The sequence below is a fragment of the Cryptomeria japonica genome, chromosome 1, assembly GCF_030272615.1.
Source record: "Cryptomeria japonica chromosome 1, Sugi_1.0, whole genome shotgun sequence".
NCBI lineage: Eukaryota > Viridiplantae > Streptophyta > Pinopsida > Cupressales > Cupressaceae > Cryptomeria > Cryptomeria japonica.
Window position 1 is genome coordinate 17,835,196 of NC_081405.1, and position 131,034 is coordinate 17,966,229.

Sequence of the window (131,034 nt, forward strand, 5' to 3'; positions counted from 1 at the left end):
TTTTATGGCTTCAACTTGCCTACTTAGGGCTCTAAAATCATCCATACAAACAACATTTGGAGGGTTTATTCCCCTATTTCTCACTCCATGTCTACCCCAACCATGTGGGACTCCTCTTGCATACATCCTTCACAATACCCACAAGCTCGATCCTGGTGCAAGTTGTCTCCCTCTGATGAATATGCATGCACACTCAAAATCTTTTGGCTTTGACACCACTAATACAGCAACACACCTACAAAAACCATTATCCAAACCACCTGCAACACACTATAGTACTTATGCAAATATGGTTCCTAAATCATAAAGATAAATTTGAATCAACGCCAAACAAACTGAGTAAAACTAGTGAATTTATTACTGCAATATGAAGTAATTTTATATGACAAAGGGACTAGATTAATGGCTTCCCATATCAACATTCAAATCAAATCTCTCTTAGACCTACAACAACAATACCAAATTCCCACTCTTATAATCCCCCCCAAAAAAAAAATTAAATAAATAAATAATCTCCAGCCTCTCATCTTTTTTCCCAAAAACTGAAAACTCTCTTCTCTAAAACCCCACCCCAAAAACAGAGAACCCGCACACCTAATACTACCTCCTTTCAAATTCCTAAAAAACTGCTCTAAATGCTTCACAGCCTCTCTAGCAACACCCAACCCCAAAATTGAAAAGTATTGAAGCCCAACAATAATTCCCTTACGTTACTTTTCACCCAAGCTAAAATTAGCTAAAATTAGCTAAAATTAGGTCCTCATGGGAGGACTCCACTACTCTGCCCAACACAAAAGAAATTAAAATTTGGAAGAGATTATCTCCCATGTGGAGGATGCTCTATATCAAGGGAGGAGGACTGGGCTTTGGATGTTGGTTTCTTTGACTTTGCACTAGTAAAAAATATGCATGCAGAGAGGACTATCAAATGGGAATTGTAGCCATTGTCCTTGCAAACACAAATAAAATTTGATCAAATGTGTCTCTGCTAATGTTTTTTTGTTTGTATAGTCGCATTTGTGAACATAATATGGCAAGAAAATTTTTGAAATACAATTAAAAAATATCCAATTCTGGGTTTTAGAACATCACTAAACTAAAAGCCCGCTAAAATTTTAATTTATTTGTTGTATATTGGTTGTATTTGCAATTTCAAAATTCTACAAACAAAAAATTATTAGGTACGTACATTAAAAATTAATCTCTAATGAGTAAAAGATAAAATATATGCCAGGGTGACCCACAATTAAAACACTTGCTTGGTGAAACAACCACCAACGTTCAAATCTTTGTCGACCAGTTATGCTTGTAGGCTTTGTGCTTTTGCTAGGCTAAGAAGAAAATGTGCTTATTCATTTTTTTGGGGTAAATCTTACAACTAGTACATCTATCTAAAACTAACCACGTATTAGTTTTGATTTATTATATGTTTTTTGTGAAAAAGAGGTAAAGATTTATTCAAATAAACTCAAAGGTACACCAGGCCCACCAAAAAAGCAACAACAACTAAAAGGTTCCCAAAAGAAACCACCATCACCGCCACTGCATAATCTTGTCCTCCAACATTAACCTCACTAAAGTCTCAAGATAATCAGGAGGTAAACCATCCCTCCCACCAATATCCCATCCATCCACATGCTCTAAAGCCCACTTGGCCAAGCAATCAGCCACTCTATTCCACTCTCTGGGATATGGCAAAAGGAAACCGATTCCAAAGAGCAGCTCAAACTCAAAATCTATCGAACCATAGAGGCTAATTGCCAACTAACATCATCCAAATTTTGATTGTTCAACATATCCACAATAATCTAAGAGTCATACTCACATATAATCATCCTCCAACCTAAAGAAATACCTTTCTCAACTGCAATCTTAATAGCAAGAGCCTCCATCAAATTATTAGAGTGTCGTCCAATGTAGATAGAGAAGAAAAAAACAGCAGCTCCATCATTACCCCTACCAATACCACCAATACCAGCATGCCCTGAGTTCCCATGAGAGGATCCATTAGTATTAATCTTCAAGACACCGCCTGAAGGAGGCATCCACCTCCCCTCTCTACAAACCCTCTTCTTAACATGACGTGATCTTATGCTAGCAAAACATCCCCATCTACTATCTCCCAAACCCAAATTCCTCACAATAGCATAGTCACTAGGATCCACATTTTCAGACATATCACACTTTGCATAAATAGACTCTTGGAGCCTGCTAACGATCTTCTGCCACAATTGAGGACTCCCTAGTTTGGAATCGCAGAAAATCCTATGGTTCCTTTCTAGCCAAAGATTCTAGATGATGAGAGCAAGCCCAACAACCCAAGCTACCTACAAGAAAGATGTCTTCGTTGGAGGTTTGCCCATACTTTACCAAAATTCAACAAAAGAGGTAGCATGAATATAGGCATGTTTCTATGCCCCCCACCACTTATTCCATATCTCACGAGAGAACGGGTATTGAAAAAACAAATGAGAGATACATTCTTCACTACTCGCGCAAAGAGCACAGATAGAAGGGCCTTGAAACCCACGCTTCTGAAGGTTATCCCAAGCAAGGCATTTCCTTTGCACAACTAGCCATAAGAAGAAGTTACACTTAGGCCAAGAGAAACTATTCCAAACCTTCTTCCACCATTGCTCATCAGCCAGACCATGCCTTTGGACATCCAACAATGCATATAGTATATTTACCTTTTGGGTTGGGACCCCAAGCAAGAATTTATCTTTCTTTAAGGGAATTGCATAACCTTCTCTCCAAGAGTTTAGCCATCTCAATATGATTCTCAGGTGAACCACCCATGGGCCACTCATGTGGCTCTTTCCAACAAGTAATCTCAAATAGACCATACTTCTTAATGGTTTTAAAATTCTCCACCTTGACCCAGCCAACATTAGTAAAAATATCACAAAGAGAATGAAGATGAGGAGAGCTAAAAAGAATAGGAGGGTGACCATCCCAAGAGTCTTGCCAAAAAAGAGCATCAAAACCCTTATTACAAATCCAAAAGAGGCCATCCTTAATGAGTTGTGCCCCTTTTTAAAGAGTATCCCAAATACAAGATCATTTTCCTGTCAAAACAAGTCGAGGCACCTCATGGCTATCTGTACCTGGAAAATACTTGTGGGCAAGAATATTAGCCCATTCTTGGTCTTGACATGTACACCACCTCCAATACAACTTGGGTGCTAGGGCTTGGCCAACCAGACCCACAGACCGAAGACCAAGGCCCCCAGCATGCTTCGGTCTACAAACAAAATCCCATTTGAGTAAGCTCCACTTAGAAGAAAGAAGATTACCAGACCATAAAAATTGTTAGGATAGACCATCAAACTCCCTAACAAAGTTAGAAGGAGGAACGTACACAAAGCATCTGTAAATAGGGAGATCTTGCACCACAGTCGTAAGGAGAATCACTCTCCCAGCAGAAGAGAGCCATCTAAAAGTCCAGTAACCAACCATACTTCGAAACTTATCCAAAATCCCTTGCCAGAAATCTCTACATTGAGATCCCAAGGCCAAAGGAATCCCTAGGTACATCAGAGGGAGAGAACCAATATGGAATCTGATAATCCTAGCAATCTTGCTTTGAATAAACCGAGGAGTGTTTAAGAAATAAATAGAAGATTTGGCTTCATTGATTCTCTGAGCAAAGGATTTCAAGTAGATATCCAGGGATCTCCTGAAATTCACAGCCTCATTGATTCTAGCCATACCCATCAAAGTTGTATCATCTACAAATCGGAGATGAGAGTAAGGAGGCAAATTTCTATTCCAACTCCAGACCTGAATAAAACCATGTCACACCTAGGATTTGATAAATCTGCCGAGTCCCTCTGCCATGATGATGAATAAGTAGGGGGATAAAGGATCCCCTTGTTGAAGCCCCCGAGAACCATTAAACAACTTTGAAGGTTCCCCATTTATAAGAACATAAAAGGAGGTAGAAGTAACACATATGAGAACCCAATTGACCCAATCCTCTCCCAAACCAAAGGCCAAGAGGAGTCTCTGTAAGAAATCCCAGCTCACTCGATCATAAGCTTTAGCCATATCAAGTTTAATAAACATGGCCTTTTCCTTAGAAATTGCCATTGAATGGACAACCTCCATCACTATCACCACCCATCCAAAATCTGTCTTCCACCAACAAAACCACCTTGCTCCACCGAAATCAAAGCACAAAGAAGTGGCTTAAGCCTTTCAACAATCAGTTTAGTAATAATCTTGTAGATCACATTACACAAATAAATAGGCCTGAAATGATCCAAACTATTATCCCCATCCTTCTTAGGAATAAGAGCCAAAAAAGTAGAGTTCATAGACTTATGCATTTGTTTATTCCTATGAGATTCCTAAACCACTTCTAGAAGATCAAATTTTACAATCTCCCAGAATTCCTGAAAAAATTCAACCAGAAACCCATCTAGGCCAGGAGCCTCACCTTTCTTCATATGAAACATAACATCCTCCAATTCTGACAGCATAATGGGTCGCATAAGAGCATCATTTATCTCTCTGGAGACCAGTGGGGGAATATAGTTTAAAATGGCCTCCACCTCCTCCCCAGAAATAGGATCATCCTTGGTGAACAACTTTGAGTAATAACTAACAACTTCCCTATAAATCTCCACCCTTGAAGAAAGTTGAGCCCTTCCGAAGATATAAGAGAAGAAATGGAGTTGTCAAACCTCTAGGCCTTAACAAAATTATGGAAAAAAGTTGTGTTTCTATCTCCTTCCTGAAGCAAATCAACGGGAGACTTCTGCTTCCAGAAGATCTCCTCCCACAACTCCCACTCTTCTAACTCCTTAAGGGCCAAGGACTCATCCCTACCAAGATCAGAAGTCATCCCCTGATCTCGAATTTGGTGAGTAACATTATCCAGCTTAAATTGTGCAACCATCCTCTGAGAGCGCAAATTACCAAAACATTGTTTGTTCCACCTCTTGAGTTTGTATTTCACATGCTGGAGCCTTTTCCCAAACATACACATGGCCCTACCATGAGCAGGCCTCCCTTCATACCACCAGAAACTCATAAGATCCTATAGAGACTAGTCCCGCAACCACATCAATTGAATTTTAAAAGAGGGATTTTTGGACATATTATATGAGATAGCAGAGAACTTGAGAGGCCAATGATTTGATCCTCTCCAATTGAGAATTTCTAAACTAGTAGACCACATGTCACTCACCCGATAGAAAGAAACCAGAAATCTATCAAGTCTTTCAGAAATAGCCTCAACACCACTTCTCCTATTATTCCTTGTGAAAATACCATTAGAAGATTTCACATCAATCAGGTTCAAAAGGTCAATATTATCTCTAAGCAAATTTGAGGAAGGGTCCAGTCTAGCTAACCCACCTCATTTTTCCTCCAAACTAGTAATAGAATTAAAATCACCAGCAACAATCCAAGGGAGGAAAGGACCCAGGGAGCGAACAAAATTAATGTGGGCTGAAAGATGTGACTTACCTAGAAGATCGGTGGGGGCGTAAACATTAGAGAAGAGGCACAAATCTCCTGTCTCAAAGCTAGAAGCAACCGTAGATATGGAATAGCGGATAGAAATCCACCATAATGGGGCAACCTTTTTAGGGTTCCGGCAAGAAGCAACCCCTCTTGAACTACCATGAGAACCCACACCTTGCCAGTAGCCAAGGGGCTAGACAAGAGGAGCCCTACTAAATAACCCATCCACTGTCAGCTTGGTTTCCTAAATAAAAACTATGTCAAGAGAATGAGAATCAATTAATCAACGAATAGCTTTTTGTCTAGGGATGTTATTCATACCCCTCACATTCCAGGAGATGACTATCATTTATGAGACTGGGAAAAGTGAGATTCAATGGTTTTCACTGACCCAAATTCCACCAAAGTATCCTTAATTAATTTTACCTTCTTATGATCTGTCTTACGACCTATCCTCAACGGTTTCTCCTATGATCCTTTCTTTATAGCTTTTTTTTGTAGACCCAAAACTTGATTAGCCTTACTACTCTTCCCAAAGTCTACAACCCCTTTAGTTGAAGAAGTCACCTACGAATCCAACACCACCCCAACAATGGGCTCCACCATCCCACCGATGCGAGGTACTTCAGGGCTTTGGGGATTCAACTATGTGTCCATTAGTCCTTCTTGCTGGTCTTGCGATACAAAACTTCGATTATTAATCTCCTCATCCTCAGGGTCAACCCTACCCAAAGTCATTGCCCCTGAGGTTAGGTCCATAGGAATTCCCTCTTCCTGATTAATATCATCCAGGACCTCAAACCTTTTAAAACTCATATCACTTTGTCTATCTAACCATGTTTTCTTTTGCCCTATACCCTTATTTAGAGGCTTAACCGGAATGAACCCCTCCTTATCTACATTAACATCTGTCAACAGAGTTTTGCCCTTATCAACCTTAGAGTCAGATCTGGAAGGAGCATTAGTTGTTGTTGAAGACAAAATAAACCAGGGACATTTTCTCTACAGATTCCCATATTCTTAATAGATTCTACATCTGAAGGGGATGGTTTCATAGTCCACTTGTTGAATCCATGAAGAGGAACCTAAAAATAACTCTATAGAGTCTGGCAAGGGTTTACTCAAATCAATTTCTACACATATACGGGCAAAAGAGATTACCTTCTTGTCTTGGGTTTGAGAACAAGATCCAACCGGCTTGGCAAGCAATAGTGCAATCGAGTGAAGAATATCTTACTTCCAGAATTCTAAAGGTAGCCTTGGGAGGCGAACCCAAACAGGAACCTTGGATGGAAGTTCTTCAGTAGAATTGAAACCCATGTGCCAAGGCTTAATGAAAAGTCCAACTTGATTAAAGAAATAAGGGCCTCCCTCAAAAGCTTTATTTCTATCTGTCATGTAGGAGAACACCACAAAAAAACAATTATTTGCAACAACTAAAATCCCCATCTCCTCCTCTGGATTCCAAGTCTGTCGGGCCTAGGATTCCAAAACCGACAGAGAAAGTCTCAAACCCATAAACTTGCAAATGAGGGCATGATTGATCCAATATGTCACATCATCATAGATCGAATCAGGTTGGATAATCAAAACTGGATGATCCTGGCTCCTCTCCAAACAACCGTTAACTTTCTTGAGACCAACAGGGCGTCTCGAGGGTACATATCCACCACCCTACATGCATGTATCCCCCGACTCCATGGCCTTTGCATGCAGCGTAGAAAAAGGAATCGAGCCTTCTATTATGCTTGCCATCATCCGATCTGAAATAAAACCACCTCCCAAAAGAGGGGAACCCCAAAGGGGAGAGAAGAAAAAGACACGGGCCTTCAAACCTCAACACCCTTGAACTCCCAAGAGTGGCATGCAGAATCGATCCTGAAAGAAAAGAAAAAACCAGCAATACTACTGGAATCCGCCACAGCCAAAGACAGAGAAGAAAGGGAAGGGCAGCGACCAACACAAACCCTTGTCATCCCCATGCCCCACTCGGCACCCCACAACCCCCGACAACCACCCCACAGCAAAACCCCCCACACCGTCGCTGAACACCTACCACCACGCACAGAGCAAGAACATGAAGAAGCATGACTAGGGTTTCGCCTAGCTCGTGCCGTGAAGTTGCTCGCCAATTTTGATTTATTCTATTTATTTAAAAGTTGTTTTATTTTATTTTAAAATAATTTGAGTTTATTTACATTGTTTATTTTATTTTTATTTGAAGAACTATTTTTATTTAATTAAAAAAGTTATTTTATTTATTTAAGAATTATTTTTGTTTATTTATATTGTTTTGACTTTTATTTGAAGAGTTGTCTTATTTTATTTTATTTGTGTAATAGTTATTTATAGTTTTGTTTTTTTAAATGTATACCAGTTGTGTTTTAGTTTTTGTCAACTCACTCACCCATTACACCTGGCCGTGGATATGGACATAAATATAATGATTAAAAAAATTAATGCAATTTGTAAATCTAGGTTTTGAAGTTATGATTCCATTTCCATTAACAATGTCTTTCATAAAAGGTTTGTCTCCTAAAAGATTTGGTTCAATTTTAAATTTATTATTCCAATACCATTGACAATGTCTTCCATAGAAGATTTGGACCTCCTCTTTGAAATACACGCTTTCTATTTTCATGATCTTTCTAACAAAATAGTTGACAAATAAAATAACCATTTGCATCCAAAAATATCCAACTTAAGCACGTTTTTACTTTATCCAAAAGAAAGCAATAATAAGTTTTGAACTTCTAATAGCTCAAACTAACCAATATAGATTCAATGATACAATGTATAGCAAAGTACATAATTGTTTCAAAGTATGTTATTGTCCCAAACCCATCAAACAAAACCAATAAAATCATATATATGGCATCAAACAAAACCAATAAAATCATTAAAAAGTTAGAAATGAAAATATTATTAATGTTCATAAATATCCATAAACGACAATAGGGTTGAAGATAACTTACAATGTTATTAGATCAAGAAAATGCCTAAAATGTCTCCACATGAAATTTAAGAAATAAAACAAAATAAAGATTATGTACAATAAACAATGCCACTTACAAAATCATTGCCAAGATTATTGTTGAATGCTTGAAGAAAATTTTAACTATTCTTATATCCCCCGAACAAGGTGGTTTAAGGGTCATCAGATTTTGGATGGTATTGTCGTGGTAGCTAAATTCGTTCACTTTATGACTACTTTGAAGGAAAAAGCTATGTTCATCAAACTAGATATGTCAAAGGCTTATGATAGGGTAGTCAACATTTTATAGACATATGGCTTTTTTGCATGGTTGGTTGAGTGGGTTATGAGTTGTGTGACACTAGCATCTTTTGTTGTGTTAAATAAATGGTATACCCTCTTCCCCTTTTTAACTTCCAAAGGCCTTAGACAAGGAAACCCCCTTTATCCATGTTTGTTCACTTTAATGATTGAAGGTTCATACAAGTTGCTAAGGAGCTTGAAGATAAAAGGATTTATTCAAAGTTGGTCTCGGGCAAAGAAGTCTATTTTGAAGTCTCATCTTTAGTTCATTGATGATACAACTTTGATGGGGTAACTAGAGTTGAAGAGGCTATTGATTTGAAGAAGGCTTAAGATATTTACTTGGCTATTTTTGGTCATTTGATCAATGAGGATAAGTGTATAAATTAATTTTCTTCAATACAAATGCAAGTACTCAATGCAAGATAGCATATTTTTTTCATTTTCAAATTGGGTCTCTTTCAATGAAGTATCGAAGGATTCCTATTTCAATAAGTTCTTAATTTTGGAAACTCCTAATAATTTTCTCTAAGAATTGGATTTTCTCTTCATGAAAATTTATGGGTCAAGAACTTGGATAGACATGAATGGAGTCTTATGAATTGGAACATTGTAGTCCTTAAGAGGTTAGAGGCTTTGGATTGCAACAATCAAAATTCAATTGTTAAGCTTTCACTATCAAATTATATTGGAGGTGGTGCAAAAATCATGTTCATCCTTGAATTAAAATCCTTGGTTCTAAGTATCTCAAATGGGTACTTGAGGAGGACATTCCGAGAATGGATTCAATCAAGAAAGGATCCATAATTTGGAACACCATAAAAAAAGGTGTCATTTGTATTAAAAAAAATGGATTCAATCAAGAAAGGATCCATAATTTGGAACACCATCAAAAAAGGTGTCGTTTGTATTAAAAAGAATGGATTCAATCAAGAAAGGATCCATAATTTGGAACACCATCAAAAAAGGTGTCATTTGTATTAAAAAGATTCTCCCTTGGATAATAAATGAAGGTAATAATGCTTTATTTGGGGAAGATTCTTGGGATAATCACCCCCCTATCCTCTCATCTTTCACCCAACTCTAACCTCTTTGTAATATTTACATTTTTTTTTAATTGTTTTTTGAAGAACTATCTTTATTTACTTAAAAGAGTATTTTATTTATTCAAGCTTTTTTTTAAGAACATGTAAGAATTGTTTTAATTTATTTCTATTGTTTGAACTTTTAATTTGAAGAATTGTCTTATTTTATTTTATATATGTAATAGTTCTTTTATAGTTGAGTTGTGTTTTAGTTCTTGTCAACTCACTCACTTGTTATACTCCACAACTTTCTATGAGTCTATCGACATAAATATAACGATTAAGAAAATTAATGAACTTTTTAAATCTAAGTTTAAAGGTTGTAGTTACATAACCATCAAAAATGTTTTACATGAAAGATTTGGTTCAAATTTGAAATTTATGATTCCATTACCATTGACAATGTCTTCCATAGAAGATTTGGACCTCCTCTTTGATGCATACACTTTTTATTTTGGTGATCTTTCCAACAAAATAGCTAAAAAATATAATAACCATTTACATCTAGAAAGATCCAACTTAAATACATTTGTATTTTATCAAAAAGAAAGTAATAATAATTTTTGAAATCCTAATAGCATAGATTGACCAAATATTGATTCAATGATACAATGTATCAGGTGGTGTACAACAACAAAGTATATACTTATTTCAAAGTTTTTATTATCCCAAACCCATTAATGTTTGTTGAGTTGAATTCAATGATTTCAATAAGAAAAAATTACTATAAAAAAATGCATTAGGCGCCACACAAAACTAATAACGTACTTAAAAAAGAAAACCAATAACATCATTAAAAAAAATAAAAAAAAAATTGAAAATATTATTAATTTCCGCAAATACGTACAAAGGGATAATAGGATTGAAGATACGTATAATACAATAGGTCAAGAAAGAGCTTAAAATGTCTCTACGCAAAATTTAAGAAATAAAATAAAATAAAGAGAATGTACAATAAATGCTTGAAGGAGATTTTAAGTATTATATATCCCTTGAACAAGGTGGATTAAGGGTCATTAGATGCTTGATGGTATTGTTGTGGTGGCTAAAGTCATTCACTCTATGACTAATTTGAAGTAAAAAGTTATGTTCATGAAGCTACATATGTCAAAGGCTTATGACATGGTTAATTGGCGTTTCCTATAGAAAATTTTATAGGCATTAGGTTTTTCTACATAGTGGGTTGAGTGGGTTATGAGTTGTGTGACATCAACATCTTTTGTTGTGTTAATCAATGGTATACCTTCTTCTCTTTTTTATCTTGCAAAGGCCTCAGACAAGGAAACCCTCTTTGATGGCAATCTTGCATCAACCAAAAATATTTTTCCTTTATTGTTTTGCTTCCTATTTACAGTTTCAGTATTTCTTTCTATGTACCGGTTTTGGCTCACTGGAACCTATGGAGTTGGATTCTACTCGAAGATTGATCATCTTTCTCTCTTCAAAACCGCATCGCATTTGGATCACTTTCCGGCAAGATATCGCTACCGGTTCCCATGACAGTTTCTTGCTACCGGTTGCTCCTTTGTTACCAGTTGCCTAAGACCTATTCTGGTGATCTACCAGAACCCATTCTGAAGCTTGTGGAGCCTTGGATGTTGATCTCAATGTTTCTTAGCCTGTGTCCGACCTTCCATGTTTCAACCTTTGGATTTTCTGAAAGTCTCTTGGCTGAGGCTGACCTTGATTGGTTGTATATGTTAGGTTTTGTTCTTCGGGCTTTAATCCTTTGGGCCGACCTATTTTCCTTGGATTGTATATATATATCAATGTAATTGAGCAATAGGAAGACAACAAATAGCGAATAGTAGAAGATAGGAGATAGAACTTAGAAGATAAATCTCTTGATTCAAGGTCCCGGTTGTGACCTATTTTGTATGTCCTTGCAGGCCTGTCTGCCAATCTATGTAACCCGGATAATTATCGGTTGATTGTATTAACAATTCATGATATAATTCCATTAGTTATGCATTGCCTCCATCATATCTCTATGTTTTTATGTTGTGTTTACTCTTGTTGACCGGTAGGACAGATCTCTTTGAGGTTTCTCCTTGTCGGTGGCTGCATCAAGTGGTATCAGAGCAAAGTTTCATTCCGAAGGTTGCGTGTCCTGAATTTTGTTGTAGGGTGGTGGATTGTGGATCCGACCTACAATTGCAGAGGACTAGCATGAATCAATGGCGCAAAGAGGAACTAGGAATGGTGGAGCGTGTGGGAATGCAGACCCAACAGTGATGGAGATGTTGCGAGGTATAGCAGCTCGGTTGGAATCCGTGGAGACAACACAAAGAAGAGGTCAACATATTGAGGATCTAAGTGAAGATGAGGCAGAAGAAGCCCCAGTGGAACAAGCAAACCCACCAGTGGTTGATCTGGATGAGGAAAGGTTTCTGAGGGTTTTGAGTAGGGCTAATACTAAACCCCATTTTACCCCACCGGAATATGATGGAAAGCTGGATTCTAATTAATTGATGGATTGGATCTCATAAATGGAGAAGTATTTTAATTTTTAAAACACTGTAGAGGAAAGGAAGGTAAAATATGCCTCTACCTGATTGAAAGGTCATGCATCTCTTTGTTGGGAGCATTTGCAAGTTGATAGATAGAGGAGAGGTAAAGAAAAAATTAAGACTTGGGATCGAATGGTTGCGAAGTTGAAATCAAAATTTATGTCAGTTGATTATCAAGTAAACCTGTTCCGAAATATGTAGAATTTGAGAAAGAAGGAATCTAGTGTGAAGGAGTACACCAAAACCTTTTATAAGTTGAATATCAGATCCGAACATGTAGATGATGAAGTTGAAAAAGTTGCTAGATATTTGAATGGATTGCGGATGTCTATACAAGATGAAATTAGTTTGATCAAATTGGAGAGTGTTGAAGAAGCTTACCAGTATGCCTTAAAAGCAGAAGAGAAGTTAAATAAGAGACATGAGCAGAGGCAGAGAGGTAGAGGTGGAAGGTTTACCGAAAGTAGATTTCAAGGAGGATGAGGATGTACTGGAGGAAGAGGTACTTGTATAGATTAGAGCAAGGATAAAGAAGTAAGCAGGGAAGGTAATTCATACCGGAAGGATGGTTCGTATCGGAAGGATGATAGAAATTTATACCAGAGAAGAGAACCGGATGGCTACCAGAATGAGAATTTTGGAAAAGATGACATAAGACAAGATAAGAGAGCATTTAGAGGATCTTGTTTTAAGTGTGGAAGAGAAGGACATAGTGCATTTGAATGTAAGAAGATGGAGAGTACCAGAAAAGCAACAGTGGTGGAAGAAGGCCCCACCGGATCAGCTAAAAAACTGAAAGATGGAGAACTGTTGATGATGAGGAGAGTTTTGTGTCATACCGAAGAAGAAGAGGAACCCTTGTAGAGGAGAAATTTGTTCAAGACCAGATGTAAGGTATCTAGTAAGTGTTGTAAAGTTATTATTGATAGTGGTAGTTCAGACAATCTTGTTTCAGAAGAGATTGTGAATAGGTTGAATTTGGAAAGATTGAAACACCCTAAGCCTTATTAGATAGCATGGATTGAGGATGAACACAAGTTGTTGGTAAGTGAGAAATGTTTGGTGAAATTGAAAATTGGGAATTATCATGATGAAGTCTTGTGTGATATTATGCCTATGGATATTTGTCACCTTTTGTTGGGTAGACCTTAGTAGTTTGATAGACAAGAAATACATGATGGAAGGAAGAACATATACACCATTGTGGAAAATGGGATGAAGCAAACCTTTTTACCTTTGGAGGAACCTTTGAAAAGTGAAGTTTGTACGAATGCTAGGATTTGTTTGGTGGATGGAAGGAATTTCCTAGATGGAATGAGACATGAGAATGTGTGTTTCGCCATGATTCCTAGGAAGACTGAGAGACTGAAACCAGAAGAAGAACAATCGGAGGAGATAAAACATTTGTTGACAGAGTACGAAGACATCATTTCAGATAATGTTCCTGATGGATTACCACTGGTAAGAAGTATCAGTCATTCCATGGATTTGATTCCTGGAGCTAGTTTTCTTAACCAAGTTGCACACCAGTTGACACCAGCAAAGAATGAGGAGTTGAACCAACAAGTGCAAGAACTCTTGAAGAAAGGTTTGATCAAAGAAAGTTTGAGTCCCTGTGCAATACTAGTAGTATTGGCACCTAAGAAGAATGGAGAATGGAGAATGTGTATTTATTCCAGAGCAATAAACAAGATCACAGTGAAATACCGGTTTCCCTTACCTAGAATGGATGACATAATGGAATGTTTGAGTGGAGCAAGATACTTTACAAAGATAGATTTGAAGAGTGGATATCATCAGATTAGGATCAGAGAAGGAGATGAGTGGAAGCCAACATTCAAGACAAATGAAGGACTGTATGAATGGTTGGTGATGCCTTTTGGGTTGACTAATGCACCTAGTACTTTCATGAGCTATTGAAGGAATTCTTGGGTAAGTTTGTTATTGTTTACTTGGATGACATTATGATTTTCAGTTAGACAAAAGATGAACATTTGTTGCATTTGAGACAAGTTTTGTAGAGGTTGATAGAAGAAAAGTTGTTGATAAACCTTAAGAAGTGTACTTTCATGAAGGAAGAGTTAGTCTATTTGGGATTTGTGATATCTGTCGATGGATTGAAGATGGACCCTAAGAAAGTGAAAGAAATCATCGAGTGGCCTACACCAGAAAGCATTGGAGAGGTAAGATCATTTCATGGATTGGCTAGTTTCTACAGGAAGTTCATTAGAAATTTCAGTTCAGTTTTAACCCTATGACTGAGACCATGAGAGGAGACAAGAAGGAATTCAGATGGACCAAGAGAGCAAACAAAAGTTTTGAGTTATTGAAGCAGAAAGTGATAGAGCAGCCTGTGTTGGTTTTATCAGATTTCAACAAAGTATTTCAAGTTGATTGTGATGCAAGTGGAACAACAATAGGAGCAGTTTTGAGTCGAGAAGGGAGAGCAATATCATATTTCAGTGAGAAATTGAATGATGCCCAGAAGAGATATTCAGTATATGATCAAGAATTTTATACCATAATTCAAGCCTTGAAGAAGTGGAGACATTACCTATTGCCTAAGGAGTTTGTGTTGTATACAGATCATCAAGCTTTGTAGTATTTGAACAGTTAGAGTAAGTTGAATCAGAGACATATGAGATGGGTATAATTTTTGCAAAGTTACACCTTTGTGTTGAAGCATAGAAGTGGGAAATCTAACAAAGTTGTTGATGCATTAAGTAGGAGAAGGGATTTGCTGACAAAGATGAGAGTGACAGTACTAGGTGTAGATGTATAAAAATGACCATATTCCTAAATGAATATTTAATGTTCATTTTATTTTCATTCCTCTATTTAATTAAATAAATTATTCAATTTATTTAATTAAATTCACTTAAACCCTTTTTGTCATTTAATTGAATAAATCATTTAATTTAATTAAAACCCTTCTCTCTACTTTTTAATTAAATTCACATTTAATTAAATAGTTTACCCCAATTAAATAAATCTAATTTATTTAAAATCCCCAACTTGCAACCAAATTGAAATAAAGCAATTTATTTTAATTAATTCTGTTTTCCCTCACCCACTTGCATTTTCCTACATCTCCCACTTGCATCCTAAACCCTATTCCTAATTTCTTCTAGAATCCATCTAATCCTAATCAATTAGCCTAAACCCATCCATTATCCCCTTTCCCTAAAATTGAGGAGGTCACTTCTCAATTTTGGAGTAAAGTCTTCGAAATGCATTAAATCCTTTATCCATTCAACAAGCTTGTTGAATGCCCCCAATTTTGGAAGGACTCTTACAAATTTGTCCCCAAAGTCTTCAAACCATTAATGGTTAACTAACCCTTAGTAGCATGGCTAGAGACTTTTTGCCTAACTCAACCTCCATCTAACCCAAGGGTCTCATCAAGCATTTATTGCTTTGACCATAGTTATTCCTTTAACCTTTGCACGAGAGTTTACCCCTTGGATAAAAGATTTATCCAATGGATAACCCTAACCTAACCTTAACCCTTACCTCCTAGGGTAACCATGAGGTATTCTCAAGCATTTAATGCTTCTTACATCTCCTATCAACCAGCCTTATGTTGACAATTGTCACCATTTCATTGGTGAAAATTTAAAACATGGATTGACAACTTTCAAACTTGACCCTTGATTAACTCTTTCAATCCTGACCATCCATTGCCCTATTTTCACTATAAATAGAGCTCTCATTCTTCCATTTTAAGGATCCATGCAAGCTTTAGTATCTCATTTATGATCAATTTTATTAACACGTCTAGCTTCTCTTTGTTATAAGAATACATTTAATAAGCATTTTAGACTATTTCCTTTATCATTAGCTTAACTCATAAACTAGCATATCATGTTAGGATAGTATTGCTACTAATATTGTCATCTTATAATCTAGTTTATTGCATTTGTAGAATCATGCATAGATAAGATGCATTTTCATGACTAAATCAATCATAAGCATCCCTCGTTCTTGCATTTGTCATCCCTAAGCCACTTTGCTCAGTGATCTGAGAGCAAAGGCATTGGCTTGAGGGACCTTGTGAGATAGAGAACCGTGGAACCATCCTTGGGAAGTTGACTCATTCTTCATGACTCCATAACTTGCACCAAGAAGTCATGTGGGTGTGTGGACAAGCCTCTTGGAGCTTCAATTTTCACACTTTAAGTTTTATCAACCCGCTTTTCTCGTTTACATTTCTGGCGCCCATCGTGTGGCTCTACCCCATTAATCAAATCGATTTTAAAAAATAAAAACTTTTGCAGGTACGCGGGAAACAAGACTTAGCGCGTAGGGAACATCCCTTAGCGCATTTGGTGGATTTTTTAGCGCATCCAGTGCACTTTTTAGTGCGTGGGGTCTATTCTCTAGCGCGTGTGGTCTTTACCTTAGCGCATCATCCCCACTAATACTTTCCTGTAGGTCTCAGCGCGGGAGAAAAATAGAGTAGTGCATTTGAAACACAGTTCAGGGTGTTTTCGATAGCGCATCCGGATTACCTTGTAGCGCGTACAGTTTGTTCTGTAGCACATCACAAACTGAAGCAAAAACTAGAAATTGTAACCGAATGTGAAAAATTTAGACTTGTTGAAGTCCACATATTGTCTACCAATTTCACTTGTTATTTTGCAGGGTTCTAACAAATTTCTTGCAGATAGGAGCTCAATTTAGGACCATTAAGATAGTTTAAAGTTTTTACTAACTTAGTTAAGTTAGTTAAAATTTGAGCTTCTTTTAGTTCTTCTTAAAACTGAACTCACTTTTATTTTGGGCTTTAAAAAGAACCAAAAAACAAATTTTTCCTTGCTTTTCTAGGAGAGAATTTTTTTACATTGGGTTGTAAAAGGAACAAATTAATTCTGTTTTTCAAAGTTTTGCAAACAAATGGATTAAAAAGAACTTCACCATCCTTTGGTGTATAAAAGGATTCATCTTAGGTTTTAACAAAGTAAAGAATCACACCAAGTCTCAAAAGTCTTTTATTTTGCAACTAAAGAGGGAAAATCTTCCCCTTTTGCTCGATTTCTTTTGTTGACGAAACATCGTGTTCATTTTGTTGACCAAGTTCTTCTTTTCAGATTAGAAAATCATTGCCTTGAAAAGTTAAAAAGAACACCATGTTTTCGTGGAGCAACATCTCCATTTAGGATTAACAAATCATTGCTTTGAAGGGTTAAAAAGAACTTGTGTGCTTTGTCTCGAAAGTGGAAGGTATATGCTTTCCCCTTAATTGGGTGATCAAAAAGCCAAACCACTCTTAAAGCTTTCTTTAATTCAAGCAATAAATCCTTTAACAGGCCTACCTTCCTGAGGGATTGAAAATCTCTTAAAGCCATTTTTGGTCGGTGTGAAGGGAACGACCTAAGTGGGAAACAACTTTGAAGCCAAGTGTTCAAACCCACTATAATCAAAAGTGGAAAGTGACGAAAGTCCTTTTCAACGGTTGCGCGCAGCGATTAGCCTTCCCCCAGTATCCTTGAGATACGTAAAGCCTTTGTTCTAAAGGTTGGGAAGCCTCCTGAGGGAGTTTATCGCTGACGGCCGAATAGGAAGCTTGATTACAAACCTTAGCATAGAAACTTTGAGCTGAGTCAGTAACCTGACATTTGCAATATCATAGTGCAAGGGTGGGGAAGAATCCGCCCCCAAGATAACTACTCAACTGTGAAGTAATTCACTTTGGGTTAATTTATGGCAAAAGGCAAAAAAACAAGGCGCCCCCTAGGGGGTGACACAGCTGTTTGAGCTGATGGAGTATCGAGACTAGTGGGCTATGATATTGCTTATGACCCTTGAATAAAGAGTCTGATTGAAGTGCATGTTGTATCTAAACCTGTTGAAACATTGGGGATTTGAACACATCCTCGCAGAACATACACTTATTGTTTAGATTAAGAAAAATGTTTGTCTCTTTGGTGTCGTGCTTTCATTCGTTATTTCAGAAAATCATCTATCAGCACTAAAAACTCAAGGCAAAATTCCAAAATTGTAGAAAAACAACCAAGTCAATATATTTCAGGGCAGTTTAATGCGTAAGAGCAACTTCTTAGTGCATAGGAACCATCTTTTAGCGCATTAAACCTTCTCTTTAGCACGTCAAGTCTTAACAGTAGCACTTCACCCAGATCTAAAAACAAGCAGTGATAGTTAGCGCGTCTGAAAAATAGTTTAGCGCGTTGAAGCATCAGCTTAACGCGTGGAAATCAAACTTTAGCGCGTAGGGTTTAACCGTTAGCGCATAAAAGGCCCATATTAGTGCATGACCTTTTAAACCAAGGTTGAACCAAAACTGAACAAAATTAACCAGTTAGTGTGTATCATGGGGCAGCGTAGCGCATAGTCTTTTCTCCAGCGCATAGAGAAGTTTTCATAGCGCATTGTGTCTCTGTTTCAGCGCGTAGTTTTTTCAGAAAACCAGGGGGCAAAATAGAGGTCAATTTGGAAAATTTTGAGAACAAATTTCAGAAGCTTTCCTTTATCAGCCTGAACTTCATCAATCAGAAAATCAAAAAGAGAGTATCAAAAGGTATTTCTAAAAGCAAGTTTCCATCAAGCAAAGTTGCCTGAAAATTTAAACTAGTCGCAAGATAAACATATCTATCCTATCAAAATCGGGAAACATCATCACAAGTAGCAAACAGGTCCTTTAAATCAAATGGATTTTTATCCCAAAAACACACTTGTTTAAAACTCTAAGTTATCAAATCGAGTTTCCATATCGGGAAAGCTCGTATTCCATATCATTTGACGCACTTTGTCATGAGGGGGCATCTAAACCTTCACTTTGATAAAGTAAAACTTGAGTTTCCTAAACAAGCTAAACTAAATCCAAAACAAATCAAAGGAAACCATTGATCACTTGTGCATGACTAATCCTCATATTCTGAGAAGAAAGAATATTTATCATAACACTAAGTTAAAGAAACAACAACCAAGTTCTTAGAAACTTGCCAAAAGAAATAATTTTTTATACATCAATCGTCAACTCTTCAAATCTCATCGCACATTCCTTCATCATATACGATTATATCTTCAAAACAAAACAAACGAATTTGACAAGGAACCCTTGAGGAGTAGGGTATTCTGTCAAAAATCAACATTCAGTCAACACATAAATCAAGGAGGGAAGATCAATCCGACCTTCTTTCCTGAAGAGTGCATCACTTATAACATACCCTGATTTGAACCACCAACCCCTGAGCAAAACATTAAAGAAGAGTTCATTCCCTTTGTCATAGAGAGCTTCTACGAGATGTCCGTTGTTACTCGCTCTCAACAAACCAAACAAAGCGAAATGCAATCAGAAACTAGCATGAATTGAAGATTATCAAATCCTTTCGAATGTCCAAATCTAGAGGACACCGAAATTTCTAAAGAACTTCTTCAAGAATGTCAAGAGAGTGGTTCGTTTCAAAAACTTGTGGAACGACCCATGGAAAATGACAAGGAAAAATACCTACTCATGCTCACAAGCAAAGGGGTTAAAATTCCTGAAGACTTTGACACGGACATTTTTAAAACAAGATCTCAACATTACAAATATCAAGAACAACAACAAGAGGAAGAGGCACATGATCCTGAGCAAGATATTCCTGAACAAAATCTACAAGAACAAAATATACCCGAGCAAAACATCCCCAAGCAAAACATACCGTTCCATACCCCATTTCAACCTAGAGTTAATGCGAGGGAAGAATTCTTCCCTTGGCAAAATAATGCACCTTTCATTGCTCTTACTCAATAAATGCAAATGTTACAAAGACAAATGCAAGGCATGCAACAAGGTACAACAGTACAGTACTCCTTAACTAAAATTTGTCCTTATCCATTTGACAGAAGATTAAACATGGTACCTTTTCCTCCAAACTCAGATGTTCCCAAATTTGACAAATATGATGGGAAAAGCAATCCACATGATCATGTTCAATAATTCTGCACAATGAGTCTTGAATTCGCTCATGATGATACCTATTTGATGAGGTTATTCCCAAGAAGCTTGGGAGGACAAACAATGGAATGGTTATCCAAAATCACACCTCCCGTCAGATCATTCGATGAACTAGTCAACAAATTCATAACTCAATACTCCTATAACATTCAACATGCTATCACCATGTTAGATGTTTGTAACACCAAACAGAAAAACAATGAAATATTCATGGTTTTCCTTCAACAATGGCGGCGTATGGTTTCAAGATATCCTCATGATGTACCCGAAAAAGAAAAGATGGGAATTTTCATCGACAACTTGAATAGTGAGATGAGTTACAGACTCAAACTCCAATGCATACCATCTTTTGCTAAATTGATTGAGAATGGCATCCAAGTAGAAGAGGCATGTGTCAAAAAGGGAACATTGAAATTTTTCAAAGAAGGAACAAGTTCATCCAATTACAACAACCAAAACAACAACAACTTGGACAAATCCAGATTCTAGACCAGAAACAAAAACAATGGAAATGAAGGAGGAACTAAATCAAATGATCCAAAATCAAAATAGCCCATACTCGCATTATCAGGTAACCCTCGAGCTACAAAGAATCCCAAAGGTGCTAACCTAGGCACTAACGCTTATGCACCAAATACCAATCAAGATCAACTCAACACAAACAACACCAACAATACCCAAAACAATAACACCGATAGAGGACCTAATCCAAACTCACTGGGTAACACAAACAAATTTCTAAAACACATTTATACACCACTAGGGCAATCACTGAAGTCAACATTTAGAGAACTCCTGGCAAACAAAATTATCTCTTTACTCGCAATCAACAACTTTGAACCACAAATCAAACCACCCTGGTGGAATGACTCACACTTTTGTGATTTTCATTGCAATAAAGGTCATCAAACAAATGATTGCATGAGGCTGAAAAACATTGTTCAAGACATGATCGACAAAGGTGATTTAATGGTCGATGGTCTCAAAACAAATGGTGACCATGGAGCTTTCAAAAATCCTCTTCCAAACTACAACAAGGATGGAGCTTCAACCTCAAACGATACACGCGAAGCTCGTATCAATCACATATACAATAACACCATCAATCACATATCAGCTGAAGAAAATCAAGTTAATGTTATCACAATCAAAGACAGGCGTGAACATGAATCCATCAGCGTAACAACCCGAGCTCAAAAACATGTCTTGAAGGGACATATGCCAACAACAAATACCGTACCCAAAATTCAATATGATCTCGTTAGTCAACTATGCAAAACTCCTGCTCAAATATCTATACTTGAGTTGCTGAAACTTTCACCAAAACACAAAGACATATTGGAACAAGCGTTACTCGAAACAAATGTACCTCAAGATCTGGATGCTGACAAATTCCAAGCCATGGTGGCTCATATGACAGGACCTCATAACCTCACTTTTTCTGAGCATGATAATATCTCATTGAGCCATCCACATAATACTCCACTCCATATTGAAGTCATGGTCTATAAACACCGAGTTAAGTGAGTATTAATAGATGGATGAGCTGGACTTAATATTTGTACCTTAAAACTTATCCGTGCATTAGGCTTCTCTGAGGAGTCTATTGATCCACGCAAGAAGATCACTATAAAGGCATATGATGATGAGAAAAGATCATCTAAAGGAACAATGGTGTTGCCAATTCAGGTAGGACTGATACAAAAGGATACCATGTGCCAGGTCTTAGACATAGACCTCACATACAATATCTTATTGGGTTGACCCTGGATACATGAAATGCAAGCAGTACCCTCCACATATCACTAGTGTGTCAAATTTCCCTACAATGGGCAGGAGGTTTCTATATCAGTTGATCATAATCCATTTCAGCATTGCAATGCTATAGGGGCAGCCCAAGATAGCTTGGTTCCACATAATAGAGAGAAACAAAATTCATCAGCACAAGATCTTCAACAAGAAAAGTCTAAATCATTACCTAGAGATTTCAAGCAGAAAATGAAGATCAAAGAACAAGGCATGGGAGAATACTCTTTGGAACCCATATGTTTGGCCAACTTACCAACATCACCTAGATCTCATGGATTACCTACAACATCAACACATCAAGCAACTCAACCCATCACCAAGTTTGATGGCACATTCATTCGACTCGGCACTCTAGCACATGAATCCGAGGAAAAGGATATCCTTAGTTGGCTATACAAAGATGAGGAAGAAGATAGAGAAGCTACTGTAGAAGTAGCTATACCCACACACCTGTATGGAAAAGGCTACTTAATCATGCAACAAATGGGATACAATGGCAAAGGACCTATTGGTAAGCGTCAGGAAGGCGTCACATAACCATTGGATCCTCCTTCACAATTCAGTAAAGGCAAAAAAGGATTGGGCTTTGAACTCACTCTACCACCAAAGAGGGCACCACACAAATACCAAAAACCCCAGTGGAAAGCAAAGAAGAAATACAAAGAAGACTCTTGGCATGAGGCACTGTTCGAGTCAACTGAGACAATATGTAAAGAACGTGAACATCAAGAATGAGAGCAATGTCAAAATCAGCCTATCAATCAAAAGAAGGAAGCATCTACTGCAGAAGCACAACATATTCAAGGATAAATATCCAATAAAGAAGAGTCACCTCCAAACTACATCATTCCTCCCCGAGGAGAGACAATATATGAACAAATGCAAAGAGTGGAAGCAGGATTTGACATAGAATCAAAGAAAATTATCAAACTTGTCTCAATTATCAAAGACTTGTTCTCACCCTTCAACATACCAGTTCACAACACTGCTAGAATCTGGGATAATACCTCTGATACTGATTCCAATGAATATGAATGGGGTACTTGTTCTAATGTTACTGAAGATATTTGTGCAAATGACAGTAATACACCCATCTCTCAAGAAGAACGCAACACAAAATCTATACCACTTGAATTTGGTCCACAAAATATCTATGACGCCAAGGAAAAAGAGCAGCAACATTATGCGCAAGTCTATACAGAAGATGATACCATCGAAGACCTCGATGAAATCCTTAACTTCTTTAACACTCAGCCAATCACGATGATACTTCCATCCTGACACTGACAACAATCAAACTTGATCCACCTAATGATCCCTTACCACTTGTCTTTCCTGATCTCATAGACTGGGACGAACTTGAAACTCATGATATACCAATTTTCCCAAATGACGAATCCATTATCCATTACTTATGTACCGTTGACCCAGAAACAAACTCTACCAGTGAACAAGGTAACGATGTCTGCAATCAGGGGAGTGCCAAGTCTCTCAGTCGCAAAAATGAGCCAAATAAAAGATCTACTGTTGAAAACCAGTCAATGGCAGTAATAGGTCACACAAAAGTAAAAATAAAGGACCCATCTGAGGGTGAAAACCTTTTTAAGGCACCTAAGGATGGGAGACTTGACACTCTTCTTGAACATTATCACGAGTGATCACCCATATTGATTGAACCCACTCAATCAATCAACATTGGTACTACAGAAGCAACCAAAACTATACACCTTGCAGAATCTCTGACAGAAGCAGAAAGATCAGAATTTATCAATTTTTTTAAAGAAAAGCAAATCAAATTTGCTTGGTCATATGCATATATGCCCAGGATTGATCCATAATTTATCATGCATCATTTGTCCATTGCTCCAGGAGCTAAGCCAGTCAAGCAAAAACTGCGAAAGATGAATCCACATGTGGCACTCATGGTTAAAGTTGAATTGAAGAAACTATTAGATGTCGGATTTATTCGACCCATTGACTATGCTGAATGGATTTCCAACATTGTACCAATATCAAAACCAGATGGCAGTATCAGAATCTGCACTAATTTCAGAGATGTCAACAAAGCTTGTCTAAAGGATGACTTTCCTTTACCCAGTATCGACATAATTGTAGACCTCACAGCAGGCCATGCAATGCTATCACTAATGGATGGTTTTTCAGCCTATAATCATATCAAGATAGCCCCAAAGGATCAATATAGAACAACATTTACCTGTCCATGGGGAGCGTACTGTTGGAATGTCATGCCTTTTGGCTTAAAGAATGAAAGAGCAACTTATCAACGAGCAATGACAACAATCTTTCATGACATGATGCATACCTTCATGGAAGACTATGTAGATGATTTACTAGCTAAATCCTTCACCAGAGCAGAACATCTAAGCATCCTAGAAAATAGTTTTGATGGATTGGAAAAATTCCAAGTCAGGCTCAACCCTAAGAAGTGTGTCTTCGGGGTTACATCAAGCAAATTACTAGGCTACATAGTTTTAGCAAAAGGTATTGAAGTGGATCCAGCAAAGGTACAAGCCATTATGGAAATGCCACCACCAAAGAACATCAGCCAGCTTAGATCTCTACAAGGATGACTCCAATCAATCAGGCGATTCATCGCTCAACTAGTAGATAAAAGTCTCCCATTTAATCATTTGCTACATAAGAATGTACCGTTCAGATGGGAAACCAAATGTGCATAATCCTTCTATCAAATCAAGCAATATCTGATGAACTCACCAGTTCTAGTACCACCAATAGCAGGGAAGCCACTCATTCTCTACATTTCAACAACATACATATCATTGGGAGCATTGTTAGCACAAGAAGATCAACAGGGCAAAGAGCAAGCTATCTATTATATCAGCATGACATTGAACGGATATGAACTCAACTATACATTCATTGAGAAAGCTTGTCTAACAACGGTATTTGCCTCTCAAAAATTCTGACACTACATGCTAGCTCACACAATTAAGTTGGTTGCAAAAATTGATCCTCTCAAATATTTACTTAGCAAAGCAGCTCTTACAGGAAGATTGACTAAGTGGGTCATGATCCTCAATGAATTTGATATCCACTACATAGAACGACGAGCTATCAAAGGACAAGCAATTGCAGATCAACTAGCAGAAGCACCACTACTTGGAAAACAAACTGTGGAGATTGAATTTCCAGATATAGACGTTCTTGCTATCTCCACCAAACAATGGAACTTATATTTTGATGGATCCTACACACAACATGGCTCGGGTGCTAGAATTATGTTCATCACTCCTGAAGGACACACTATACCAAGATCATATAGGCTTATGTTTCCATGCACCAATAACATTGTTGAATATGAGGCATTGGTTATAGGCATCAAAATGGCTATAGAATGGTGGATCACCGAATTAAAAGTCTACGGAGATTCACAACTCATCATCAATCAAATCAACAATGACTATCAGACAAAGGACGACAAGCTGCTACCCTACAAGCGAATGGTGGATGATTTCAAACAATATTTTGTACACATCATCTTCGAGCAAATACCAAGGTTGGATAATAGAGCAGTTGATGCCATGGCTACTATCGTTTCACTACTACAAATTCCAGAGCAACAGAATCATTACGAGTTTCTGGTAGAGCAACTGTTCTCCCCAGCCTATGACCATTCAGAATCCCATGTTATCTATACCTTGACTGGTTCCGACTCTCCATTATATGGGCCCATCTATGACTATCTTAAAAACAATATCCTACCCATTGACCTGTCCTGAAACCAGAAACGCAACATTATCCGACAAGCCCCCCTTTATACTCTTACTATTGATACTTTGTACCGTCGAGGTCTAGATGGTACTCATCTTCGTTGTCTTGATCGTAATGAATTTGACTCCGCTTTATACGAGCTTCACGAAGGTATCTGTGGCACACATTCAAGTGGTACTACTCTTGCTAAAAAGCTTCTAAGAATGGGATATTATTGGCCAACAATGGAAAAAGACTCTTATCACTTTGCAAAAAAGTGTCCTAAATGCCAAATCCATGGCAATCTTATACATGCACCAGCACAGGAACTACAACCATTCATAACATCCTGGCCCTTCTGTCAGTGGGGACTAGACTTGGTCGGCAAAATTCATCCTTCATCTTCAAATGGACACAAGTTCATTATAACTGCAACGAAATACTTTACTAAATGGATAGAAGTAGTCCCCATGACCACAGTGACTGGGAAACAAGTTGCTTCTTTTATCCTTAATTATCTGATCTGCAGATATGGCATTCCAAGCTCCATCATCACAGATAATGGACGACCTTTCAAAAACCAAGATGTACGAGAACTATGTGAAAAATTCAAAATCCAACATTGTTTCTCTACAACTTACTACCCACAAGGGAATGGTCAAGCGTAAGCATCCAACAGAACAGTATTGAAAATCCTAAAGAAAACAGTGAATGATGCAAGCAAAGATTGGCATATACAACTCAATCCAGCACTTTGGGCCTACAGAACAAGCATTCGCACACCTACAGGAGCTACACCCTATTCATTGGTATATGGATCATAAGCAATTTTACCCTTAGAGGTAGAAATTCCATCTCTCAGAGTCTCTTTGAAAGGCTTAATCCCAGATGAAGAGTATCGAGTTAACCGACTGCAAGAGCTCGAGCTTCTAGATGAAAGACGTCAACATGCCTACACTCATCTCAAAGCATATCAACAACGTATGTGCAGGAGCTAAAACCACAAGGTCATTCCCCGAATTTTTAAAATTGGTGACCTAGTACTCAAAGAAAATCCTAGGAATCAACAGGATCGAGAAAGAAAGGGAAATTTGAACCTAATTCATTAGGTCCCTATGTTATCATCTCAGCCTATGGATCAGGCGCCTATCAGCTAACAACTTCAGAAGGAGATGTGCTCGACAAACCAACTAACAACATTCATCTAAAGAAATACTACACTTAAGTAATCTAATGCACAGAAAAAGTTGAAAAAATAAAAAAAATCAAAAAATCAAGAAAAAGGTACAATAAAAGCAACTGGTGAAAACCTGGCAATAGGCGCTATTGTGAGAAGACAACTCCTCTATCTATATCCATACCATTATACCCATAGTAAAGCACTATCGGCCATCGCCCGACATTTTTATCACAATATCCATCTAGGCCATACTTAGCGTAGTCACTATCCTGGTTTATCTGCATATCCTTTCACCGCATCTCACCATGGTTTGGTAATCACTGTACATATCCACATTAAGAAGTACACTAGACTAGGGGTAGTAATCAAAACTTGCAACACGTTCAAAACGTCAAAACTTGTCGCAAACTCATAACTTCATATCCAGCAAAACAACACTCACAACATATCATTATCATACATCTCATTTTCAAGATACATCTCACAGCATATCATTATCATATATCTCATTTTCAAGATACATCTCATTTTCAAGATACATCTCAAACATCCTGTATTATCACATCATATTCATCACATATCACATCACATACATCTATCTAAGCATTGCATCATCATAGACTAAAGCATATAGAAAGCATAATCCATAACGCATCACATGAGGATCAAAGAAAATGGTGTCATATATATATATATATATATATATATATATATATATATCTCAAAAATGATCAATGTACAAAATATGTCATGTTTGTGCCAATACAACAAAATGATCAAAATACAATAGAGACAACGTCTCTAAGGTATGACTATCTCCTGAGGGAGACGGTCTCGCTGCAGATGTCCCAACACCTGGATCTCCAGGTGGATCCTGTCTAGGAGAACCTGTCACGCCTCTACTCTCCATCCTCGACCCAGTCTCTCGAGATCGACTAGATCTCAACTGTGTAAAACTCTACACTCGACGCTTAATGTCTCTTGTAGTACTCCGCCTCCTTGGCTCTCAAAGCCAACTCTCTCAAGGTGTCTCTCATCGAATCACCTGTTGCAACTCTCTGCAAACTCGCTGCGATCTCCTCTGCTCGACCCCGTCGCTCTATCTCAGTATCACGCTCTATGGTCAACCGAGTAATCTAACACTGATGCACCAGCAACTGTGTCTGCAAGTGCTACACTGACAATTGCGGCGATCTAATATGCGCATCCTCCACATGCGTCAGAATCCGTATCTGCAAGGGTACCTGTGAAGGGGTACCCCCTGTCCCTCTAATTGTCCTCGGTGCAGGCAGAGGTAAAACATTTGACCTCCTCCTCTGGGTCGGTCGTCTGAAATCATCATACCCTCCCACCACCGCTAACACCTCGCCAACCCGCTCCTCCTCTCCAGCTCTGATAGCCAAACCTCCTCTCCCCCTATCCATCGCCACCTGCCGCCCTACCCTCTCACCCTGTATCCCTCTGGCACCACCATCTCCACCTCTCCCTCCTCTCCTCCCCCGATCCAATCTCCCTCTATCTCCTCACCGACCTCGGCCACCTCCTCTGCCATCTCCTCCTCCATCACCACCCCCCTCATCTACCTCCTCATTGTCATCAAAAGCCGGAATCATCTCCGCTGGATCTGATATCCGGGCCACTGCACGCACTGCAAAGAGTGTTGCAAACTCGTCAGTCATCCCTGCATCCACTATCTCAGGGGCATAATCCCAAATCTGGCTGGTTGCATGAAAGAACTCCTCTATTGTCGCCATGCTATCAATCTAGGTCCCCAATCCGGAATATCTTGTCTCCGTCGAGCATAAAAACATGCTCCCTATGTAATCCCCTACTGTCGACCATACTGCCGCAACACCCGGCTATGCAGAAAACTCTCAATAACAAAGGGCGTCCACCCTATCAAATATCTGGTCATGTAGACATAGGGCATCTCCATCGCATCCTCGGCCCATATCTTGCAACCTGTATATGGTCGCCAGGTGACCGTATCAATATCATCCAACACTCTCCTCCAGTGCTCTAGTTTTCCAAGCTTACGCTGGACAACTATCCCTCTATATCCATATGCATAGGCACACCCAACAGGCCTATCTCTATCCGCCAATGGCCTAGCTGCGGGAATATGCTCCCATGCCCATACCTGTAGCAGTGTCACTCCAACTGATAAACTGTCATAACCTAGGTATACCACCTGATGTAAATCCCTGTATAAGTGAGCCAGCATAGCCGACCCCCACGACCCTGCGTCACCATATCCTCCATAACCAATCACCACCCCACTGCTAGTCCCTTCGACCTACGGTCGGGACATAAGAAACCACCTATGAAGCTTGCCAGAACTGATGGTAGAGGCGCGTAATCCAAATCTAAAAACTCCTGCCAGGGGATCTCATACCTGCACACAGTATCATCCTGAAAGACCCGGCGAAGTGCCTCAGTCCCACCCTCCTCGGTCTACTCATAGGGAGGCAATGCACCTACCACATGAATCTGCAGAATCCGGTAACAATCCTCAGGCATCACTGTAATCTCGCCTGTCGCCAAATGGAAGGTGTTCGTGTTACTGTGCCACCTCTCCACCAATGCAGTTAATAAACCCCGATTCACGATAAACTGAGGCATATCTAACAACGAGGTCAGGCCACACCTCTCAATAATATCTCTATCTGCCTGTGTCAATCGTGGTATCAAGGACCACGGTCTTGGAAATCGCTCACGTGACTGAACCACTCCTAGTTGCTCCTGTCAAAAAGCAAAACATGTCCAATATCAGTTTCCTCCTCGCAACATAGATACCAAAATCAAAATCATATAAAAACTTGAAACTTTGAAAATCTAAATCAAGTTCCACATCATATCATCCATTTTTCATATCTAATCATAACAGCTTGTAACACAACTCAAGTTTCACATCCATATCAACTTGTAAAACAACTCAAGTTCCACGAACAAATCAACTTGTAACACAACTCAAGTTTCACATCCATATCAACTTGTAAAACAACTCAAGTTCCACAGTCATATTAGCTTGTAAAACAACTCAAGCTCCACATTGATATCCAAAACCACATCATATCAAATTTACATCAAATCTATATCAACTTGAAAATCGCAAATCAAATCAAGTTATATCAAAACTCATATTGGAAAAACTTATCAAAACAATGACAGCAGACACGCAGACTGACAATTTGCACCTATCCCGGCAAAACTGGCAAAAACTTACCTATCTTTCTTCATCCAAAATCCTACTTTACCCAAATTTTTCTGCTTATGCGCTATACTGTTTTATCTATGCGCTAAACTACTTATCATGCGCTACCCTGTCCTTGACAAGCACTACCCAACCTACCCTATGCGCTAGCCGAAACCTATGCGTTACCCTTTTCTTCCAAAGCGCCACCTAACCTACCCTATGTGCTAAACGTACCCTATGCGCTATTCTATCCTGCTCTTGTGTTGCATATCTATCCCTATGCACTAGCTCATACCTATGCGCTATCAAGACCTACCCATGTGACCCCCTAGAAACCCTATGCGCTAGGTATCTCCGATGCGCTACCCGTTTTACCCTCTACACTACCTTGTGACCCCGGTGCGCTAAACTAATCCTACACGCTATCCCAACCTAGCGATGCGCTACACAAAACCTTTCAAACGCTACCCTAATTCTTTAAAACCTACGCGCTACGAAATTTATCTTATGCACTACGCTTTGACCCCGACGCACTAAAACGTAAAATCCGCGTGACAAAATAAAAAACATGATAAAAAATGACAAAATAAAAAATCCAAAAGGGGTCAAAAAGGTTGACTTACTGGTGATCCATATGCGGTAGGCCTCCGATACCTTTGAACGCGCTCAAATCGATGAGAAGAATACGAAACCGGCATATTGACTTCTCTCCAAGTGTCACTTTCTCCAAAGTCAACAAGCACAAATGAGACAAAAGAAATCACTTTTTCCCTTTATATAGGGTAAATCAAAATTAGGGTTACATGGAGAGATGCGTAAAATTGCTCGTGGTATCTCCTACAACCCTACCAAATGGCAATATCGGGAGATGAATCAAATTACCACATTCAACATAGACGAAATTGTACAATGCAATGGAATTTATCAAATTTATCTAAATCAAATCAAATTTTCAAAAAAATTGATTCATCTCCCTAGGGGGCATTATCAACATCGTTTATCAAATCTGGGGCACGACGTGAAAATCTCAAAACGACATAAAAATTGATCACAAACAAATCATAATGACACATCATTTTCTTTGAATCAACATGTGCACACACGTCACTTCAAAGAGGGGCAAAATGTAGACGTATAAAAATGACCATATTCCTAAATGAATATTTAATGTTCATTTTATTCTCATTCCTCTATTTAATTAAATAAATTATTCTATTTATTTAGTTAAATTCACTTAAACCCTTTTTGTCATTTAATTGAATAAATCATTTTATTTAATTAAAACCCTTCTCTCTACTTTTTAATTAAATTCACATCTAATTAAATAGTTTACCCCAATTAAATAAATCTACTTTATTTAAAATCCCCAACTTGCAACCAAATTGAAATAAAACAATTTATTTTAATTAATTCTATTTTCCCTCACCCACTTGCATTTTCCGACATCTCCCACTTGCATCCTAAACCCTATTCCTAATTTCTTCTAGAATCCATCTAATCCTAATCAATTAGCGTAAACCCATCCATTATCCCCTTTCCCTAAAATTGAGGAGGTCACTTCTCAATTTTGGAGTAAAGTCTTCAAAATGCATTAAAGCCTTTATCCATTCAACAAGCTAACTAGTTGAATGCCCCCAAATTTGGAAGGACTCTTACAAGTTTGTCCCCAAAGTCTTCAAACCATTAATGGTTAACTAACCCTTAGTAGCATGGTTAGAGACTTTTTGCCTAACTCAACCTCCATCTAACCCAAAGGTCTCATCAAGCATTTATTGCTTTGACCATAGTTATTCCTTAACCTTGCACAAGAGTTTACCCCTTGGATAAAAGCTTTATCCAATGGATAACCCTAACCTAACCTTAACCCTTGCCTCCTAGGGTAACCATGAGGTCTTCTCAAGCATTTAATGCTTCTTACATCTCCTCTCAACCAACCTTATGTTGATAATTGTCACCATTTCATTGGTGAAAATTGAAAACATGGATTGACAACTTTCAAACTTGACCCTTGATTAACTCTTTCAATCCTGACCATCCATTACCCTATTTTCACTATAAATAGAGCTCTCATTCCTCCATTTTAAGGATCCATGCAAGCTTTAGTATCTCATTTATGCTCAATTTTATTAACACATCTAGCTTCTCTTTGTTATAGGAATAAATTTAATAAGCATTTTAGACTATTTCCTTTATCATTAGCTTAACTCATAAACTAGCATATCATGTTAGGATAGTATTGCTACTAATCTTGTCATCTTATAATCTAGTTTATTGCATTTGTAGAATCATGCATAGATAAGATGCATTTTCATGACTAAATCAATCATAAGCATCCCTCGTTCTTGCATTTGTCATCCCTAAGCCACTTTGCTCAGTGATCTGAGAGCAAAGGCATTAGCTTGAGGGACCTTGTGAGATAGAGAACCATGGAACCATCCTTGGGAAGTTGAGTCATTCTTCATGACTCCATAACTTGCACCAAGAAGTCATGTGGGTGTGTGGACAAGCCTCTTGGAGCTTCATTTTTCACACTTTAAGTTTCATTGACTCGCTTTTCCCGCATACACTAGATTTTGAAGAACTGAAGACCTTGTATGATGATGACCCAGATTTTGGAGAACCTTGGAAAGCATGTAGAGAACCGGTTATGGCGGAGTAAGTGGTTGGACTATTTCATGCAGGATGGAATGTTGTTCAAAGGAGTTCAATTGTGCGTACCTAAGAGTTCTATGAGGGAGAATCCGATTAAGGAGAAACATAGTGGAGGTTTAGCTGGACACTTTGGTATTGACAAAATAGTAGCCTTGGTAAGTGAGCAGTACTTTTGGCCCCAGATTCATAAGGATGTTAAGAGATATGTGCAGAGTTGTAGAGTTTGTCAAGTTGCAAAAGGTAGTAGTCAGAATGTGGGATTGTATAAACCTTTGACATTACCGGTTGGACCTTGGGAGGATATAAGCATGGATTTCATACTAGTATTGCCTAAGACACAACGAGGGAATGATTCAATATTTGTGGTGGTGGATAGATTTTCTAAGATGGCTCATTTCATACCTTGTAAGAAGACATTAGATGCAATTCACGTAGCAGACCTATTTTTCAAGGAAGTGGTGAGATTGCATGGATTACCTAAAAGCATAGTTTCAAATAGAGACACTAAAATTGTTGGCTATTTTTTGAGGACACTTTGGAAGAAGATGAAGACGGATTTGAAATTCAGTTCCACTTTTCACCCACAGACTGATGGACAGACATAAGTAGTTTACCCGAGTTTGGGAAACTTGTTGAGATGATTAGTGGGAGATAAAACCGGAAGTTGGGATTTAATCCTTGTACAAGCAAAGTTTGCCTATAATAATTCAGTGAGTAGGAGTACTGAAAAAACACCTTTTGAGATAGTTACCGGAATGCATCCTAGAGGTATATCAGAATTAAGGGATATTAGCAGTGATGACCAGAGAAGTTCAGAAGCAAAGGATTTCGCATATCACATGGCAACATTTCACATTCAAGTTAAATAACATTTGGAAGACATGAATAGAAAATACAAGGAGAAGACAAATGAGAAGAGGAGACATAAGGAATTTGAAGTTGGCAATGAAGTAATGGTCTATTTGAGAAAAGAGAGATTCCTAGTTGGAACTTATAATAAGTTGCAGATGAAGAAGTTTGGACCCTGTAAGATCTTGACAAAGTTCAGTTATGGAAATGCATATGAAGTGGAGCTAGCAGATAGTTTCAATATTTCACCTATGTTCAACATTGCAGATCTTCATGAGTACCATGAACCAGAATTCAATAAGGATAGTATTGCAGACTTGGAGAAACAATTTCCCCAGAAGGAACTAGATCAGATTGAAGACATTTTGGATAGTAGGATTGGGCGCAGTACCCAGAGCAGTCAGTATCAAGAGTACTTGGTAAAGTGGAAAGGCAAACCAGTTGAAGACTCATCTTGCATTTCTTAGGAAGAGGTAGACTACCTTGGTTTTCCTCTGGCCCCAACAAAGTGAGAGACTCACTTTTTTCAACAACCTCGGATGTCTAATGCAGGAGCATCCTCGGTTCATAGCAATCTTGCATCAACCCAAAACATTTTCCTTTGTTATTTTGCTTCCTGTTTATAGTTTCAGCGTTTCTTTCTATGTACTGGTTTTGGCTCACTGGAACCTATGGAGTTGGATTCTACTCAAAGACTTGATCATCTTTCTCTCTTCCGAACCGCATCGCATTTGGATCACTTTTCGGCAAGATATCGCTACCGGTTCCCATGATTGTTTCTTACTACCGGTTGCTCCTTTGTTATCGATTGCCTAAGACCTATTACGGTGATCTACCAAAACCCATTCCGAAGCTTGCAGAGTCCTGAACGTTGATCTCGATGTTTCTTGGCATGTGGCCAACCTTCCATGTTTCATCCTTTGGATTTTTCAGAAGTCTCTTGGCGGAGGCCGACCTTGTTGGTTGTACATGTTAGGTTTTGTTCTTCGGGCTTTAATCCTTTGGGCCAACCTATTTTCCTTGGATTGTGTATATATATCAGTGTAATTGAGCATTAGGAAGACAACAAACAACAAACAACAAATAGCGAATAGTAGAAGATAGGAGATAGAACTTAGAAGATAAATCTCTTGATTCAAGGTCCCGATTGTGACCTATTTTGTATGTCCTTGCAGGCCTGTTTACCAATCTATGTAACCCAGATAATTACTGGTTGATTGTATTAACGATTCATGATATAATTACATTAGTTTTGCATTGCCTCCATCATATCTCTATGTTTTCCATTATGTTTACTCTTGCTGACCGGTAGGACAGATCTCTTTGAGGTTTCTCCTTGTCGGTGGCTGCATCACTCTTTCTCCTTATCTGTTCATTTTAATAGTTGAGGGCTTGGGAAGGTTGCTAAATATTTTTTATCTAAAAGGATTTATTCGGAGTTGGTCTTGGGTAAAGAACTCTATTTTCCAATCTCATATTTATATGGCTTTGATATGGGGTAACTAGAGTTCAAGATGCTATTGACTCTAGAAAGGCTTTTAAATATTTACTTCGTTATTTTTTATTGATTGATCAACAAGGATAAGTATAAATTCATTTTATTCAACACAAATTCTTGTATTCAATGCAATATAGAAAGTATCTATTATTTTAAAATGGGGTCTCTACCAGTGGAGCATCTAAGGATTCCTCTTCCAATTAGAAGTATATTTGGAAGAAGATCCAGGATAGATTTCATTCAAGAGTCAACCATTGGACCTTTTGGGAGGTATCTTTTTTTGGTCGATTAACTCAAGCATTTCATATTTGTAGGTTATTAATTTTGACAACTCTTAAGAGTTTTCTCAAAGAATTTGATGCTTTCCCTAAGAAAGTTTTATGGGTCAAGAAATTGGATAGACATACATAGAGTCTCTTGAACTAAAACATATTTGTAGTCGTGGAGAAGTTAAAGGCCTTGGATTGTAAAAACTGCAACTCAATTTCCAAGCTTTAACTATCTAATTATATTGGAGGTGGTACAACAATCTTGTTTAGCCTTGGGCTCATATCCTCAATTGTAAGTACCTTGAAGGGGTTTCTAAGGAGGAAATTTCAAGAATGGATTTAGTCAATAAAAGATCCATAATTTACAACACCATCAAAAGAGGTGTCATGTTTATTAAGAGGGTTCTTTTTTGGATTAATTGAAGGTAATGATGCTTTATTTTGGGAAGACTCTTGGGATAATCATCCCCCTTTCCTCTTGTATTTCACCCAACTCTGGAACTTATCAGTAATATTTTTTTGGAAGTTAGATGGTCCAAATTTCTTGACTTTAAATATTAGGTTCTCCTAGGTAGGTCCACTATCCATAGGTGTTGTGAGTCTCAGAGATAGCCTAAAGGAGGTCTCTAGAAGATATTTGGCTTCTATTATGTGAAAATTTGCCAAGATCAAGGGCATAATGAAAAGCATAAAAGAGAGACAATAGTATGACAAGAACAAACTGTATTCTCATCAATATACAAATGATCAACTGGATTAACCAATACAATGAAAATAGGCCTGCATATATAGGCAAGGCCAAATGGATATGCGAGCACACAATCAAGACATGTAGATCAATAAGAAACAAGGGTAGGTAACAAAAAGTAGGGGTAGGTAGGAGAGATAATATAATATTCCACAAGAGGTGGATGACCCACTGAATGTGGAGTGTAACAGCAAGATAAGACCACAAAAGGTGGAATTTCTCCTACAAGCATCATCCCTATGTGCACACTTCCCTAAGTGTCTCATATCCAAACTATGATGAGATGCATTATCCTAGGTTAACTCAAGTAAAGTGTAATTATATCCTATAAGAATAAATAATTACACCAACACCCCCCGCCTTCCTTAAGTGCAACTTAGGGGAATGAAGACTCAAGTCAACAATGCAAGATGGGTCCCAACTACTAGGCAATGATAGGTACCCATGTACAATATGCAAATGCAAGCAAACCTATACAATGAAATCTCTCACAAATAGAGAAAGGGAGAAAACCCAGTGGGAAAAAACTCCCCCCCAAAAGAAAGATAAATGTACAAAAGACTCTTAAAGAAGAAGGACAAAACCTCAAAGAGGAAAAAGTTTCCCCCATAAGAGAGGAAGGTGAAGTTAGCTGACCCCCCCTAACGAAACATCCCGCACCCCCAAGAGAGCTTACAACTGTTGGAACTTACTCTCGGTGAAGGTTTTGGTGAATATGTCTGCAACCTGCTCTGTTGTAGGACAATACTGCAAATCAATGACCTACTCCTAAATCATCTCTTAGATGTAGTGCATATGAATCTTGATGTGTTTAGTCCACTGATGCTAAACCGGGTTCTTCGAGATTTCAATAGCACTCTGATTGTCACAATGCAGAACTGTCGGCTGTGGAGTGGAGAACCCAAACTCTGTGAGAATATGTTGAAGCCAAATAGTCTCAGCCATTGCATTAACAACCCCTTGATACTCAGCCTCAGTTGAAGAGAGAGCAATAGCATGATGTTTCTTGCTCTGCCAACAAATGAGGCCCAAACCAAGGTGAAATTTTTAACCAGAAGTAGACTTACGATCATCAAGATTGCCAGCCCAATTGGAGTCTGTGTAGCCAACCAAGTGAAGTCCTATGCCTGCTACATAGTGAATCCCATAATGATGTGTACCCTGGATGTAGTGTAGGACGCGTTTGGTAGCTTTCTAGTGAAGCTCATGTGGTTCCTGCATGAAGCGGGAAACCATGCCAACCGCAAATGAAATGTCAGGGCATGTGTGAGTCAAGTAGATGAGACTACCCACAAGTTGATGATACAATGCAACATTAACTGGTGGAGAAGAGCACCTAGCCTCGAGCTTGACTCCTGAAAGAAAGGGAGTTGACAAAGGCTTACAATCAGCCATATGAAAGCGTGCAAGTAGATCAAGAGCATACTTGGACTGCGAAAGAGTAATCCTAGAAGATGACTGTGAAATCTCTATCCTGAGAAAGTAGTGCAAAAGACCCAAGTCTGTCATAGAAAATCTGTCATGCAAAGCAGATTTGACATTTCTAATGATGGATGTGGTGCTCCTTGTAATGAACAAATCATCAACATAGAGCACAAGTATCAAGTGTGAATCATCCTATCACAAAATGTAGTCATTCGGATCAGAATGACAACTGGTGAACCCTGTTGACAGAAGAAAGGAATCCATCTTGGCATACCAAGCCCTGGGGGCTTACTTAAGGCCATCGAGAGATTTCCTCAGTTTGCAAACCAAGGAAGAACCCTGGATGAAACCCTGTGGCTGCTCCATATATATCTTCTCATCAAGATCCCCATGAAGAAAATCACTCTTCACATCCATCTGATATATAGCCCAACCATGAGCTGCAACAATAGCAAGTGTCAAGCGAATGGAGTTCATCTTGGCTATGGGCGCAAAGGTCTCAGTATAGTCAACACCTGGAACTTGAGAGAAACCTTTTGCAACAAGTCAAACCTTATACTTATCCACACTACCATCCCCTACAAACTTGGTCCGATAGAGCCACTTACATCAAGTCATCTTTCTCCCCTTAGGGAGAGGGACTAACTCCCATGTGTTGTTCCTCACCAAGGAACTATATTCTTCCTCCATAGCTTTGTCCCACTCGGGAACCCCTGATGCTTACTAAAATGTCTGTGGATCAGAAGCGATAGCAATGTATGCATGTGGAAGGTCCCGATGCTGTGATCGAGTCCTCTGTGTATTTGAAGGATCCCCAACAAGAGAACCTACTGACTCAAGTGTTTGTCGAGCCCAACGAGGTCTAGGTGGAGATGGAGAAAAAGGATCCTCAACTGCAAGTGGACCCTACAGAGGTGTAACCCTGCGAGTCGGAGTTGAAGGAGTCTCACCATTTGAATCACTATCATCACTATCCACAATGGAGGAAGATGGAGGAGGAAGAGAGGCTAAGATAGGAGATCTTTCCTCAAAATGAACACTCCTCTCAATAAACACCTCATGTGTCTCAGGATCCATCAATCGATATGCCTTAACACCCTTGGGATATCCAACAAAAATACAAGGCCGACTCTGAGGTTCCAATGCCTTGCGTTTCTGCGAAGGAATGTGAGGCCATGTTGGACACCCAAAGACTCTGAAATGTTGCACAATCGATTTCCTACCAGCCCAAGCCTCAAAAGGAGTAATACCTGTCAAAGCTTTGTGAGGAACCCAATTTTGGATGTGTGTGGCACAACTGATAGCCTCTGCCCAAAAGGCAGGATCAAGAGAATGTGCATGAATCATACAACTAGCGATTTCTTTGAGAGTTCTATTCTTACGTTATGCAACTCCATTCTGCTATGGAGTGTAAGCAACAGAATGCTGAAGATCAATCCCCTCAAATGTACAAAAATCCTCAAGTTTTTTGTTCACATATTCCCTTCCATTATCTGTGCAAAGAATCTTGACCACTTTCCCTAATTGCTTCTCCACATGAGCCTTGAAGTCTAGAAATTTGTCAAACACTTCACTCTTATGAACAAGAAAATAGACCCAAGTGAAGCGGGAGTAGTCATCAATGAAGGTGAGGATATAGCGGGCCCTACTAAATGAAGGTGATGGAAATGGACCTGCTACATCGTTGTGAAAAAAGTTGAAGAACTTCCAAAGCTCTTCAAGCTTTCCCCTTATCAAACTTCTCCTCGTGATGCTTGCCCATGGAACATCTTGAACATACACCCTCTAAGAAACTAATTTGAGGTAGACCCGTGACCATGTCTTTAGTGCTAAGCTATTGAAGATAGCTGTAGTTGAGGTGACCAAACCACTCATGCCATAGCTTACTTTTTGAATTTGAATGAGTAAGCAAGGCCCTATAAGGATAACTTGACACAAAGTGGGAGAATGAATAAAGCCTTGAGTTGTCATTGACTTGTCCCAGTACTACTAAGGCATCATTATCAAGTTCCTTTACCACAACTGAATCAGGTGTAAACTCAACCTTTTTCCCACTCCCATAGTGAGTGATTTGGTAGATAGAGAGAAGATTGGTAGACAAGTTAGGAACACAAAGAACATTCTCAAATGTTCCATCATCCATGTCAACTGAACCTTTCCCTTCAACCTCTACTTGTGTATCATCACCTATGTAAATGTGAGGTACCTTTGATGGCTCCAATGAAGAAAATTGCTCCTTTGTAGAACCCATGTGATAAGAGGCGTCGTAGTCAAGTATCCACTGCTGTGAAGAACCTGTTTTAGCCACAAATGCTTGCCCTTTTCCCTTAGACTGTGAGATAGAAGGAGATGATTCCTTCTTGTTGTAGGCAGAAGGGAAATTAATGTTGTTCTTCTTAAGAATATTTGTCAACTCATCAACTTGCTTGGTGTGGCATCGATGCTCATCATGACCATACTTCTTGCAATAAGCATAAGTTGGTTTATCCTTCTTAGGTGGAGTCCCCTTCTTGGAAGAGGATGAAAAATTGCCTTGTGATGGAGAGGATGATTGTCCTTTTTCCTGATGTGACTTTGACTTAGATTGCTTCTTCTTCTTGTTGGAATCTTTGCCTTGACTCTCTTGACTCCCTTGATTAGCCACCAAAGCCTTGGACTTTGAAGACTTGAGAATCCCCATGTTCAACAACTTAGATTCTTCCAACATCAACATTTATGTGAAAGAATCAAATGAAGGCATAGTGTAGGAACTCTACACTGTCAAACGATGAGTTTGGAAGATAGAAACAAATGTTGTATATTCAGGTGAAAGCTTGTCCAACAAGATGAATATCAACTAAGCATCCTTTTTGTCAATTCCACAATCCTTAAGCTTTGCTCTTAGCTCATTTTCTTTGGTGACATAATCTTGGATTGTATCAAAACTCTTGGGATCCAAGTTGGTGAGCTAATTGTCAATCTTGTAACCTTTGATTTCATCAACTTCACCATATAATTTCTGAAAGATATCCCAAGCCTCTTTGATTGTAGAACACTTCTCAATGTGAAAAATGAGGTCATCTGATACATACTTATGCAAAGTTCCAAGAGCCATGAAATTTTTAGTGATTCATTCTAACTAAGGATTAGGATCAGCCCGAGGATCAGGTGGTGCTGCTATTGTTCCATCTATGTAATGCGTGAGTCCTTTTTCCATTAATTTGCTCCATGCTTTAATTTTCCAAGATGCATAATTATGTGAAGTTAAAGGTGGAAATTTATGTGGACTCATAGAAACAAAAATGAAAGAGCCGAAGGAAAGAGAGGCACAATCACACAAGACAACCCCCCCCCCAAAATTGATGATTTGACACTTTATACTTAGTGCTTGTACAATGGGCCACTTGCAAAAAATGGCAAAGTGGACTTCTAATTTCAAATTTACAACTGCCTCAAAGAGGCCAGAGGAGACTCAAACTGAAAATGCAAGAGATCTAAACTAAGATCCAAGCAATTTACAAGTACCAAATAGGCCAAAAAAGACCAATATATGAAAGTAAAATATCCACTCAAAACATCTAAAAATTGATCATATATTATGAAAGTAGACAAAAAAACATGCACTTTCGAAAAAAAAGGCACCTGAAAAGGAGGTCATACGAGCCCAAACGAAGCCTTTGAAGTTGCAAAATTGAGGATTGGATAGCTACAACTGAGAGAATCTGAAAATTCTGAAAAACCTGTGCACCAAAATCAGAAAATAACCACACCACTGCGGAGAGCACAAAAATAATCCCAAATAAAAAAAATTTGCACCCAAAAAGGAGCAAAATTGAGCAAGTTATGGGCCTCCAAAGTTGACCCAAAAAACCAAACTGCTCAATGGAGAGGGGTCTAAAATTTTCAAAAAAGGAGTTGACGTTAGCAAATCATTGTGTTAAATTTGACGGTCGTATGACCATCAAAATGGTCGTCGCACCCCATGGTTGACTGTACAGAAAAGCTGACGTGGCGACTGACCGTACTGTATGAAAATGTTGATTGTGTTTCCCACGGGCCAGTGGCCTCCTACCACGTGCCAGGCGAGGGTTCGCTAGGGAAAGGTGCCACTTGGTGGGAGGTTTCCTGTTGTCGGAGTAGCAGTGCCGGTGGCCAGCGGTCTGCTATTTCCGGTGGTCGGCGGGCTGTAGGGGTCGTTAGGGCCGGAGTTGTGGAGACCGCCAGGGCCAAAAACCGGTGGCAGGCTGTGGAGTTGTCGATGCCGGTGAAGCAAGGTGCCGACGACGACGTAGCAGCGAGAGGTATGGTCTACAGTACGCCCTGCAAGCTGAGTAGGGTACGGGGGGTGGTGACGGGAAACCCCCCCCCCCCCCCCCCCCCCCGAAACTCTTAAAATATATATATATATATATATATATATATATATATATATATATATATATATATATATATATATATATATATATATATATATATATATATATATATATATATATATATATATAATTAAAAATCTGCAATAATTTTTTCAAATAAATAAAAAAATATTTTCCAAAAATCCGTACCGTACCGCCCAAACTGGGCAAAAAATTCCTCCAACACCCAAAATTTGACTTTCACCAAAATAGGTCAAGTTTATACTCAATTTTTATGGAAACACCTCCTGGACCCAATGGTGATGTCGAAAATGCTCTAGGATGCCTCCAAAGCACAATACCTCATATCCGAAAATAGAAGCCTTCCAAGATGTCTCCCAAAACCAATCAATGAAGCCCCAATGACTCTGATACCATGTGAGATTTTGCCAAGATCAAGGGCACAATGAAAAGCATAAAAGAGAGACAATAGTATGACAGGAACAAACTATATTCTCATCAATATGCAAATGATCAACTGGATTAATCAATACAATGAATATAGGCATGCATATATAGGCAAGGAAGCACACAATCATGACATGTGGCTCAATGAGAAAAACAAGGGTAGGTAAGAAAAAGTAGGGGTAGGTAGGAGAAATAATATAATATTCCACAAGAGGTGGATGACCCATCGAATGTGGACTGTAACAGCAAGATAAGACCACAAAAGGTTGAATTTCTCCTACAAGCATCATCCCTATGTGCACACTTCCCTAAGTGTCTCATATCCAAACTACGATGAGATACATTATCCTAAGTTAAATTAAGTAAAGTGTAATTATATCCTATAAGAATAAATAATTACACCAACATATTGTGGCTAAGAGACCTTGTTGTTATCTAAAGGACTCTAACATCCTTCTTGAGCCCATGAATTAAAAGGTGGGTAAATAATTGCTCTTGGATATCAAAATTTTGATGAGTAGAGAATGGAAGAGGTTGAATTTCCAAGGTGGAGGATAAATTGGATCCAATTCAGATGGCCCAAGTGCAATTTATTTTTATGTCTCTTGAGTCAAAACAAATGCCTCACTTAGGATAACAATTGAAAAAGAGGCTTCTAGGGACCTTTTATATGCTTTCTCAATTGTAGGAGTGAGAAATGCATTTCTCATCTTTTCTTTCAATGCTTATTTTTCTAAGGAAATTTGGGATCTCTTGTGGAAGCTCTAGAAAAAAACTTGTGATTCATGTTGCTTTTATGTTTAAATTTTTGGATAGTTTGGGTCACACTCTTGCCTCAACCTCTTTTCTTCTTGTTGCTTGGGACATTGGTCCTTTCATTGTTTAATAGATTTGGTTGGAGAAAAATCATAGTTTCTTTCATAATTGCAAGTGTAGAGTCTTATATGTATGGTTTAAAGTAAATAGGACAATTAAGGACACAACTAAAGCCAAATTTGATATGTTTGATTCCCTCACTTCATCAGATTGGCAGATTGTCAAAAACTTGGAGATTTCTCTTTCATCATGTATTCAACATAGATTTAGTAATAGGAATAAAATTTCAAGGAAGGTTAATAGATTTAAAAAATGGAGTCTTTCACATTGCAAAGTTTTTTAAATTAATATTGATGGCTCGTCCAGAGGCAATCTTGGCAATGCAAGTATTCGGGAAATAGGTTGAAAGATGGTGAAGGTTTGGTCCATTTAATTTTCTCTATTTTTATGAGTTCTCATTTTAATAATCAAATGGAATCATGGGAAATTCTTAAGTCTTTGGAAAGATATTATGCTATGAGATAGAAAAGGGTCATATGAAAAACAAAATCAATTATTTTGGTGTCAGTTATGAACGGTAGAAATTTCCAAGAGGTTTCCTAGAGATTGGTTGTAGTGTTTAAATAGATCTGGTGGCTAAACAGAAATTTTGATGTAATTTCCTTTGTACATATCTCAAGATAATGGAATAGGATGGCAGACTGTCTTGCTAAGTGTGCTTCTTTAGGAATTCAAGGTTAGAATGTTGATAAATAGAGTGATTTATATCATGAGAAATCTCAATAACTTCTTAAGCTTATTCATGAGGATCATGAAAGGTAGTTTGAGTTTGGTGGGGTCTAGGTGCTAGTGGAGTCTTTATCCCTCAATGAGTATTGTTTGGTAGTTTTATAGACTTCTTTGATGGATTAATTAGTCAATAGGCTATTATTATGGAAAAACCCCATCGGGTTTGCATGATGTCTCATGTTGACAATTTTTCCGATTGTTGTGTAATGGTTTTACGCCACTGCATACTCATTGAAATTACAATAGATATTGTTTCCAAGTTAATTATTGGTTTACATTTGAAGACTTTGTTATAATTGGTTAGCAGTTGTATTTGTTGTTATCTTTATTTCCAATTTTTAACTTGATTATTTTTATAAGTTATAATTTATTTTATCAGAGTACTTTGTACACAAGTTTATGGAAAATATTGTTTGTGAGTTTTTTAGATCATCGTTTCAGATCATGCTCTATGATCCATCATCAGGATGATGGAGAGAACAAGATGCAATTAAATTTATATTATTGTTAAAAATAATTTTAATTTTACAAAATGTCATATCACTAATTGCATTTCTATTTGAATGTGATTTGTGGATGATACCTCTTTCAAATATCACCTAGCTGCTGAAAAAGCACATTGATTTCTTTGCACCCTTTCTAAATGTAAACGATTCTTGCATGGATTAGTGGAGAATAAAATAATTTTATTAATTTAGACCATGTAATCAAGCAAATTCTAGACAAGTATAGATGCCAGCATGGCATTGCCTCTTCATTCCATGTCAGAGCATTAATTTTGGTATTGATTGGAAAGTGTATAGCTTCACTTTTTCCTGTTATTTTAGTATTTTTGGTATGATAATACTATTTATTGTCATTTTTATTCGAAGATTAATCATTTTTTATAGTGTTGTAGACAATTATATTATATGAAAGGTTGTTTTTATGTTTTAAACAAATAATTTTCTTAGACATAAATTTAAGTTAATCAAATAAATATTTTTTGTGAAGTAATGTTTTTTTTCCCTTGGTAAGTGTTATCTTATGGGGATAGCTCCCTATATCAGCTTTAAAAGTAAAATTACATTTATGAGTAACATAGATTTCATGCTCAACCTGCTATAACCAAAATGGCAATGAGACCTAAACCTAATATCTCTTCATACATTAAGCCATTTACTTTGCCATTCATCTATACAAGAGCGCAAGACCATAACCCATGTCCAACAATTTGGATGCACTTGATTTGGAGATCCATTTTTTAGTCGAACCAAGTATTACTTTCAGCACAAAGAAATTAGTGTTTGTTATTCCAGCCTTGAACACTTCCCATGTCGTCTCCATAGAGTTTTCATCCCTCATTTTTTGCTTTTGGCTAGTGGATTCCGAAGTACCTTCTACATTCTCTTCATTCTCCACATCCTCTCCCACACTGATTTCTAAGAAATAGGCACATAATGGTAGATTCAACTGTTTGATCACATCCAAATCCAAAATAGCATTGGCCACAACTGACTAGTTGTAATGAGCCACAAACCTGTTACCAATCTCAAAATATTTCTCCCTTGATCCCAAAGCATCCACAAGTGGGCTAAAGATGACCTGGTAAATTTGTCCATCATGCTAATGCCAATGCTTCCCAAGACTTGCAAATATAACCATTCTTAACACTACCAGAACTTCCTCCCTATCAATGTTAAACAACCTTCGACACTGCTCTTCTAAGCTTTCCTCTTTGCACATGCAATTTAGTCCAAAAACATGTGACATGGCCTCTTATTAATCTACACAGTGTGTCCCGAAATATCTCAATACCAGATACCCAACTACACTTCTTGTCTCGATTCACCATATTTATGCTAGATTCGCCACATTCCCCAAAATAATAATAATTAAGTGTAGATAAATCTAAATATTAAATTAATTTGAAGAATTAGATAATATTAATGATGAAGAATTATACTATAAATGAAAAAAATGATTTATTGATATTACATGTTTTATAAATAATAAATCTTACAATAATTAATATTGTATTAAAAATTTAATTAACATTATTTTCAAAATACTCATCTATATTTATAATCGATGATTTATTTTATAATAATTTAATGATATAAATTAATTAAGTAATATAAATATATTAAATATCATTTTTAAAAAATGCTAAAATAAAAAGAAAAATAAAATAACTTTTTATATACAAATAGAAAAAGAAGACAATTGAAAATTTGACAAATGATTAATGAGTTCAACTACAAGAGTACTATATTTATATTATTTTTACTAGTTAATGTTATATGTGTTTTTATTTTCTTTATTCCCTCTCTATGTTTTAATTGGTATTTTTTTTTTAAAGGAATGGTCAAATAAATTTTTTTTTGCACTTGTTGGAGGTGATTGAAAATAGTTTTCTTAACATAAATTTAAGTTAAAACCAAATAAATATATTCTGTTAAGTAATAATTAAGTGTAGATCAATGTAAATATTAAAATATTTTGAAGAAATATTTAGGTAAATATCGATGATGGAGTTATAAGATAAATGAAAAAGTATGATTCATTAATATTATAGATTTTCTTTTTATAGTTTTAGATGGATATTTAAGATTTATAAATTTCAACATTCGTAGGTTAAGTTTAAAATTATGCATACAAAATTGTTAATAAATACATAATGTTGGCATACTCTGTTCTAATCAATGTCCACGGAGAGACCTGTACAAAGAAGTTATGGAAGAATCTTGGTGAGATGTATGAAGACAAATCTTTATCGAATAATATTTTTTTGAGGAAGAAATTGCATTCCTTGATATGGAAGAGGTGGACATATTACAAACCACCTAGAAGTGTTTAATATGGTGGTGACTCAATTGTCGTCTGTTGGTGTCAAGATGGAGGAGGAGGAAAAATGTCAAATCTTGCTTTGTTCTTTGTTTGATTTGTGGGATTATCTTGTTATAGTTAACATCGATACTTCTGTTGTTTTGAAATCTAAAGATGTGGTGGGTGCCTTTCTTGGTGAAGAGATGCAAATGAAGGTATCCACTAGTTTAAAAGAAGCCCTAATTGTTCATGGAAGACCGAAGGAAAAATGCAAGAAGAATGAGAAGCATGATGAAGTCAAGTCCAATGGGAGATCCAAATCTATTGGAAATTCCAAAGTTATTTGCAAGAATTACGTTAAATTTGGACATTCTGTAAGGATTGTAAAAAATAAAAGAAGAAAAATAAGAAGTTTGACTCTAATGCTTAGTATGAGAAGGAAGATGGCGATGCATTGATTGCAACTTTGACTACTCATACAAGTAATAATGCATGGTTAATTGACTCAGGTACATCTTTTCATATGAATTCCAATAGAGATTAGTTTTTTGAATGTGGATAATTTAATGGAGGTAAGGTGTACTTGGGTGATGATTCTCATTTAGATATTATTGGTCATGGTAAAGTTAGAATAAGGTTTCCCAATGGTAGAGTAAAAAGGATTAATGGTGTGTTGCATATCCATAGACTAGTGCAGAAGTTGTTATCAGTAAGCAAATTGATACATGCAGTGTGCAAGTAGTCTTTTCTAATATAGGATGTAAAATGGTGAAAGGTGCTATGGAGATTGTTAGAGGTGTCAGATTGGGCACGCTATATAAGCTAGATGCATACATTGTTAGGTGTAATAATATTTTTGTAAAAAGAAAAACTATGGATACTTCATTAGAAGATGTGAAGGTTTCACCTTCAACAAATGGTCATGGCTTTTGGGTATCTAAGGGTGCTCTTTCTTTCGAAGCAATGTTTCTTGCAAAGAAGACTATGCTATGACACCAAAGACTTGGCCACATTGGAGAAAAAGGTCTAAGGACCTTGAAAAATAATTTCCATGTTGAAAGTTTGAATGATTATAATCTTGATTTTGATTTATGTGATTAATTACATTTATGGAAAACAAAACCATGTTTAGTTTTACTCAAGTTCTCATAAATCTTGTTTGTTGGATCTTATTAATTTTGATGTGTTTGGTCTTGTAGATGTTCCTTCCTCTATAGAATCCACATATTATGTTTCATTTATTGATGATTATAGCATAAGGACATGGGTATATTTTCTAAAGAGAAAATATGAAGTTTTCAGTCGATTTAAAGAATTTAAAGAAACAGTTAATTTGTAGATTGGAAAGAAAATAAAATGCAACAACGGCGATGATTTTTTTTTAATGATTTGGTAGATTCTTGTAAAGAACGTGTCATTAATAAATAGAAGACAACTATATATTCTCTGCAATAGAATGTAGTTGTAGAAAGAATGAACACGACACTAATGGAGAAGGCTAGGAGTATATTGAGTGGTGTTAGTCTGGAACTAAAGTTTTGGGCTGAAGCTATTGCCACTGCTTGTTACCTAATTAACAGGTCTCCTATGTTGATTCTTGCTGATAAAATGCCTATGGAGCCATGGTCAAGTCATAATCCTTCAGCGAGATATCTTAGAGTTTTTGGTTGCAAGACATATGCACACGTGCCAAAGGAGAAGCAAACAAAGTTAGAGAACAAGGCTCTAAAATATATCTTCATGAGATACAATTATGGTGTGAAAGGATACAAGCTTTGGGATTTTGTTGCATAGAAGGTAATACATTTAGTAAAAGTGTTATTTTTAGAGAAACTAAGCCTCCTTATGTTACATTGCAACCAAAATAGACTAAACAAGAAGATGTGATTCAATTTCCTTCGATGCCTGAAAGAGTTGAATCAAGGTCTCTAGATAGGCAAGAAGTTGAGGAGAGCTCATCCAACTTTGAATCTTTAGAAGAGGAGGAAGAATCTCCATCTTAGCTTGTTTGAAGGTCTACAAGGCATAGACAACCACCTGAAGGGTATTCACTTGATTAGAGATGTATTTTTGTTTTTAATACTAATATGGATGAACCTAGATTTGTAGAGGAGGCATTGGGTATGAATGATGCAAAATATTAAAAAAATGCTATGGATGAAGAAGTGTTAGCTTTGAAAAAGAATGATACATGGAATCTTGTACCATTTCTCGAAGGATGAAAACCTATTGGGTGCAAATTGGTGTTCAAGAAAAAGATTAGTTTAGATAGAAGCATTGAGAAGTATAAAGCAAGGTTGGATGCAAAAGGCTACTCTTAGGTTGAGGGTGTTGATCATGGTGAGATATTTTTTCCTTTTGCAAAAATGTCATCCATTAGATTTTTGCTTTCTATTGCTACTACTTATGATTTAGAGGTTGAGAAAATGGATGTGAAAATTGATTTCCATCATGGTGATTTGGAGTTATGGATATTTATATGACGTAACCAGAGCACTACGCGATAAAATGTAAAAGTAATTTGAATTGTAAATTGAATAAATCTTTGTATGGGCTAAAACATAATCCTAGGATTTGATACCAAAAATTAGATACATATGTGTTAAGATTGGGATTTGAGCATTCTAAGTCAGACCACTGTGTTTATTATAATTATGATGGTGATCATTTCCTATACATTGCTTTATCTGTTGATGACATTTTATTCATTGGTAAAGGGAAAAGGTATGATTTTAGAATTAAAGTCCTAGATTGCTCCTAAATTTGAAATGAAAGATTTGTTGCAACTAAACACATTCTTGGGATATAAATAAGAAGAGATAGTGTGAACATAAAGATATGGCTAGGCTAGAATAAATACGTGAATTCATTTTTATAGAGTTTAAAGTACAATATTGTAGACCAAAATGTGATCCCTTTGTAGTTGGAATGAAGTTATTTGTTTCATATTGTCCTACATTCCCATCAGAGATGGAAGATATGGGCAAAGTGCCTTACCAATGTATGCTATGTTCTACACTAGACTAAACCTTTCCCAAGCACTGGGAGTACTTTCCAAATATATGTCTAATCTTGATAGAGTTCATTGGGATGCAATTCAAAGAGTCTTCAGATATTTGAAGGGTGCCTTAAAGTATTCTTTGTGTTGTCGTGATAATTTGATAGGAGAGAAGGTTTCCCTTGATATTCATGGTTATTTGGATTTAGATTGGGCAGATGATGTTGATAGCAAAAGATCCATCGATGCCTATGTGTTTACTATTTTTGGTGGTGCAATTAGTTGGACGAGTAAGCAATAGGTTGTGGTTTCTTTGTCAACTACTAAAGAAGAGTATATGGCAACTACTCATGTCCTTGTAAAGAACTTATTTGGCTGAAGAGACTACACTCAAATATTGGAATAAAACAAGGCGTAGTGATAGTTTATTCTGATAGTCAAAGTGCGATTTGCCTAGCTAAGAACCAAACATTTCACCCTCGAACCAAACACTTTGATGTTCAATATCATTTTGTCAAAGATATGGTTGAAGGTGGCAGGGTGAAGTTGGTCAAGGTAGAGACTTTGATGAATGTTGTAGATTCTTTAACTAAGTCCGTGAGCATGGAGAGTTCAAACAGTGTTCAAAGTCTATAGGCCTCATGGTCCTAATAATTAAATTAGGGTGTAGATACTCCCTTGGCTCTTGCAAGGTGTTTGACAAGTGGGAGAATGTTAAGAAAATGATGTCTCTGTTAGGTCCCAAAGACAACTAAGAGGGGGGGGGGGGGGGGGGGGGGTGAATCAGTTGTCTAATAAATTCAAACCAAAAACTTATTAACCAACTTAATGCTTAATACCGGTAAGCCAGTTAAGTATGTCGGTAGACAGTATTAACAGTAAATTGCCATACCGGTAAGAATTAATGCATGAAACATAAACACAAAGTCATCCACAACACATGACACCAATATTTGTATGTGGAAACCCTGTAAGGGGAAAAACCACGGTGGGAAACCTTACCCACAATCAGATGATACTACTGCAGATAGTAAGTGTACAAAGAGGGGTCTGCACATGTAGAAAGGCCAACAACCTAGAGCTCACTACTCAATCACAAATGGGAGTCACACTGACTACAGTTGGATGGTTAAATCCAATAAGAATGTACTATACAAAATTGCATCTTCATACGCTGAATTCAGTATCGGTGTAATGCTGATATGCTTCTACAAAAACCTAACTTCACCTTCAGATGATGTCTTCGTGTATGCCTCTGCTTGATCTCGCATATACCTTCACTCAAATCTTTTTCGCATTCCACACTTGATCTTACAAATAAGATCTTACATTTATACCATACCCTAAGACCAATTTTAGTAGGTCGGCTCTACAAGATATTACAATAAAACATTTTACAAATAATATAATATCCGATGCAATAACTGATAAAACATGTCGGCTTAATGCATTTATAACAATAATAAATCATCTCCATAGCATGCCATGCTGATCTGGAAAAGATAAACCTGCCGGTGTAACCCTAGATAACCTGTACCTATTTGCCGGTAAAGGCAAATATGCAAATAAGAATATATCAATGATTAGTACTTCAAAATAAAGTGTCCACATGATGTCTTCGACATTACCAAGTGTCTTCCATGTCATTCCAGGTACCGGTGAACATTATATCCTGCTGGTTGATCATATACTAGTAACCGTTGCACAGATTACTGCTTGCCGATGAATGTTGCTGGATCTCCAAAGTATGTGTATTTAGTAGGTGTTGACATCAATGACAAAACCATACCAAAATACCAACAGTCTCAACCTTACATTTATATAAAATTACTATTTATAGTAAGTTTTTATTTGAGCACGAATTGGTTCAAAATTTTCCCCACAACATGCCAATAAATTTTTGTTGCAAGATCATGTCTACTTTTGAAGATATTAAATTTTTATTTTTGATGCTATGAATGAAAGTTTCAAAGTCAATTTTGAAGGCCTCAGAGGCTCTGAAATGACTTGAAAGTGTTTGTAATTGGTGTAATCGATTGCAGTTAAACTAGCATATATACCTTAAATTTTAATTTAATCTATATAAAATACGCCGAGAGATATCCTTCTCAAGGCGCCTATTTGACTCTAGGGTGTAATTTCATTAAAAATAGGCGCCTCGAGAAGGATATCTCTCAGCGTATTTTATATAGATTAAATTAAAATTTAAGGTATATATGCTAGTAGCAATCGCGCGACGCGACATGGAAAACATAAAATAAATCAATATATAATTATATAGTATCTTTTTATTAAAACAATTATATTATAATATTATTATATTATTAAGTGGAGATATATGAAATTTTATATATCTATTTAGACTATTTTTAATAATATATATGTGTTGCGAGATCAAACCAAATACTAAAATGTATATTAAACTTTATTTAATGGCAAGTATTATGGCTATGGTTAGCGTTAGGGTTAAGGTTAGTGTTATGGTCGGGGATAAGTTTTACATCATGGGTCGGGTTAGGGTTATGATTAGGGTTAGGGTTTGGGTTATGATAATGGTTAGGGTTTATATCACAGTTAGGGTTAGCATCAATGTTAGGGTTTGGTTTTGATTTAGGATTATGGTTAGGGTTAGGGTTAGGGTTATGGTTATGGTTTAATAGAAGGTTAAATTTATGGTTAGGGTTTAGTGTTAGGGTTACAATTATCTTTAGAATTTACATCAAAGGTAGGGTTAGGGTAAGCATAACTACAATTAGGGTTAGGGTTATAATTATAATTGGGGGTATGGTTAGGATTAGGATTCAGTTTATGGTTATGTTTTAGATCAGAGTTAATGTTAGTATTATGGTCAAGGTTAAGGTTTACATCATGGTTAGGGTTTTGATTAGGGTTAGGGTTTAAGGTTAGGTTAGGATGATGGTTAGGGTGTAATCAAGGTTAGGGTTTTGTTTTGGTTTAGGATTATGGTTAGGGTTAGGATTTACAATTATGGTTAGGATTATGGTTAGGGTTAGGGTTTAGCGTTAAGGTTAAGTTTATAGTTAGGGTATAGTGTTAAGGTTACAATTAGGTTTAGGGTTTACATCAAAGTAATCCGAGTTAGAATCATGTTTATGGTTATGGTTCAATTACATTAAGGTTAGGATTAAATTAGTATTAAAGTTCAATTAGTATTAGGGTTTGGGCTAGATTAATATTAGGAATAGATTAGGATTAAATTTCAATTTGGGTTAGGGTTAAGTTCAGGGTAGGATTATTGTTAGGGTTGGGGTTTAGATTTTAGTTAGGTTAGCCTAATGATTAGGGTTAATTTAAGGATTATGGTTAGGGTTATGGTTAGGTTTATTGTTTACATCAGTTGGGATTAAGGTTAGGTTTAGGATTATAGTTAGGGCTATAGTTAGGATTATGGCTAGGGTTAGGGTTAAGGTTAGGATTAGGGTTAAGGTTAGGGTCATGATTAACATCATGGTTAGGCTTAGGTTTAGGCTTAGAGTTAGGATTTATATCATAATTAGGGTTAGGGTTTAAGATTGAGGCTAGGGTTAGGGTTATGGTTTGGGTTAGGGTTCAAGGTTAGGATTAGGATTATGGATAGGATTTGTAACTCTTAGGATTAGGGAAAGGTTTTGAGTTAGGGTTAGGGTTTTGGTTAGGATCATATTCTAGGGTTAGGGCCAAGGATTATTGTTAGTGTTAGGGTTAGGTTTATGTTTAGGCTTAGGGTTACAGTTATCATTAGGATTATGTCTAGGATTAGTGTTTACATTATGGTTAGAGTTAGCGTTAAGGGCTAGTTTTAGGATTAATGTTAGTTTTTATATCATGGCTATGGTTAGGGTTAGGATTTGCATCATGGTTAGGGTTAGGGTTTAGGGTTTGAGTTATAGTTAGGTTTAGGGTTATAATTATGCTTATGCTTAGGGTTAGGGTTTACAACATTCTTACGATTGGAGTTTAAATCATGGTTAGAATTATGGATAGGGTTAGGGAGTACATCATGGTTAGAATTATGAATAGGGTTAGGGTGTACATCATGGCTAGGGTTAGGTTTAGGGTTATTTTTCAGGAAACAACTATCCAACACTTAGGATGCACAAAGATATCAATACCCTTCATTTATTATCAATACATTGTAATAGATGATTGGTGGATCCTAAGGGTTGTAGAGTCATTCCCTATTTTTAGAGTTAGGATTTAGGGTTATGATCAAGTTAGGTTAAGGTTAGGGCTATGATTAGGGTAATGGTTTAGAGTTGTGGTTAGGACTATGGTTTATGGTTATGGTTACAATTATGGTTTACATTTTGGTTAGGGTTAGGGGTAAGGTTATGATTATGGTTAGGCTTAGGTTTTAGGGCTATGATTAGGATTGTTGTTAGGGTTAGGGTTAGGGTTATGGTTAGGATTTTATTTAGGATTTACATAATGGGTAGGGTTAGGTTTAGGTTTAGGGCCAGGGCTAGGGTTAGGATTTACATCATGGTTATGTTTAGTTTGAGGATTAGGGTTAGGGTTAGGATCGTGGTCAGGGTTAGGGTTAGGTTTAGGGTTTGTGTTGAAGTTAGGTATAGGGTTACATTTATGGTTATAGTTTACATTTAATGTAAAGGTTAATATTAAGGCTAGGGTTAGGGTTTAATATTAAGGTTATGGTTTACATAATGGCTAGGGTTAGGTTCAGGGTTAGTGTTAAGGTTAGGGTTCTATATACCTCATGGTTATAGTTAGGATAAGGATTGTGCTTAGGTTAATGATTTAGCATTATGATTACAATTAATTCTTAGGATTATGGTTAAGGTTTACATCATGGTTAGGGTTATGTTTGGGTTAGGAGTTTGGGTTAAGATTAAGATTATGGTTTCAGTTTACATCGTGTTTAGGGTTTGGGTTGCAATAAAGTTTAGGGTTAGAATTATGGTTAGGCTAGGGTTAGGATTTGGTTTTATTACATAAGGGTTCAAATCATGGTTAGAGATAGGGCTATGTTTAGGGTCTAAGGCTATGGATAAAATTATGGTTAGGGTTTACATCATGGTTAGGGTTAGTGTTAGGGTTTAAGATTATTGTTAGTGATATGGTTAGGATTAGGTTTACATAATGCTTAGGGTTAGTGTTAAAGGGTTTAACGTTAGGGTTAGTATTATAATTAGGGATAGGGTCTACATCATGGTTAAGGTTAGGGTTAGAGATAAATTACGGGTTATGGTTAGGGTTAGGTTTTAGGGTTAGGACTAAGGATTATTGTTAGGGTTATAGTTTAGGGTTATGGTTAAGTTAGAGATACATTTAGCGTTAATGGTTAAGGTTATAGTTAATTAGAGTTAGGGTTCAATTATGATTAGGGTTTTGGGTTATGATCAAATTTAGGGTTATAATTATGGTTAGGTTAGGGTTAGGGTTATGTTTAGGGTTTCATTTTATTTATAAGGGTTTAAATATGTTTAGGGTTGCGATTTACACCATGCTTAGGGTTAGGTTTATTGTCTAGGATTTGGATTAAATTATTGTTAGGGTTTACATCATGGTTAGGGTTAGTGTTAGTTTAAGATTTTTGTTAGTGATATATCTAGGGTTAGGTTTATATCACGCTTACAGTTAGCATTAGGGTCAAGGGTTAGGGTTAAGATTATAGTTAGGGATAGGGTCTACATCTTGGTTAATAGTTAGGGATAGGGTTTTGAGTTAAGGGTTAATGTTATAGTTAATTAGATTTAGGGTTTAATGATGATTAGGGTTTGATTATGGTGAGGGTTTAATTATGATCAGGGCTTAGGGTAGACTATGGTTAGGGTTGAAAAAGTATTAGTGCTCAATAAGTATTAAAGTTCAATTAAGGTTAGGGTTAGAGTTGATTAGGATTAGGGTTAAATCTAGGGCTAGGGTTAAATTATTGTTAGGGTATAGTTTAACTTGTATCTAGGGCTTAATTCTAGGGTTATGGCTAAGTTTAGGGTTAAGTTATGGTTAAGGTTCAATTAGGTCTAGATTAGGTATACTGTCAAAGATAGGGTTTGATTATAATAAGTGGTTAAGTATAGTTACAAATATAATATATCTTAATTAGGGTTAGAATTATGATTATGATCCGATTACTTCAGGCTTAGGGTTAAATTAGATTTATAGTTTAATTAAGGTAAGGGTTTGCGCTAGAAGTAAATTAGGATTAGGGTATAGTTAGAGTTAGGGATTGGTTTAGGGTTAGGGTTCAAGTTGTAGGCAATGTTTAATTATAGGGTTAGAGATAAGTTTTGGTTTAGGTTTCAATTATGGTGAGATTAGGTTTTTATGGTTAAAGTTATGGTACAATTGGGGTTACTATTGTAGGATTATGCATTAATAAAAATCTTCATTACGTACAATTCTTATGATTTTTTCCCTTTATTTCACTAATTTTATGAAATACATACCTTTAAAATTTGTTCTCATAAAATAAACACATTTTTCAATAGCTTAAATTTTTTTAATTAAAATTATTTTCTTTTAACCTTTTAATTTTTTTATAGATTCACTTAAAATTTTATAGAAAACTATTATAATGGAACTAATTTTTCAAATTTTCATAAAAAGAATTAAACATATACATGATAAATTAGAAACCATTTTTAATAATAATAATTTTCTATATTAAAACATATATTATTTTTAAATTTTTTGTGTATATATGCAACTTTGAGTTTTTGAATTTAGAAATATTATATTTATACAATTTAAATTATTAACATAAACATTGTTTTTCATGTTTCTAAATTAAAAATTATATGTTATTTTTTAAATTTTTGTGTAACTCAACTAACAATAAATAGAAAAATAAGATAAATTAGAAACTTTATAATAAATATATTTTTATATTAGATATTACATAGTATTTTTGAAATTGTTTAGTATATTTAGATTTTTTGAATTTAGAAACATTATATTTTTATTATATTTGTATGGTTGAAGTTTAGAAACATAAAAATTCTTTTTTTTCATTTTTTGAATATACAATGTTAAGATTTGGAAACATGAATTTTTTTATTGATCTTTCTAAATTGAAAATTAAGATATTTTCCTCTTTTTTTTTTTTTTTTTTTTTTCAAAATTTGCTTCTATTTTCATTATTCCTATTTTAACTTTTCTAAAGAAAAAATAATTAACAATAATATCCTATGTAGGCAACATTATCTTAATAAAAACCAAAAGTTATTAATATAAATTCAAAATATAGTAGACATTTTAAAATAGTTCAAACAAAATAATAGCGTAAAGGATTTCTTGTGGCAGACATGCATGCCTAATGGGGAAGCATGCATCCAGACATATGTTCATGCAAAGCTAATTATAAGATCCTCACAATACTTGAGAATACCCAAATAGATATATGATTGGCAAAACCAGAGATAAGAGAGAAAAGAAATGGACAAAGGGTAGAGACTGAAGTGATGGGACAATCATTCAAATAAGTCCATAAATGATTAATACAAGGAATAATTTTTTTTTTTGGGAATCAATAACTAACCCCAACTTTTAACAGGAAGAAGGATGGATAAGTAGAATTTTATGGATTTGTTGTGGCTCATACTGCAAGTAGCTCATATTGCAAACAACCACTTTGTCATATCCTACATGTGATCTTAATTGATATGATTCACTGTATGATGCCCAACGATGCTCAAATTATAATATTCAATATAGCACATGTATATCTTGAGTTCTCAGGATAAAGAAGCTCATAAATATGGACTACGATTTTCACGAGCTTATTTATCGTGACAGGGACGAGGGTTCTTATAGTCACTGATCTTTACAACAAAAAATGGGTGTCTTGCGATTATTCCTGATTCTGGAAATCAATGTCGTATCTATTCACTGGGAGTGGCCATCTTCAACTATGTGCTAGATATGAAAAAATATTGAAAAATAATCTTTTTGGGCTCAAAAGCCCACAATTTACCCTCTCTCTCCTATATGGCTTCCATTAAAGGGAAACATACCTTACTCTAGCTTCTCAAGTAATCTCATTATTTGCGTTCGGTTACTGCAAATCCATTGGTTGTTGTTGTTGATTGTCACTCACATTAATGGAACCCAGACCCTGCAATTAGGGCTTATGCACATTGAATTATGAAACTCCATGGGAACTGAAACTGTGGCCATCTATTACAATGTTATATGAATAACAACCAGATTATGTCAACTACCATACTAACTGATTATATAAACTTTAATACAGGTATTATTGCTAGCACTCATATGACATGCATTCACTGGAGAGGAAGACTATTTTTAGGCGTCCAAATATTGTAGCTGTTCATAACCTATGAAAGAAAAGTAAGCTCAAATAATATGAATAATGAAAGAAAACTAAATTCAAAGACAAACATACATTGTTCTTTCAGGAGTTCCAGTATAACAAAGATTGTAGCGATTGTGAGTTAAAAATAAAAAGTCTTTACTTCATTTAAATACATGATATCGAAGATGAAACTATAACGTCTGCTCTTCCACCACGTGGTAACGTTTTCTCTTCCACCTCAACAATAAAATGTAACATTCACGCCAACTAAGTGATTTTCAAATATAACATAAGTGAATTCATATTGTATTCGGTTGTTGAATGTGTGATTGTAATTGCCAGATTGTCTGTTGCGTTTGTAACTGTGAGAATGTGAATCATATAGCCAGATGATTCATTTTGTAACTGTCATTTGCACGACCACTTTGCATTTGTAGCTATCGTTAAAGAAACTACTCGGGTTGACAGCTTGGACGGTGACAACTCAGGTTAATCTTCACTTCCTCAGGAATACAAAGCACTTCTTTTTTCTTACACCGTTACTGGTGATGACCCCTATATGATGCCATTGTATGTTATGCCTCTCGACGTAATAAATAATGTCACAAGATTTTTGATGCTTCAAATTGTTTGTTAATCAGACACCCAATTCAAAAGTTATGGCCTCTGGAAGTTGGGTCTCCTAAAATAGGAAATATAAAAATGTTCGAGACCTATAAATGAGTTGTAAAGGGAGCTACACGTGTTGGTGTGTGTTTTGACACATCATAGGGTATCTAGGATTGGAGATAAGTTGGGCACCACTTTTTGGGTGGTTTTAGCTCATGATTTTGTAATACTATTTGACGGTTTCATGTATTGTATCTCCTATATATTAGGTATGTGAGATGGAAGTTGTGTAAGAGTCTTATAACTATTGAGTTGCCTTTGGATCTCTGTTGGTGATACTCCTATGAGAAGTTTGCTTTGCAAGTATATTGCAATATGTTGTTGATTTTTGACTAATAAATTGGACAACTTTTGGAGTGTGGGGTTTTTCCCTCGAAAGGGTTTTTCCCACATAAATCACTATGTTGTGGTATGCATGCTATTTATGTTTATTTTTGAAACTACTATAAAGATCTATAAAAGTTTACATTACCCTCCTCTCAAGATTAGTTTGGGAAGTTGTTCTGCTACCTTAGCTTCCTTACCGAATCAAAATAATATTAAAATTAATAAAAAATATAATTCTTTTAATAAGAAATCAAATTATCATATACAACTATCTTTAATTTCAAAATATGACATAATACAATAAATATTTTAATTATTTTCTAACCTTGCACATATTTCTTACACAATACATCTTTGTACTTTTAAATTAAACAATAACATAATTTAAACCTCCATACTACTATATGCACTTCCTATATCACTAAAACAAATATAAACTTTAACATATTTTTTTTTCAAAGTACAATAATATATAAATTTCCCCCTCTCAAAATTCACAAAAAACTATTATTCTCTTTGTTATAGGGGAAGGGGTCAATTACCATTCATTAATGTATATTGGAACATGCTAATTAAAAGCTTATTAAAAAAACATCTATTGGGTCAATAGTTACCCATTTGTATACCTAGTTGAGAAAAAAGTAACTAATTAGAAGAATTCTACAACTTTATTGATATTCATATCACATAATTATCGGATAAGTTGTGCAAATTTTGTGATGGTTAAAGTGAACGATCTAAAAGACAATAGAAAATATGTACCAGACTTTACCTCAAAATGATCACGTTTTGACCCTTAAGTACATAACAAATCCTACAACAAGAAAGAATTCAAAATAATAATAATTAGATTAAAATACATAAAAAAAAATATCATCAAAATGTAATTTAAAAACTTAAAATGTGCAAAGTTTAGAGATTATGTTGTAATAATTATGGGTTTGAAAAAATCAATCTTGCTCTAATAATTATGCTGTCGAGGTTTGTTTTCTTCTAATAAAAATTAGGAGTTTAATTGTCACAGCTCATATGCTGATTATCTGAAACGGTCTTAAGATCACTAAAACTGTTTAAATATCATTCATGGAGCGACGCCCAGTGCACTGTAAAAAAACACTTCTTCTCCAACTCAGGTAAGCCCCACTTAATCAATCGAGGCTAGGAATATTTATACATATTCGAGACCGGGACTTGGTTTTTGGTTTATTTGTTTTTCTGCTTCAATTCTCTTCTTACGCCTTGTGCTAGATTTTTGAAGGGGCCTTTTGATTTTCAGTGCTAAAGTTTTCTTCCTATAAGGTACGTCTTCAAATCTACTCTTTATAGGCACATTTGAAAGGAAAATTCTGTTGACCATAGGATTTGATACTTTGTTTGATTCCGTACATAATTTATCAGTGGACAAGTACGGATTCCATTCCACTCTTTTAGCTCAGCCCTAAATCAGTTTAAGGATCTGTATGTGTTGTAGTTCTTTGATGATGTTTCAGTAATAATAATGATACGAAGGACTACCTACGAAATTGCATTTCACTGCTGACAGAAAAAAAGACATATTGGTTAACTTTTGGTGGCAAGAACGGGTATATAGTAAAGGAAAATATTAAAGGAATGCTTGTCGCAAACATTTAATATATATCTTGCAGGAAATATGAAAAACCTTGATGTTAATGATCTCCGTTTCTGAAAATGTACATTTCTTAAAGGATCAAGCAATGAAGTCTATCACCCTGTTCAGTCACTGTGAAAGGGTTTGATGTGATGGCAAGAAAATTATTTCATTGAAGAAGGCTTGAGGTTGGTAGGATCGGTTATGAATTCATCACAGATTACCCTGGATCAAATCTTCTTGTCAAGGAAATAATAGTAGAATTGTAAACGAAAATCTGCCCATTGCCTGTTCATTGGGGGCACCCCCAAAATCGTAGGGACATGGATGAAGGAATGTAGATTAGAGGTTTAGGAACATGTATATTTGTAATTTGTAAATATGCATGATAATTTTAAAATTCATTGATGATGTATATGAATAGTAAAATGGATGAAATTGTGCAGCTGCAGTTAGGTATCGAGTTGCTCACCAAAATCATAAACTATACTGTAAGCAACTTTTGGTTAGATTTGCAGCTTTCTGTGATAAATGGCATCGCATACAAAGGTCCTAGAAACAAAGGAGATCAAGTACAAATTGGAATCACTTTATGTGTGATTCAGCTGCAATAACGTGTTTGCATAAAATCAATGCAAACTGTTTTGTTTTGTAAGGTATATATCTTCCACAATTCCCTGGAGATCTAACAGGAACACTACAACTGTTTAGTTTCATGATGCCATTAATTTTCTTACTTCAATAGCCAAGAAGAGAAAAACATCATACACAAAAAAGTGAAAACAAAATCAAGCAGAGCATATCACAGAAGATTTACACTGGAGAAAATAATTGTGGAAGAAACTTAAGAAGAGTAAGGTAGTTTGCCTCTTATTGTCTCTATTTATGTTGCAATTACAAGTTTACTGCCTTCTGGAGGCCTTCAAATACACAATCTTCCCTTCAAATGCACAATCTTTAGTGTAGCAGTAACCTAACACTCACAAAGCTTTTCAACTGGCCCTGATGCACACTTATCTTTATTGTACTCAAGTACCTATGTACAAATCTTAAGAAAACTGACTTGGAAAGAAGAATTTGTTGAAGTTTGCAGAACATGCACACCAGCAAGGTGAAAGAGCAAACAAAACACCTTCCACGAATAAGAGCTGCAAGAAAGATTTGCTATATTCCTCAAGTGCAAAGAGTATAGAATGAATTAAAAAAACAAAAGACTTGCTCTATAGAAAACACAGTGAAAACGTAATCTAAAAATAGGGAACTAAAATTATCTCCAAGAAGCCCTAAGTGAGCTTAACCTAAAAATAACATGCCTCCTAAAAATAGAATCTACCAACATCTTCTGTTAAGTGAAACTTTAAGGTGGCACGAAAAAGCTTGAAAAAGCAAAGATAGGTTCCAACAACTAGGCTTGATGAGGTACCCATGAACATAAAGGGAAATCTCTCATAACTAGAGAAAAGAAGAAAACCACATGAGACAAAACTCCTCTCCAAAAGAGAGATGCAAACATAAAGCATGAAAACAACTGAAGGAAGGAAGGCCCCATGAAGAGTTCCCAAGGACAACTTCCTTCACCCCAAGCATCAAGTGCAACAAAAGGTAATGAGGTGATGCTAAAGGTTTTGTGAAGATGTTTGCAACTTGCTCCTCTGTAGGTATGTAATCCAAGGTGAAAAAATCATCTTGAATCAACTGCTGAATGCAGTGCATGTGGATCTCCATATGCTTAGTCCTCAGATGCTCCATTGGGTTGTGAGAAAAGTGAATGGCACTTTGATTGTCACACCAAAGAATAGTGGGACTATTAGGATGGAAACCTAACTTCGTGAATAATTGATGAAGCCATTAAACCTCTTGGCTAGCTAAAACTACTGCTCGATACCCAGCCTGCATAGATGATAATGCAATAGCAGATTGCTTCTTGCAAGAATATGCAATTAGGCCAAAACCAAGGCAAAAAACAAAGCCAAAAGCAGACTTCCAATAATTAACATCACCAACCCAATATGAGTCAATTGAGCCAACGATCCGAGATTCTCTTGATGTATAATGAATACCATAATGAGAGGTGCCCTAAATATATATCAAAATACACTTGGTAGCCTTCTAGTGACTCATGTAGATCGTGAGAGAAACAAGAGACCAGACCAACTGCAAAGGATAGATCAAAACGAGAATGTGTCAAGTACAAAAGACTGCCAACCAACTACCTATATAATGTAGCGTCAACTGAAGAAGAACAGCTAGAAAGCAATACAACACTTGATTGAAATGGTGTGGGAGCAAGCTTGCAATCAAGCATGCCAAATCTTTGAAGCATGTCAAGAGCATACTTATGCTGAAAAATGGAAATCCCATCCAAAGACTAAATAACTTGTAAACCAAGAAGTAATGCAGAAGGTTGAGATTTGTCATGTCAAACTGCTCCATCAATGCTCTCTAAAAACTTTGGATCATTGAAGAAGAACTGCCTTTAAGAATCAAATCATCCATAGAAGCACAAGGTTCAAAAGATCATCCTCCTGTATTTAAGTGTACATCGTGGGATCAATATGACAACATGTGAAACTAGAGGAAAGCAGAAAAGTGTCGTCTTCTCATACCGAGTCCTAGAGGGAGACAATATAATGAAATATGAAGTCTACAAACTAGTGAATAGTCCTGCACAAAACCGTATGGCTGCTCCATATAAATCTGCTCATGAAGGTCACCATGTAGGAAGGCACTCTTCCCATCCATCTAATAGATTGACCATTCCTGTGAAGCTACAAGTGAAAGTACAAGACGAGTAGAATCCATCTTGGTAACATGAGCAAAGGTATCATAATAGTCAATGCCTTAGATTTGTGAAAACCCCTTTGCAACAAGACGAGCCTTGTACTTATCAATGGAACCATCAACAACATATTGGTGAAGAATACTCCTCTACTATGTTCCACCAAGTTTCCGGGATGCAAGGACGTGTTTCAGGCATGATATTTTTTGAGGTCATTTTTGGGGACACCAGGGGACAACAAAGGGGACAGCTATATATTTATTTTAAAAATATATGAAAATTTCAAATGTTCATATGATGACATTCAGCACATCATTTGAAGATGCAAGGTTGGGAAAAACAACAAATTTGTTGATCAAGATCCATTGTCGAAGAACAAATACCTATTGTTGAGGGGTTTTGTGTTGTTCTTGGGTCCCATAGGCTGCTTGGGGCTCTTGGACATTATTAAAATCTTTCATTCATTCATTGATATCTACATTATAGAATCCTTAAAACACAACAATAGAGTTTACATTAGAGTTGAACAAGTTAATATTTAATTGCTTCCATAATTCATCTCAATGTGCATATGGTATAAAATTGAAAAATAGTAATAATTCGTACACAAAGGTGCCGAAGGTTACAAGTTTGCACTACAAATGTTAAAATGACAAAGTCACAAATGTCAAAAATTGTAAAACATAATGATGGAAAGTATGATGGCTGCCTCTAATTGATGCTGGTTTTTCCAATAGCACCTCCAAACCTTGCCGCTTTGTCTCTCGAACTTAGTTGCATTTTTTTTTAATGTAAAAATGAATTCAAATGCTACTCATGGAGTGTTATGTTTAGTCATGTTAGGGTTAGAGGGGTGTTGGGGCCAAAAACATCATTTAAAAATGTTTATTTTTTTTAAATTTTTTTGAGCATTGGAAAAAGGGATGACTGGCTGTCCCCATCATGTTTTTGGGAAGTCCTCGCTGATTGGGGATGTTTTGCTTGCAATTTTTTTAATTTTTGGGACACCTTGGAAATGTCTCCAAAGTGGTGATAGGGGCTGAAACCTTGGTGGATGCATCCCTATGTACCCTTGGTCCTCTACCATAGCCCTATCCCATTAAGAAATACTTGCTGTATTTGAAAACTTTTGAGGATCATTCGAAATGACATGACTCAAAATGCTAACCCTAGATGTCTGTGAATGAGTACAATAGGGATTTGAAGGATTGCTTGACCACTACATCAATAGTACGACAAGTCCACTTGGGAACAAGTATATTTGGAGGTGATGGTAGAACTGGAACACCATCCTCATCCTCAAGAGATGAAGATGGAGGAATAGGAAGTGATGGAGAAGCTGGTGATGAAGAGTCCATCAGAGGATAGTGCTCATCAAACTAAACATCTTGTCTAAACAAAGACCTCTCTGGAAATAGGATCAAATAACATGTACGCCTTAACATCCTTTCAGTAGCCAACAAAAATGAATTGTTGGATTTTCCTCTTCATGGCTTTCCATTAAGCATTTGGAATAAATGCTCAAGCCTGACTACCAAAAACTCTGAATGAAAATGCACGGGCTTGACATGGGACCAAGCCTTCTTAGGAGTTAAATGTCCTAATGCCTTATGGGGCATTCAATTCTGAATTAGCATAATTCACTACCTCAACCCAAAAATAAGAATCCATATCTCGAGATTGAATAATATAGTTAGCTATCTCTTGTAAAGATCTATTCTTTGACTTAGCAATACCATTTTATTGAGAGTGTATGGAAATGTGAGCTGATGCTGAATGCCATGCTCAGTGCAAAAGTCCCTTAAAGCCTGATTAACATACTCCTTCCATTATCTATATTTATCCTCTTGATAGAAAGTCCATATTGCTTCTCCACAAATGCCTTGTAGATCCAAAAAGAATCAAAGACATCACTCTTGTACTTAAGAAAGTACATCCATGTATGTTTGGAGAAGTCATCAATGAATGTGATCACATATTCGGCCTTTGAAAAAGGAGTTGGGAATGACATGAGATCACTATGAATCAACTCTAAAGGTGCCTTTGCACATGTGGCTCTACTTGAAGGAAAAGAATCCTGGTGGTGCTTACTGTTGTGACGTTTTCACACATCGCCCCATTGCAAATGGGGATCCCTCTTTTTTCGTTGGTTAGCTTAGTGTTTTTGTTTAGTTGTCTTAGCTTGGCAACAGTCTTAGCCTTTTGCTTATGAGAGGGATAAGTCTTGTTGGTCCAGAAGAATTTTCTTGAGTTGAAATGTTGTCAAGTTAGGATGATCGTGAAATTTGCCAAGTGTTGAATTCAAATTGTGAAGAATCCAAAGTCGACCTTGGATTTTCTTTGGAAATCCAAGATCAAGGTCAAAATCCTCAATCAAGTTTGGAAGTTCTTGAATTGAACGGCAAAATCTGTTGGAACGATTCAAGAAAGGATTGTAATCCCCATCAAAATATGGATTTCTTTTTTTAATTTGCAAACGTTTGTCAAGGTCTAGATAGATATCGATTTTCCTCAATCCTAATGTGAAATAAGGAATTCCAACCCCTGAGCGAATTTGATCCAAGTGTTTCTCATTTGAAGGTGGAATTATTATTGGAATTGTGGATTTTAACTATGAAGAGTGCAAAATTTTGTGAATTGGGAAATTGGTTTTTGAGGATTCATGGATTTATTCCTTGATATTTTTATTGGATTTTACTTGAATTTATTCTTAAACTTGGAACAATTTTCCCAATTTATCCTTGAATTCATGTTGAAAATTTGTTTTCCAAATCCTTGAAGTTCAATTTTATAGGAATCCTTGTTTTTGGACAAGTAATCAACATTTCACCTTAGTTGTCCTTGAAAATCCAGATTTTGATAAGTGATTCCTTAAATTCTTGGATTTTCTTTCACAATTTCACATGGGGATCAAATTTCCATTAAGATTAGTTTCCTTGTTTTCAAATGAAAATCCATCCAAGAAAATCATCATTTTTTCAAATTCCTTATCCAAAATTGCAACTTTGTCCTTATTTTTGATCAAAAACTTGGAATTCTTGGAATAAATCACTCAAAATCCTTGTGGAGGTTGTTATTCCCTTCAAAGAGCAAATTTAATTGAGTAATCACTCAAAAATCCGCATGAGACATGGATTTCCACCCTAATATTCCTTGTTTTTTTGGGAATTTTGAATCAAAATGAGTGGAAAATCTAGATGCAAGGGGAATTTCTGCTGGGATTTTATCCCTATTTTGCCTCATAATTGGAATTTTTGGAATCAAAATCCCTTTGAAAATCGAATTTCCTATGAGGAATTGGAATCTTCAACTTGTTAATCCTTGTTTTTAGCCTAAAATTGAAATTATTGTCATCAATTATCCTGATGAAAGTAGGAATTCCTAATTTCCTTGATCAAAAATCCACATGGGAGGTGAGATTCCTCCCTCATTTATCCTTGTTTTAGGCATGAAATTGGGAATTTTGTTTCAAGAATTCCTTATCCTAATCGAAGTTCCCCTTTGGAAAATCCAGATGCAAGTCAAATTTCCCCTTGAATTGCAAGTGAAAAGGATTAAATGCTGAGCGCTCCCTTTATTAGTAGCAATTTGAAATTAAAAAAAATTGAAATGAAGGCTGGCTGACTAGACAAACCAAGGCAAATTCAAATTTTAAATTGCAAATTAAAATGTCTATGGATGTTTTAAAAGCAAGGCTGGCCTTGCTAGGAAGGGATGCGACCTTATCTTGAGGGAATATAATTGAAAGGTGGCATTAATCATTCTAACAACAATTCAAATTCAATTCACTCAGAAATAGAACAAGGAGCAGAGCTGTGAATTGAGGAAGGTTTTATCAATTTTGTCAGCAAATTTTAATAAAAAAATTGGGATTTCAAGGTGCGAATTGGAGGAGCAGAGCTACAATTCAAAAAATTCAAACATATTTCAAATCGAATTTCAGATATTTTTGAGGCAAATTTGGAGTGAACCCCAAGCAAATTACATCAGACCTGGAGTGAGTTATTAAGTGGGTATTTGAGGCAGATTTTGAAGTGATTTTTCACCACTTTGCAAGCAGAATCAGAAGTACCAATTTGACCAGACTCAAGAAGGGTGAATTTTTTAATAAAGTGGAGACGAACACCTTGATTTGGAGCGAGTTTCTTCAGCACATCAATCAATTTCCAGATCTGGAACATCAGCATTTCCAGTTTTAAGCATCATTTCCAGAATATTCTCCAAGATTGTAAAGTTTATTTCCAGATTGGGAGGGGTTTTCTAGGAGGCATGGTTTGCAAGATGTTAGTATCACTTTCACTTATTTCTTAGTGTTTTTTATGCAAAATCTCTGTGTCTTTCAGGTTTGATGCATAGGTGAAGAAAGGAATAAGGAAGAGCATGGAATGAAGGACTTTTCCACCAAATCAAGAGGACTTCATAAAGATTGCTCTACAAGGATGGCGAGGAGTAAAGATGCAAGTGCAAAAGATAATACAAACTCAAGGACTCTACAACATGTGAGATCGCTCTACGTCAAGGAAATCGAGAATTTTCAAGATCAAAGCAAAGATGAGGATTAGCTTAAACATGAAGATCAAACATATTGCAACATGAAATCAAGAACTACACCAAGGAATCCAAGTTCAAGAAAGGATTTTCAAGTTCAAGAACAAGGATGCAATATTTTTTTCAAAGTGGGACATCTCAACTATGCAAATAAAGAGGAACGTTGCAGGTGGAAGATGCAACAATCTTGAATTTCCTTTGAAAATCCAAGAATCAAGGTCAATTCAACATGAGGAATCACATTAAGGAAATCAAGGAATCAAGGTTCAAATTCGAGAGGATATAATAAAGGATTGTACACCAATTCAAAGGATTCCACATCATGAAGTTAGGAACTAAATCAAGAATTTTCAAGACCAAGGTGAAGATAAGGACATCAATGACATGCTCCATATCGGGTAATTCAGAATCAAGGATGTCCAAAGGAGTTGAATTTAATCACAAGTATAAGAATTTTCAAGTATGGAGATGAAATTGTGCAAGTGTGATCAAGGAGAGAGTGTCAAAAGAGTTAAGAAAAGTTAGAAAGTCAGCTTGATCATCTAGATGATGCAATTTGGAAATATGTCCCATCTCCATCACATTGAGCAATTGGATAATGTTGAGTATCAAGAAATATTGCTCAATTACAAACACTTTGTGATGACCTACAAGGCAAGCTGAGGTGGTATCCTATTCATCATCAACCACTCAAGTTGTGACAAGTCAGTACGTCCTGTTTCAATTTATCGTACTCATTCAATGAGGGAGCAAGTGACACATGGCACTGCATTGGTGATTGTTCTAAGTACCTAACCTTATTTCCTATTGGTGCACATTCAAAGAAGGACATGTGTCCTAAATATTGTAATTTTCTCATTGGTCGAATGGAGTTAGTTGTAACTAATCCTAATTAGGGTTTTGTCATGTAATCTTGGCCATTGATTGTGAATCATTATGAGCCATTAAATTGTAATGAGACCTCTAAATAAGGCTCAAATCTTTCATTTGTAAAGGTTAGTAGTTAATAGTCAGGAAATAGACAATTAATAGTAGTTAGAGCTAGAATTGGAGTAGGAGGAAAGGAGATTGTTGCCAAGGCTTGTTGTAATAAACATACTATTTTCATTGAAGTTATGGTGAATTTCGTGTGATATTTCAACATGTTGCATTGTCTCTACTTCTCATAGTTTAGAAGTGTTAGATGAATGGAAGATCTTATTGTTGATGAATGGTGAAACCTAATGTTCATACCACTTGGAATTTGTTGATTGCAAGTTGCAGTGTGTGGTTAGAACGAACTTGATCAAAAGCTTAACTTCAAGTGCTATATGCTCATTGTTCATAACGTTGGTGTGCATAGGTGATACGAAAATCATTCACTCATCCTTAGGAGATTGCATCATCTTTGTGTAGTTGTTCCTCATGGCGAAACAAAGCTTGGTTTGGTTGCATCAAGTCAACAATCATTTCCTACATTACTAGGATTAGATTAGATTTCTTAACCCTTTCCTTTTGCCTTTTATTTCCTCCAAGTTAAGTAAGATTCCACATTCCAGTTGTGTTCATAAACGTAAGTCCCTTGTGATTCTAGCAAATTGCATCACACTCATTGAGTCTATCCCGAGCATAAAGTCGATTGTTTGCATTGTAAACCTTGGAGTCATCCCATTTGATCATATTACTTAGCATATGAGGTTTCTTTGTTCAATAGGGGATAGAATTCCTTGGTATTTTATTTTGTCTTCAAAGTGTCCTAAAAAACACATCAACACTTACCAAGGTCACAATCTCAACAAACACTATCTGGTACAAGGAATCTTAGGTAGTCTTGTCACTAATTCTTGAGTACTCATCTACTATTGATACCTATAATCGACATGACCAAAACATGTATGCCAAAGCTTACTCATTGAATTTGCATGTGCTATGAAAGATGATCTAGAAGTTGCTGAACTCTCAAAGCCATCAGGTCCGTATAATGGAGGTACAAAATCAATACTCTCAATAGCCACAACAATTTCAATATCATGGAGGTCTTTAATAACCACATCATGTGGTGAAAGTTCAATTGTCTTGCCCAAAACAGAATGGAAAATTTGATACATTGAAAGAAGGTTGGTCGAATTATAAGGAACAACATGAACATCCTGAAGATAATCACCCTCAAGTGGGACAAGGCCTGAACCCAAAAAGGAAAGCTGAGTAGAATACCCCACTATAATCTGTGAAGTGGAGAGGTTACAAAATCCTAGGTATGTGTCATGTGGTGAGATATAATGGCCTGCCCCTTTTTCTAAATTTCTCCCAACAGACTATGAAGAGTTTCGTCAAACAGTTGCCATGAATTCAACCTGAGTGCTGGAAGTGACAGTCTGATATTTAATTGATACCTGGTGCGTTTCAATGTTTGACAGTTTCATATAAGACATGCAATATGACTGTCACAGAAAAATCTGAGACCACTAGGAATTATGACAAACGGATTGGTGCACAATAATTAAAGGCCAGTCCATATCAATTGCATACATTGTAACAGCTAGGCACAACATTTTCAATTCTTTATTAGACACAACTACAAGTTTTAATACCAATTTGCTGTTTGTAATAATGCAAGCTACAATTCAAACTTATCATTCAACATACATGTCTATGTCAACAAGAGTATCAATCATAGAGGAACCTGATTTCCTTGTTTGAGCTGCTAATACCCACGGTTTTGTTTTGACTGTGTTGCTGCAGTATAATGTGCCAGCAAACCACTACCCCCCACGTCCAGTTCTGCAAACTATGCACAGCCAAGAAGAGTTTTTATGCCCAGCTAGAAGAGTTCACGCCCACGCCCACGCCCAGCCAAGAAAAGTTTTTACGCACAGCCAAGAAGATTGTATTCGCCCAGCCAATAGGGATAATCACACCCAGCCAAGGTGATAATTTCACAGTTAGCAGATTAAGGAGTTCAATCTGCACTGGTTGTCTGCACTCTCCAGCAACAATGTGTCTCCAACTCGTGCCCTTGCTGTGTCTGTACTTTCCCCTTATTTGCATGAAGTTCCCACATTTCTTAATATTTATTAACCACGTCTATGCTGCAGTATGCACTGTGTGCTCAGAACGTTGGATCTTCTGCAGCTGGAATGGTCAACATCCAAAATCACAGTGCTAGAAATGATCTCTTACCAATTCGTCGTGCCCTGCCAATGCCAAAACAGTCCCAGCCTGAGAAAATTGAATTCTTCCTTCAATGCCAAATTGTTTATTAATGCCAAAAAGTCCTATCTCCCAGACCTGATCTTTCACAGGCGTAGGAAATGCCACTAATGAGGGATTTCGTCCTCAAAAGCCAAAGATTTCTAGTATCGAATCTAGAAAATCAAAATTCCAAGAATACACTATTTCCAAGATGTCCCAATCTGCATTTAATGCTTTCATTTATAACTCTCTTTGGGGTCATTACCCAAGACACCGTGAATGTGGGATAAATAACTTCTTTTTAAAATATCACTTCTCTCTTAAGTGAATAAAGTGACTTTATAAATAAATGTACTTTAATTTAATAGTCACTTTATTAATTTAAACTCCCTTTTTCCTCTAAAAATGACCCTTTCAATAATATAATAATATTTTGACACTTAAGGTCACTGTTTTATGCGCCCAAGATTTAAAACTTTTCGCCCCGGTTCCAACGAGCTATAACACTAAGGATGGAATTAAATATTTTAATTAAATTTAAGCAACCTTAGTAAAATAATTAAAATAACTCATTAATGCACCAAATTTGCGAAAATTTGTCAGAATACATTGGAATCAAGTTCTAATCGCACTAGAGTGATCCTGATGACGAATAATAGCAAACAAAGCTGATTGGGCTACTTACTAAAAATAGACGGCTTCTCCAAGATTCTTGGAGACCAATCTAGAGGCCAGAAATCACTTCGGAAAGTGGCATATAACTCCACTAAACCAACTGAGCTCATCGAGAACATCGGATTACTCATCTGAACAAGCTGACGTGAACCCAGAGTGTCAGCTATTAAAACTTGCTAGAGAACCTAAAAAAATGGGGACACTACAGTTCACCCTGCCCAAAGATTGCTTGTCCTCAAGCAATTCCAATACAACCCCACAATCTTTTGACTAATCCAACTGAAACTAAGAATAATCTTGGGGTCCCAAAGCAGTCTAAGAAATCTGCAGCACCATCTACTGGAAGCATTGTCTTGCATGGCCCAATCAGAGACCTCTTGAAAACCTCCAACAAGAAGAGCAAAAACATACTGTGTAAACTCATTCATCTCCTCAAAAAACTGCTCTCCCAAAGAATCAAACTACAAAACCATAGGAATAGACTCCGGAACTGACAAACCTTCATCCTCAAACTGCACTGTCATCTCTTGGTTTCCCATCAACAAATTATCATTAAAACCAATACTGAAAATCTTGAGTAAACTGAGATCTATCCCATGCAATATATCCTGCCAAGGTGCCTCAAGGAGATCCATATTTGAAACCCCATTGCCTAGCTCGTTCCTGGGCAACAGGAAATGAAATCTGCTCCACCTCAAAGGATGACCCTCAGCATCTCTCAACAGAATGTCTCAAAAGTGACACCAATCAGTACCTGACCGGAAACTAGTAATCATAGAGTCAACCTTGGAATCATACATCATGACAATGACATTCCGATCATAGACTGCGATTCCCTCACCGTCACCTAATCTCCAAGTGTCTCGGAAAGAAACTTGAGAGCACCAACTGTAGTATCCCGAATATTTTTTTTGTTTTTGAAGACCATTAATAATCATCAACCAACAGATAACCCGTTAAGGTTAGAAAGCCTAAACTCAAAGCTTGCGGAAAAATTCAACCCTTCCACTTTCTGATCACCAAGTGCCCAATGTGGGAAGGTGAGAGCGTACGGTGAATAGGGGATCGTTAGAACTCAAATCTGTTGAAAAGATAAAGTGAATACAATACTAGGTGGCAAGCCAACCCCTTCCGCTTATCCAGCGGGAAAGCAAGAAACTTGGCTGGTTGAGAAATATATGGCAGACACAAATCACTCAACCGCGATATATCAGCGGGAGGATTGAATTACAAAAGCTCAACTCAACCGCTTATGCAGCGGGAGGACCATTACAACCAACCATCACTCAACCGCTTATGCAGTAGGAGGACTGAATTACAATATAACTGATATAGGCGGCAAGCCAGCCTCTTCCACTTTTCAGCGGGATGAGAGTTTACAAGCTAGAAGGGGTTAGTAGTACTACTACTTAACCTTACAATAATAGAGAGAGTGAGAGTAGAAGAGTAATGCTGAACATCCAAAATAATAAGCATGAAATTCTGCTAACATCAAAACTACAGGCTGGAAATGCATAACCAACAGCCTATGAACCCACTAAAACACTCATAACTCTCTCAATACTCACTCAATTCACCCCAAAACAGATCTAAACCAATACTATACTAGCAACAATGAAAACAAACCCAAGGTGAGCAATCACATCACCCTCATTTATTTTGCACGCATCCCAATGCACATCCTAAACCCCACTCCTAACCAGAAAAGTTCGATTTACTCTAATAAATTCAATGCTCAATAAAACGGGCCACAAACTTACAAAATGGATCGCCAGTAGCAAGAAAGATGAATGAGCCGGTACCTAGAATGATAGAATCGCCTGGCCAAGAGGTATGAGCAAAATACAGTTTCAGCAACTCTGCGACCAGCAACCAGAGAACACTCCAATCCCACACAAAACACTCCACAATCTGCAAAACTCATTCACCAACAACACTGGAAACATCAGGACACAGCTAGGTACTATCTTCCAAGTACGAAACTGAGACTTAGTTAGGAAGCCACACTTCGAAGCTCAGATTTTTAGTCGCCAAACCGGCAGCATAACGATGCAATTTTGATAGATATCCAAAATGAGAGCCCAAGGCTCTTATTTATAACTTCTAACTCCACCAAATTCAAATGCAAATGCTCACAAATTCATCTTTCCCATTTGCATTTCATTTACCCAAGTGGACCCAAAGATGGCGCCATACTTCAAGTCAAAAATCATGCCTAGCCAGCAAGGACCACGATTTTATGACTTAGCAAATACTTTGTTGAATAAAATAACATCTCCCATTTTAATATTGGCGCCCCTTTCCAGACATAACAATTTGCCTAGCACTTAGGAGATATCATGTTATGCACAATTTCCAAAGTCATTAATCAGTAGCAAAAATAATAAAATTAATTAAATATTAAACCTTAGGATAAGGAAATAATATTTAATTAAATCACTTATGACTCCAATACTGATTATTAACAAAAAACCAGGATGAAGCTGAGCAAGGAAGACCACTGAACTGCTGCAGGATCAGGACCCTGTCCACTGCCAAAAATAGAAACACTCCATACTGCCATTTACTAAAAATAGTAAGTCATGAACTACTGCTCCGAAAAACATGATCTTCGCACCTAGTGACAAAGCATGGAAAGCTCAGTAGGTCAGTATCACCAAAACAACCAACCCCTGACTTACTAAAATAGTAAGTTCTCACCTCATCAATGTTTGAACCTAATTCTTCATTCCACATAGCCTACGGGTCTCAGGAATAGGCCAATGGACCACTGGCAGTACATCAATGAGAAGGGGACATTACACCAACCGACCCAACTCACTGCAATCAACCAATCACCATCTAGGGGCATGTATACTGACATCATGTGACGACTGTAGTGTCTAATGCTCCCACAAGTAGAGATGGAAGGTAACTGAGCTATACCCAAGAAATCCTCCACAATTGTTTGCACAGATGACTGGAAGTGCTAAAAAAAGTAAGCAAGGCCGAAACCACAAACTGCAACATCAAATAGACCAAAAGCCAAGTCCTAGCCAAAATTTCTTTCCAATCCACCTGCAATAACTGTAGCGGTCTCCTATATATACTGAAATAGGGGGTAACAACAACATTATTACTACATTCTGAGTCACCGCCACAAGGAAAAAATCCACCACGCTGACGCTGCATTACTCTGTCACCCTCTACAGTCCAATCAAACCAAATCTCAAACACCGGATTCTGTAAGCAACTAGCTGGTGAGAACAGGGTGTGAGACTTGCCAAACTTGGTCTCATCACTTGTCATCAAAAACATGTCATACCAGGATGGCCCCCAAAGCTCCATACTCAAATCACCTTTCCCTGCCATCAGTGACATAGTCAAATCCTGTATATGTGAGCTAAAGGTAAACTGGTGAACACACCTCAATATGCAGTCGAGATGAAACACTCCTATTTGCCCCAATGAAATGTCAGAGTGACCACGTGTAATTTCCTCCGTGCTGGCAACAACAGAAGTCAGCTCACCACTCAATGCAGAAAGATCTACTCCATCAACAATATCAACATGAGAACCATCCAAACCTCGAAAGATACCTGAGCTTGTGATCAAGACCATAGTGTCTGAGTCATCAACGGTCCATCTCACCCATACTGGTCTCTCGCAAATATGGATAACACCCAACCTAGGTGCATAAAAACAAATTCCAACTCCTGTCAAGCTGCTGGCATAGATCAGAACAACACCATGCAACCAATAAACCAAATCCAAAATGAAGAAACATGTATCTCTACCACCTTAGGAAGGTAAGAACTCATCATTCAGCCATCCTCTAACTCCAATTAGGCGGTTTCAATCTCTCCTATCCAATTCAATAGTCGGTGCCCTCAAAGTGTAACCTGTCCAAATTCTGATCAGCAACGTCGGATAGCCATCAATCAATGAAATAGGTGGTAAAACCCACGAGGAAGGTGCTGGGAAACTATAACCAACATGCTCCTCTCCAATCTGTAAATTGAAATCAACTGGAAAGGTGCCAAAGTCCCGTTGTGTCATTTCTTACAAATTTCCTCAATCCCCTCAATAATTTGTTTGATCTCCATTGTTCTTGCATCATACTCCTGGAACATCAAAGGGTCAGCAGTAATTTTCTCCGCTTTGTGTAAGGGAGAATGGGCCATGCTCAACTGTAGACAAAGTTCATCAATTTCTTCCTCTTTCCTTCTCAAGGCATCTGAATAGATCTCAACCAATTTGAGAAGGTGATCATGGTTTGAAAGGTGTAAATATTTTGTCTTCATTGTTCCCATACCTTCTTTGATCTTCTGCAAACTATCAAGAGAAGACTCAACTTCAATTCCCTTTTGTCTTCTCTCTAACTGAACCATCCAAAGGTAGTTTTCAACTAATTTGTGCATCTCATCACGATGGGATAAGCTGCCACAATCCCATCCTCATTCATCTTCAGCTGACTCCACAAACTGTGCGGACTGTGAGAAGCATTTGACCATGACTAAAACTCTTCTACAAAGTCCTGTATACGCATTATGCTCTGGAATTAGATCAGCACTGATTCCACCTGAATAAATTTCCTCAATGCTCAGATCACCTGAAGATGGTATGCTCTTATTATGCAGTTCTATTGGAGTAGTAGTGTGATCACAAGTAGGCTCCTCAAGGAAGTTTCTTTCTTCCACTGTTTTATCAATGAAAATCTGTACATCACCAATGAAGAATTCTGTATACCCCTCACCTGTAGTGATCGACTCTAACTCCATATACTCCTCCTCAACTATATGGCACTCATTACCCTTATTGTTATCCTCAGGCAAGGTAATAGGTGTAATCATAGCTGAAATGTTCCCATCAACATCTGGATTGTCTCTCACTTGAAGAGGAGGTGATACCTGTAAATCTCACATGACCAATTCTTCTGAAGTTAGCTGTTCCTTGAACTTCTCAATCTTCAACTAATCAAACTTCTTGCGAAGTCATAGGCTGTAGCTGAAACATGCAACTCTGTTCTCCAAATGTCTGGCAAATTAGACCGCAACTGTTCACAAACAGTATCATTCTCATCTAGGATCATGGACAAGATGTCGAACATATTTGTCTTCACCTTGTTAGGGTGACGTTTCTTGATTTCAGCAATGAAACATTGAAACATTTGTAGAATCAACTCATCACAGTGAAGGTCCAACATAAGGACAAATGATCTAGTCCTTGCCATAATGTCTAAATTTTTTGTCCTTCTATTAAAAGTGGGGGCTTTGTCATCATGCAACCCATGAAGACTCTCCACAATCAGCTGTAAGACTTCTTTCATTATATCATCTTTGTAAGGAATTTCAGGAGTTGTAATCTTATAATTTCACTTAAGCAATTAGAAACTACTAGTCTTACCTCCTTTTTCGGGTGTCTCAACAACCTATGTTCTCCCAAAGAGTTCACTGTCGGAGCTATTGCATTTTGGATCAGCTGAGAGGGTGACTATTTCACCTCTTGCAAGCACTTTGCCATTTCCTCCAATGAGCTAAGAAGATCATCTTTTGATAGAGATAAGTGTCCCAACTTTTCTCCTGCGATAGACACCCTTTTGCCTAACTCATTATCACCTTCTGAAGTAATTAGAACATCCTTCATCGTAACCTTTTTAATTTCTTCATTTTCTCCAGCTTTCTGGATTTGGACACTAAAGAAATCCTTTTCATTAGTTTCTGATTTCTTTTAAAGATGGTTCTAAACCAACCTGGATGCTCATGCAAGTACTGAATCTTCTAGTAACTTTTCGTAAGACTTCATCTTTTGATTAACCCTTCAGGATGGCAGGATACACCTGCTCTGATACCACCGTAATGGCCTGCCCCTTTTTCTAAATTTCTCCCAACAGACTATGAAGAATTTTGTCAAACAGTTACCATGAATTCAACCTGAGTGCTGGAAGTGACAGTCTGATATTTAATTGATACCTGGTGCGTTTAAATGTTTGATGGTTTCATATAAGACATGCAATATGACTGTCACAGAAAAATTTGAGACCACTAGGAATTATGACAAACGGATTGGTGCACATTAATTAAAGGCCAGTCCATATCAATTGCATACATTGTAACAGCTAGGCACAACATTTTCAATTCTTTATTAGACACAACTACAAGTTTTAATACCAATTTGCTGTTTGTAATAATGCATGGTACAATTCAAACTTATCATTCAACATACATGTCTATGTCAACGAGAGTATCAATCATAGAGGAACTTGATTTCCTTGTTTGAGCTGCTAATATCCACGGTTTTGCTGTGACTGTGTTGCTGCAGTATAATGTGCCAGCAAACCACTACCCCCCATGTCCAGTTCTGCAAACTACGCACAGCCAAGAAGAGTTTTTCCGCCCAACTAGAAGAATTCACACCCAGCCAAAAGAGTTCTCACGCCAAGCCAAAGAAGTGTATATGCCCAGCCAAGAAAAGTTTTTACGCACAACCAAGAAGATTGTATTCGCCCAGCCAATAGGGATAATCACACCCAGCCAAAGTGATAATTTCACAGTTAGCAGATTAAGGAATTCAATCTGCACTGGTTGTCTGCAATCTCTAGCAACAATGTGTCTCCAACTCGTGCCCTTGCCGTGTCTGTACTTTCCCCTTATTTGCATGAAGTTCCCACATTTCTTAATATTTATTAACCATGTCTATGCTGCAGTATGCACTGTGTGCTCAGAACGTTGGATCTTCTGCAGCTGGAACGGTCAACATCCAAAATCACAGTGCTAGAAATGATCTCTTACCAATTCGTCGTGCCCTGCCAATGCCAAAACAGTCCCAGCCTGAGAAAATCGAATTCTTCCTTCAATTCCAAATTGTTTATTAATGCCAAACAGTCCTATCTCCCAGACCTGATCTTTCACAGGTGTAGGAAATGCCACTAATGAGGGATTTCGTCCTCAAAAGCCAAAGATTTCTAGTATCGAATCCAGAAAATCAAAATTCCAAGAATACACTATTTCCAAGATGTCCCAATCTGCATTTAATGCTTTTATTTATAACTCTCTTTGGGGTCATTTCCCAAGACAAATGTGGGATAAATAACTTCTTTTTTAAAATATCACTTCTCTCTTAAGTGAATAGAGTGAACCTTTTAAAATAAAGTGACTTTATAAATAAATGTACTTTAATTTGATAGTCACTTTATTAATTTTAACTCCCTTTTTCCTCTGAAAATGACCCTTTCAATAATATAATAATATTTTGACACTTCAGGTCATTGTTTTATGCACCCAAGATTTAAAAGTTTTCGCCCCGGTTCCAATGAGCTATAACACTAAGGTTGGAGTTAAATATTTTAATTAAATTTAAGCAACCCTAGTAAAATAATTAAAATAACTCATTAATGCACCAAATTTGTGAAAACTTGTGAGAACACATCAGAATCAAGTTATGATCGCACCGGAGTAATCCTGATGACGAATAATATTAAACGAAGCTGATTGGGTGACTTACTAAAAATAGACGACTTCCCCAAGATTCTTGGAGACCAATCTAGAGGCCAGAAATCACTTCGGAAAGTGGCATATAACTCCACCAAACCAACTGAACTCATCGGGAACATCAGATTACTCATCTGAACAAGATGGCGTGAACCCAGAGTGTCAGCTACTAAAGCTTGCTAGAGAACTTGAAAAATTGTGGACATTACATGAGAAGCACTGGAATCAAATATCTAAGAAGTTGCTGAAGAAAATGACTGTGTAGAAAGAGCATGGCCTTTGTCTGTGTAAGAGGAAGCGGACTTAGAAACTGAAATATCATGCTAATGCATGGCTTCCTCTAAAGCCTCTAGTCTCTTCGAAGATTTGGTGATTGGATGTCTCTCCTTGCCACATAAGCTGCAAGGTTTATGTAATGTTCCCTTCTCATTGATGCTCTTTCAGTGGTCCATTAGCCTATTCCTGAGACCCGTAGGCTAGGTGGAATGAAGAATGAGGGTCTAGCATTGATGAAACAAGGACTTACTATTTTTAGTAAGTCAGGGAATGACCATTCTGGTGTTATTGTCCTACTAAGTTCTTCATGTTTTGCCTTTGGACGCGATGATCATGTTTTTCTGAGCATTAATTCTTGACTTACTATTTTTAGTAAGTGACTGTGTGGCACAATTCTATTTTTGGCAGTAGACAGGTTTCTGATTCTGCAGCAGTTCTGTGGTCGTCCGGGCTCAGTTTCATCCTGGTTGTGATAATAATCAGTACGGGAGTCATTTGCGACATAATTAAATATTATTTCCTTATCCTAAGGTTAATATTTAATTAATCTGTTTATTGGCTACTGGTTTATTAAATTTGGGATTAATGCCTATTTTATCCTAAGTTTTGGCCAAATTCAGATGTACTATGGGATGTAGAAATATTTTAGAAGAATATTATTTCACATTGCATCTCCATTATTTGCCTAAGTGTTTAACGTGGGTCCTCCCCCTTTTTGGGTGTGAGTTTTGACTTAGGAGAAAGTGGCGCTACATTTGGGTCCACATGTAGTGGAATGAAATTCAAATGCAAGGCGTGGAATTTGGAGGAATGGCATTTGAATTTGAAGAGTGAAGTAATAAATAAGAGGCTTGGGCTCCCATTTGCACTATCTTTTGAAAATTGCGTCGTTATGTTGCCAGTTTGGCTACTGAAAATCTGAGCTTCGAAGTTGGCTTCCTAGCTGAGTCTCAGTTTCGTACTTGCAATATAGTACCTACCTGTGCCCTTGTGTTCCCATTGCAGATTGGTTGATGAGTTGCAGATTATGGAGTGATTGATGTTGGATTTGATTGTTTTTGGTTGCTGGTTGCGGGACTGCTGAAAGTGAAATTTGCTCATATCTCTTAACCAGGGGACGCCATCCATCTGGGTACCGGCTCATCCTTCCTTCCATGCCATGGCGATACAATGCGTGAGTTTTTAGCATTTAAAACTAAGCAATGAATTTAATAGATAAAATCGAAGTTCCTAGGCTAGGCGTGGGTTTTCTGTTTTGCATTGGGATGTGTGCAAAATAAAAATGGGTTTGTTTGGGATGTGGCTTTGATTGGTTGTTATTGCATTTGCTATACAGTGGGATTGGGATTGATTTGAATCAATTCAGGTAAAAATTGAGTGAGTTATGAGTGATTTGATGTTTCCATGGGCTGCTGAAACTGTACTTTCAGCCTGCAGATCAGTGTAACAGAAAATTACAGTCTTGCTGTAGAAATCTGCAATTATTCTCCTCATCTCATCTCAATATTGTAAGGTTGTTTCAGTAGTACTGATCATCCCTTCTTTCTGTTTTCATTTGTAATTCCCACTGCATAAGTGGAAGAGGCTGGCTTGCCGCCTTCTAAGTTTTGTAATTCAGTTTTTGTATTCTGTCCTCCCGCTGAATAAGTGGTCGAGTGATAAGTTCAATACAATGGTCCTCCCGCTGAAATATGCGGTAGAGTGATAGTTTAATGTAATGGCCTCCTGCTGAAATACGCGGTTGAGTGATTGAACTTCAGTTTATTGTAATTTTCCCTTGGTCGGTTTACCGCCAAGAGCTTTGGTTTCTATCCCACTGGATAAGCAGAAGGGGCTGGCTTGCCGCCCATGCATTGTAATTTTCAGTTTGATTATTATTGCTAACGATCCCCGGAACACCGTATGCTCTCACCCTCCCAGTCTGGGCTCTCGGTGAACAAAAGGTGGAAGGGTTCCCTTTTAGTTGTTTGGTTTATTCCTCTAACCTTAACGGGTTATTTGTTGTGGATGAATTGTTATTGGTCTAAAAATAAAATAAAAATTAGTGGGATATTACAGTTTACTTGACTTCTTCTTCGTCTTGGAGGAAGACTCACCCGATTTATAAGATTTATTAGGCTTGGGAGTGGATGGGTATTTTTGTTCTAACTTTTGATTATGCTTGGAGGAACTCTCTCTACTTGATGAAGTATTTGTCTTAGGCTTCTATTTCTTCTTTTGTTTCCCTTTAGATGATTGTGCAAGAAAAACTTGGTTTTTGGAACTGGAAAGTGAATATAATTGAGTTAACTTAGCTTGTTCTTGAGTCAAACATTCACAAAACACCCATGGTAGCACGCGAAGCATCCATGGTGGGGTAAAATGTGGAAGTGATGACTTGGAAGGGCCCTCAAAGCTTAGATAGAATCAAGAAAATGCATTTTTTGTTAGCTTCATCCTTGCCACAACCCTGTGAAAGTGACTCAAGAGACTTGATTTTCACCATATAATCCTCAATGGAGAAGGAATCAGTACTAAGGAATTCTATTTTGCCTCAATATGAAGTACTCAGAACTCATTAATAGTACCAAAAAGCTCCTTGAATTTGTCCATCATAGCCCTAGGAGAAGTAGAAGAATCAAGGTGAAATAGGAGATTGTTTGAAACATGCATTGCATTAAAACCCATAGCCTCATCCGTCTTGTTATTATGCTGAAATATCTTAAATTGACAAGTCAATTTGGGTTGGACTTCATCTAAGGTGTACCAAAAACCCTTAGAGATGAGCAACCGGGTCATCTGAGCTTTCTAAGTATGATAGTTGTGTGGCATAAGAAGTTAATAAAAGAGGTATCCACCATTGGTTTTGTGTGTTTTAGAATGTGTATGGGTTGGGGTTGTATGAGGTACTCAAAGATAAACTTTTACGCCCCACGCACCCCCCCCCCCCAATTAAAAAGCCAAACCCTTGTGCAACTTTGAAGTAAAAAAAACTACAAAATAATCACTTCAAATTGAATCTCTACGTACTTGTTAAAAAAATTGGAAAATTGAGTTGTGTATCTATGTAGAGTCATAGACCATTGAAGCAACTTTCCAATGCTTATTCATTTGCAAAAAGCAAGTTATGACCCCAAAAGCTCAAACAGGTAGATTTCACTTCAATAGCCTATAGAATTCATTAGGAGCACACACAATCTGAAACAATTAGCTGCACCATTGGTTCGAGTTCAAAACCAGCTTTCCAATGGTATATGGTGCACAAAAAATGGAGATCATATGCTCAAGGTATACTTGATTCCGTAAAAGTTGCCCAATTAGCCCTCAAAATGTAATCAGGGGGCTAAAAAGACAAGCCCTTGGTCATATCAACAACCAATGGGCTTAGTGTTGGGTGCTAGTGGTCAGGAGCTAGCCCCTGGTTGCTTTGGTGACTGCGAGGAGGGGGTTGGCGCCGATAGGGCCACTAAGCTATGGCATTGCAGAGGTGACATTGCAATGGCAAATGAGCGATATTGGCTGGAGCGAATGAGAGAGAATATTTCGTAGAATATTCCTTGTAGGTGTTCTTGGCTCAAAATGGTGCCAACTGTTGGATTGTTGCATAGAATAGTTGTCAAAAAATGCAAAAGGCCATTGAAAAATTGCGCAGGCTTGCATTGACATAGGTGGGTATATCGATGTACTGTCTGTATGAATTTGTATGCTTGTATGGATTCCATATAGTTGTATAGAATGCAACTGTTAGGCGGCAATTAGGAATAAAACTCTTAAGTTATAGTCTATGTTATTTTTGCTATGTGTGGAGTCGGCTGTGTGGGTTCCCGTGTCAATTATGACGGTTAGTACCTCGGCCAATCGCTAGGTAGTATATATTGCCATGTAAGGGAACCCCGACAATATTTATCATGTACCAGTTTTTGGAATGCAATAAAAGGAAACATCTTTCTACCATATTGTTGTGACTGTTAATGTTAATTTATGTTTTGAATATAATTGAAGTTGCTGGTTATATGTTCTATGTGTATTTCTTGTTTATTCCGTGAACTTGAACAACTCATCGTAGGGAGCAAACATTTTGGCGCTGTTGCCGATTTGAATTCCGGAGACCAATATGGCAGCAGACGGTAACCACTAATGGGCTGACCATTCGAATAATAGTTGATAGTCACTGAAGGTGATACACATGAAGAAGCCATGCAGGCGGAAGTACGGGAGGATCAACTGACAGAGGATTTGGTGGAACTGTGGGACGTTTTCGTCACTTAGTACGTGCATAGGGAAGCTCGGGAGAGAGCGGTCCTTGAGGGCACGGTACGTGAGGAACTCACAGTAATTCTGCCATGTTTGATCTTCTTGGGAGCCTTCCTAGACTGCTGGCACGGAACCTCATTGAACGGCAAGAGCAGAGGGAAGAAATTAGTCGTGAGCGTCGTCGGCAACAAATCCTGCAGCAGTACGAAGAACGGAGTCGTAGGGAAGAGGAAGAGAGGGATATGAGCATACGCCATACCCCTAGCAATTAATGCCCCTACGTCCCAACAAAGACCGATGGTGTACGGGTACCAACGAAGAGGTAGGCCAGGGGTTGGTAAGGAGATCCCTACGTATCAGAGAACCAAACGAGCGGAGACGTTGGCTGAGGGAGATTGCTGCAGGCCCGGAGAGTCTTGAAAGGCAGAGCAAGAGTTGGAGCTATAGTTGGGAGAGGCAGAAACCTTGTATGTGGAACTAGTTGGTAGAGGTTGCAAGCAAACCTACCACCGCCAGACGTAGCGGAGGAAGATCTCGCCGACCAAGCTGCTCACTCGACGTAGAGTGAAGAAACTGGAACTCGATCTGAGAGCAATCCGTCTGAGCAATCCGATTGTGACGAAGAGGTTGTACGGGACCTGGAGGGTGAGGTCGCCGAACTCTTTGAAAATAATCTATATAGAATTGGGAATTTGTCTCTCGCGGAACAGTAAAAAATAGGAGGGCTAGAGCCAAAAATCCCAGGAAGGAGGGACTATAGGAGTGAGGGCGACCAAGGTGCGGAGGACAAAGGTGGACGCGTAGAAAGCTCACGTATGGAGCTGAACGGTCCAATCTGGTTGGCACACAACCAAAACACTCTAGAGAGACAAAAACTTCCAAGATTCATGGGCGACGGGTCAGAGGACCCCGTACGGCATTGCGAAACATGTGTAACCATATGGGAAGCGAATGACCAAGACAACCAAGATTACTGGTTGAAATCGTTCCTAGCCACTTTTCGATGCCCAACACAAAACAAGTTGGAATGCTTTGAAGAGGGCCCCTTCCAAGAGGAATTCAAGCTCCTGAGGGATGATAATGAGATTGTGGCCGAGATCTATAGTACTAAGCAAGGGAAAAGTTAAAGTGTCCGGGTCTATAACCGTAGGCTGAAGGAGTTGCTAAACAAGATGGAGAATCAGCCAGCGGATGGGTTGAAGAAAAGATGTTTTGTGGAGGGACTCGTACCGTCCCTTAGGAGGAAGATGAGGGTGGTCCCCCCGCCCTCATATGAGGAGGCTTACAATAGAGCAATGGATATCGAAAGTGAAAGCAAAACATCAAAAGGGAAGAGGAGGGCGAGCGACGACGACGGTATGGATGAAGATAATGATGGTGAGTCCAAGACCGTACAAGCCCTCTGTAGGGATATGATGTGGATGATGAGGGAGTTGAAGGCCGACAAGGAGAATGACAAAGAGGGTAAAGAACTCTGGTGTATTGACTGCAAGGCAGAAGGTCACACTAAGGGAACATGCCCACGTAAATCTTTTTGCGACATTTGTCAAGTGCTGGGGCATTCCATCAAGGAATGCCCGTACAATCTAAAACGCGGAGCACAGAGGTGCTCCTAACCCAATCAGAGCAAATCACTCCGCCAGCCACACCACCCAGACCAACAAACTCCGATGCTTCACCAGGGGGCTATCGCAACAATTTGCGAGGGAATAATCGGTCCAATACCAACATGCAAAGGAGTAAAATCCAGTACGATGCAAAAGGGCGACCTATGATTCAATGCCACAAATGTAATGAATGGGTTCACTTTGCTCGAGAGTGTCAAAATGAGAACAACAATGGCAGTTTGTTGTGTAAGTGGTGTGGTCCTGGAAACCATGAGGACACTGACTGCCCGAAACAAAAGGGGGTAAATATGTTGGACGTCAAAGAGCTAGACGAGGAGGTACTAGCAATTACAAGAGTACAGAGCAAAAAGGCTATGTACCCTAATCCCCGTACGGATAAAGAAAGGCTCCGGGAGGCAAAGGCTGATGTTGAACGGGCGATGGCAGAGGAACGATGAGCCTCACATAATGCTGCCAGTACCCCACTTCGGTGAGAGTCTGAAGGAACTATAATCAAACAGATGTTGCAAGTCACCGTACCTGTATGGGTATCTGACCTTCTGCAGACAATGCCACAATTGAAGATGGCCCTCACAAATGTAGTTAGTAATAACATTATCGGCTAGGAATGTAACTAGCCGGTGACAAAATCATCCAGTTTTTTTGCCATAGACCCGTTGGCAGGAAAACTACCTGGCACGTCTGTTGCGGATCCCATGTTACTTGTTGTAAGTATTGGCTGAAAGCCAACGGTAGTGGAAATGGAGATCATGGGACGAAACCTAACGAATACCATTGTCTATGGCGGCTCTAGAGTGAACGTACTACTAGAAGAGACATGGAGGGATCTCGGCAAACTAATCCTCTGGCCGCCAACATTCCACCTTGTCGGTGCCGACCAACACGACATCAAACCCCTCAGAATGCTCATGGCACAAAAGGTTGTGGTAGGCACACAACATTTCTTGATTTTGTGGTCATCCCACTAGAGAAGAACGCGTATGGCGCTCTCCTGGGGAGGGGATGGCTGATTATGGCTAAGGCAAACCATAATTGGAAGAGGAATACACTCTTCATAGAGATTGAGGGTCAGAAGTACGTGATTGATCTGCAGAACCAGGCCATAAGCAAGGAATTGGCATCTGATTCTGACTCGGATGACTCGCACAATTGGGAATGGGGTTCACAAGATGGCAAAGGAAATATGGAACCCAATGACGAAGGGGTATTGGAATTGGAGGGAAGCTCCGAGGATGAAACCAACTCCCTTGCTGGACTCTTCCATTGGCAGATGGAAGACTACGAAATGTTCCACTTGAAATGCCACATGCTGCAGATTTGTGAAATTGAGGAGTTAGGTGATGGTATGGAAAATATAGCTTTCCCTCCAGAGTACGGGGAGTATCGTGAAGGGGTAGCATGGGTGGACGATACACTTGCCCATCGGTTTGAACGTGATAAGGCCATAAAGTACGAAGAATCAAATGTGAAGGTCAACTTGGGTAAGGATAACGATCCAAAGGTGATACTTGTCGGGGATGATTGGAACCCCATACTCAAAGCGGCAACCTTCAGAATATTTCTGGAGTACAAGGACGTCTTCGCCTGGACGTACAACGATTTGAAGGGGATACCTCCTGAGTTGTGCATACATTGCATACCCCTCGTACTGGGAGGCCAACCCGTACGGAGAAGACCGTACTGAATGAATAAGAACTATGTTGCCAAAGTAAATGAGGAGATCGAGAAGATGCTGGAGGCCGAAATTATTTTCAAAGTACAGACCAGTGATTGGGTCTCACCAATCGTCATCTCCTTGAAGAAGGAAGCTAACCAAATCAGGATGTGTAGACTTTTGGTGCCTGAATGCGGTAACCATTAAGGACCCCTTTCCGATTCCATTTACAGACAGTATCCTGGAGGAAGTGGCGGGACACAAGATATACTCATTTTTGGATGGATTCTCCGGGTATAATCAGATCAGCGTCGCCGAGGAGGATGAGCTGAAAACCACCTTTGTCGTGGAAGATGGAGTGTACGTGTAAAACAGGATGCCCTTCGGGTTATGCAACACACTAGCCACCTTCCAGCGAATAATTTTTGCACATCTTTGACAAGATATCCATAGGGAACTTCAAAGCATTCCTGGATGATTGGTCTATTTTCAGTCAACAAGAAACCCATCTGAAGGCACTCAGGAGTGCACAGAGAGATGCCGACGGGCTTGACTGACCCTTAACCCCAAGAAGTACCAATTTATGGTACTACAGGGGAAGCTTTTTGGCCACATCGTCTGTGAGGAAGGATTGAAAACGGACCCCAATAAGGTAGGTGTAATTGTGAACTTGGAAAGCCCAGTAGACGTAACCGGTGTGAAGTCATTTGTCGGCCATGTCGGCTACTACCGGAGGTTTAGCAAAATTTTTGCACAAGTGTCCTGTCCTCTGGATAAATTGACAAGGGTGAACCGTTCGAGTGGGGGATGGAGCAAGAGGAAGCATTCAAGGAATTGAAATCTTAGCTGGTGAGTGCACCAATCCTAGCATACCCCAACTGGGACAAGGAGTTCCACGTTCATGTTGATGCATCCGACTATGCCATCGGTGCCACTCTGGCACAAGTAGGCGTACAGGGATTGGATCACCCCATCTTTTTTGCTAGCCGACTGCTCTCCAAGGCCGAATGGAACTATAGTATGACGGAAAGGGAGGTATTGGGGATGGTGTATTCTGTACAGAAGTTCCGCCATTATTCGCTGGCGACACCGTTCACCTTCTATGTGGACCATCAGGCTCTAATGTACTTAGTAAACAAACCAATAATCCAGGGACGGGTGAGTCGATGGTTGTTGCTACTCCAGGAGTTCACCTTCACGAACATCGTATGACCAGGAAGGAGCCATGTGATCGCCGACCAACTGTCGAGGATCAAGTCCAAAGAATCGCCGGAAGGGGTAAATGAGGACTTCCCAGACTCACACTTGTTTCAAGTAGTGGTGTTAACCTCATGGTACGAGAATATTGGCCAATACTTGTCTACTTCCATATTTCCACAGGACATGCCACCAAGAGAACGCCATAAGTTGGCACTAAAAAGTAAAACGTTCCAATTGATCAATGGCTTGCCCTACAAGATGAGGCCTGACCAAATCCTTCGGCGATGTGTCATCGAAGAAGAAATTCCCGGGGTACAAAAGGAGGCACATGATGGGCTTGCTGGAGGTCACATGGGACCTGATGCCATGACACGGAAGATACTACTGGCAGGACTGTGGTGGCCAACTCTGCACACCGATGTGCGTGAATGGGTTGTTGGGTGTGATACATGCCAACATGTGGGAAAACCCCTCAAGCGAGACTTTATGCCCCTGTTTCCCTCTCAGCCATAAGAATTGTTCGAAAGATGGGGGTTGGACTTTGTGGGACCCCTGAAAGTGAGTAGCATGCATAGATGCCGGTACATAGTGGCTGCCACGGAATACTTGACCAAGTGGGTGGAAGCCAGAGCTCTTCCGGACAACATTGCCATCCGTACGACGAGGTTCCTGTACAAACAGATTGTAACTAGATTCGAGATCCCTATCCAGATCACAAGTGATCGAGGAGTTCATTTTGTCAATCAAGTGATCCATACGATGACGATGGAATTCAAAATCTTCCACAACCTTTCAAGCCCATACTACCCCAGAGCAAATGGTCAGGCGGAGGCTACAAATAAAGTGCTAGTGTCCATTATTTATAAATCGTGTGGAGTAGAACAAGAGGATTGGGAAGAGCGTCTGCTAGTGGTACCATGGGTGTATCGTACGACGTACAAGGTAACCACGGGCCATACACCATTCTAGCTCATATACGGCTAAGAGGTTGTGGTACCAGCAGAATATGCTGTACCAAGCCTACAGATTGCTGTGGAAAACCGACTCAGGGACGAGGAGAGTCTAAGTGTCCGTCTCATGAGCCTCACCAAGGTAGATGAACGACAGATGATGGCACAGTGGGCAACGAAAGTGGACCAACGTCGGCAAAAGTACTGGCACGACAAACATCTCCGACGAACAAACTTTCGTCTCAGACAGTTGGTTCTCAAGTATAACGGCCGCAACGAACTTCGCCCTGGGAAGTTCAAAGTTCGTTGGTTGGGGCCCTATAAGATCAGGGAAGTGGGGAAGAATGGAGTAGTAAAGCTTTCTACCCTGGATGACAACCCAATACGCGATCCTGTAAACGGTTTGAAGTTGAAACTGTATCGGGAATGTGACAAACCAGTTGTATCAATCAACATGCTGGGGTACGCGACGAAGGGGGACTGGACCATTGGAAGGAGTAAGGGAGTAGAGGAAGATCCTATGGTCGTTGTAGAGCCTTACAAACATGATGAAGATTGGGCCAAACCACTCACGTTCATAGAAGAAAGGTTGGTACCAAAGCAAGTCGAAGGCATTGCAGTGCCTCGAATTCATAAACACCTTACGAATGCATATTTCGGTGATCCGACCGTTTGGATAAGGCTCACGGGACATTGGAGGAAGAGAACTTCGTGTGAAGGACCCCGTAAAGGCTACATTACATATGATATTGACGAAGAAGCAGAGGCGAAAAGGAAGGAGGAACTTGTTGGAAAGGAGGAATAGCCAGTCGACCTAGAAGAAGAAATAGACCTGGAGGAGTACGGTGCCACCTAAGGACCATGTTTGAAGATGGTATTAAAGACCGAAGATTTATTTGTGATAGCATCACGTCTTGGCGAATAGGAAGCGGGCCCCAATTCGCTCTATCGGGTCATTCCCAATCCCGTAGGGCCACCCCAAGTTGATAGAGAAAAGGTAACCTGGTACCAACAGTACGACAAAAGATACATTGATGGAAGATACAAGGGTGTGGGACCAACACCTTTATTGGACAAAATTTTTGATCTAGAATATGTGGGTACGTGTTGCTCAGAGGAATGCTACAGAAGACCATCGTACGTGTGCGCATGGTTGCATGACTCTGAGATCAGAGTGAGACCGGAGGGAGATCCCAGTGGAGTAAAAAGGAAAATGCGGGATTTGGGAAATGAGAATGATGCTGAAGAAGGGCCGAACAAAAAGCTAAGGGGGGAAGGAATTGGCAGTAGAGTAACATTGAGGAATGGGATGAAACATTAGGTACAAAAAGCTAAGTTGCTTAAACAGAAGAAGACAGTACGAGCTCTGAAAGAAAAGGTGGTACACTCCAGGATACAGAAAAGCATTAAAACAAGCAGGGGGAAGCAAGTTGCCGGGTACCATGGCCACTTAAAGGTACGAGGGTTAAAATTTAAATATTCTTGCCAAGTTCAAATATTAAAAGGATATTTTAAAAGGAGAATTAAAAAAATCAAAAAAGCAAGGCAAGTATAAAAAATCAAAGAAAATGGGTTAGGAAAAATTAAAAAATTAAAACAAAGGGTAAATATTGTAAAATTAGTAAAAGAAAAATTGAAAGTGGTAAAAAGAAGATTATTTTATGAAAAATTATTGAAATTTACCCTAACCCTAAAAGTGAGAAACTTTTATAAATTTTCCTGAGTGGCCATTCCAAACAAATCATACAGCCAGAGGACCAGAGAAATTCGAGATATTAGCAGTAATAGGAGCGGAGAAGGAAGCTCGTACGAATCTTTACAACGTAGTCTGATATCCGTAGGGAAGTTGGAAGAGGACAATCCGTATGATTTCTGTACGGAATTTGCAAAGGGAGGAGATCGGGTGGTAGGAAGACATCCATACTATTTTCGCACAGAATTTGCAGAAGAAGAAAATCAGGTGAAAGGAAGAAATCCATACTATTTCCATACATAAATTACAGTTGAGGGAATTTAGGTGACGAGAAGGAATCTGTACGACATTTGTACAGGAATTGAAGAGATAGAAAGAAATTCGTGCGATATCCGTATAGCAGGAAATCAGGTGACAGGGGAGCACTCGTACAAAACTTCCAGATGACACTATTTGTACCAGAAGTCGTACGGCCATCCAAACCAGCGCGAGGGGGTGAGAAGGAAGTTTACACAAATTCATACGGATCTGAGAAAAAACCGTACAGGGTTGGCTCAAGGAGAAAATCTGTATGGAGGAAGCACAAAGGAATTTTACAAAACCTGTGCGGAAGGGAGTTTGTACACTGGAAATCTGTACACAAATTCCGTATGCATGGTACACACAAACTCCGTATGGTTGGTACGGCTGGAGGAGATAGGAAGAATTTTCATACGCCAAAGACAGTTGGCGGAATTCAGCCGATTGCGGAAACGGTTGGGGTAACGGTTGTGACAGCAAATGTAATGTCCCCTTTTTGATTTCTTCAAGTTAAAACACTTTATAGACCTATTGTTATAAAATATTAAGATTAAAGAGGACTAGTACAGTATGTTTATAGATGTGAACTGGTAATGTAATAATGAGACCTTCCTGTTTGGTATAATATTCAGTATGTAAAGGAATCTACATCCACAGTTACACAGTTGTAATTTCAGACCTAGATATTGCTGTCTATATTGTATTTGATAGTTTGCGTCACGAACCTGGTCCGAATAGTATTATTTGTTTGCTTTTCCTAGTATAGGTTTATGTTTATTTAACTATGACACTGCTCTTGATATAATGTCTTTCAACCATACGTTCTTTTCCCTTGCAATGGGATGAGTATCCCAGTCCTCTTATTCGACTGTCTCTTGGCTCTTGGGAGCACTATGGAAATATAGAAAAATAACCAAGTATTCGATGCCTTTTGAAGATCTTTGGGATTGCCTTAATACCCCTCGATAAGGCATGATGTGAGAAGTTGTATCTCACCATTGCATCCTTTTAATTAGAGTCTCTTCATCATGATTTACTTTGTCATTGGCTGCCCACTAATAAGCTAATATTACTCTAATAGAAGTATGTCACTATTTTCTGAGACGAAAGGCTTGGGAAGCATCATCTGGGTAGGACGTCACCTGTGTCCATATATTTTCTCATCTCACTATATTGAATTTTTCCACCAGATGAGTCAAGTAATATTATAAGTTGGATTTTGTTTGAGGCTAGAGGAGATTACAAGGGACTGAGTGGTTTATGGTCACTACGGACGAGGATGAGAGCTCGCATCTAGAGCGAGACTCACAATATCACCTCTGCTGTCGTGGTATGCAAGCACCTCCTTCGTTGTGCGTCTAATGGCACCATCAAGGCACAACAGGCATTGTTATCTAGGGAGTCAAACCAAGCAAACACGTCAAAACTTCTATTTACTGATAGCGTAATATTATCCTTGCCTTCGACTTGATACCATGAGTCGCTGCTTACCAACTTCATGTGGTTTAATTTGATTTTGGATTTTGCCAGATCATTGTTTACGTGACTAGCAATATGTTTTGATTATGTTCTATCTGTGCTTACCTTATGTTGGGTGATTCGACGGAAGAGTATGCTCAGGAAAAGGCTCGATGACTTCCATTTATTGGTCAATTTGGTTTCCTTGGTCGATATTGTTCTTTGATAATTATGAGAGGTTGGTAATCCATGTTTTGGTCTTTGCCCATTATGGCTCCACAATGTATCCCAATTGTTGTCTTTTGTTTATCGGTCTCCTTTATTCTAATTGTCGTAATGAATATTATAGTTTATAATTACTTATTTATTTTATAATTTTTTATGTTTCTTTTATTATTTATTTATTTTCCAACATTGGTTTGGGAATGGGACATTACAGTGAAAGTGTACATCTGGTGGAACGGTTGGAAGAAGACAAAAAATTGAAGCTTATAAAAATTGATCCCAGTATGCCAAAGATCGCTTTTGGAAACCCCAACGACAAAGGCAAAATAATTCATGCAGGGAATATGGCTACGCCAAGAAGTGACAAGGGGAAGAAGATTAGGGCACGAGTGCAGAGAGACGAACTTGTGATAGTACAATCTCTGACATGGGAAGGTTTGAATGGCAGCGACTGTCGCACATTTTGGGAAGAGACCAATGACGCCACTGTCATCAAGCAGAATTTAAAGAGAGCAGGTGTCGATAAGATTCTGGCCATGCTTGTATTTAACATCAAAGAATTTGAACTTGTGCTGAAGGGGATGGTGGCATGTTACGATAGGCACACACACAGGTCGATGGTAAGATATGGTGGTTGCAATATGACCGTTTCCTTCTCGGTCGCAGAGTTTGCTAGGATATTTGGAATTCCAAACCAGGGTAGTCCGGTGATCAAAAGGAAGATGACCCTTGAACAGAAACAACAATTGGTATGGTTGGTCTGCCGCAGAGATTTGACTCAAGAAGAACAAGATAGTATTTGGAAATCTGGAAGTAGTCGTGGGGTGAAGTGGACATTTTTGGCGAATGCAGAATGGCAATGTATAATGGATATCATCAAGAGCAAGTTGACAAGAGCCAATAGAGGGTCCAACATCGCCATGTGGATGCTGTACCTAATGAATGGGTTGAGGAATGGCACGGTGTTCAATTAGGCATCCTTCCTCCCTGAGCGTATTCGAGAATGCCTAGGGCTACAACATACGGTCTTTTACATGTCGCACCACACCATTGCTATGTTTTTGGATGTCATCCGTACAAGAGTACCTGCAGAGAAGAGGGGCGACTTGCAGCCGCTGGCAAGATTGGAGCCGTACAAGCCACCCATCTTTTTTTGGACACATTTGGACACCATGATGGTTGGTGGAGAATTGCAGAAGAAGCGACGGCAACAGGATGTGGGACATTCTACAAGTGCAGAAAGTGAGGCCAGTGAAGAGGAAGTCATGGAGGTGTCCTCGTCTAATTAGGAGAGTGGTGAAGAGGATACATTTTGAATGGCTCCGATCGAGCACGTGCAACGGTCGAAGTGGACATTGTTGGAGACAAGCCAGTGGCCAAAGGAGTTGGAGAGAGCAACATGGCGGCGGAGAATCCCCCTACGCCGTTGGACATTGGCCAGGGTAGCCAATCAGCACCACGCAGGAAAGAGCGGGCAAAGGAAGTGCCATCACAAGTGATTGATGTGGTGGAAGTAGAGGCTTCACCACCAGTGCCACCTAGGGCAATATCTGGTCTGGAAGTAGTAGTGACACAACTCAGCCCCACACGTACTGATCATTAGGAGCAGACCAAAGATTCATGGCTGTTAGAGACTCTTGGGGTACGAGTGGATTTGCAAGAGGTGCCACTTTCAGCTGGCGGGGATGGCAAAATGGGCACTGACGGAGGAGATTTCGAAGGGGGAGAGGGTCCGCATATGGGAGGAGATGAATCTTCCTTTGGTCATGGAATGGAACCGGTACTTTGGTTGGCGAAGCCCAAGCCAGTGGACCCATTCGGTTCCATGCAACAATGCGTGTCTTAGTTGGAGGTGATGGCGAAATTCTTGAATGATGTTGGCCACATTGTGAAGGATGTGGAGTTTGGACATGATCTCAGGGTGGCTTGAGTGGCTGAGTGGCTTTTATCCTTTGTTAGGGAGGACTACGAGGGAGAATTTTTCAAATGTTTCACGGCCAAAGGATGGCCGAAGTCGGAAACCCCTGAGATGATTAGTGCATGGGTGGCCAATGTGATAGTAACTGAGGAGAACAACATTTATGGCTCTCTGCGTGGGGTGGAGACGACCTTTCGAGACCTGGTCCTGAAGCATCGAAGGACGACGGTAGTGAGGATGGAGGCCGTGACAGCACAACGAGATCAATCGATACGAGAAGCCGAGGGTGCCAAAAATACTTTGGCCCATCACATACAGAAGAGCCAGGAGTAGTTGGCTCAGTAACACTCTCGGGTCATATCCTTTGAGGAGACTGTGGCTAAGTATGTTTAGGACCTCGAAGCAAGTGGCGAGGAGAAGGCCGAGTTGGTGGCCAAGGTGGTAGGACTGGAGGTTAGCCCGGTGGAGAAGGATAAGGAGTTGCGCGGATATGGCGAGGAGCTTCAGAAAGCTCGCAACAAAGTACTTGAGGCGGCCCATATGGTGAAGATGGCACGAGAGCGGGAACTTGCGGTCACCTAGTGCCTTCAACAACTTCAGTAGCGGGCTGACACTTCTCAGTCGTCTTTACTTCTAGGGACGCCCTCTCATCCCTCTCCACATTAGTTCCAGTTTTGCTTTCCTTAGCTTCCATTTTGTTCAGTCGTTTGGAAGACTTCTTTTTTGGGGGGGCTGATGTTAGGCGGCAATTGGGAATAAAGCTCTTAAGTTATAGTTTATGTTATTTTTGTTATGTGTGGAGTAGACTGTGTGGGTTCCCGTGTTAGTTATGATGGTTGGTACCTCGACCAACTGCCAGGTAGTATATATTGCCATGTAAGGGAACCTCGACAATATTTATGATGTACCAGTTTTTGGAATGCAATAAAAGGAAACATCTTTCTGCCATATTGTTGTGACTGTTAATGTTAATTTATGTTCTGAATATAATTGAAGTTGCTGGTTATATGTTCTGTGTGTATTTCTTGTTTATTCCGTGAACTTGAACAACTCACCATAGGGAGCAAACAACAACCTCAAGAAACTGTAATATCCCAAAATAGGGATAAAGGAAAAACAACAATATCTTCAAAATCTGTAACAAAAAATTCTAAAATTTTATTTGCAAATAGATAAACCTTCAACAAAATCAAATCTATACTCAGAATATTGTTCTTATTTTTGTGTGATTTTATAGAAATTTCTGAATATCAAAAAGTTACAGAAAACACACTAAAACTGCCTAAAAATTTCAGAAATAGCTTACATTATTTTTTTTAATGTTTTTTTGAGATGAATGTAACTATCAGAATTCAAGTTAATCGCCAAATGCTTTAGAAAATGCCTTCATAACCCTAGCCGCCCTTGCCAAAATCCTCAGAAAATCAGTGTTGGGTCTCACCAAGATGACACACTTGTCCCTGTTGATGTTAGCTTCAATGATGCTCAAGAACATGCAGGAATATTTTTGTAGGTTGTTCAAGTCTGATTCTGATTCCTCTGAATTCCTCCTCCTAAATGGTCTCCAAAACCTGATAAGAATAGGCAGCTCTGAAAATGATGTGCTAGGGCATCACAAACAAAAGCCCTTCCACCGAAACATGCCCTACTGACTACAGGGATCCCATATGTCTCTTAAGGGTTTCATACCTGAAGCCAAGAGATTACAGCAGCAATAGAGAAAATTCTAATCACATAATGAGCTCTAAGAGAACTCTAATATGTTATATAATGACTCCCAAAAGAATGATTTAATCTCTGCCATATATTCATTGCAAGCCCAATCCAATGCTCCAAATAAAACCCTAAAAAATGAGCCAGTAGGTTTCTTATTTTCCAATGCCCCCCTGACCTTTTTGGCACATGTTTGATAAAAAACACTTAAAGTACATGTCTTTTAGGTCATTAAACTCAAAAGGGGGAAATAATAAGTGTTTAGGCTAAGAGTTAGTTAAGTTGTATAAAAAGATGTGCCCACAACTTAAAATCACCCAAGTTGTATTAAAAGATGTGCCCACAACTTAAGAATAAAATAGAGAACAAGCCAAAAACTCTAACACTTACCTTGAAGTCCTCTTCCTCTCAAGTATTCCAAGGAAAGAACAATCAATGTATAGTTAAGCCTCATGGCTTGAGTTGGGGACGTTACAAAAACCCAAAAATCAATTGCTTGGATATTCGTGCCACAAAAGTCAATCATTAGATTTTTGGCTTCTCTAGATGTGATGGTGAGGTTTGTTTGGCCCCAAAGTGCACTAAAAATTTGCCCAATTTTGAAACCCACAAAAAAGAGCTATAGCTTCTAGATTTGAAGCTTTTATAACGCCTCATGACAAAACCTGCAAAGATTGAGAAGGGGTTTGTTGAATCCATGCCTTGATACCATGTTGAAGTTTTCAAAATAAACACATGAGCAAGATCAAACAATGAAACAAAACACCTTCACCCAGGAGGTGGCCCATTCGGAATCCTGCTTGATGTATACGCTTCTCAAGTGCAAAGAGTACTAAATGAATGAAAAAAAAGCAAAGACCCACTTTATAGATAAAAGTATTGAACTCCTAATCTAAAAATAGGGAACTAAAATTAGCTCCAAGAAGACCTAAGTGAGCTTAACCTAAAAATAGTGTGCCTCCTAAATATGGATCACACCAACAAAATTAGATTGCTCATACCCCTTTGGTTATGATTTATTAGGTCATTTAGTTTAGGCGTGAAACAAGTTACATAAAAGACATGATTTAGAAGAGAACTTTTTGTAACCAAATCCCTAATTGTTCATTTTTTTCTAGTGAAACTAGTATGACAAGAAAAATTGCCATGGTGGTTCTACAACTTTGAGGATACATCAACAACCACCATATCAGTTCCATAACTGCCAACATACTACACAACCACCACTTGTTTCACAATTGCCACCTGTTGACGTGTATTTTGTACACTGCCTAACACAGAATAAAATACCCAAGGGTACCTTATCCTCTCTTGAATAAAGCCTCTGAATGCTGAAGATGTCGCGAAAAGGATCAATCGGGATGACTTCAAGGTTCTTGTATGTAGGGTCTCTACGTGTGGATAAGCTCTCTGTGGTATGATGTGATTTGCTGGAATCACAAGGGGACTTACATTTGATGATTGAACGTCTGATCTACTTTGAATATTGCTGGAACACAGGCTCTTACTAGCTTAGACTTGAAAAAAAAGGAAAAAAGATGAGGGCGAGGAGAGAATCTAATCCTAATACTAGGGAATGTAGGAGCAATGATTGATCTTTGGTGAAATTCTAACTAGGTCTTGTTTTGACATCGCAGGATCATCTCCACAAGGCTAGTGCGGTCTTCGAAGGAAAGCTTTATGATGTTCAAATCATCACTGCAAGCATAGACACCATCAAGCTGATGCATATCAATGAAGAAGCGACAATTGAAGTTAAGCTTAAGCTGAATAATTCCAGTTGACTACGCAACAAACTGCTAGTAGTGTGGATATACGAATTTCATCATCAATCAAGCACATTTCTTCCACTCATCTAATAACATGAAATCAAATATGAGAAGTATAGAGACCATGCAAATTGTCGAATCGACCCATAAATTTCACCATTTTTTCAATGAAGTTTTACAAGTCTCTTACAACAACATCTTGGCAACAATCTTTGCCTTCTCTCTCTACTCTACTCTAATTGCTATTCTATCAACTATATTCTAACTCTTCCAACTATCTTCTAACTCTCTAACTATTGCTAATTGCCTTTACAAAATGAAATGCCAGGGCTTATATAGTGCCTTCAATACAATTCGATGGCTTAGATCAATTCGAGATCAATGGCCAAGATTCAACAATGAAAACCCTAATTAGGGTTTGTTACAACCATTACATAACATTTAATGCTTGACCAATGATAAAATTGTATTGCTTGGACACATGTCCTCTCTAGAAAATTCCACCAATGGATAGCTAGGGTAGGTACATCGGAGTTTGTGCCACCTTCCATGAGTTAGGTACATTGAATCTGGAAATGCTGAGGTGGACCACACTGACTGGAGAAGTGATGACTAGGATGCCACCTCGTCTGACACTTGTAACTTGGTAAATATTCAACTTGATGTTGTTGAGAAGCTAGCTTTAATTAATTCATCTGGTACTATCTGCTTCTTCAACGAACCCTTTGCTTTGACTTCTTGTGTCCTTGATGTGCAGGACGATTGATGTACCTTGCCTTGGAATACTGGATTGGAGAAGTCGCCCTTGATGACGTTAGTCCAAAGAATGTCGTCCTTGTCGGTGCTAGGCTGGATCGAAGAAGGTTGTCCTTGTCCTTGCTTGATCGTCGTTGATTTGGCTTGATTTTCCTTGAGGAGAGTCTTCCGACTTGTAGATCTTTCGAGCTTGGAGTCGCCATCTTGATACCTACACAACATTTCAAAATTAGTAACATGTTTTGCAACGTGGAAATATAGACTAGAAAGAGGATTTAAGTTTTAAATTAGGAAACCTCATGATAAATCTTTGAATTATCATTTCCTAAATTTAACTAAGCCACTTGAAATTGAAAATTGAGACTAGGAGAATCTTGCCATACCTCCACTTGAGAACTAAATCTAAGAAAAGATGCAAAATTAAGCAAGTTTGCTAGGCAAAATGTGGATCGAAGTCTTCAAAATGTGCTTCTTCTATCAACTTCACCACCTCTAGCCTTCAACGCCTTGAGGAAAATTCGCTCCACCTCTGGCCTTTAACAAAAATCGCTCCTTCCTAGACCAAATTTCGCACCTTTTTGCTCTTCTCCAAATCGCACTTGAGTGAATGAGTGAATGATGGATTAACATCGCTCAAGATACCCCCACTATATAGGCGCTTACCATTGCAATTTCCCATAGGCCGACTTGGAAAATAGGCCAAAAATAAATAAAAATTTAATAAAAGAAGAGGCCGACTTTATAAAAACATTAAATAATACCCCAAGCGCCCCAATTTTATTTTTAAATTAATAATAATTAATTTTAAATGCCTTTATAATTAAAATTTCGATTTTTTTAAAGGCATAAATTAATTATTAAATGTTTTGCGCACTTATTAAATGTCATTTTAATTTCAAAAATATTTCAAGGTTTTATCGAAATTGGCATTTAATGTGTCATAGATGATATTGGCGCCTAGGCATGGCAAGATAATGGACATCAACAAGATCGCTCTGGTCCCTGGGAGAGGGACAGGAGCGCCCTTACACTTTAGCCTTGCAATTCTTGTTTTTCACGTTCAATACCTCATTTTTGACGTCCAAGATGGCATTTTTACTTAGAATTTCGAGTTCAATTTATTCGATCTTTGAAATGAGTGCACTTTAAAGCATTTTCGCCCTGGTCCCTTGGTGAGGGACAGGAGCGATTTCATCTTTTGTCCTTGGTCTTTGTCCTTTAGATCGCCAAATCAAGTTTGGAGGTAAGCAATGACCTTCGTTCATCTCTTCTATGCATGTTCAACCCGCTTCTTCAAGGCAAAAAACGTGCTTTCCCAAGATTTTCGCCTTGGTCCTTGAGTGAAGGATAGGAGCACCATTTAGTTGTTTGTGCAAATTCTTGATCTCATCGTCCTTGAATTACCTTTAAGGCACAAAACATGCTTTCTCCATTTTATCTTAAGTCGTGAAAATGAGAAATGGTATTTCAATCGTTAGGCTATTAGGCATGTTGAACATTTCGCTCTGGTCCCTTGGAGAGGGACAGGAGCGTCCTAGCCATTTTTCATCAACTTGATGGCCTTTGTTACTTCATTCCTCCGTGAAACCTTTTAAACATCATTTTGACCTTGCGTCTTGACTTGGATTCGTCCGAATTTGGAGAGGAAGGTTAGCTAATGTGTTTTTCGCCCTGGTCCCTGGGTGAGGGACAGGAGCGATTTTGCATTTATAAGCTCACTTGTGTTTTGCTAGCTTCGAAAATTATCTTCAACGGATCGATTGCGTCTTCCTTCACCCACCTCAAACGCGAGACTTGCCTTCCTTTTGCCAAAAACTTGTCTTGAGGGAAAATCGCTCTGGTCCCTTGGAGAGGGACAGGAACGCCCTGGCCTTTATGAGCTCATTTATGCCTTGTTAACTTTCAAAACTATCTTCAATGGGTTGATTACGTCCTCCTTCATGCCTTTGATGTCTCAATTTGCCCGAACAAGGTCAGGAATGACTCCACTAAGCTTTTTCGCTCTGGACCCTTGGTGAGGGACATGAGCGATTCGCCTTGGACCCTTGGAGAGGGACAGGAGCGCTTTTCGCTCTGGATCCTCAGTGAAGGACAGGAGCGAAATTTGACTTTTTGAACTCTCCATCAGGATAATTTTTATGGAATACAACATTTAAGTATAAGTGACATTTCCTTCTATCTTTCTTCCTTCTTATACTTTAAGTTGTATTCCATATATACTTTCAGGATGTTTGAGAGTGGTTTCAGACCTCCAAGAGTTATATAGCAAAATCTAGTTTTTGGAGGTTTTTTCAGTTTCCAGACTTAGTCAAATTTCAGGATCAGGACATCACTCAAGCCGGACTTGCTATCCAATTGATCTCCCCGACAACACTCAAAATGCAAAGGCTAACTAACAAAACCCTAAAAGACCAAAAAAAAAAACCCTAAAAAGCAAAAAAAGCAAGGGTCCCCATTTGCAATGGGGCGATGTGTGAAAACGTCACAACACCACCCTAACTGGTAGTTCAACCATTGCCGAAACTGAACTTTTCTCTATATTTCTCAGGAACCTTCTACAGTTGTGTTTGACCCCAAGGTGTCTGGGTCACAAAGCCATTTGTAACCTATGTAGACTAGTGCATAACTCTCTTGCTTGTTTCTTGTGGGATTCATCATTTAAGAGCATTAGAGTGTGTTACAAATTACATTGTTAGTTTAGACTAATTGAATGAGAATGATGGCTTAGTTAGTTGATTGTACTATCTTTAATAATCCAATTCGGATCAAATAATAGGAGCAATCAATACTAGAACAAGGTTAGATATCCATTCTATTAAGTCCATCAAAAAGGAAGCCTTCCCTTGAAAAGCTGGAAGGATTCATGTGTATCTTAATTATTATTATTCTGGGTATGAAAATAATTTTGGACTCTGTTAAATCTTTGACAATTACTTTGGGAAATCAAGAATGCAAAAGGGCACATCTATAAGTATCCTCAATATATTAGGGACAATATTTGAATAGAAAAATAGCATGGAGATAGCAATGGGGCATAGATATGGGATTACGCCCAGGGTGTTTAGGATATCTGATAATAAGTACAATATGTATAAAATGCACTGACTATGTTGTGTAATGGTCAAATAGCCATATATTTGCAGATACAGTTTGGCATCAAGTTTATATTTGTGGCTTTCTGCGATAGATGAGATTACATATAAATGTGCTAGAGAAGAAATAGGTCAAGTATATTTGGAAACCCTTTGTGTTCAATTAAGGTGCAATGCTACTTTCACAAAGAATGAATGCAAGTTGTTAGAATTTTTAAAGTTATATATCTAGTGTTACCCAGAAACATGTTTTCGGCCTAAAGGCACACATTTCGGAAACATAAATGGTTTCAGGGACGGGGGGACGGCCGGAAATGTTTCCAAATTGTCCTTGATCCCCGAAAATTTTTGAAAACCGTCTCGGAAACGGTCAACGTTTTTTTTGGGGATTGTTGACCGTCCCCGGGACGATAGGGGACACCCAAGCTGTCCCCTAACCGTCTCGAGGACGAATGGCCGTTTCTGACAGTAGGCACAATTAAATTTCATTCCCCAGTTGCTGCGATTAAAAATTAAGGAAAGCAATTAGTTTTTTTTTAATGATAATCGCTAATAGAAAGCGATTAATTTGTTTTAATAATTATTAATTAATAAATAATATCGAAAGAAATTGAGCGATTAATTTTTTTTTATTTTTACCATGGATACCATATTATTGATATCGATATAATATTATATCGATAAAAGTCATGACTCAGTTTTGAAACAAAATAAAAAGTTAAAAAACATTGGCGGACGGAGCTTTCACGACAACACTCAGCAAGGGAAGAGAATTATAGAATTGGTGAAGACGTGAAGTGTGAAAGCCAAAAGGGTTTTTTTATGTTAAAGTCCCAGGTATTGCCTATATTTTTTTATTTATTATTATTTCCTTCTGCCCTCAATGAGATTACACATCTCATAATATATATGCAAGAGGTGCCCTTTCATCGAGGGACACCATACTTTATTATAATATTTAATAATTAAATATTAATGATTATATATATTAATATGTTATTATATTATTAATAATTATAACTATAATTATATTATCACAATTAATAATATAATAATTATAATATAATTATATTATAACATAATATAATTATATTATGTTATAATATAATTATATTATCTCACAACTAATAATATAATAATTATATTATCAATATAATCACAAGCTTTGTGTCATTTATGTAGGCCTGTGGATTCCGACCACAGCTAGAATAAAATCAACACTCCCTCTTAGCTAGGGAGGAATCCTTCTTGACATCTTCAATAAGTAATAACACCTTATAGTAAACACAACAACTCTATTTATTGTGTGAGAGAAAGATATCACCTCACCGTGATATTAGAGGTTATGGCATATCCACGGATATCACGTCACATGATATCCACCATAACTACATAATGTAATATCCACCATTATGGCTTGTCTTGTCCACAGATATCACGTCTCATGATATCCACCATTATGGCATTTAAGGATATTACTTCATGGCATGTCCACGGATATTACGTCACATAATATCCACCATGAATATCTCTTTATGTAATATCAACCATCATGGCTTATCCACAAATATCACGTCTCATGATATTCATCATGATGGTATGGTCAATCAATATTGCAAGATCGTCACCTTACAATAATGATCAAAAGTACAAGTGTTCATCATTGTGAGATCGTCACCTCTCAATAATGTTCATAGGGGCTCAACAAGCACTGAACCAATGAAGTCATGGAGTCACACACATGACATCCACCATGAACCATATTAGAGGGTGGAGATAAGGACTTTCACCTCAAGTCTCTCTCAAAGAGAAATGTATTATCAAATCACAGAAGATCAATAATGTTGAGCCTCCCTCTCAATTAGAGCTTCATTTTTCCATATCTCCAAGTTTGTCTCGAAGGTTTGCATCACCCTTGGTGAATCCCAAGCCCACCAAGTATCCATCCATCTAGGGATATCACATTGAACTTAATCTCAAGAATCATAGATTCCTCTAACTGCTACAATTTCCTGATCACTAGAGAAACCATCTCGACATGGTCTACTCCCTCTAAATCAATATGATCAAGATCCTTGGAAATCAAATAAAGCAGATCCTCTAGCAGTTGCCTTTGAAGCTGAAATGTCAGGCTCCCTCTGAATGTTGATTCTTCCTCTTCGAAGAACCTAATCGCAATCTGTATACGTTCTTCCTCTTTGAAGAAACTAATCGGCTTCTTCCTCAGTGTTCATCTTCAATATCTCAACAATATTACCCACTAAGTATGGAAGTTGTTTGTTTAATTTGATTTTCTCTTGATTTTCCTTTCCACGCTTGTGCCGAATTACTAATAGGGTTCAAGGAAGCTGAATTGTTGACATTATTAGCCTTATTATGCCTAGTGTGCTTAGACACCCCATTTGTCTTCACTAATATGGCAACAGCCTCAGGAGTAAGTATGCTATCTACAGAAGGTCCAAAGACACACTGATCAGATGTCTGTGGAGAGTCCTTCAACGGGGCATCGCTTGAATGGATTTTCCCTTCGGCCTGTCGGAGACAACAACTTTCTTCTTATGTTTACAACATGACAACAATTGGTCAAGATGGGTCATATCACAATGCTTATACACAAAAGAATCTGCTTGCCACTGCCTCTCAGAAAGACGAATGCCATCAATAATTGATGCATGATTTAAAGCATCAGAAAAATAGCAACCTTTTAATCAGTTGTTGGTCTACCATTGAGAGATAACAGAGGACTGATACTTCCAAGTGATGTCATCACTACCATATTTGCAGCAAACCTTGGAGGACAAATAAGGAATCCCGTGCTACAAAAGTTAGACATCCAATACTGAAAAGTAGGCTCTGAAAACTCAACCTCCACAGCGGATTGATCCCATGCCCTCAAACTATCAAACGTCTAGAATTCTTTGTGGCTTAAGTGTGTATAATAATTTGGAGATGTAAGCAAAGAATGTGCATGACATTGTGTGAACAATGGCCTGGGTGACCTTGAACGCTTCAGTTTCTCTAACTTGTTCACTGCCTCCTCCAACCACACATTCCATTCCCCACCCATCTCCCTTCGATTGCATAGATCAAATTACATGCAATTGTTAGTCGCTCATGTAGTGTAGAGTGGACATCAACAGTTTGCTAAGATCATATATGACATACATAAATTGCATACAAATCAAAAGAGGAGGTTTGCTTTAATTTCCAGAATAGAGCAGATTACAAAAAAATAGACTCTGACCTTTACTTGCAGCAATTACCAGAATTGAAGATAGATTAATCAATATAGAGACTTATGCCAACGTTGTAAGTCACTAAGCATAAGTGCATCATTGAGAAGGAAAACTCTATTTAACATATACTGTCATCACATTCCTCACCTTGTTCTCGAATACCTCTGAGAATTATAATGCCACTAGTTCCACACTTGTTTGTCCTCTATAGTTTACGTTTATTCTGCGCAGAGGGGCAAAGCTCATGGTTTGAAGAACTTGTTAGAATACAAGTGCGTCAAGATAAGGAAAGGGGTAGGCTCACAACATTGATATTTCGCCCCCAAACATATGTTCGGCTCTTCATGCCTTACACGGGAAGAGGCTCACGATAATATCATAAATCGAATATTTTTCCGCTTGCCTCAACGGGATTAACATCCGGCTGCTATAAACCTAATCTTCAACAATATTTCTCCATGTCGTCAAATGTTTAGCCAGTAATCTTTATTTCAACCCTTCTACAATAGTTCCCGTTAGATTATTAAAAATCACGAATTCAACTGCCTATATACCTCAGCACAAATGCAAGCTACGACAATGTTAACAATTGTGAATATTTCAATATTGGCCCCAATATAAAAAAAAATTAAACATTGGACGATGGCAGCATAAATCTCTTTGATTCCCAATAATGGCAATAGATATAAAATATATATATATGCCTCCGAAATTATAATGCTATTAAGATAATAGTCTTATTCTCCCCTCATCCATTCCCAGCGCTGATACCATGTTAAAGTCCCAGGTATTGCCTATATATATATTTTTTTTATTATTTCCTTCTGCCCTCAATCAGATCACACATCTCATAATATATATGCAAGAGGTGCCCTTTCACCAAGGGACACCATACTTTATTATAATATTAAATAATTAAATATTAATGATTATATATATTAATATATTATTAATAATTATAACTATAATTATATTATCACAATTAATAATATAATAATTATAATATAATTATATTTTAACATAATACAATTATATTATCTCACAACTAATAATATAATAATTATATTATCAATATAATCACAAGCTTTGTGTTATTTATGTAGGCCCGTGGATTCCGACCATAGCTACAATAAAATCAACATTTTGATTTTGGTTTGAGCAAGGAAAAAAAAGACTATGAAGTGTGAATTGTGAATTTTATTGCTCAGGCACCTAGGGTTTGAAGAAAAGAAAGAAAATTTAAGAAGCAATCGCAAGACTATTTGGATTTGCCATTTGTAGGGTTTAAATTTCAGATTTGGAGCATTGAAGGTAAGCCCATGTTCCATTTTTAAAATTTAAAATTATTTTTCCATAGTTTCAAGAAAAAAAGTCTGATTTTATTTATTTTTCCTTATATTTCAGAATTTTGAGCTTGCATTATTTAGTAGACTCACTCATTAAACATGAGTGACGGCAGTAGGAGTGATGGTAGTGATGAAGAGTGGGAAGGGGAAGAAATTGCAATTGTGGGTGGTAGTGGAAGTGTTGGGGGTGAATCAACACATGAACCTAACAAATTTGAAATCCCTTCATTTGTCTTAAAACCGTTCGCATAAGGCCCTTTTAACCCTAAAAAACCTCTACTTTGCCTTGTTCATCCCACATATGCCAAAAAGAAAAATTTGGGTGGATGTAGGGTGTATAAGTGTCATGTATGCGAAGGTGAAATTAGAGGGATCTACACAAGGGTGTGGTCTCATTTCTTGGGTGTTATGGGCAAAGGAGTTAAATATTGTAAAAATCTAAAGGAGGATGTAAAGTTAGAGTGTTATAGATTACTCATGGAGGCTGAATGCAAGTCTAAAGGTCTGCCCTTTGTAATGCCTCAACCCTCACAGTCATCTACCCATTCTCGTAGTGTTCACCTTATGTCATCTAGTGGTAGTGACATTCATAGTGTGGGAGCCAAAAAAATAAAAAAATGAAAGAGGAAGGCTAGTGATAGTGAGCAGCCGGTGTCAGTTACAAATTTGTTTAATGTGCAAGCACGGGAATTGGTAGAGAGTTCCGTTGCTGATTTCTTTTATGCCCATGCCATCCCATTTCATGTGGCCCGTTCTCCTTCAAGAAAATGATGAAAGACGTAGGTAATATTGGTCCCTCTTTTGTACCCCCTGGAGATCATAAACTACACACTATCCCCCTTGACAAAGCATATTTGAAGGTGAGTTTGGTGATGGAGGATATGAGGCGTACTTGGATGAAGAGTGGTTGTTCCATTGTGATGGATGGGTGGACCGATATTAGTTATCAGCCACTCATCAACATCATGGTCACATGCATAGCTGACTCTTATTTTCTTAGAGCCATTGATTGTTCAAGGAAACGCAAGGATGCAAATTTTCAGTTTAGCATTCTGAGAGAGGCCATACAGGAGGTTGGGCCCTCAAATGTTGTTTAGGTGATCACTGATTCAACACGTGTGTGCAAATTGGCTAGTTTGATGATGGCAGGTGCTTACAAGCACATCTTTTGGACTCCATGTTGTGTTCATGCATTGAAGGACATGGGGACACATGGTAGAGATGTTCAAATGTTCATTTGCAACCACCACACCTCACTTGCTCTCTTCAGGACATTTTCAAAGAAGGAATTTTGCAAGCCTTTAGAGACAAGATATGCCAGTTACTACATTTTGTTAGAGAGGATGGTTGAGGTGCATGATGCTCTACAGATGATGGAAGTGAATTCAGAGTGGAATAGATGGCTTACTGCAAAGTGCAAACACTTCTAAAGGAAAAGCCATAAAACAACGATCCTTGATGACAATTGGTGGTCCGCTGTGAGGTAAGACATGTTGATTGTCATATATAATTAAAAATCAGAAATTTCTTTCAATTTTTAAATTTTCAAATTTCTGATTTTAAATAAAAAAATTTCTGATTTTTTAGTCATTTAATTAAAAAAATTCTGATTTTACGTTAAAAATTCTGATTTTTAACATTTTGTTCTTATTCTTATTGCAGATATGTTTGCTCCATCATCTCTCCTGTTGTAGATGTCACTAGATATGCTGATACGGACTCTCCTAGCCTTGGAGAGATATATGAGATTGTTGACAACATGATTCAGAAGATGAAGGAGATATTTTTGGCTCACGATCAGTCGTTGGACTTATATGAGGAGTACATTCACCCAATTTTCATGCGAAGGTGGAATGCTATGAACACTCCACTTCATATGGTGGCTTTTGCACTAAACCCAAAATGGTATGAGCCCAGGCCTGGAAGGTGCGCTCCTAGTGAGGATGCCGAGGTGAGACGTGGGATTATAAAGGCCCTTCAAAAGATGTATTCAGTTGAGGAATTTGGTAGACTTTGTGAGCAATGAGTTGCCTTCACAAACCTTGATGGTCCAAACTTTAGCTCACCAGAGGCCAAGATGGATAGAGCAATAATGGTGAAAGATCCCTGACTAGAATTCTTATCCAAACTGCTGATTGTTTACAAATTCAAATTCTTTGACCAGCGAAAAGAGTTTTTGGAAGTTTATTGTATTTTCAATTTTTTTTGTAGTTTTTTGGATTTTTGACAATACATGGAAAATTATAAATGCGATACAATAAATATAGAACTGATAATAGTTTCCAGACTTCTGATTATTAATTGCAGCAAGTACAAATAAACAATAAAGAGGATTCGTGATAGAATTAAGCCGTTCAAGTCCAATGCTGGGGTTTGAGGGTGGAATTTGAGCCTGGAATAAAGCAGTGACTGAACCAAGCACCTCTAGCTGCTACTAATGGCTGCAAATGACTTTATTTAAATCTAGGATAATTACCAAAAACTAATATTGAAGAATTATTCAGACCCAGTTGGAATTCCAAATTCTTTCCAGGCAAGATTCCCAAATTATGTCTCTTTTCCTCAAAGAATTGCTGCTGCTGCCCAAATCTGATATTTTCTTCACACCAAACCAACTGTGATCACTTATTAATATCCCACAATGAATTCACACACCAATAGTGGTGCCAAAACCCTTTAGTTTATTTATCAATGGATTCCTAGGCAAGAGAATGGTACGGCTGGCATTTGTGGCTTATTTCTTGCTGCAATCTCTCATCCAAATGCTCAGATCTTATATTACAGACCTGACTTTGTTGCGAAGAATGAAATCTTGGAGGAAATCGAACCCCAAAGTCCAAATTAACCTCTAATGGTGCTGCTGTAGTGAAGAGAGGAGTGTGGGATTTCGTCCACACCACCTAAATATGAAGGAGTCACGTCCTCCAAAGGCTGCTTAGGCAAATTCGTGCTGCTGCAGACCTCCACAATCCAAAGGATGCATAAAATTCATAAAACTCAAGGAATCGCCTCTTCTCAAAAAGTGGCTTCATAAACTCATCGAACCTCCACAAGGCATCTCCAAAGATGCTAAAGAATCTTATTCTCCCTCCATTTGAACGCTCAACCTCAAGGGTAGCTTCAACATGAAATTTGACCACCTTTTAAGTTATTAAATTGCCTAGGGAAGAGGGCCATGTAACTTTTTAAATAAAGTTACTTATTGAATTAATTAGCAACTTATAAGTTACTTTTATTAACCTTTTTCTATATTTAGAAAAAAGTAACTTTATAACATAAAATTATAAAGTTATATTATTATAAGTTCACCAAAGCAAAATATGTCTAAACAAAAGACCCCTTTGGCTAAACAATCATCCCCTTACACTGTGAATTTGCTTGTGGGGATGGATGTCAAGCAAATTCAAACATCAATATAGCCACTAGAGAAATGGGGACATGACAAATGGCACAAAAAAACCTTGTTGGATGGTGGCAATGGGGTGGGTCAGATGCACCAGAGTTGAGGTCACTTGCCATTCGTTTCCTCTCACAGGTTGCTAGTTCCTCTACTACAGAGAGGAATTGGTCTACATATAGCTTTATCCACTCCATAAAAAGGAATAGGCTTACCTCTAAATGAGCGGAGAAGTTAGTGGCTGTGCATAGTGCTCCGTGACTTGTGGATTGTAAGACTCCAAAGTATCGACAAACTCTAGCTTTACGGTGGGATATTAATCCCGAAGACGCCACCTGGGTTGATGAGGATGACACACCGCAGGGATTGCTTGGCATTCCGTTGGATGATGCAACCTTTAAGGCTCAGGCTGATAGTGACAGTGAGTTTGATGTGGATCAAGATTAGGGGCAGCATCATGCTATTTTTGTTTTCATTTTGACTTTGAAGTTTGAGACTTCGAGTCTTTTGACATTATATGATACATCGATACATTATCTTGATATATGATATGACACTTTTAAGTCTTTATTACTTTAACTTTTTCATTTTGTTGAAAGTTGAAACTTGCAGCCTTTGCTTATTTAAATATTTTGATATATGATATGATACTTGATAGTGATACTTTTCATTGTTTCAATGAATTATATCTATGAATGTATGAAATTGAAATTTGAACTCTCATTTGATTCATTTGATCATGATGCTATCCTATGTTCTTAATCTTATTCTATGATGATTCAATTTGATTCGTTTGATGCTATGTTGTTAGTTCTATGATGATTTGATGAATGGTCATTGATTATTGATTCAATGATTTTAGAATTAGAATTTAGATTCTAATTTATAAATGTTATTATGTTGCTATGATGAATGTTTACTGTGTTACAAGTCATATTAATTTCAGATTTCCATATATATATATATATATTATATATATAGCCGGCCCCTATTCCGGGAAAAAAAGAAACGTCCCGGAAACCCGTTTCCCCATCCCCCCGTCCTAGAAACTTAGGGTAACATAGTATATATCTTCTATGATTCCCCTTCAAATCTAACAGGGGCACTAGTCTAGTGACAACTGTCTAGTTTCATATTGCAACCAATATTCCAATCACAAAACCTAAGAAGAGAAGAAACTATAAATTAATAGGGAGAGAGGCAGGTGAAATTTTAACAAAAGGTAGGAATAGTCAACACCAGTAGAAGATCAACTTGCTATGCTGCAATGCCCATTAAGAAAATTGAAAGCTGGGAGAGGGCATGCGTATCTGATTTATTAGCATTATCAGATTGTGGAAATTAATTTGAACTCAGCTAGAGCTGTCAAAAATTATTTTGCATATTATAATATAAGCACATATAGTTGAAACCTAAATCTGAAACCACTGAAGCAAGCCATCCTGTTTAGCTCAAGTGTGCAGCTGCTAGAATGCTAAAGTGGAACAATGCATCTATCATTTATTTTGCAATACTAATCAAAATAGAAACATTTGTCTTGTTTAAACGAATTATTTGATCAAATCTACAATAGTAATAACCTTTTCCTCTTGATTGCATAAACTTGAACCATTGAGATAATGGTATTTGACAATTTGTTGACCAAAGGCAATAAATTATTTAAAAAACCTTCTTCTTGATGTGTTTGTTGAAATAGATTTTTTCCATTTCATGCCACTTGTCAATGGTAAGTAATGCTGCTGATTGCATTCATGCACCATAAGTTCTGGATAGGTAAATTGGTTGAGCTTCATTGCATTATAACAGGACAAATGCTGTATTCCATTAAGAAATATTACAAAGGACTACAACATTGTTATCATGCTCCAAAGACTACTGTAATCATATACCTTTTCTTGAATTTATGAAGTTGACTGTTGAATGCAATGGGATACAATTTTGCTATGAATCTCCATAGACTCTTACAATTTTACTTATAATTTTTTCATGGTTCTCTAAATGATTATAATCATAGACCTCTCATTCAACCGACAGCACAAACTGTATATTCAATTAAGAACTTTTGGTGATTTTGGCAAACGTGATATTTTGCTTTCATGAACATGAATGTAAATGTCAAATGTCAAGGAATATACTATCTTCATTGATCTTCGAATATTGTACACCTAAGTTCACATACCTATAAGTTTTTCATTATTTTCTGGAGTCTTTCATAATCAAACAACTTAAAATATTCAACTACGTATAATTTTCAAAATGTGCTTTCTCTTTGAAACATAATAGCTTTTTCCATGCCGTTTGGTTCTCCATTACTAGATTATGTGTGATGGGGCTATCTTAAAGTTTTCTAGGTTTTTTAAGTAAAATAAATATCATTTTAAATTAGTATTTATTTCTTTGTTGCAGGCCATAGCATACAGGATTCTTATAAATTAAATTGACAGCATAACATTTCTATAATATGGAGCATGCAAATGTTGGGAATAAAAAATGGCACGGAGCACCAAGTTCAGTAGCTTTGGCTTGTAGAGAATGCAAGGGTCTGATTACACCATGCATTATTTGTGCCCTCCCCATCACATTTGTTGATGATACAATCTGGTAGTTATGCAAACTTGGTTACTTATAAATACTGAATAGTTGAATTCGATGAATTTTTTGTTGTAGAATGGGGGAATATAGATTGTAAACAAGTAAAACCTGAGAGCTTGCTCAACTATTAAAGTAGGAAACACATGGGACAAGATATAATTATTTCTGTGAATAAGCAAACCTGAAGCAATTTATAAAACATTGAACAAATCCAGTTGCTGCCCCTCTCCATGATGTGCAACACTGAAAGATTACAAGATTGTGGAATCTGGTTAAAAAATCTTATCATGCTATTTCTTTAGCTTATTTAAAAGGTCATTAAAAGAGGCAATTTACAGTGGCAAATATTGAGAAATTTAGATTAGTGGTTATGATTTTTGGTCTGTGTTTTGAATAAACTTTATATTCTACAGCAGAGAGAAATCAAAGATTAAGTTATTCATCAATAAGCATGCAGGGTGGAATGTGGTTACTGTGGGGCTGCCAATCCAATGCATGAGCACGAACGCCGTTTGTTGAGTCTTGCCCCTCCATTGGCATTAACGCCATCAATGGTGCTTCTACTTGGTTTATAAATTGTTTGATTAATTTCTAGTACAACATTACTTGAATTGGTTTCAGTAACATTGTTAGCTATATGCTTATCTCAAGCATTCCTTCGACGACGTAGGTTAGAAGAGTGATGGTGGCACACATTGGCCAGCGCCAGTACACACTAGCTTTGCTCTCACAATTCCATCAGTTTCAGATGGTAAGGAAAATTCAGTTTCTAACTTTTTCAAGCTAAGATGCACGCTTCCTTTATTCAGTACTTGACTATTATCATTACGCAAGAATGGTTTGCTTATACCATTCATGAATTTTAAACTGTGCCTTTTGTTAGAATTTGTGTTGTCTCATATAAATAAATAGTAACATGCTTTTGGGGGTAGCCTGAACAAATTCAATTAATGTGAATGCCATTGAGCATAGTAAAATAAACACCAAACAACGCTTAATCCGTAATCTTTTTAAATTATAGTCTAAGAACCAACCAAAACTTGAACTACTTTCTTTTTGCTATTGCAAATGAAGTTTTTAGAGATGAGAATACTGTGTTCAAAAACAGAATAAAACCCTACAATTGAACTCACACAATACAGATTTGTGGAGGAAAAATCAGTGTTGTGGTAGTGGCAATTGACTACCTTGCTTTATTACTTTGGGAAAAAGAATGACAAGAAGTGGGACTGAATTTCTTGTCCTCTGCTTCTGCTATCTTTTCTCCTGTATGGACAGCTGAATTCTTCAATATTCCATCTATTCTCCAACTCCAAGACATCTCTTTGAAAAAACCTTACATTTATAGATTTCCCATCACAATAGAGTTCTCCTGGCCCAAGCAAAAATTCTACAGAGACAAAAGACAAGGAAAATGTCTGTTTGGTTCAAATTCCAAGTTTGGCACATGTGGTGGACAGTCCTGTAAACATCGTGGAGTCCAGACTCCAATGCAATCAGATCTTAGACACTTTAGCTTCAATCCTATCTCTGTCTCCACCCTAGCTTTGAATATTTTGAATTTCTCCAGTGCTTCAGATTTCTCCCTTAGAATAGTGACCCACATCATTCTAGAATAATCATTAGTCAGCGACATAAAGTATCTATCACAGAGTTCCGTCTAGGTGCTTTCTGTGCTATTTTCCTGTTTCGACTCTGTTTCTGCATCTGATGTCTCCTTACTGTTCAAGTTCCTTGTTCTGAATTTCAAGATCCATTTTGGATCAATGCTAGTGTGCAGGAATTATTGATAATCTTTTTTCATAAAGGCTCCATCTATCTCTAAAATCACAGTAGAATTTATACAAGGTACTCTGTTTGGCTGATTCATGCAACAAATGTCTGTCGCGGTATGATTGCAGGACCAGGACATAATAACATGCTCTGATCAAAATAAGGATGTGTTTGCTCAAGAAAAGTTGGATGACACTGACACAGTTATGGAAGTAATACTGAATACAAATTTAAATGATTTGCCTTTTGTTGAATATGATGGGATAATAGCTGTCTTCAATGTCTCCATTGATAGCAACAAAGTCAACTGGGCTCAAGCTAAGGACACCTCAGGAAGTGAACCATTACTAAAACGCATGCGAATCACTTCAGAAAATGAAGGTCTTGCTACATATAATGTCATAAGACATTCTGAGTCGGAGGCAAGCAGCATGCAGATGCCTGATCAATTGGATGCAATAATTAAAAGTATGCACAGAGCTGACTGCACTTCAAGAGAGGTTGATATCAACAAAAGTTCAGATAAATATGGAATTGGTGTGGAAGATAAAATAAAAGGGCAAAAATTAGGACTGGAAAGTAATGAAGTTAAAGTTGTTTCAGAAAATACTCGCTGTTCCAAATGTGGAAGCTCTTTCATTGAAACTGATAAATTTCCACTTACATCTGAAGGAAGCTTCATGCGTATGGAAACTCAATTGCTTGCTTTACACTCTGCAGAGTCACTTTCATCTGACTTGCATTCCTCTACATCTACATATCCAATATGTGGTTCAGTGCATGTAAGTGCAATTAAAGTGGCAAATGAAAAGATCTGTGCTGACCAACATAATAGAATCTGTGGTTCCCATCAGCAGTTCAGTCACTTCTCTATCAATGTTTTACGTTTGGCACATTCAGTTCTGGCTTCTGATTGGAAAAAATGGTTGATGGATGGCAAGCTGCATATTAAAGAACAGCTCATTGATGATGTTCTATCATGCATTGAATTATTCTTACAAAAACGTCAAGTTATTTTTCATTCTCTGGTACACAAAGATTCTCTTTAGAAATTCAGCAGCTATGTTAATACAAGAAAAGAACAGTTATTCTACATGTTTCTGTAGAAGAGCAGTATGATTTATGTAATATCTGTCAATATTCAACTTGTGTTAACAGGCAATGGTGTGGAAGGCTATGGCTGCACAAGCACAATCTAATCTGGATTCAAGAGCTTTTCTGGAACATCAATTGTATATATCAGCGGTGTGATGATACTTAACTTGTCATAGAACTTTTACTGATAGATTTATATATTTTAGTCATAATAATTCTGTTGTTAAGGCTAAAAATTTCGAGACACTGTATTTCACCATTAAATTTTTTCATGAAGTCAGGGCACCTTGCTGAAAGATATCTTCATCGAGAGGCTCCAGGAAAGATGTAATACTTTCAAGAAACTGTTAGAACCTTTCACAGAGCTTTTGAGTCAAATTAATGTACTTCTGAAGTTTTGTTTTGAACAACTGAGAAGTCATTTTAAGGATCCATATCTGTTTCCTTTGCAACTTGAATCTGAGAGTAAATTCAATGGAGTGAACTGTGAAACTGAAACTGCACTTCAAGCTGTGCAAACAGCCGTACCCTTATGGTTGCTGATCTATCACGATGTGGCACATGCCACAGTTTTATGGCAAATCAAGTCAACTGCTAATAAGAAACAGGTTTGAACAGTAATGTTACAATTTGAATTCATACTGTTCTTTTTGAAATTATAATATCAATGGATGCTGACAGTTATATTTTGATTATTTTTCTGATGGTACTGATTCAAGTTTTAGAAATGGAAAATATTTATTGAAGACATCCACAAGAGGACCTGGGAGGAAATCTAAATTCCGTTATTTTTTCAAGGTTGGGAAGAACTTGCTGAAACTGGAATTCTTGTCAGGTTATAGTAAATATTTTTCTATGCAGTACATTGGAAGGGCCTTATTGGACGGATTAAAAATTAGTTTGGTCAAACCTTTGCATGCAGGTCCCATGATTTGGTCATTTGAGATGACTTATTGATAGTTGTCCTTGATTCATATGCAAAGAGCTCTAGCAAAGCAAGCAAATATTCTTATCTCTCTTATGTTGATTTACATGTTTTATTTCAATGATTTGCATGATTATTTTCTAAAATTAATCACTCTGATAATCATCATATAAATAGTTCAAGTTTGGTGTCAATGTATGTCCTCAGGATTGCAGTTAGCTAAAGCTGATTAATATATGCAGTCAATTCATGTTTCAGGGATTTAGTGAGGATATTAGGTCAAGGGCTGTACTCAAGGCGCTGTCTTTGTTAAATGTGGTGAGTTGTCCAGCATTTATGGTTGTTTCATGTGAATCTTGTACAAATAGGACGAACCTTAAATATGGATCTTTTCCATTCATCTTTTTGATTTTTTTTCCATTGAACACATGGACTAGAACTGGCATGTCTTGAACCATGGGAGAATTAAATTATCTTAATCAGCAGCTATCTCATTGGGAGCATTTTTATCCTCATCCTCATCCGATTCTTAATTCTTTGATTTAATCCAAGCAAATTAAATACTGTATTATTATGGATCAGATTTTGACTGTCATTCATCTAAATGGACTGCTCTTTTTGCTGGTGTCATATTGTATCTAATTGCTGTATTAGGCTCCAAAATTGATCCTGCTATTTATTTGCGCAAGATAACTTAAGGACTTTAATCCATGAATTAGATTATGAATCATAGATATATAAAAGCAAGAGCTCATAGATGAGCTGTATAAGTTTATAGCTTGAAGCAGAATTAATAATCAAATCTAATGACGTATCATATTTTCCAACTAAGTGTAGTACCCAAAGTTCCTCCAACTAGATAGTGAGCCATGAAGATGAATGCCTTATACAGTGAAAAAGGTGACAGCAAGTTTACTCGCAAGACACTTTTCCTGCGATCAACCGAATAATATGAAATAATTTGGAAGCATTATTGATCATAAAAGTGCTTTCTTATTCATCTTTCAAGCATACATTTTGGCTGCAGAGGTGACAGCAAGTTTACTCGCAAGACACTTTTCCTGCGATCAACCGAATAATATGAAATAATTTGGAAGCATTATTGATCATAAAAGTGCTTTCTTATTCATCTTTCAAGCATACATTTTGGCTGCAGAAATGATGTTTGTTTCATTGCATTGGCCAGCACAAAAGCATAAATATGAACAGAAAGTTTTACACAATATAATTCAGTGTTCCACCGAAATGCGTTTTGGCGCCCAAACCCCCTCGTCTTGGAGACCGGGACATCTCGGAGATGCATGTCACGCCACCGCTGCCGAGATGACCAAGATGAGACGTCTTGAGACACCTAGAAGTCTCGGAGACGCCCGGGCGTCTCGCGAGTGTCTTGGAGATTTCCAGGTGTCTCGTTTTTCGATGCCCAAAAATTTATTTTTTTTTTTAGAATTTTTTTGGGTTATTGGTAAACCCTAATCTTATGTGGGCCCCATGTATGCCTTCCAAAGCTTAGAAAACCCCCTCAAATCCTCTCATTTTCTCACATTTGGTTTTCTAATTTTTTAACCAGCTAGTTGAAGAGGAGAGAAAAGAGTGTTTGAAGAAGTGAGAAGAGATTGGTTGAGTGAGTGCAAGTGCAAGAGGAGTGACAAGGAGCAAGAAGAAGAGGAGGAAGATTCTACTTCAAGCTGGAGAGATTTTTCAAGCTCATGGTAGGTGTTTTTTTTTTTTTCATAATTTTGTTTGTTTTATTTTCCGATTTTCAATTTTTTGTTGTTGTTTTTTCTTTGTTTCATTTTCAAATTCAGACTTGATGTTGAATATTGAGGGAAAAATGAAGAATGTAACATTGGAATCATTCTTCAAATTGCCCTCAAGATTCAACATCAAATCTGATTTTTTTATTTTTCAAATTAAAATAGGTTGAAACTAGGCACTTATTAAATTTATTTTTAAATTGTAATTTTAATTTTTCATTTTTGTGAAATGCAGTGTCACAATGAGCTGTCATGATATGAGTGAGGATGAGTTAGAAATACATTCTCATAGTGGAGATGAATTAGACTATGAACCTAAGGTTGATGGGGGTGATCACGGGGTTGATTTTGCCAAATTAGTTCCATGGCAAGTGCACCAACTAGTATAGACTGCCCCTTAGAGATATTGGCATAGTATGCTATGGGTCTTTTGATCCCAAGTCTCCTCTCAAAGAATTCACTACAAAATTACTAGGCACAGGGACGTCAGTTGGTGGCGTAAGGAAGTGGAGATGCAATTTTTGCAATGTAGAATGGTTTGGCAACATTATTAGAGTTAATGCACACTTCCTTTTTATTTGAGGGAAAGGTGTGGAACCATGTGCAAAAAGCTGCAAATGTCCTATATAGAAATGAGATCAACAAACTTTGGGGTGTTCTTGAGGATAGTGTAGTTGCAATACCTACTACTTTGTCTCGTAGGACACAGGTTAAACATAGCCATCCAATTGCTTCTAGTCATACATTGGTAGCGAGATTAGGAATGATGTCAGGATCTTTGTCCACTCAGTCTTAGAGTGATGTGGGCTAGTCATGAGAGGGTAAGGGGAAACACAAGTTGCAAGTGCAAAGTAACCCCATAGCTGATTTGTTCAATGTGTAGCTGAAGGATGAGGTAGATGATGCCATTGGCATGTTTTTCTTTGCCAATGGCATCCCATTTCATGTAGCTCGATCTCCTTATTATAAGGAGATGATATTGATGGTGACGGAGGTAGGACCATCATATGTGCCACCAGGAGAGAACAAATTAAGGACCTTGATCTTGGATAAGAACTATTCCAAGATCAACATTATGATGGAGAAGATGAAGGCATGTTAGGTAGAATTTGGATGTAGCATAATTATGGATGGGTGGATGAACATTAGGCATTGTCCACTCATCAAAATCATGGTTACATGTGCAGAGGGCCCATACTTTCTCAGGGTAGTTGATTGTACATGACATCGTAAAGATGCCGATTTTTCAGTTTGAGGTCCTCAGGGAGGCTATTGAGAAGGTTAGTAGTGATAGATGCAACAAGTGTGCAGAGTTGTAGGGAAATTTATTGAGGCATCCTATAGACATGTTTGGTGGACTCCATGTTGTGTGCATGCCATGAACAATGCACTCAAGGACATGAGGAATATTGGGTGGATTAGAGGAGTGGTTAGTGATGCGAGAGATGTGCAGATGTTTATCTATAACCAACACACTTCACATGCACTCTTTAGGAGCTTCACGAAGGAGTTCTTGAAACCTGTTGAGACCTGATATGCATCCTATTTCATTCTCTTAGAGAGAATGATTGAGTTGCAAGAGGCACTGCAACTTATGGTTCTGACTATAGATTGGAATTAGTGGGTTGAGGCCAAGACAAAGAAGGGGAAGAGGGTGAAGGAGATAGTGAAGAGTCATGTGTTTTGGAGTGATGCAAAATACATATTCTCCATCATTGCTCCAATTTTTCAGGTCATCAGATATGGGCATGAGGATGCACCTACACTTGGAGAGGTGTATGAGTGCATCAATTTTATGCTTAACTAGATGAGGGCTGCTGTGCATGTGAAGGACCCTAGTTAAGCATTCTATAATGAGCACATTCGACCAATCATTCAACGTAGATGGGATAAGCTCGACACTCTCTTACATATGACTGCCTCTGCATTGAATCCTAAGTGGTACATGCCTAGGCCTGATAGAGTTACACCGATTCAGGATGATGAGGTGAAGGCGAGGTTCTTTGGATGCATTGATAAGATGCATGATCTTAATGTCGCCAACATGATTTGCATTGAGTGGACCAAATTTGTCACTCTTAGGGGTTATAATGATAATGTTAAGATGGTTATATGAACTATGGCACGAGACCCAACTTTGTGGTGGAATTATCAATGTCAAAAGTCAAATACTACCACTCTTGCCATTTGTATGCTATCGTAGGTTTCTAGTTCTTCAACTGCCGAGAGGAATTGGTCTACCTATAGCTTCTTCCACTCTCTTAAGAGGAACAAACTTACCTCTAGGAGAGCAGAGAAGTTAGTGGTGGTACATAGTGCTTTGCGTCTCATTGACTGCAAGACACAAGTGTACAAAGATATTCCAACAACATGATGGGATGCAAAGCCAAAGGAGCCAACAAGGTTGATTAGGATGCTATGACTTCAGATGTAGGGTTGGTTGGTGTCAATTTGGTGGATCTTGACCATGAGGACTCCAGTAGTTCTAGTGATGAGGAGTTTGGAGATGAGTAGAGGCACCTCTTCAGTAAATTTTTTACTTAATCTTATTAGACTTATTTTGATACTGTGCTACTCATTGTAATCAACCTTATGATATTTACGATATAATAGAAATCTCCAATTCGACAATTTCATTTGTCAAATTGCAATTTTTAATTATATTTAGCATTATGATTAAAGTTAGTAAGTATTTAAAGTTAAGTTTCATAATAGTTTCATTTGAAAATTTGAAATGTAATTCAAAATTCTTAATTCTAAGATTCTTATATATCTCTTCATAACTAGTTATTCAAGTATTATATGTATATCAACACTTCCCCCTTGCCACCCCCTGCCGTTGTCCTCCCGTTCCCCTGTCGTCCTCGAACTTAGGCCCTTTGCCCCCCTGTCCCCAAAACTCGTCCCCTTGTCCCACCGTCCCTCTGTCTCAAAATGTGGTAGAATATTGATATAATTGCAAGAGTTGCACAAAGAGCTACAAAGATGAGCTGTATAAGTTTATAGTTTGAAGTAGAATTCATCATCAAATCTTATAATATATCATATTTTCTAGCTAAGTATAGCACCAAAATTTCCTCCAACTAGGCTGTGAGCCATGAAGATGAATGCCTCTTTAATTAAAATGTTTACAACAAATTTACTTGCAAAACATTTGAAAGAACTTAGTTTCAAACAAGTTGTAAGCATTATCGATCATATTAATCATAAAAGTGATTTCTCATTCATTTTTCAAGCATATATTTGGTTGCACAAATGATGTTTTATTTCGTGGCAAGGTCCAACACAAGAGCATGCCATCATATTTCACATGTCTATTATGGGACAAGGATAGAGAATGACATGAGGAAATGGCAAGATGTCTTTTGGATAGCAGTGTCGAGAAGCCATTTTTTGGTATGACAAATGATGCTCTGCAAAAAAGATGTTAGGAAGACACACAAACACAAGGAGCAATTCAAATGTTAGTGTTAGTGTCAGAAATCATAAATGAAAGACTATCCTAAGCAAGCATATCAAGAGAGATACCAAACATAAAATGGAAAGCTTAACAAAACGAAGGAATGCAATGAAACATCCCCAAATGCCCTCCGACATGCTTGTAGCTGCTCCTCCCTTGTTCCTCTCCTCTCCAAGTTCCAAATGAGTGTAGCTCTTAGTAGCTTTTTGCACTATTCTAGATGTCTTATGGAGATTCAAGATTGAAAATGATTAATTATGCCAATGCAAGTGTAAAACAAGCTAAATATGAGATGTTATTTAATTAACTAATTTTAATTTTAGCCAAAAGACAAATGTAGATTATGCTAAAATGCTCTCCTAAATTTCTTTATAACTTAAATGCACACAAGATTTTAGGATCTAGATTATGAAGAAATGAGCTCTATTTATAGGTAAAATGGAGCAATGGATGGTTGAGATTGAGTAATCTCAACAAGGGTCAGGATTGATGGGTTTATGATCCATGTGAGGGCTTTCAACCCAATCTCATGATGACAAATGTCATCATGAGATAGGTTGAGGGAAGCATTAAATGCTTGACATGACTTGAGGGTTACCTTGGGAGTTAAGGTTTAAGTTGAGTTGAATGAATAAAGCCATTATCCAATGGATAAACTTTTGTGCAAGAGTTAGTGGTTTATAAACATGGTCAAAACAATAAATGCTTGAAGAGACCCATGAGTCAAATGGAGGTTGAGTTAGAAAGAAAGTCTCTAACCATGTGGGTGAGTTGAGTTAACCATAAATGGTTATGTAAGAGCCATTAATGGTCATGTAAGAGCCATTAGTGGTTTGGAAGAATTTAGGGGTTAGCTTGTTGAACACATAAATCATTAAATGCTTTTCAAAGACTTTGGAGGCTTTGAAAAACGACTTCAAGTTGCTTAAGAATTTGACAATATTTAGGAGATGGACTAGGCTAATTAGGAGTGGTTAGAAGAACTTAGAAAGTGGTTAGAAGAGTTTAGAAGGGGATTTAGGATTGCAAATGGGTTTGGTGGGTGAGAGAAAATAAGATTTTAATTAAAATAAATTATTTTATTTTAACAAAATAGGTGCAACTTGCATTTGTAGGAGAATGCAAGTGGGGGGGGATTTGTTTAGTGATTTAAATAAATATTTATTTATTTATTTAAAAGAAGAAAGGGGTTTAAATTAAATAAATATGATTTATTCATTTAATTGATTGTGAATTTGGTTTAGTGAATTAATTTAAATAAATTGAATAAATTATTTAATTAATAGGAGAAAGGGTTGAGGATGAATTAATTAAATATCAGTTTAATTAACTGATTATTGATGGTTAAATAATCAAATAAATAGTAAATATTCATTTAATTAAGTGGACAGATCTATGTGACTACATTTGCCCCTCTTTGAGACGGTGCGGTTTATCGGGTCGTTTCAAAGAAAGAAAAATAGGTGTGAAGAAATATGCCCCATAAATGTTAATTTAATGGGTGGTATGCCCCCTTGAGAGATGGGCCAATTTTTTTCCGAAAAATCGGGCGATCTCTCGAAAAAGAACGAGAATTGGAGGGGAGGCAGAATAGAAGAAATTAGAAAGAAATGGTGAAAGAATGAGAGAAGATGGAGTGAAACGGAGAAACAACAAGCCAGTGAGTACCCTTAGGTCATGCAGGAGATACAATGCAAATGCAGTGTTTGTGTGTTTGATTGTTACTGTACAATTGATCAAGATTGGTTGAACAATCTGGTGCAATCGGTTTAATTGCCCTGGTCAAGTCAAAGTGTGACAGTTGATGTCAGTTGTTCACTTGGACAAGATAAAGTCTGAGTAAGTGAATCAAAGTACCCTGTTGGTGACTTAGACAATTGATGTAATTGCTCGATGAAGTCAAGGTATCTGAAGCAAAATACTCGTTGAGACTTAGACAATTGATGTAATTGTCCGTGTTGATTGTGTTTGATTGATTGATCAATTGATAGTGTTTGTGTTGTAGATTGGTTGTGGTGAATCATAACAACCCTGTTGAGACTAGGTCATTATGATAAATGCCTGTTGTAGTCTAGGTTTGCCATGATTGATTACTTGTTGAGACCCGAAGATACTTGATGAAAACGTATCTGTTGATAGTCTAGGTTGTGTGTGAGTCGATGTGCTTGTGTAGACAAAGTAACTTGCTTGGCTTATAGGATGACCAAGGACGGGAAGCGATGAAGGGATTACGATGATGACTTAGATGGGGAGGGTGAGGGGGGATTCAATGTTAGATAGAAGGTATGAAGGACCTAGGACTCGTTCCTATGGAAGAAGATCGAAAAAATAGAGTATGCATCCATTGTCATTACTATGTATGAATGATATGCAACTATTATGAATGTATGGATGGATGGCATGCAATAGAATGCAATATATATAGATGAGATGAAATGCCTATCCATAGTTCTTTATTTTTCATCATTGAGCATGGTAGTGTCGTTCTTGGACGAGGCAGTAAGAACCAAGTTTGGAGCATTGTACTTGTAAGCAAGTATTATAGATAAAAGAATATGGACTCTCCATTCTGGTTCATGTGCAGATGGTCGAGGTATACGTTGTAGTCAGTCAGCCATAGTGATCCATAACTAGATTTTCCTCCAATCTAGCTTGCATATGATCACGTAGCTTAGTGAACTTCCAACGTAGACACCATTAGTACATGCCCTATAACTTCATAGGAACAATTCACAGACAATAAACAAAACGATACTTAGGAACCATCCCGACTACTCTAATCACTTGTGGATATCCCGAAGTAGCGTAGGAACCTGATATAAATGAATAAATAACTAACAAATCGACCAAGTACTTGATAGCTTAAACGTAATTTTCTTGTCAAAGAAAATGTTATCATATCTTTGTTTTGGTAAGGAAGGATGCATCCTTGTTAAGACAATTGTGTGTAGATGTGTCGATTGAGTGATTGATTTGATAAGTGATCATCGTTTGAGCAGTTCAAAATGTTTGTGTGATGTCTATTGCGATGTGTGGATGTACAAAATATTTTATGTGTTGCCATGTTTTTGGATTGATTTTTGATGTTTTATCATGTTTTTGGATTTTGTGAGTGTTTTTTGAATGTGTTTGAATTTTGTGAGTGTTTTTGAATGTGTTTTGGATTTTGTGAGTGTTTTTGGTATTTTGTGAGTGTTTTTGAATGTTTTTGGTATTATTGCCAGACAATTTTGAGTGAAGAACTCAATGAATCACAAATAATGTAGAATCCACTTCCATCAATAGGTTAAGAACATTGCCCCCAGTTTAGACATTATTATGAAAAGCAGGATGTAGGACGCATGAAGTACTATCCCTGATTGCAGATCAATAACAAGCCATGGTTTGACTGATGGATGAATGGATGCAATGGATGTGATCGCAACAAGTCTGGAAGACAATGGAGCCATAGCCTTTATGAGTGGCCCCTGTTTGCCAGGTTTTCACCATCGCACTCACCGAAGGTGCCATCGGAGTGGTTGTTCACCGTTTGGATGCATGATTTTTCTCTTTACTATTTTTTAATTTTATTTTTGTATTTTCTTCAGGACATTTTTTCTGAATGTTTTTGGTGTTTTTCTGGTATGTATTGGATCCTGATGCTCTGTACAGCTTATGTATGAAACCATTTGTGGTGCATGCTATTGATTGGATCTGCTAGCGGTTCTCCTTCTGAAGTAGCCAACTGATATGCCCCAGACCCAAAATACAGTAGTGATAACATATGGACCCAACCAATTTGATTCAAACTTTCCCCGATGTTCTCTGTTTGGTTGGTTATGAGGATTCTCCCTGAGAACGAGATCACCTACCTCAAATGTACGAGGTTTAACTTGATGATTATAGCTTCTGCTCATGCGCTTCTGATAGGCCTTGAGGTGGTTGTATGCAACTTGTCGCCTTTCATCAAGTAGTTCCAAGTCTTGAAGACGAGAGACTCAATATGCTTCATCATCTATTAGATTATGCAAAAAAACTCGTAGAGATGGTATCTTAACCTCAATAAGAAGAATGGCTTCTGCTCCATAGACCGGTGAGTAGGGAGTGGCGCCTGTAGGGGTTCAAATGCTAGTTCGATACGCCTATAGTGTTGGATTTAATTGAACGTGCCAATCACGACCAAAATCATTGACCGTCTTCTTGAGGATTCTCAATGTGTTCTTGTTTGATGCTTTGGCCTGACCATTGCCTTGTGGGTAATAGGGAGTGGAAAAGCGGTGTTGGATGTGAAACTTCTCACAAAGCTCACGTACATCCTGATTTTTGAAAGGAAGCCCGTTACCTGTGATGATGGACATGGACACACCATACCGACAGATGATGTAATTACGGATGAATGAGGCGATCTGTTTGTCGGTGAGTTGGGTAAGTGGAACGACTTCGATCCACTTTGTGAAGTATTCGGTGGTGGTAATGATAAATTTGTGGCCGTTGGATGAAGATGGATGAATTTTACCCACAAGGTCAAATCCCCATTGACAAAAGGGCCATGGTGTTGTGATTGGTTGCAATTCCTGTGCTGGTGCATGTATCAGGTCTCCATGAACTTGGCACTTCTTGCATTTTTTGACAAAATAGTAGTATCCAGCATGCATGATCTTCTTTGCTAAGGAAGGACCGCTTGAGTGAGCCCCACAAATGCCTTCATGTACCTCTTCCAAGGTCTTTGTTGTCTCATCCTGTTCCCAACATTGAAGGAGAGTACCATCAAGACTTTGCCGGTATAGGGTTTCGACAATGATGGTGTATCGAGCGGTTTGACGAACGAAGGTTTTGCGTTGGTTATTGGATTGGTTAGGAGGGAGTGTGTGATCGTGGAGGTAAGTGTAGAACTCACCATACTGCGGGGAATCGGAATCGGTAAGGCGACATATCATCTCGGATTTGGGGATATCATAAGCGAGAATCCAAAGCTGTTCTACCTAGAACTCATAGCGTGTTGAATTTTGTGGAAGATCTAGGAGAGATGCAATTGTGGCCATGGCATCAACAACTCGATTCTGATCTCTGGGTATCTGCTCAAAGGTGATAGTTGTAAATGATGCTTTTAAACTGTCCACCATTTGCTTGTACGACATAAGCTTATCATCCTTGGTCTGATATTCGTCTATGACTTGTCGGATGACCAATTGGGAGTCGCCATATACCTGTACCTCTTTCAGTTTCCATTGTATGGTTGTAAAAATACATTTGAATTTTTAGATTATTTACACTGTCCTCGTTTAAATTATAAAAAAAGATTAGCTTCTTACATGGAGAGGATTCATATCAAAAATAAGAATGTAACATATGGACAATTATTAAATTTAGTTCCCAATTTAGTTCCGATTCATAACAATCTGTTTTCTCTGTGTATTGGTGAGATGAGAGCTGTGTACTCAGAGAAAGAAACTATCTCACTCATAAAGTCACAAGTAAATCGATTATTGGATCAATATTTACGTGACCAAGCGCTAATCCATGATTTGCATAAATCGTCTAATTTACTTAATAAATTGAACTCTATTATTCATAGTAATATAGATTTTTTATCGATTGAAGATATTTATAAAACTCCTTTAATAAGCCCACAAATTGTCAATTTTGACAAAAACTCTTGCTATCCTTTTTTAAATAGTTCAGATTCAGAAGAAAACACCCGTAACCAATATTTTAAAAACAGTTTGAGTCCTGTGATCAAGGCCTCATACTCTGCTATGTTGTTTGTACATGGAAAAGTTAGCCTGTAAGACTTCGGGATGCTGTCACCTTGAGGTGTGATAAACAAAATGCTTGCCCCCGAGCCATGTCTAGTATATGAGCCATCAAAATATAGCTTCCAGGGTTGTGTAGCTGTGATCATGAAGATCTCTTCATCTGGGAAGTTAGAAACAAGAGGATGATCGCCTTTTAGCGGTGCATCGACCAATTGATCTGCAATAGCTTGGCCCTTGATAGCCTTACGGTCCACATACTCAATGTCAAATTCACTCAGAATCATCACCCATTTGGCCAAGCGGCCTGTCAATGCTGCTTTGCTGAGTAGGTATTTTAGTGGATCGATCTTGGCAATGAGTTGTACCTTGTGTGTTAACATGTAGTGCCTCAGTTTGGTGGCTGCCAAAATAACTGCTAGGCAAGTTCACTCAAGAGGTGTGTAATTGAGTTTATAGCCTACCAATGTGCGAGAGATATGGTATACAACACACTCTTTTCCTTTTGCATTATGTTGTGCCAACAGTACGCCTAATGCCGTATTAGTTGTTGAAATATAGAGCAATAGAGGTCTACTTGGATCTGGTGGGATCAACAACGGTGTATTCATCAGGTAATTTTTAAGCATTTGGAATGCTTGCTCGCACTTTGTATCCCATTGAAAGCGGATATTTTTGTGTAACAAATGCGTGAAGGGATGACACTTGTCTGCCAGTTGTGCAATGAATCTCCGAATTGATTGTAGGTGCCCTTGTAGTGTCCTTAACTAACTGATGTTCTTGAGAGGTGGCATTTCCACGATTGCTTTGACTTTTGCCAGATCTTCTTCAATGCCTTTGTTTGAGACAATGTATCCTAGAAGCTTCCTGGAGGTTACTCCAAAGACACATTTCTTTGGATTAAGTCGAACATGATATTGTTCTAGTCTGTCAAAGATTTTATCTAATATGACAAGATGACCTTCTCTTGTTAATGATTTTGCCAGTAAGTCATCAACATAATCCTCCATTATGGTATGCATCATATCATGAAAGATGGTGGTCATAGCTCGTTGATAGGTCACCCCTGCATTCTTTAGACCAAAAGGCATCACATTCCAACAGTATGTTCCCCATGGGCATGTGAAGGTAGTTTTATGTTGATCTTCTGGAGCGATCTTTATCTGGTTGTACCCTGAAAAGCCATCCATAAGAGAAAGCATGGCATGTCCTGCTGTTAGGTCTAGTATCATGTCGATGTTTGGTAGGAGGAAGTCATCCTTAGGACTTGCCTTGTTTAGATCTTTGAAATCTGTGCAGATACGGATGCCCCCATTAGGCTTGCCGACATGTACAATGTTGGAGATCCAATCAGCATAATCGATTGGTCGGATGAAACCAACATCTAAGAGCTTTTTGAGTTCTGCCTTGACAAGCACAACAATCTGTGGGTGCATCTTTCTGAGCTTTTGCTTTACCGGTTTAGCTCCTTCTGCCACGGTGAGATGATGCATGACTAAATTAGGATCTAGACCAGGCATGTTTGCATAAGACCATGCAAAGTTGATTTGACGCTTCTGGAAGAATTCTACAAATTTTGGTTGTTCCTTTGGAGTGAGTAGAGATGCCAAATGTGTTTGGTGAGGAGTCTCAGGGGTCCCCATATTGAATTATGTTGTGTCTTCGATTAGGATTGTCGATCTCTCCTAATTTGTACTAGAGGGGAGGATGCCAAACCTTTCATTCGTAGGCACCTCAGAGAGGTTTTCACTGTTGGATACGCTCTTTCTTTTTACTTTTTTGGGATCAAACAGTGCCACAGTGTGGTTTTCACTGGAAGATCCATGTTTTATTGTGATATTTTTGCAGCTCAAAGGTTTGGCATCTGCCCTAACATATGTTGCGCTATTAAGTTCGATGGTGAATCCAGCTTTGTGATCCTCGCTTGATATGTTATCCCGTAGTTCCAAAAAGTCAATGATCGCCTCATCGTTTTGGAATTGGTCAAGGCATGGGGGATTAGGGTGGTTCCATTCGATGAGTTCAGGATGGATAATGGGCATTACCTCATCGATCAGGTTAAGTTCATGGGATGCATCAGTGAGGGTTAAGACACTGTGGTGAAGGTCGTTGATGGTACTCTCCCTGTCAGAATCAGGCGTAGGATGTGACGTAGGGTCTGTGGAAGGTGCTTCCAGTTCAGGAACCCAAAGGTTTTAATCTGTTCCTCTCCGTAAACAGGGATTTCTTTGCAAGGTGGAGGTGGTGATGTGTCTTCCTCGTCTAAAGTATTTAGATTCACTGTATCAAATTCCCACTCATGCGAGTTGGTCTCTAAATCACTCTCTAACATCCGATTATTGTACCAAACCGGGATGTCTTCTGAGTTTAACACTGCAGTTGTGATCGCCTGATGTACTGCTGGTGATGGAATTGCTGGTACTGTGGGTGCCACTGATGTTGCTGATGGGTTTACCAGTTCTGTCGATGCTGCTGGGGGTATTGATACTGCTAATGATGTTGTTGATACGGTTGCTGCTGCTGATGGGGTTGTTGGTTTGATTGGTGCTGTGGGTGCTACTGCTGCTGCTCTTAGTTTGGTAGGCGCGATTGGTACAACTGCTGGGTGTATCAGTGTTGTTGGTGAAGTTGGTGCTACTGCTGTTGATGGAATTATCAGTGTTGTTGATGCTGCGGGTACTGCTAATGGGATTATGGGTGATGTTGGTGTTGTTATTGGTGTTGTGCATGTAATGGATCAGAGGAAAAGGATGGAAAGATTTGATAAGATTGGGATCAAGTCTGGTTTCATGAATGACACCTCCTGTATAAGACAAAGATGATCAAAGCGTCTGGTTTCAGGAAAGATATATCCTATATAAGACTTGATCAAAACGTCTGGTTTCGGGAACGATACATCCTATAGAAGACATGATATAATGGATCAGATGAAAATAATTGATAAGATTTGGATCAAGTATGGTTTCAATAATGACACCTCCTGTATAAGACAAAGATGATCAAAGCGTCTGGTTTCAGGAACGATATATCCTATATAAGACTTGATCAAAACGACTGGTTTCAGGAAAGATACATCCTGTATAAGACATGATATAATGGATCAGATGAAAATGATGGATAGAAGTGATAAGATTGGGATCCAGTCTGGTTTTAGGAATGACACCTCCTATATAAGACAAAGATGATCAAAGCGTTTGGTTTCAGGAACGATATATCCTGTATAAGACTTGATCAAAACGTTTGGTTTCAGGAAAGATACACCCTGTGTAAGACATGATATAATGGATCAGATGAAAATGATGGATAGAAGTGATAAAATTGGGATCCAGTCTGGTTTCAGGAATGACACCTCCTGTATAAGACAAAGATGATCAAAGCGTCTGGTTTCAGGAACGATATATCTTGTATAAGACTTGATCAAAACGTCTGGTTTCAGAAAAGATACATCCTGTATAA

General features: G+C 37.9%; 1 protein-coding gene across 10 annotated transcripts; it reads left to right on the plus strand.

Annotated features, from left to right (window-relative positions):
• The first annotated feature begins 60,105 nt into the window (after window positions 1–60,105).
• On the plus strand, window positions 60,106–116,750 carry LOC131068215 (uncharacterized). Of its 10 annotated transcripts, none has more exons than XM_058003400.2 (10): window positions 60,106–60,282; window positions 60,398–60,448; window positions 108,510–108,942; window positions 112,651–112,845; window positions 113,294–113,390; window positions 113,507–113,587; window positions 114,738–115,637; window positions 115,768–115,854; window positions 115,986–116,312; window positions 116,503–116,750. In XM_058003400.2, the coding sequence occupies exons 4-10, from the start codon at window positions 112,706–112,708 to the stop codon at window positions 116,659–116,661; spliced, it is 1,791 nt and encodes a 596-aa protein (XP_057859383.1). In that variant the 5' UTR covers window positions 60,106–60,282; window positions 60,398–60,448; window positions 108,510–108,942; window positions 112,651–112,705; the 3' UTR covers window positions 116,662–116,750. The 10 variants fall into 10 exon arrangements, 9 of the variants coding, with proteins under 9 accessions (XP_057859383.1, XP_057859381.1, XP_057859382.1 ...); XR_009111959.2 differs by lacking the exon at window positions 108,510–108,942 and adding an exon at window positions 116,424–116,502 and having other exon boundaries at window positions 60,108–60,282; window positions 116,627–116,750; XM_058003398.2 differs by lacking the exon at window positions 108,510–108,942.
• Window positions 116,751–131,034: the final 14,284 nt, after the last annotated feature.

What these genes read in the sequence shown, in the direction of transcription:
- LOC131068215 (XM_058003400.2), top strand. Translation starts at nt 112,706, where the DNA reads ATGGAGCATGCAAATGTTGGGAATAAAAAATGGCACGGAGCACCAAGT. An exon ending in TTTGTTGATGATACAATCTG is followed by an intron (nt 112,846 to 113,293) that starts GTAGTTATGCAA and finishes ATAAGCATGCAG; the next exon opens with GGTGGAATGTGGTTACTGTG. An exon ending in CAACTGCTAATAAGAAACAG is followed by an intron (nt 116,313 to 116,502) that starts GTTTGAACAGTA and finishes TATTTTTTCAAG; the next exon opens with GTTGGGAAGAACTTGCTGAA.